General features: G+C 29.2%; 4 protein-coding genes across 6 annotated transcripts; 2 read left to right on the forward strand and 2 right to left on the reverse strand.

Annotated features, from left to right (window-relative positions):
- The first annotated feature begins 6,008 nt into the window (after positions 1-6,008).
- On the forward strand, positions 6,009-53,230 carry LOC129961958 (uncharacterized). 2 transcript variants are annotated; one of them, XR_008783858.1, is made up of 3 exons: positions 6,009-6,275; positions 9,817-9,878; positions 10,441-10,851. XR_008783858.1 is itself a non-coding variant. In XM_056075608.1 (3 exons), the coding sequence occupies exon 3, from the start codon at positions 47,338-47,340 to the stop codon at positions 52,357-52,359; it is 5,022 nt and encodes a 1,673-aa protein (XP_055931583.1). In that variant the 5' UTR covers positions 6,009-6,275; positions 9,817-9,878; positions 47,251-47,337; the 3' UTR covers positions 52,360-53,230. The 2 variants fall into 2 exon arrangements, 1 of the variants encoding a protein (XP_055931583.1); XM_056075608.1 differs by lacking the exon at positions 10,441-10,851 and adding an exon at positions 47,251-53,230.
- Positions 13,092-13,472, reverse strand: LOC129962268 (uncharacterized). Its single transcript, XM_056076012.1, has one exon. It carries the CDS (start codon positions 13,470-13,472, stop codon positions 13,092-13,094), a length of 381 nt encoding a protein of 126 aa, XP_055931987.1.
- LOC129962269 (uncharacterized) lies at positions 20,497-21,030 on the reverse strand. Its single transcript, XM_056076013.1, has one exon. The coding sequence runs from the start codon at positions 21,028-21,030 to the stop codon at positions 20,497-20,499; it is 534 nt and encodes a 177-aa protein (XP_055931988.1).
- A 21,751-nt stretch (positions 53,231-74,981) lies between the features above and the next one.
- Positions 74,982-118,768, forward strand: LOC129957160 (nuclear pore complex protein Nup98-Nup96-like). 2 transcript variants are annotated; one of them, XM_056069350.1, is made up of 38 exons: positions 74,982-75,085; positions 76,557-76,638; positions 78,500-78,535; positions 79,653-79,844; positions 82,260-82,463; positions 84,176-84,330; positions 86,940-87,117; positions 87,853-88,019; positions 90,221-90,340; positions 90,998-91,172; positions 92,554-92,787; positions 93,490-93,556; positions 94,971-95,073; positions 96,023-96,166; positions 96,818-97,077; positions 97,524-97,622; positions 98,936-99,297; positions 99,854-99,993; positions 100,455-100,568; positions 100,681-100,782; positions 101,146-101,296; positions 102,583-102,708; positions 105,256-105,450; positions 105,545-105,835; positions 111,229-111,353; positions 111,443-111,587; positions 111,785-111,886; positions 112,420-112,526; positions 112,793-112,972; positions 113,838-113,962; positions 114,055-114,118; positions 114,223-114,428; positions 116,029-116,181; positions 116,264-116,393; positions 116,515-116,638; positions 116,718-116,857; positions 117,123-117,220; positions 118,313-118,768. In XM_056069350.1, the coding sequence occupies exons 2-38, from the start codon at positions 76,590-76,592 to the stop codon at positions 118,515-118,517; spliced, it is 5,568 nt and encodes a 1,855-aa protein (XP_055925325.1). In that variant the 5' UTR covers positions 74,982-75,085; positions 76,557-76,589; the 3' UTR covers positions 118,518-118,768. The 2 variants fall into 2 exon arrangements, with proteins under 2 accessions (XP_055925325.1, XP_055925316.1); XM_056069341.1 differs by having other exon boundaries at positions 74,999-75,153.
- Positions 118,769-122,302: the final 3,534 nt, after the last annotated feature.

A 122,302-nucleotide genomic window follows, 5' to 3' on the forward strand; every position in this document is an offset into this window, starting at 1 on the left:
CTGTATGAAAAATCGTACAAAAAAAAAGGAATATTTATAAATTGGAAATAAACTAAATTAAATGAGTAATTGCAAAATTTTTATCCACTAAATACACGCATAAACTGTTGGATTTTCTATATCTCTAGTAAAAAAATTGCTCTTAAAAGAAAACGAATGTAATCTGAAAAAGCATATATTGTTTTCAAAACATTTTTATCCAATAACAAAACCAATTTTTAAAAGATTGAGCAGATTCACTAAAATTATCAGCGAAATAACATGGCAGAATTAATTTATTCCCAAACTAGTGGATATATCCGGTGTTTCTTGGGACAAAAATATTTTTATGTGTAATTTTAGTCAATTTGCCATTAAGCCGATGGAATAACAACGTGCCCATAAAAGAATACAATTATATATATATATATATATATATATATATATATATATATATATATATATATATATATATATATATATATATATATATATATATATATATATATATATATATATATTACAGGTTGTCTTAAAAAGTGAAACAAGCATTTTTTTTCTTAATTACTTCCATTAGATTCCAAATTTCCAATTTCAAAATTTCATCAAATAAGATACCCAGATGTATAAAAATATTATGAATTCTGTAGAAAATAATAATAAGTTAGAAAATTAGATTTTTATATGACCCCCATAGCAAAAAAATTATCAATAAAAAAATGTTTAGTTTACAGTTAAAGAAACTTTCATGCTTCAATCTGTAAAATTTCCTGAAATATTAAAAGGCAAATTTATTGATTTAGACCATTTTTCTAAGCCTCTGATCAGTGTTAGAACGAAACTTTTGTAATAATTTTCAGGGATAGTATACATATCACGAAACGTTTTTAAAAGAGCAGAATCAAATAATAATAATAATAATAATGGAGTCTTTGACATGTATATACAAACTTGCATTCTTTAATAATACTTTAAGCGATTTAGTTCATCACTTGTGACATAAAAACAGGCTTGTGGAATTTGTCGCTGAAAATTTACTGATTGTGTACTTCCAAAAGCAATTCATCTCTTAGTTAGACATAATAGCAATCAAAAACCAAAGAATTTCCAAAAATGACCCACCAAAGATTAATAGAAAATTGCTACTGATGCTGAATCTACTACATGAAAAAAAAAGACTTTTTACCGCTCAAAAAACGATCATTTTAAAAATTAATGTTTCTCTTTCTGATTAAAGCGACATTTGTGTATACAAATCACATTTCTCAGAAAAGAAGAATGTGATTTTACTTGGAAACGGGATCTAACTCTAAAATTCTAGATATCGATCATGATCGAATTTATGTAACTGTTGTAACAGTCCATGGATTCCACGAATACTATACGGATGTCAGTCATTAAATTGAAATATTATTTACATTTTAGTTTTTGAAATGTTTAGCTCTGAACTGATTGTTCGTACTTCAGTACGAGGGTAACTGAAAAGTAAGCCTAAATATCAATTTCCGCCTATCTTCGATCCTCCCTGGGGAAATAAGGATCCTGTACTTTGCTATCACAAAACTTTTCTGTAAGTACTCTTCCTAAAAGGATGCCGCGATATTTAGGAAATACTCTTTGTTTTCTTTTACAGTTAGATTTGCATTTGATTATATACAGCATTTCAAATCTTTTCTCATTGCTGAAATATGTCAACATTTAAGAACTTTAATGTTATGTATACAACCGAAAGCAAAGCATCTTGTTTTCTTGTTCTGTATTCTAATCTTTCTCTATTTTAAAAGTCAATTTCACAAATTACAGTTATCTTTTTTATAATGTTGATGTTGCAACTATTGGCCGATCAAACAGAACAAATTAATACGTGGTTAAAAAATATCTTTCATCATTTCAAGATCATTGGAGTCTATACTATTAGACAAATATTTATACATGATAGTTTTTTTTTTTTTTTTTTTGTATTGAATAAATTTGCATTTCTAAAATAAATGTTTTGAATCTAAATTTGTGACTGGTTCCTCTAAATTTAAAAATAAGGTTATCTCCAAAAATTTTGTAGATAGATACATCAGACATTGTAGGCGTTTAGATGAAAATAAGATAAACATTTTACTGACATTTTTGCTCTATAGGGGACGTAAAAAATAATTGAAGTGAAAACTTTTTCATACAGTTTTTCTCCTTATTTAATAAGACTTTGTAATAATAAGTATATGCCTAGGTACAAAATTTAAGTTTTACGTAGGCATAAACTAGTAAACTCTAATTAAGTGAAATAAAAGTTTATTACACTTTTTTGAGATACCCTGTATGTTTTATATGCATGTAAAATTGAAAAACGTTTATTCGTTTGAACTTTTTCATTTCCTTCCAGATTTTTCCTTAACGGATTCGGAAATAATACATGCATGTTCCTAATCACTTGCAAGATTAACTACATCGTTAAAATGTTTTTACAACTCTATACAAAGAATGAAATGGAGGTTGAAAGATGATGCGCTTTTCCACCATAGCTTTAAAACGACTCACCACGCATGTAAAAATATCTTTAAACTTTCTTAAAATTAAAAAAAAAGCATTATAAGGAATCAATTTCATTGACATACTGATTAATTTTTAATCAGTTTGCAAATTTAATTTGAATAAAATTAATATAAATTGCATTATTTTTATCGAAATGTTAAAATTAGTTTACTTTTTAATTACATATATCATTCGTGCGATTCTGCTAATATTAAGTTGCTTTCTACTGAGATTTTTATTTTTAATACAAAGAGAAAGAAAGAAATATTTTACAGAAATAAAACACCGCCTTTTAAAATTTTAATAATTTCTTTAACTGTTTCCTCCCGTTAATTCGTTTTCTCTTTATTTCATTATTTATTTAGCTTGAGTTCACTAAGGAAGATTTTATTTCACTTGATAAGTTTATCAGTTGTTATTGTGCCAAAAGGTTAAAATTATCGTTTATATCAAAGCTTTAGAGCAAAAATTGATTAATTATTAAAGAAAATATTGAAATATACATAATTCTCTTATGGTTTGCTAACATGGCCTCTATGTTTGCTTAAAATGAAAATATCAGTTTCACGAAATGACTTTTAAATTTCGTAATTGCTTGAAAAGTTATAGATAGTGCTAACGGATTAAAAAAAACAAAAAAGAAAAAAAGCTCGAAAAGTTATAGATAGTGCTAACTGATCAAAAAAAAAAAAGTGCATACTATTTTTTAAAAATATCAATAAAAATTTAACTGATTAAGTATTTACCGGAGAAAATTAAAAGAAATTTATGTAGTTATATTTTTACTCCGTAAATTAATTATTTAGCCTTCACAATTACGATCAATAAAAAAACAGAAGTTTAATTTTTTCAATTATAGTTTTAAATTAAAGTCAAACCATTCGTAGATGTTATAATTAGATACTAAAAGACAGAATCCATCAAAATCTGAAGCGGATTAAATAGCTCTAGCAGGAAATTCTAAGGATTTTGATTTCAATTAATGCAACAATAAATGGAGGAATCAGAAGGTGTCATGTAATTAGATAATAAACAAAAGTAATGTCTTGTATCCGAGATATTTTCATTTATCGAGTCAGTTAGATGAATATCCGATTTGGAAGTTCGTGCTACACGATGGCTGTTTTGAGACTGACTGACTTTGTCATTTTCAACCGTAGTCAAAGGTTGAAGACGACAACTGAGACAGGACTCCCTTCCAAACTTTTACACCACACCAGCAAAATAAAAATACGCTTCTTTGACTTGTATTCTATCATTTTTCTCATGAGAAATGAAAAATTTATTTCAAAGTAGCACAAATCACTAAAAAAAATTTATCCTATAATATTGATGAAACCATTTCTTGTTATTTTAAGCACAATGATTCAAGTCTTAAAAGTTCCACTTACCAACATTATTGTTTTTCTTACGATTTAGTATCTTACATTTTGAAAGTCAATCATTATCGTTTTAAACTATATTGTCCACCAATTTTTTATATGCAAATTTTTTCCATCTATTTTAAATAAACAATATTTTCCTTTTTTTTTTTTTTTTTTTTTTTGATGAAAAATTCACAATTTTTAAAACTTTTTTCTCTTGTGCCCCAGGAAGGAATTGAATAGTATAATAGCCTTTTATTTAATTGATTTGAAGTTCAAATTTTTCATATAGAACAACTAAATATATTTTTATGATAAATTCTTATCCAGTTTGTTTATCACTTTTTTTTCATGAAGGATGGAACTGAATATAATATACCAAATACATAGATTATTTATTGAAAATGTATTGATTAAATGAATGTTACAAGCTCGTTAAGAAAATGACATCTTTGAAAAATTAACTTAAGAAAATTATAGATTTTTAAAAACAGCTTTTAATTAATAAGCTTTTTTTTTAACATTCAGCATATATTGATATACAATAGCTACCTCTTATTATGATCACTTCATGATTTTTTATAATATTAATTGGTTGATAATAATAGCCGAACTGAACAAAATCAACTATATTATTATTAGACCAATGTAAAGGGATAAGTAACTCTTCAGGGATATCAATAATTTATTTAAAAAATAACAACTAAAAAAATGATTAATTGTTACCTTTTAACAATTATTCTTTAACAGTCCTCTCATATATAATTCGTACCTAAACAGAAACAGTTTATTCCCTACTTATTTTTGCATCTTTATTGCTTCCCATTTTTGTTTGCTTGAAAATGCCCTCCATTCGTTGATTAAGGAACAGTAAGGATTAAATGAAAACCTTGTATAGTATCCATATTTTTTTTAACAATACAAAGTTTATTTTTCGCAATTCATTGAACTTTTACATCACCATGAAATTACCCATTGATAAAAAAATCTGTTATTTGTTAATAATGATTACATAAAAGTAAGAATATTTCATAATATTTTTCAATTCTAAATTTCAATAAGAAAATGGTTTTTTTTATAACTTGATTATAAAAAAATTATGAATGCTACTTTTGGACCCCCCAAAAATTCTATGTCTAGATTTAATCAAAGTGCTATTTATAGACGATCATTCCTGTAAAAAAGCCAATTCTAGTACTTCTTTTGAATGAGTATAAAAGCTTCAGCAATACACAGAAAATATATTTAATGTTAAGGATTAATGCTTTTTACATAGGATTTTTATTTTTACAAAAACACATAATAAAAGGAAAAGGAAAAAAATATCGCTTCTTCTGATTTTATTTAAATTTCAACCTCCACCTTTTCCGAATCTTTCAATCTAACTTTTGAAAACAAACTCACAAAAATATTATTATAAGGAAAAAAAGGAAGGCTGAAAATTATATAGATATAATTGAAACGGAAATAATGTAAACACCATTTTGCACTTTTGTTTTGTAATTTTTGCAGAGCTTTATTCATGTAATATTTTTTTAAATTTTCAGTTCTTTTGCCAATATTCATTGTAATTGTAATTGTAATAAAAAAAGTTTATAATTAATATAGGGGGAAATGATTCATTTCATTTTAAGGAATAATATACGATTAAATTAAATAATATTAACTATTTAAAATATAATTAACATTTATTGATATCATTTTAAAATAATAAAATGTATTTAAGCTAAGTATTACTAAAATAATAATTTTTATAAAAATTATGTTTAATTATATAAGCAATTTATTGACTAATTAATAAGAATTGCTGTAAACATAAAACTTAAAAAGTAAACGATGTACTTTTTATTTCAAATTTTGCATATTATTTAATTTTTGTTTTTCAGTTTTATTAATATTATTAATTTAATGGAACCGATACAACCAGTTGCCATTGTCCCACCGACGTTCTCTCAACTGTTCACGCGAGGACAATACAGGGACAACAGTAGAGAGACAACAATGGCGCGCAACCATTGGCTTCATGTGAATCCATCTTTAGGAAGATGTTTAGTTCCGACAATGCGGAATGCGTCGTCATGCGCAGTAGCTTCAATGTTGATCAATGTTGTTTTGTCTGGAGTAGGAGACACAACACTCGCACCGTTTATTTTTACATATCGATCTGTATAATCTCGTTATCAGTCTACGACCAATCTGCATTTGCCACTAACCTCTAGTCAGTTGTTCCTTGTGTAGCCTCGAACCAAAGCAGTGTGTAAGGCCTTTTTATTAGTTAAATTCACTTTCTGTTGTGAAGATGCAAGTTGTTGCTAATGCTGTCTGATCTCAGTTGTCAAGTTAGGATATTTTCTTATCATTTTTTACTACATTATTTTTGAAGACCAGTGAACAATGTCTGTAAAATAGGTAAGTGCAACTTAAATATACCTACCTTAGATAAATTCTTAGAATGCATTTTTGAATCCATTAGCTTTTATAATGTTAACCTAAAATTTTAGGCTACAGTTAGTTTGTTTTTTTCCTCTTTTATTCTTTTTATGATGTTCAGAAATCAAACTTATTCGACTGTGTAAATAAAAAAAAGTAGTAAATTATTGGTAAAACATAAGTAACAAATACCAGCTTTCTCGCCAAGGCAGGAAAATATTCTTGTCAAACCTATCAGAACTCGCTAAATATCGTCTGTTCTTCATTGTAGAATATTTGCATTAGTTGAAGTGTTCCGAATCATATTTATGGTAAAATTAAAATGTAGGACAGCATAAACAGCAGCTAAATGTTAAAATTTTTGCATTGTTTATCCGAACGTTTTCCCACGTCTATGGAATATGTGGCTCGTTCTATCCCCAAACTTAATTTTTTATAGGTAATTATTGTCCAAATATAGTTTTGACGGTTATTTATTGTAACACTAAAAACCATTTCTTGTATTCATCTAAGACGGACGCGTTCTTCATTAAAGTGGGAATAGTCGCGTCTTCACTGAGCGGTATATTCTAAATCATTTCGTTTTATCCAAGATGGCGAACTTTTGATTTGTTTTTCATGATTTTGGTGAGCTTGATTAGATCAATCAATATTTCAAGTATTAAAGATTAACAATAGATTTTGTGTGATCATGATTATTTTCATGATGTCTTGAATATTTTATTGTATTATATGTTAACAATGTTCATTTTTTATGAATTCTTTATATATATATATATATATATATATTACATTAATGAGTAAAAGTGTAGTTTTCTTGAACACAAATAATTTTTATTGAATACATTTTCATTTCTGTTATAAGTCAATTACATGTTTCAAAATATTAGTTCTATACAGCACAATTTAAATTTTCAAAATTAGTTTCTTTGAAGTATTAGTTTCTTACAAAGCTCTTATTCATGTTTCCAAATGCTCAGTCTTACTTTTTAAACATTTTCCAAACATAATTTTCATGAAATTAATTGAATAAAGGTGATGATCATAACTTTTTGTAATGATCGTGAATTATTTCCTGATATATTATTAAATGTCAATTTATTTTAAATTCCAAACTTATTTCATGGCTAATTTTATTCCTTACTTACTTCCTTTTATTCTTTACTTCCAGTATTCTCATATATGTTAAGTGAAAAATCTATATGGATTGTACACTACAAGATTTTTTTTTCTAGTACTCTGTGTACTATGTATATGGAACATTATGATTTATGTTTTAGTTGATTTATTTTTATTTTCTGTTGTAATTAATACTTTTGTTGAAAACTTATATCTCAAAGCAATAGCCACCTTTAGTGGGAAGACTCAAAATCTGTCTTGTTTTATTAATGGAAACCTGCAAAATTCTTATTGAAATGTTAACATTTTTTGCACGAATTTTTTTGTTTCATTTTTATTTGTAACTTTGAAATTGTAGAGTTCAGATTTAGTGGTAAATAATAATAGGAAACGAATATCCTTTGTGTCTTATGTAAGGAGCTTTTTGTCTTATGTAAAAAATCAAATCAATCAATATATTCATGGTGAAGCAGCCTGATATATTTGAAGTGAAAGAACTTATGAATTTAATGTAGTATAGTGAATTTTTAGAAGTTATATGTAATAGGTTGATAATTTTTAGAATAAGGAAAAAACAAAGCTCCTATAGTAAACTGTCTATTATCTGTGCTAGTTAAGGAAAAAAGAAAAAAAAAATGTTAGGAAATCTTAAATGTGAAGTAATAAAAATGCTTTTAACACATATAGAATAATTACATCTGAAATGACATCTCATGATTACATATCAAATGAAAGGGCATAGATTATCTTAGTTTTGTTAATAAGTAATAATGTTGTTTTTTTACCCTTGCACATATTAATGCCATATTGGTTCTGTGACTTCTATTCTTGTTCAAAAGTAATAACTTCCAAGAAGTAATTTTATCTTAATGAAATATCTGAATTCAATTTTTATTTTGCCCTTTATTTTATTCTTTTTGATCTGAGGTTTATGAATTTCAATTTAAATATTCCGTATACATGCCATGCAATATATCATATGAAAAACTAGATCTTGTGTTTTGCTACTTGTTTTATTCTTTTTAACCTGGTATTAGAATGTTAGAAAATGTTTTAGTATCAAATATCAAAACATTATTCAAATACTATGATACATTTTTGGAAATAATTTTTTTAACTAATTTATAAATTCCCAATACATTTAAAACTTTTGCTCAATATGAATGTCTAGAAAACCACTTGGTACATTATCTTTTAATTTTTCTCCAACACTAGCATTTCTTCTATCATAGGTTATAAAGTGTTAAAGTCAAAGTTCAAATTGCAAAAGCATTTGACATAGGGAGGTTTTCAGATATTGCTGGAGAAGTCAAAAAATAAATTGCTAATAAAGAATTAGATGATCTTCTAACATCAGCTGTTGATAAAAGCAATGAGAGTGAAGAAGACAAGCACCATTTACTTATAAAGCATTATACAAATTGTGAAAACAGCCTTAGGAACTTTATTATTTTTTTTATTGGTGATTCATCCAAATAAAGAACAAAAGGGACACTTTATAAGAGGCCATTTAAAAATATTTACTTCTTATCATAAAAATATTAAAGACTTGTGTTAATTAAAGTTGCAAGCAAAAATCAGCTTTTTAAAAAAATAATTTGTATTGTGCAATTTCTTATTAAGTAGTTGTAAAAAATTTCCAGTTAACATTTGTTTCATTTTTACCTTTTAATTACAGTAATATTTAGATTTCTTTAAATTATAAATATTTTTTTTTAATTTTAGTTATATGTAATACATAATATTATAGCTTTGTGAAACAATTTTGCTATACACACAATAGATTATGACAGAATTCTCACATGCTACAAGAATTTGTAGATGATCAATTTAAATGGCAAAAAATACATCAGAACCTTACAAAAACAGTAATAATTATGTAGATATTTACTGGAAGGATACTTGGTGGCAAAATTGGAACTTGGTTATTATTTTTTAATTAGTTTAACTCAGCATTTTATTATGCAGTAAACTAAAATAATATTGTATAAAAAAGGGCAACATGAATATTGACACTTTTTGAAGTCACTCTTAATTCAAATACGTATTTCAATCATAATTGAAAAATTGGATTATTCTTTATTATTTTTATTATCAATTGATAAACAAGACGTAGAAAATTTCATTTCATTGAGTCACAACTTAGTAATGGTTTTCACTGTAAGTTGTATTATTGAAATCTTCAAATGGATACTTACAGTATGACAATCAACTTCATATCTAAATTTAGAGGTATCCATATCAGCATATGGTAAGCTAGCCTAATGATGATTTATTAAATATTCCCCTAATTCAGAATTTGATCATAAAAGTCTTTCTTAAGATTTTAAGTTGTGTTTTTCATTATAAGTATATTTGTATATTTCATTTCAAATTAATTCAAAATAATTTTTTCTTATAGAGAAGGAAGTTGAAAGCAGAAGGTTAGAAGAAAAGAAAAAAATTCGGAAGAGTGTAAGAATGGTATGTTTATGTTTGAATTTATTGTTTTAACTATTAGCTTAATTTTTTTTTAGCATAAGAAATGAGGCATAGAGTTTAAAAATACTTTCTGCACTGTTGACATTATGTCGCTAGCAAATTAAATTACAGTTTAGTCAATAATTAATTATATTCCATTACATTTTAACTATATTCATATCCATTATAATTTATCACACTTAGCCAAAGTAGCTGTATACTATATCTATATAAATAATTCATACTTGTATTACAGTATTTTTTTTCTGAAACATTATTCTCTTAATTCTTGTTTTAAGCTTTGCTGACCATTTTAGCTGTATTCTGATTACTTTGATATTTCATGGTTGTTTTATCTACAGTCTTTTCGATTCATTAGATTATTATTGAATTAAAATTAATTGATATGATCAAGATATTCCTAAATAAAAACACAGTTAATTGAACTTCTAATTTTAAAATTATTAAAATATTTTTTTTTTCTTTTGTAAACTGTTTGAGTTAGCTAAATATATGTAATTGATTTGTATTGAACACATCTCATATTTATATTGATATATTACAGGATTAAAAGGAAGAAAAGTCTGAGCAATAACTTTCATTGCTAAATATCAAAAAGATGTGTCAAAAGATGAACATGTGTTTGAGAGCATGTAAAGTTGATATACTAAGCTTAAAAATGAGATACAGAAAAAATGTATTTTAGCAACAAATATATAAAATGTTTCCAAAATTTTATCTGATGCTGGAAATATATTTAAAAATATGTATCGAAAGATGAACATATGTTTGAGAGCATGCAAAGTTGATATACTAAGCTTAAAAATGAGAAGCAGAAGAAATATATTTTAACAATAAATATATTAAAATTATTTCCAAAATTATATCTGTTGCTGGAAATATTTTTTGAAATATGTTGACATACTAAGCTATTCACTAGCGAACTATTTGGACTTTTCACTGTACTGTGACAATAATTGTACTGTGACAATAATAAATAAATAAGAAATAAATACATTTTCATGAAGTTAATAAAAAAATAGAGATTTAAAATAAATCTTATATATATATTGATTATGTTTAAAATAATATTAAAAATTTCTAAAATTGTATCTGATACTGAAAACATTTATTGAATATGTGTCGGTATACTAAACTGAAGGAAAAATCAATAAATATAAATTTTAGCTGATTGATACATATAATTAATTCATAATGTACTTAGTTGCATTTTTTTTCCTTCAGAAATGCTTGAATTTTGTTATGTAATCAGCTCTTAAAAGAAAATAAAAATGAATGCATTTAAAATGCCTCCCCCCCTTTTTTTTTGAGATATGGTAAGAAGAAAGTAAAGAAAATAAACACCCATAATTGTTATAGTAAATGTTTTATTTCAAATATATAATATTGATACTATAAAGTAATATTGATTTATAATATAAAGTAAATATATACTGTTTTGGCCCACGATAGCTCAGTTTTTAGATAACTCTATCACATATAGTAAATGAAACACTAACTCTTGAACTATATCACCATTGCTTTATTCTCAGCACACACTCTCTGTGGTATTCACACACACACTAAAAAGTTATATCATTTCACAACTTGGTGGTGCTGCAAAAAATAGTAGGTAGAGTGTTCTACTGACTTATTGGCGCCAACATTCCGCCCACCTTGAAATATCATTTCAAAATCTCAACATTACAGAAATAAAAATTTAACACATTACTTAATTAGACAATGCAAAAATTCAACAATTATCTTGTACAAAATACAAAAAAAATTTTACACTTTTAAAATAAAATTGAACATTGTACACAAAACATTTCTGAAAAGAAAATATATACGATATTTCAATATGTACTATGAACAAATTAAATATACATTATATATCATTTTAAATAATAAATACAATAATTACACCAGATGTACATTGATTTTATACATGGTAATAAACAAATCTTTGAAATTGCTCTTTTTGTGACTCCTTGTATTTAATATAGAAAGGTCCACAAAAGTCTATCCCAACATCAATAAAAGGATAACTAGCTTTATTGGTTGGGAGAGTTTCCATAATTTGGGTTACAGTTCTAGGTTTATTTTTAGCACAAATGACACACTCGAGAATAATTTTTCTGGCTGTATTTCTGCTATATAATGGCCAATATTCCCGTCTTATCAAATACAACAATGTTTGTGCACCAACATGCCAATATTTAAGATTAAAATATTGCATAACTAACAAAGTGAATTTGTGATTCTTTGGAAGTAATATGGGAAACTTTTTAGTACATGACAAATCAGAATTACTTAATCTTCCTCCAACACGTAAGACACTGTTTGGGCCTAGAAATGTTCTAAATCGAAAAAAAACCTCAATTTAAGGGATTCCTCATTTGTCACATTCATACTAGCCATTTACACCTCAAGAAAAATCGAAGAAAGTAAAAAAAAAAAAAAATACTTTACAAGACTTGGAGAGCAGAATAAATCCAATCGTCAATTAACTGAAGAGAAAATCTTGAAATATCCCACGAAAAGCTGCCACCACAAGAGAAATCGCAGAAAGTAAGAAAAAAATATGTTACAAGACTTGGAGAGCAGTAGAAATTAGAAATTCCCCTCAAAAAGCTGCACTTATACCCAATTGGTTGATATTCAAAGTCAATTCATACCTGATTAGTTGATAATTACATCACCGACATCACCCCATTCTCTTCACAGGGTTGCCAAAAATTAGAGGGGTTGCCATATTGGCAACTTTAGCTTTAAAATTTGGTGCCAAACTTGGCGGTACCCGTCTCTAGGATTTAGCCAACAAGGGTTTGACTAAAGTTAACTTGGCCAACTGCAGTTCCTTGGTGGTTAAAGGACCTGACATTTTTACTCGAGTTTCTCAAATTATTAATAAATCTGAAAATAAAGGCTAAGATTTTAATTATTTTATAAAACTTATTTGACACATTAAGTATATTATCTAAAAATGATGGGTCCACAGCTGAAATTAAACAGCAATTAGTCGGAGTTTTGAGTTCTGCTAAATAAAGTTTCTCAGAAGAAACGTCCCTGTTATGCACAGAACTGTCCGATGGATCGTGGATGTCGTCGAAATCACCAGGAAAGTTCACGACCAGTTCTTGGAGAAAGGTTGGACTAAACCACCATAAGTCACTTTGTTGCATTCTTATTCGATCAAGTCCCCTTGAAATGATGTCAGCTGGATTTTGTTAGGAAGGAAGATGATGCCACTGATTCATTTCTGTGTATTCTTGAATAATAGCCACTCTGTTTGCAACAAATGTTTTTAAGTCTCGTGACTCTTTTCTCATCCATCCACGAAAGCACGATTATAGAATCCGAACAATATGATACTGACGTAATATCCATTTTTAATGCATTTTTTACCTTCTGCATCAATTTGGTGAGCAGAACAGCACTGCATAACTCCAAACGAGGTATAGTTACCTGCTTGATTGGCGACACACGAGATTTACTCGCGATTAGCTTCACTTTCACTTCACCCGCTAAATTGACTGTTCTGGCGTAGATTGCAGCACCATATATATGCCTTTTCAGACGAGTCACAGAATCCATGAAGCTCATTCACTTCCGCGTTTGGAATAACAATACATCTTTCTATGTTAATGTCGTTTAAGTTTGTTAAAGATGTTACAAACTCTTGTCATTCACTAGCTTCTTTCGCGGGAAGCATTTCACCCCAATCAATCTTGAGCAACCACAATTGTTGCATGAATATTTTTGCTTTCGTGATCACTGGCCCAAGTAACCCAAGTGGATCAAAAAGTCTGGCGATAATGGATAAGACCGACCTTTTGGTAGGATGGGCATTATGCTGTAAATCTACTTTAAAGGTAAAGCAGTCAGTATTAGCCTTCCAGGCAATCCCTAAAGTCTTAATTTCATCCGTAGATGAGAACTCATACTCTTTCTCCGTAGCAGGAATAAGCCCAGAAGTATTTCCACACCACTTATGTAATGACATCTGGGCGGTTTTGAGAATGCCAACAAGTTGATGTTGCAAAGTTTTTGTCTCTTCCAATGTACTCGCTCCACTTAAAACGTCGTCCATATAAAAGTCATGACACAAGACTGATGCAGCACTTGGAAAGTTTTTTCCTTCGTCAATGGAAATTTGTTTAAGTGTTCTCATGGACCATCAGACCGAACTGGACCATGTTTTGGCCCACGATAGCTCAGTTTTTAGATAACTCAATCACATATAGTAAATGAAACACTAACTCTTGGACTGTATCTCCATTGCTTTATTCTGAACACACACTCTCTGTGGTATTCACACACACACACACTAAAAAGTTATATCATTTCACCACTTGGTGGCGCTACAAAAAATAGTAGGTGGAGCGTTCTGCTGACTTATTGGCGCCAACGTATACAATTGTTAAATTATTCATGTAGGATATAACAACCTGTTAATGTTTAATTAATTCAAAAAGAAATAATTAAGCTAAATAAAGAAAAATCACTCAACTTCATGCGTCAAAAAAAAAAAAGTAAACAGGGAATACTGACACCGACAAAAACAATGAAAGCTGTAATATTAATATTTTGCCTGTAGTCTTTTAGATTTTATCACTGCCTTTAATTGTGTAGGCATAGCTGTGACAAGTTTTTTTTTGTTAGTTCGAGGAGTTTTTTTTTTTTTTTAAAGATATGTTTATAAATCTTAAATGGGGTATAGATCAGGTGACTGTGGGAGATGATCCTAAGTCTTCGGAACACAATAGTTACTATTCTTTCAAAATCTTTGATCCTTGTTAGGGATCGTTACTATGTTGGAAGATCTAGCTTTGTGACTATCCCAAATTCACAACACTAAGGGCAATATTATCTTTTAAAATATTTAGGTTGTCCATTTTGTTCATTGTAGATTCGACAAATATTAAATTACAGACCCATGCTGCCACCATACATCCCCAGATCTTAACGGATACACCTCCATGTATAATTGTCTTAACTGGATTCTTTTTTTTTCTATATTTTTGCGAGCTTCTGTGTGCCAAATAATTCAGTTTTTTTTTTTTTTTTTTTTTTTTTTATCTCATCACTAAATAAAATATTACAAAAATCTAAATCCTTATTAAGGTACTTTTTAGCAAACTTTTCTTTAGACTTTTTTCTGGCTCGAAAGTTTATTATCAATTTTCTCGTTTCTAGTGCTATCTGTTTCCCTATCGCAAAATCTCCCAGATTTTTTCTAGAAATTTACATAAATTGAGGTGTAATATACGACTTTGACTTATATCAAGATCCTCTAAGAAAAAAGTGGTAATATCTATAAAATTAACACATTTGACGGAGAAAGAGTTACGAGTGTTCACTTTTTTTTGACTCATAAAATTGGTTGTTCTCAGGTTCAAGTTGAGTTATTGCTTTATATATTATATTTTGATTGAATGCTTATAAGTTATTCGATTCCGCTTAAATTAGTTAATAATTGTATATATCTACTTTATAAGTCAATAATATATTTGTAATAACATTTTCTAAATCAGTCATTGCTGTTTACTGTCTTTTGACTCACTGTATGTCAAAAATCATTGGTACTTCTGATATATTTTGGCATAGGAAAAAAATCAGAGCTGAAGTATTTATTAAACAAAGTTAATTCTTTATTATGTTACTTTTTTCTGTATTAGATTTTTAAATAAGTCTACAAATGGTATAGAATATGTGACTTTCTGCGAGTAATTTTTTAATAGTGTAATTTTAGAAGATATTTAATAATTTTAAAACCTTTGTTTAATTCAACATTCGAATACATCATGAATTCATTTAGATTTTTAAAATGGAATTTATTATTTGAAGATATATGAAAAACAACTGTGAGCAAATAAATAAGGTATTTGTAAATATGTATCTAAAAAAACGATTTTTACACAAACATATATTTAAAAAAAATATAAAGGCAAAAAAAAAATTATCAGAATTTAAGTTTACTCTCTGATGTTTACTTTATTTTTAATGATAACTTAAAAAAAATAAATGTCGTTAGTAAATTTTCTTATATTTAAGTAGCTACTGGCAACGATAGTTCAAAAAATGGAAATGATGCTATATGCAGCTTGAATTATCTCTGCTTATGTATACAGTGTTAGTTAGTGACCTTAAATTTATCTTATTTCATACACATGTAATTAAAGAACAATACAATCATGTAAATCTGTTACAAACCAATAAAAATTACCTTATTTTTGATAGTATTATTAACCCAATCTAAATTTCTTATAAAATGTGAAAGGTGTATTTTCATTGATCTCTAATGTAATTAAATGACAGTTTCATATTTATTGAAGAAAACTTAGATTTAAAGTTTAAATTAGTTCCAGACTCTCTTTTTAAAATGGGAATATTTCTGGCATGTTTGATATGATTCAATTTTATTATAACGATTAATAATTATATTAGATTAAGAATCTTTTTAAAAAGGCAATGCTTTTTTTAAAAATCCATATTTGTGTTTGTTGGAGGCTGAAAAACTTTATTGGTGGTAGTTATTTGATCTTATTATTAAGAAAATATCAGGTTTAAAGGTAAGTAAAATCAGGAGAAATCAATAATATCCTTGTAATCTGGATATACCTCATTAGGAAAGTTTTAGCTAAATTGATATTTTTTACTGCTTAATTAATTCTGAAATTTTTGGAAAACTGTTAACATAACAAAATAATTAAAAAGTCCCATTAAAACGCTGTAAGAGAATTCTCTATTTTTTATTCAATAAATAGGTGTAATTTATTGTTTCAAGAATAAGAATTAAATGCATGATCATTTATGTTATGGTGTTTAACTATGCATACAGAATGCTTCCAAAATCATAATCCAACCATAATTCCATCTATAAAAATTTGTTTCCCAAGAGGTATTTGTGATTGGCAGTTTAAAAATAATTTTGGGAGAAAATGATACGCTGATTTCCTAGTTATGGGGTTCTGCAACATTTTAGATTTATACTTCATTAAAAAAAATCAGTGCATTTTGGATGGAGGTTTGTATAATTAAACGTTATAAATTAATATTATTCAATTATATTGTTAAATAAAAGTTTGTGTAATAAATATGGTGGATAGTAATACAAATAATAAGTTTTATAATTATGCGAAGAAATGACCTTAATTGTAAGCAATATCGATTTATTGGGCTTACATTTTCATTGATATCAAGTATGGTCCAAGTTGCAGTTATGCTCTATATTTGATTAATAACATGAATGAAAATGTAATTTAGCAAAGATATATGCTGAAAGACATTAAAAATATCTTAGGGGGGGGGAAACATATTTTTAAACAAAGTATCACTTATTTTTAAACAAAAATTGCATATTTTATTTATCTATTTTTTATGATTTGAAATACTTTTTAGCCTAATATCAGAAAAACACAATTCTCTTTAAAAAATTTTATTTTTAAAATTTTTAAGGAAGTAGAAATGAAACTAATGACTTAGCAACAATTTGCATGCGGTATTTTTCTACATTATTGATTAGTTGTTCACTATATAAATAATAAGAATGAGAACAGAATGTCATTTTGCGCATACTTTGATTTTTTGGTGTAAAAAATTGCAACAAAAAATAATATAATGCACAGCAGTCAAAAAAGACTTCTGTAACTTTTTTTTATATATACTATCGCATCTTCACAAATTTGTTGTTAATGAAAATGACTCGAGGGAACAAGTTTGTTCCAATCAACTTTGTGGAGGTTGCGTAAAATGAATGAAAAGAGCAAATGGGCTGTAAAAATGCGTTTTATTTTGTTGCGTATTTTGCGAGACTGTCCAGGTTGGCGTAGTTAGAGTGCGTCGAGGAAAGATACTCCGCTGCCAAAGGCGTGATTTTACAAGTACGGAACATCCCAGCCGGCTCTGAAATATGCATATGTTTCAATATAGAAAAATGTATATAAAGTTTCATCACTAATTTTGACACATAAGAGTAAAAAAACAAACAAAGAACACAATAATAATTTGCATAAGGAATACAATTAGCGTAATAATTAAACAAATACAAATAAACATTTCAATTAAAATAAAAATTACCTACAGTAGGTAAAATGCAAATTTTAAAAATAGGTCTTCTAAAATTTTCTTTTGCAGTGCTTATATCTGCTACTCTGGCATTATCATCTGAGCTTGAAATTACCTTAATGACTCGACCTACAGGCCATTGGTATGTTGGAAGTTGAATGTCCTTTATTAGAACTAGCATGCCTGGAGTTAAATTTTGTTTTTTAAGCAGCCACTTTGAACGCTATTCTAAATGGCTCAAATAACTGTTCTGCCAATGTCTCCAAATAGTTTGCACTAACTTTTGAGTTCGTTGTCATCGATTGAGAAGATTGTGTCCTTTTATCGATGAAGTTAGGTTCTGGGATATAATTTATAGGTTTTCCTATGAGGAAATGACCTGGAGTTAATATTTGCATTTCGTCAGTCTCAGTTGGTAGAGGAGAGAAGGGTCGCGAGTAATTACTGTTAAAAACTCTTCGAGTATTATTCTTGCAGGATTTACCACTCTCTTAAAATGATATTTAAATGCTTTCACGCCTGCCTCCCAAAGACCGCCGAAATTGGAAGTCCTAGGGGGCAAACATTTTCATCTGATACCTTAGGAGGAAAGCATATTCGAAACGTTTTCGCTACCTATCATTAGTTTGTATAAGCATTTAATCTTTGCGGAAGCACCAATAAAATTAACAGCATTATCGTTAAAAATTGTGGAGCTTTCGCCACGTCGCCAAAAATAATCTTTTTAGCATTGCGATTAGAGCTAAAGAAGTTAAATGCGAGACAAACTCAATGTGTACAGCTTTGGTTGCATACATACATATACATACAAATAAAGCAACATATATTTTCTGAAGAGTACCCTTTCATTGCCCCTTAAATTTTATTTCGAAGAGCCCGCATAAATAGATTCCTGCATTTAAAAATGCTGAACTAGGTGTAACTCTTTCTGCTGCTAATCGCTTTCCACCAATTAGCCAATATTTTAAACGAATAGTAGAGCTTGAGGACCTACATAAGTTTCGTTTATGATAATACTGAAAAATAAGTGTAACTAATTTATTTCCCACTGGCAGAACAATTGGATGTTTCTGATTAAAATTTAAATTAGAATGCGCAAGTCTGCCACCTACCCTAATTTGTCCATCGGATAGATCTATGAAGGGATTAAGAAATTTCAACTAACTCGTAGATGGAACTGACGTTCTCTTTTCTAAAGCCGAGATTTCAGTAGTAAAATGCTTTACCTGTACCAATTTTAAGAGTACCTTTTCAGCGTTCATGTATTCCTCTTGTTTGAGAAATCCCTTTTCCTTTTCTGGAAATTTGCAATTTCGAACAAACCTAAAAATGAATGCTAGAATTCTGATTAGTTTATGAAAATCATTTATATCAGTGAAAATCAGTGATAGCATGTAAATCATCTAAAAATTTAGAGTCATTATTTAATGTCAAAGTTATTTTGGAAACTGGCTTGAGCTCATCTATATAAAGTTTGTCGATTGAGCCACTAGAAATTGGCACAATCTGAAAAGCAGGTAAGTTTAATTTTGAAAAGTCTGGTCCTTGAAACCATAGTTCACTGGTTGCAAGGGTCTTAGCATCAAATCCTCTGGAAAGCAAGTCAGCAGGGTTAAGCTCTGATGTTATATGCTGCCACTGGAAATCTTTCGATAGTTTCTAAACTTGAGACACTCGGTTGCTCACAAATGTCTTGAGCAAGTTAGGAGTCTTTATCCAGGATAGGGTTATAGTTGAGTCTGAATATAGTATAGCAGAGTCAATTTGTAGCCTCAGTGCATCTATTACTTTCTGCGTAAGTTTTGAAGGAAGTAGATAAGAACAAAGTTCAAGTCTGGGGATTGTGGAGATTTTGGTTTGTGTTACCCTTGACTTACTACAAAGGAGTTGCGTAGTTACTTCATTGGAGTCAGACACAGTTTGTACGTAAATTGCAGACATGATGAGGCGTCTGCAAATCCAAGTATCACAACAGACTTGGAGAAAACTTGAAAAAAACATCTCGGAACACGAATGGATTCAATATTATCTGATAAGATCTTAATGAAGTTCTCCCACTGTTTGAAAACATCTGTTGGTAGTGTCTCGTCCCAGTCCAATTTAAGTAACCACAACTGTTGCATGAAAATCTTTGCTGTGGCTATGAGCGGCCCCAGGAGTCCGAGGGGGTCATAGATGCGAGCTAATTGTGAAAGCACTATCGTTTGGTGTATTGCAATCTGTGCTGGAGCTGGTGCAGGCCTTATGCGTAAAGGAATCACTTAAACTGTTCCAAAACATTTCTAGAGTTTTGACCAGTATTTCCTCAGAATTGCGGTCAAGTGTGAATTCTTTAAGTTTAGTTGATGAAGGCTTATTGGAACACCACTTGTGCAAAGTCATGCTTCCTCGTTGAGGCAACTGTGTTAGTTCTCATTTGAATTTTTCAAACTCGCTAAGTTCTGAAGCACCGGAGAAGCAATCATCCTTATAGAAATCCTGGAGTACAGCCTTGGAAGCTAATGAAAAGTCTTTTCCTCCTCTAGGGTAAGTTTTTGTAAACCCTTTGTTGCTAAGTTGGAGCGGATATGGTTCCATATGTCACTGTGCGTAATTCATACACTTTAGTTGGTGTGTTTTTATTGTTCTTCCATAGAATTTTTAGAAGTTTGGTTTGAAAAGGATTGATCTCAATCATTCTAAACATTTGTTTAATATCTGCGGTTAATGCGTAAACGTGTTGTCTGATTCTGTTTAGAATCGAGAAGAGATCTTCCTGAAGTACTCCTCCCTTGCATAGTAAGTCATTTAAAGAATGTCCACTGGACGATTTAGCATTCGCATTGGAAACTACACGAAGCTTTGTAGTTTTGATGGATGTGCGTAACACTCCGTGATGTGGTAGATAGTACCTGTTTTCGACATTTGAATTTTCTTTCACCTCTTCCATGTGTAGTAATAATTCGTATTCGTTGAGGAATTCTGAATAAAGCGTTTGCATTGCGGGATCACGTTCCAAACGCGTCCATAACTGATCTAGTCTTTTTGATGCGACTGCCTTAGAATTTCCTAAAATTTCTTCGGAAAAATCAGGTTTGAATGGCATTTTTACAACAAATCTACCATCCAGTTTTCTATAATGCGTCTTTGCGAAATGTTTGTTACAATATTTTAACTCATCGTCGCTAATTTCATTTGTTTCGATTTCTTCAATTTCCCAAAAGCGTTTTGAGAGTTTTATTAAGAGTATCTAAGTTTTTAGTTAAAAAACAGTGTTAGGAGCATTATAAAGATTATTGCCTGAAATAACCCCTGAAACAAGATAACCGAAACAACTAGATTGCAAGAATAAATTGTCTGCCAATTTTATTTTATCTTCATAATGAGAAAAATAATTCTGCTCCTAATAGAATATCTATTTTTTGAGGAATAAAAAATGATGGATCAGCTAGTTTAACTGACGTTCAAAATATTTAATTTTTAAGAAGGTGTGAAATTAGTTATATTAGGAACAATTATTAAATCTATTTCCCAATGCGAATCATTATTTTCATTAGATAAAAGAGCATATACTTTTTTCTTGATATTTAATGACGTATCATTTAAACCGCAAATCGGTTTATTTTTTATTTTTTCAATCCTAATAAATATGGCGCGGAAGACGAAAGGAAAGAAGACTCACTGGCGGAGTCAAGGACGCCTCTTAAGGGTTTAAATCCCCCTCCCCCTGCATCTCTGACATATATTATAGCTGTGTTTATTAAAATGCTCTTATTTCCGTTACGGAAAAACGAAAAACCAGGGTTTTCTGGCACCTGTGCATCAATAGATTGTGATTTATTAATTTGAGGATTCCTTTCCTGAAAGTGGGTAGGCGATGTGTATCTGGTTTCACTCTCGATTATTTTGAGTATTTGGCATGATTGACGGCATAGAATATTTAAGAAGCAATGATCTAATTTTTTTTTTTTTTTTTTTTTTTTACAAGCGAAACAAGAACTTTTAAGTTACATTTAGAAAATGGGTGAAATTCACTTAAACAATTTTTACAAAGCCAAATGTTTTAACTAAATCTAACCTATTGGATAATTTCATTTCTTTAAATACATTGCAATGATACAGCACATGTGTTTGCATTTTACAAGCGATACACAACTTAAGAGATTTATCTGCTTTGACAAAAAAGGATTTCAATCTATCAGGATTATATTTAGAAGGAACGTTAGTTTGAATATTATTTAAAATGTGGCATCTCCTTTCTAAGAATTCTAGAAAATTATCGAATTCAGGCACTTCGTTGTCTTTTAATGTTAACTCAAATTGTTTGCGGTGTCTCGATCTAATTTTTCGAGAATAATATTTAATAGCAAAGTGTAAAATATCCTCAATAATTACTATGGATGTGATATGAGAGAACACTTTAATTGCGCATAGAAAGTTTCGAAAGCATTATTTACGTCGATAAAACGAAATCTGAATTACATTGGAGTGTAGTTGAGTTGCAACTAGTGTGACCCTTACATAATCTCCCACCTTGCAATTTTATGGAGTACCTGAAATTGCAACAAAAGTTATAAATTGAGTCTATTGGGAATTTTAATACGCCGGCCAGCTTTAGTGATAACATCAGGAGCTACTTTGGTTATATAATCATCATCTTCACTGGAATCTTGATCTGAAACAACTGGAGTTGCAGGAAGTTGAGTGTTTGTGTCTATATCCTTTTGCTGAGCAAGGAATGGTAATTTTTCAAAACTTCTGATTTCCAAGGAATAAAGTCTCTGGAATGGTCTTAATTTTTCCCCTTGAGCTGTTTTTGCTCTGGCGATTCTTGAATGTCCATCTGCTCCAGGGAGGACTTCAATTACAATTCCTAAGGGCCAGTGAAGGCGTTTTCCATCATTTTGAAGGAGAATTATGTCTTCAACATTCAAAGATTCATCTCGGGTGTGACGACCTTTATGCATTAACATTGCTAAGTATTCGTTGCAAAATCTCGTTCTTAAATCATGCCGCAGTTTTTGAATAAAATGTAATCTTCTATTTAGACTTTTACTGTCGATTTCATCTAAATCAGTTGTATCACTACTAGGAAAGCCTTGCAAGAAACAAGCAGGTGTCAATGGCTTTAGACCTTCTGAATTATCTTCAATATATGTGAGAGGCCCAGAATTTATTGTAGCTTCACAGTCACATATAAGAGTTTCCAATTCTTCATAATCAATACTCTTTCGGCCCAAAATTTTCCTTAGTATTTCTTTTAGCATGCGGATCATCCGCTCCCTCCATCCACCTCACCATGCAGCAGTTGGAGGGTTGAAATTCCATTTAATTTTTTTGATAGTGTAAAACGACATGATCTTCTCCCAATCTACATTTTTCCAAGGCATACTTAAACCAACGAAGTTTGTGCCGTTATCAGTGTAGATTATGTTAACTCGACCTCTCCTAGCAAAAAAATCTTTTTAAAGCCATTATAAAGGCTTCTGTGGAAAAGGAATGGACTAATTCAAGATGAACAGCCCTATAAATAGCACAGGTAAAAAGGACAATCCATGTCTTTTCTCCAGAACGCAAAAACAATGGGCCTGCCAAATCAATCCCTGTAACTTCAAATACTGCAGCAACTTTTATTCTATTTTTAGGAAGAGGTGCTAAAGGTGACTCAGTAGGTTTGGCTTTAAATCTTTTGCAAGTAATACAATGAGAGCTTACTTGTTTTTTTGATAGAAATAATCCAGTAATTTTCCCTCAAATTGGAAATGAGAGTTCGAAGTCCGGCATGCTGCAACTCGCAATGCTTCTGTAGTACCAATCGACGAATAATTTCATGGTCACCCGGCAACAGTATTGGGCACTTAAAATTCTCTTCTTCTTCTCCCAGTATGAGTTTAGTTCTAACTTTTAGAATGTCGAAATCATCTTTGAAAGTTTGCATATTTTTCAATGCTTTCATCTTCTTCCTGCAAAACTTTCCTTCCGAATTAGCTTTAGCAAACAGTTTTCTGCTGATTGGACTTCTTCATAGGTTAGTTCGGTTTCCTTACATTTTTCTTTAAGGCGACAGTTTTTAATGAAACGTAGTATCCACGCCAGCATTCTTAAAATCTTCGTATATTTCGAGAATTAAAGTAGATTGTCATTAAAGTTAACTGATTCATGCTCCACATTACTAACTATTGTTTCCCTTTTCTCCGATTCAACTAAATTTTCATCAATAATTTGTTTTTCATTCAGCCAGAATTCTTGTGACTTTAATAACCATTCTGGACCTTCCCACCACTTGCTCTTCAATAAAATCTTTGCATCACAACCTCTTGAAGGAAGGTCTGCCGGATTCATACGACCTGGCACGAAATGCTAGTTATCAGAATTGGTATATTTTCTTATTTCAGTTATCATATTTCTTACAAATGTATTCCAAGAACTATCCCGTTTAATCCAAGTTAAGACAACAGTCGAGTTGGTCCAAAAGTACATTAAATTTTACCTCAAATCCATCTGTCACCTGGCAGTATAATCGGGATAATATAAGAGATCCCAACAGTTCCAATCAAAGAATTGTAATTTCCTTTGTTGGTGACACTCTTGATTTACTTGCTACTAATTGAACTGAAATTTTCCCGTTATATTCAGCACGAAAGAAAATAAATGCAGCATAAAAGACTTCACTGGCGTCACTGAAACAGTCAAGACTTATCTGAGAATCTTTAAAAGGATTTGAAAATAGTCTTCTTGGAATTTTCTAAGCTTTTAGCAGATTTACATGTTTGTACCAGGCTAAAAATTCATTACATATATCTGGTGTAAATACATCATCCCAATTAATTTTTCTTTTCCATGTTTTTTGTAGAATGATCTTTGGAACTAGAGTAGTTGGACTTGTAAATCCTATTGGGTCGTAAATTCGTTGAGCAATAGGTAATGATGTTCGTTTAGTTAAATTTTCTTCTGAAATTTTAATAGCACTGTTAAAAGAAAGTTCGCCCTTTTCAGTATCCCAGGAAAGTCCTAGTATTAGAATATATCTCTTTTTTGTTTCTTCTACAATTTTTTCAGAAGCAATCCAACCTTATAAATCAAATTTGGCTGCAGACATCAGTTCTTTAGCTTCAGAAATAAATCTGGCCGCCTCTTCCCTAGTTTCTAAACTAGTTATGCAGTTATCTACATAAAAAGATTTTTCAAGTTGACGAGCTGTTTCCTTCCTTCCATCTGGAGCATTCTCTAGATGATGAGCTATCGTTGCCTCAAGTAAAAATGGACTAGGAGAAGCACCAAATACCACTCGACAATGTCTCAAGGTGATCAATTCCTCTCTTCTTGAAAAATCTTTCCACCATAAAAAATTAAAGTAATCTCTATCCTTTGGGTTCAGGCTGATTTGCTAAAAGGCCTTTTTAATATCTGATGTTATTCCAATAGCATTTTTTGCGAAATTGCATTATCAATTTTGGTACTAATTCTAATAAATTTGGCCCTCTTCTAAGCAATTATTCAAGCAATTTCATTTAGAGTCTTTTGCTGAGGCATCGAAAACTGGGCGAATCTTTGTAGTTGTATCTCCTGTCTTTATTACAGGATGATGAGGTAAATGGTGTCTTTTATTCGTATCTTCATCTACAATTTCGATAATTCCCTCTCGAATCCACTCATTAAACACATCATCATATCGAATAAGATTTTTTGTAGTTGACATCAAACGCTTAGTGGCTAATTCTTTGTTGCTTTCTAACTCTGGATATCCACTTTTCCGCCGCAAACATGCCTCCTATCTCTTGTCTTAATTTCTTTTAATAGTTTTACGGAAAAATTCAACTGTTTCTTCATCGGCTACCTGCCTTGATTTAATTTCTACAGGATCTCGTATACCGATGGCATCTAGGCTCCATAATTCCGTCAAATCAAAATTGGCAGCATAAATAATATTCTCCAAAGATTTTGACTGTTTCGTTTATTTACCTTGAAGTGTCCATCCGAGTTTTGTTTTTATGGCTACTAATTTTTTATCAATGATTTAATTGATCCCGTCAGCAATACACCAAGATAATCTTCTCCTATTAATAAATCTATTACAACAGTGTCTTCCCCTGTATCACTTCTATTTTTTTTTTTCTCTTCAAAATGGGGAAAATTTCAGGATTATTTACACGAGGAATAGCACCACATATTTTCTCTTCATTTAAAACGGAAATGTGCCTGAAATTTGAACACAAGCTTTGCAATGTGATGTTATATACATTATGGGACTTTTGTTTAGTTTCAGTGCCCCCCCCCCCAAAAAAAAAACATTTCTTTCCATGACAAAACATTTCTTGATCTACTGGTTCCAATCACAGTTTATCCACAATATCCGTTTTTTATGAAAGATCTCTCAGCACTGTTATCGATCCTCGGATAATTAAAGATCTGTCTTTATTTATTGATTATTTTCACCAATATCGTTAACAATAATGTAGATGAATTCCTTGGTGACAAGAGAATCTTGGCATCTAATTCAGGTTATGGATTTTGTTTTGTTTGATTTATATTTGTACACATGATACTATGATGTTTTTTCTTGCATACAGTGCACTTTAAATAGACCCTACAAATCTTCGAATTATGACCTGGTTTCAAACAAATAAAGCACGCATCCTTCTTCTTTAATATTTCTCTTTCAGTGACATATCAGGAGCTTTAAAGCATTCTGTGTATGCTTGACTAATTACAAAATATGCATTGTTTGTCATTTTTATCAGTTCTTTTCTTTTCATTAGATACAATACAAGCTGCTGTAGGAATTTTATCTTTCGATTTAATTCTTTGGAACTCTTGATCTTTCGCAAAACCGGATCGAGCAAGTTGTAATCTCACATCACTTTCGACTTCCGATAGAAGAAATTCTAACAAGTTTCCCAAAATATTCGGCTTGACTTTATTTTCAACTCTGCTAAGTGTTCGATTCCCACTCTTTTATAAGATCTTCTGGAAGAGCTGACTCTACTAATGGATATAGCATTGCTTCGTACTTTTCAGATGTCACTTCCTAATGTCTCCAATGCTCTTAACTGGGTTTCTAATTTATCATAGAGCACGTAAAGTGAAATTTTCTCCATTCTTTGCTTGCATTAAAACAAGATTCAAAACTTGACGAACTTAAATTTGGATCTACAACTCATCTTTAGCGAAACGCTATTTCAATTGTGCAATAGCTTTATTATAATCTGCGCCTGACGGCGGAAAACTTTCAACTAAATCTCTTGCCGATGAACTAATTTCCGTCGCTTGCAAAAGATATTGAAATTTATCATCCGAATCAATACTCTATCATCATCGTGATTTTTTTTTTAATTGTCCCCAGAATCCGAACCAGTTCTTTATATCGCCGTCAAAACGTTTTAATTCCAAATTCGGAAGGCGAAAAGTTCGTTTTGTTTCATTTCATACACCAGAAGTATCGCTATTTTTTTCTTTCGTAGACAAAACAAAATCGACTTTCGTTTTCATAGCAATCCACTCATCGGGATAATTTTCCGTTATGTCAAGGTAATTAGAAAATTATTCTTCAATATTTTCCATTTTTGGACCCTTTTACTCTAATTTTTTCATCTAATTCAAATAACCTTTCAGCTTTATCATTTAAATTTATTAAATACCCGTATCAATTCAATTTTACTTACCAGTTCCGTTTTCACAGCATTTTCAACAATTTCGTAAATAATCGCCTGAGTTGTATTCTCTCCCGTTTTAAATAATCCATAGTCCTGTCACGGACGCCAATTTGTAAAATATCTTCAATAATTACTATGGATGTGATATGAGAAGACACTTTAATTGCGAATATTTACATAGAAAAGTTTCGAAAGCATATTTACATCGAGAAAAACGAAATCCGAATTACATTGAAGTGGAGTTGAGTTGCAACTAGTATGACGCTTACAGCAAAGCGTTTGTTATGACTCAATGCAAATTCTTTTTTCGTTTTAAATATATTTATTTTCACAACACGGCACAGAGATAATGAGGCTATTTACAGTAGAGAAAGTTATTCTGCATAGAATACGTACATAATATTGATGAAAACTTATATAAATACTATTAAAAAGCGTAAGTTAACGTAATCACATCAAAGCCAATTTTTATTTTTATTTTTCCGTAACCTAAACTAAAAATAAGTTGCCAAATTCCAAGTTGGAATAAGCTAAGAGTAGAATTTAAAGAAACAGGAAATACAAAACTTAATGGTGAGTGACAACAGCGTTGAATAATTTCTCTTGCGAAATCTAAGATTTTTTAAAATGGTATCCAATATATTGCATAGATCTTTGTCTGATTCATGATTTAAGGGATGAACATTTATTTAGGTGACAGTTAATAATTATTCTCTTGTTTTCATAGCGTTACTCTAAAGAATGAAATAGAGAAGAAAAGTTATCGTCAGCAGTTTCTATGATTTGAGCTTCTCCTTTAAGAGATCCGCGTAAATAATGCAGTTTTTCATTTTCAGAAAGTTTAGGATTTTCACGAATTAGGCTATTAAATTGAGTTTTGAATAAATTACATTCCTCGAATTTTTCGCTGAAAAACGGAAGTGGAATTTTTGGAAGTTTGATGAATGCCTTTTTAGGCTGATCACTAATAATAGAGTCATTAACACTTAGAATATGCACAGAGTCAATTTTTATAGTTTTTAATTTATTAATAGAGGTTTTAAGACTTACCTCTAATTTTTAAATGAATAGAAGTTTTAAGACTTACCTCTAATTTTTAAATGAATAGAAGTTTTAAGACTTACCTCTAATTTTTGAATGTCATCATCCACTTCGAATAGAGAGGTTCCGACTTTCTGGAAATCTTCTTTTTTGGCGATTTTGTAGTTGTCATCTTTTAATTCTTCGAATTTGTGTTCGATATTTAATACAATGTCCAGTTGAGCTTGAAGCTCAGGAATGTCCATCTTGTTTTGTCCTTCAGTAAGGGCATTATTTAATTTTGTAAGCTGGTTTTTGATGTTGCCACGCTTGCGATTAAGCGATGTGATATCTGTCATATTTAGCGTAATGAATTCATTAAATTGAATGATAAGAATTATTCCATAGGATCTGGATAACCTCCGGGTCGCTTAAGACCTAAATGTGCGGAGGTTGCGTAAAATGAATGAAAAGAGCAAACGAAATGTAAAAATGCGTTTTATTTTGTTGCGTGTTTAGAGAGACTGTCTGAGAAATTATATGGTTGCCAGGTTGGCGTGGTTACAGAGTGCTCCGAGGAAATATGATCTGCCGCCAAAGGCGTGATTTTACAAACATCAACTTGGTTTATGGAAGATCAACTATTACTCGGAAATGTTTTCTTTATAAATATCAATAAGTGTGTTTTTTTTTTGCTGAAATATTTGTTGTCACAAAATTAACCTCTAAAATTTTATGGAATTCTGATGGTAATTCGAGAGTTCAAGGGTTTTGAAAAATGCTGTTTCCCTTATGAGTCTTATGATCTTTCCATACCTCGGGAACTATGACATAACCCTGAAAAATTTTTCCAACTCATTCAGAAACTGTTGCATTTTATAAAATCACGAAATAAGTGTAGAAAAAACATTTAATATTTTTGAATGAATTTTTAGACATGAATGGGCGGAAAGAAGTTAATTGTAACGTATTTAAATTTTTCCATAGTAGCAAAGCTGACATGTTAAAATGTCGGAGTACAAAAAAAAAAAAAAAAAAAAAAAAAAATGTGGGCATACCTGAAAAAATTTCAAAACATTCACAAAAATTGTATAAAACTCCCATTGCCGATTTACAACACCCACTTTTTGAGGAACCGTATATTAAATTAATTTGTATTTATAGATCTACTCTTAGTGAAGCACGAGCTTCTATGGCCGTTATAATATCATAGTTGACTAAATATTAAATTTATACTCATATTAGACTATTTTAATTAAAATTTTGTCTTCTTTTAAAAAATTAATGTTGTTGTTTTTCCACTCAAACGATATAAAATTTTACTGCAAGATGATTAACTGCAGGAATGTATAAATCAATTTTTAATCCTTACCAGCAGTTTTCGTTTGAAAATAAATAAAATAGAAATCTAAGGAAATCCAAGCCGTTTCTTACCATTCGATAAGTTAACTAACGTTAAAATAAGGAAGTTTTCTCATATTATTTATATATTTAATGGCCTAATGTTGAGCACTCATTCCGAAATTTCTTTGATTAGGTGGAAGGTATTCTCATAATATTTTTTAAATTATTCCCTCGGGATAATAAAATATTCTAATCTTAAAGATTTTCTGAAAATTATATTCAGTGACTTAATAGTCAAATTCAATGTCTTAATGCTACCAAAGTATGTTCCTGTTAAGCTTCTTCATTTTAGAGCATATAATTCAGTTTTCCTTTTAAATCTCATCTCTTTGACTGGTTGAATCTAAATTTACATAAGGTACATTTTATGCGTCATAAACTACAAACAAATTCACGTTTCTAGCATGTTACGTTTATTAGTAATCAAGTTTTAATAGCCAGGAATAGACAGACTGAGAGGCAATATGTTCTTGTAGAAGTGGAATTCCAAAATTTGACACCGACATACAAGTCTGATAATTAAACCTGTACAAAATTTCATCTATCTTGTTTTTTATTTATTTATTATTTCGCATAGATTTATATAGTAAAATAGGCAGCCTTAGGCGATTTCATTCAAAACTTCATTCAAATTAAGAGCTTTAAAATTTTAATGAAGTAGACTGGTATGATATGGTATGATGGTAATGGTATTTAATGGTATAACTGGGTTTTTTCTCCAGTCATATCACTACTTCTTTTTCCCAGCTTAATGTTATTAGTTGTAGTGTAATAATTTAAGATATGCAATGAAAGTTCTTTAATAAGATTTTTCACACGAAGCTTGCATAAAAAATAATTTTAATAAGTTAGTTTCAATTTTAGTGATAAATATTCAGTAATTACTGGTGATATATTTATATTCGTATAAATTTAGTTAATCTATATCAACAAATTCATTGTTCTATTATCAAAAATACTTTGCTAAATTTGGTTCTTATTTGTTCTCTAAAACTGCTTAAAAAGTAGTTATAAAATGCTTAATTTTAAGATGAAATTGATTTACTCACCCTGATTATACTATCTCGAAAGAAGAATTGTTGATAGCCGTAGAGAAATTCATATTACTTTTATACGAATTAGATAGATATTCAAATTAAACGAGGTCCAATATTTCAAATATGTGATTTTGCAAAGAAAAGTACCTGTAACCGACCTCGGAAATACTATACCTACTTATAATTCCATATCCATATCCTACTTATTCTCCATATCCAGTGAAGTCAGACAACAAACTCTCTGCCACAAAATGGGGATGAAATATTGAAACAATGAAACACAATGGATTTTTTAAAAGAGCACTAAAACCAATTACAACATCCGAACCATTTACTCCAGATGATCTACTGTATGTATCAGTTATCTTGCGCCTGTCAGGAAAGACGTAAAAATTACTATAGGTGGAGCTAAGTCAGCTTACTTCTTTCTTATTTATATGCCCATAGAGAATTGTAATGTTTAAATTCATTAATTTTTTTCCTAAGCAAATAGTGTTCCCCATCCCTAGATGGTGAATAATGGAATGGCTGTTGGTGAAAAGAATAAGGGGAAAGTCACTGAACCAGGGGTGTTTGTGGGACCCCAAAAAATCCCCTGAAACTTTTACGGATTTACTACCGGCATTTTGGAGTTTCGAGAAGGGGGGGGGGAGAAATGGAAAATTACAATTATGAAGTATTGAATGACCTAATTATAAAAGTTCAATGAATTACTTTTTTTGCAAAATTAATAACCATAAATTTTCAAACATATAAACTACTATATTTTATGCAAATATTTTAAATTACCTGAATTAATTCTTTGAAAAAAAATTATCTAATTTCTGCTGCTTTTTTTTTATTTTCTGATGTTTGTGGGCTTGTCTTTCTTTTGTGGTGAACTTCATAATTGCAGGAAGGTTGACTTTTATTTTCCTCATTTACAGTTGAAGAAATTTCCTCGAGAACTGCACATGCAGAGGTAGAAGCAGTTTGCTTTTCTAGCTAACGTAGAAGGTTTTTCAGAGACTTTTATAGGTGACTCATCTGAAATACATGTTTTTAAGTCCTCTTGATATGTTTTCCAACTTCTGTTCATATTCAGTAAGATATCTTTGTGAATTGGATCAGTCATTGGATTTTTTGAGCCATATTTTTCACATGAGGTTTCTTTAGAAGCCATTAAATCATATTTAATAGTCTGCACTGCATCTAGGGAATCAATCTTAAGAGAGGTTCTATAGTCAGTGACAAGTGTATCCATTAAGTTGAATGCACTTTCCACTAATGGGCCATGGAAGCAGCTAAGGCAGGCTTTGACCAATTTAGCCAATGTAGGATACTTATAATCATTTGTGAAATCATCTTTTAAATTAAAAACTTTAGACCAATATTTATCAATTGTACACTTGACTTGATTTCCACTTTCATCAGATGTGTAGAGCATTTCTTTGGTGATATCAATATCACTCTGGTATAACCTTATTTCAGCTCCTACTTTTGACTTTTCATTATCACTAAAAATATGGGACATAAAAGATGATAATTTTTCAAAAGCTAATATTGTACTGGTTTTACCTCTTAGCTCTGGATCTAATGCTGTAAAACTAATTAGATATGAATTTTTAAGGGGTAATTTCTGTTTCATATGCTGAAATTTCTAAATGAAATTCTCTTGCGTACATAAATAAAAAAATATTTCAATAAGCGAAACGAAAAATTTACACGTGCATCAATAAATGAAACGAAAATTTTACACAGCGGAGAAAAAAAGTTGCGAAGCGATCAATGACAAATAGCTAATACGGCGAAAAATCCCCCTTCTCTACTTATTGGCGCCACGCCAGTAGAGATAAGACCTTTGAACCCAGAGTCACGTTATCGCACATCTGGTCGAACGAAGTCTCCCCCTTTTTTTTCTGCCGCGCCTACTTGCCGAAAAGAATCCAGAAGAGAATGTCCGAGAACCGGGGGAATGAGTCATAACTCGAAATAAGGAAAGAACAAAAAAGAAGTTTTTTCCCCCTTTTCACGCATTACACTGCCTTTGGAGAAAGAAAGGAAAAGTTTTCACCACACACACTGACCTTGCGTTTTCTGCTTTAAAAGCAAACAAAATTACCCAGATCAAAATAAATAATTCATTATTATTCCTACTTCCTTTTGAACGACGATCCCCGGAAATTCCGGGGATCGAAGTTCAAAATCCCCGGAATTCCGGGGTTTCCCCGGAGCACAAACACCCCTGCTGAACTAAAATTGGCATAAACATTAGGAATTTTATAAAAAATATTTTATACTGTTATTTCTTCTTAAACCAGTATTTAATACGAGATTTAACTATCATAATCCCATTCATTCTACGTTATATACATTATAGTAAATGTAATTCCATTACATCTAATTCATTCACATAATTGGTCACCTAATCAACTGAAAATTTTCCAATGAATAAAACAGTCAAAAGCAGTTTAAAATGCAAATACTAATATGTTAAATGCATAATTACCATTTGTAACCTTAAACCAAATTAGTTACTGTTGGGCGCCAAAAACTATTCCTGCTAGGGAAAAACAAAACTTAAGGAAAGAAGCTTAAATGATTTAAATCTTTTTAATGAAACATTAAAAGTCATAACACACAAAAAAACAATAATAGAACAAACAATTAATACAAACATTTAAGGAAAAGTACACTTCTCGGGTTTAAACATCATGCTTAACCTAGGACTCCAGAGCACAGACTGAAGTTTTATCGAGCGACCGCTAGGTGGCAAGTTGGAAAAGTTGTCCGCTTACAGACTCGCACGACGTCTCGGCGAAGAGTCAGCACAGAATTTCTTTGGTCTGCCACATCTCCGGAGGGGTGATACAATTCCACTGTCTCTAGCAACTGGGAGTTCATATGCTCGTAAAGCTGAGTTGTGGTAAGTCCCAAGGACTTCATCTGGCTTTGCTGGGTCAGCAATGTCATAGGTAGTGGGTGAACGATTAGTAACAACTAAATACGGTCCTTCCCGCTTGAGCATACATTTGCTACTTTTTTTATTCTGCCAGCAGATGATTGACATTTCACAGAAATGTCAATCATCTGCTGGAATTGTTCTCGATGTGGGAACATCGAAAACAATTCCAGCAGACTGGAGAAAATCTGTACCTAAAAGAGTTATGTTTAAGAGTTAACTTCGGCAGCTTTTTCCTCCTCAGATTTCTTTTGTATAAAAGCAAGATGGTTTTAAATGCTCTTTTAGTCATGAGCTCTTTGATGTTTAAAAACGCCATATCGCTCGCCATTTCAATTCCGAGATTCATAGCTAGAGCCTTTAGATCATCAATTTTGCTTTAAGCCAGTAAAAGCCATGGTCTAAATGAATCAAAGTAGAACCAGTGAGGGAGTATAAATGAGTTCTTATCTTGAGGCACCAAATGTCTTTAAATTATTATAAGAATTCTTTCACAGTGCAGTCAATTACAAAATTATAATTGATAAGCAAAATTGTATATATTTACTCCTAATATAAAAATGTAATTACATTTAACAACATTTTCATTTCATATTTCAAATCAATTGCAAGAAGGAAATGATGCCAAACACTTTATAGAATACAGGTTTTCACTGAATATCAATAAAATAGTTATAACTTCTACTTTACTGCAATAAATTTAGAATGCAATCTCAAATTTTATTATTAGAAAGTAATGAAATTTCCCTTTATTTAAATAAAATTTCATATTTCTTTGCACTAAAATTATAGATGTGATAATAATACCATGCAGAAATATAAATATTTAAAATACTACATTTATGCAATAAAATACAACAGTAGAATATTTTTAATTACAAAGAAATAAAATTCTTCTTTTCAAAACTTTTTCTTCTAAAAAACAAAACTCAGTAGCACATCTTGAATATAAATGATTGATATACTCAATTCTCACATGAAAAGAATCCTTTTTATTTCCGGTGAACACTTTCAGAGTTTTATTCTGTATATAAAAAAAATCATTTGCTCCAGAAAGAAAAAAAATGTAGACATAAAACAGAAATAATTTTACCTGCCACTTCCGTTTGGAAATATTTAATGAAAACACTGGTTCTTTCTACTTTTATAAATGCTTATAAATACAAAATTACATAAAGCATCAGTACTATTAATACTAATTCTTCAACAACAAATATTCATAATTTTATATACGTCAGGATTGACGTCGATACGGTACAGAATTTTATAAAAATAAAAAGTTACTTGAATGAAAACAGTTTTTTTTTCTTTTATAAATGCGTATGAATACAAAATTAAACAGAGCATCAATAATATTTATACTAATTCTTCAACAACAAATATTCATAATTTTATACACGTCAGGATTGACGGCAATACGCTACAAAATATGATATTAATAAAATGAAAAGTTACGTATGTTCTTCGGTTGAAGATTTATTACCAAACAAAACAGCTTCGGGATAAGGCTTATATGCATCAACTCCAGGACGGAAATTGCATAAAATTCAGGATTGAATTACGAAAATTACAGGATGAATTTGCAATAATAACCTGAAAAGGAAATCGAGCCCCCTGCTCTGGAGTCTAAACATGGATGTTTTCAGTGTGGAAAATCATTCTGGTCACGCGTCGGCAAGCCATTTTTGTAACCTTACGCCAAACTAGTTACCGTTGGACGCCAAAAACTATTCCTGCTAGAGAAAAACAAAACTCTTAAGGAAAGAAGCTTAAATGATTTAAATTTTTTTAATGAAACATTAAAGGACATAACACACGAAAAACAATAATAGAACAAGCATTTAAGGAAAAGTACAATTCTCCAGTTTAAACATCATGCTTAACCTAGGACTCCAGAGCACAGACTGAAGTTTTATCGAACGGCCGCTAGGTGGCAAGATGGAAAAGTGGTCCGGTTACACATTTTAATTCTTATCATTAAAGATTTACAGAAAAAAGGTTTTAACAAATACTGATTCTAAATGTATACTATAGAGTTATATTTTTCAAAGCAATTATTCTTTACTAAACATAAGTATATTTTGCATTTTATGCATACTACTCAAGTCCATAAGTTACATCCAGATAATCGGTATTCGAAAGAATTTGATTCATCCACAATTCTTGACAAATGCACTACTCCATCTAATCGTAATTGCTTCTTTCACTGATTCATAATAGCTCTGTGATTTACTATCAGATTTTCATCCTTTTTCAGGCACACAGATTTTCTCTTCTGTTTGCTGGTCTTGTTTTCTTCGTAATGTAAGAGTCCAAAGATAAATGTCATTCGACATTTTAATAGTGATACATATTTCTTAATATAATTTTTTTATGCATCTGTTAAATTGAATATATCAGTTAGATATGACAAAATTCATAAAATAGCTAAATACTAAATCATTTAGTCATTTGTTTAGTTTAACAATGCATTTGTAATATGCAAAATACATGGCAAATAATTTCATACTAATATTGTTAGTGGACTGTAGGATGCTGATGTTTCTCTTTTATTCTTTTGGCCTCCTTATTGTATAGCTAGAGACAAGTTTACTTCTCTTAAATAAGGGTAATAAAGGGACAGATATGTTATCCATCCATTTTAAAATGCAAAAATTTTATCAACGTGGGGGAGGGCTTGTCTTATTCACTTTTTCGAATTGTTCTATCGCGTATGGCTTCAGTTTTCAACTTCGTGCTGTTCTTATTTTCTGTTCTACTGCTGCATATAATATATATATATATATATATATATATATATATATATATATATATATATATATATATATATATATATATATATATATTTTACCATAATGTAAAATAGTGCAATTAAAAAACTCAATTTTAATGGGGAAAAAAGGATGAAAAGTCTTGTTAAATATACATTTGAAAACTTATAAATACTTCTAAGATATATTAGAATTTTGTAAAAATATTTATAAGAAAAACAATGGCAAATTATGGTTTAAAAAAAAGTGGACTTTTATTCCAGCTCCAAAATTGAACTCCACATACGTGAACCCGCACATAAATCGCTGCAGTATTCCTAAATATAGTACAACTGAAATTTTAATGTTTCTAAATAGATTTATAATCTACAATGTTAAAAGATGCTATTACTAATAATCTGCAACCCTACAATACACCTGAACCGAAGAGGATAACTTGGTCGTCAACAATGGATTAATATTCTTGGAGACCGAGAATTTAATCCTTATTAAAAAACCGAAATTAAATATTCTTGGCAACAATGAATAGGATTAAGATTTCATTCATACGAATTGAAATATTGTTATAAAATTCATTTAAACATATCTTTAAAAGCTAATTTAATCTAGATTGATGACTTTTATTATAAAGTAGTATCATTGGAAAGATAATTTTTTAAACTTTAAAACAGTGTAAAAGTCCTTCATTGTGAGGTCCCTAGGCAATTGCCTATTTGATAATTCCGACTCTGAGAATGAATGTTCTGCATATATAATATTCTTGCACTTTATGATGCATTTGGAATAGAAACTCTTCTCATCAAAATCATTTGGCAGAAATCATCAATTTCAAAATAAAGATATTTATGGAATTTCTAATATTCTATTTCTAGCTCATTCCATTGTCGGGTAATTTTAAAAGCATAAGAACTAGCATTCTTCCTGTCGACATATTTTTATCCCAAATTTGATAGCAATCGAAAATTTTACTGTTTCCACATCAAATTTCATCCATTCATTTCTATTTTTGGTTCGAAAAAATGGATAGTTTTTACTTACAGTTAAATCTCTTTAAGCTACTATGCATTAGAAATTTAATTTATGTTCATGATTTCTCCAAGAAAATTTTTTAGCATCAATTATGTTTGACATCGAAGTCATGTAATTTTAATAGCCTGATATTTATGCATTAGTTTTCAAAATGCTTTATTGTTATAAAAGATCATTTTTTTTTTCTTCAAATCTTTAAATCCAATGTTTCTCTTCAATTGAAGAGGTTGATATAAAAATTTATTTTGATTAATATGATAGAAAACTTTCTTTTTTTTTTTTTTTTGTAATAAAAACCAATCAGCTTTCATTGTTTTGCAGGGCTTTTAGTTCAATTTTTATACTTCAAAAACATTTTTGCTTTTTAGATAGATTTACTATATTGTTTAGAAAGATTAACTTTTTCTCTATGATTTAAATTCGTCTCTTCATTTAATGCAGGAGGATTTTTAAGAGGATTTTTCTAGAGATTATGCCATTCATTTATTTGCTTTGAATGAAATAATCATCCTCTTTATAACTAGCTAAGTATTGTGCAATAATTTTAATTTCATTTAGAGCTATGCAGATTTAAAAAATTATCTAAATTTCATAATTTTTAGCGAGTCATTTTGCCTAATTCATTTTTAACAAATGAACATTGAAACCAAAATCATTAACAACATTAGATTCAAAACATGAAGGATTAAAATTAGTTCAAATACTGATGCAGTAATAACCAAACTGACTCCATATTACCATGAAGAGGTACAAAAATTACTAAAAATTCATGTGGTAATCTATCCGCCTGTTTATAATTGGCTGTACTTAATTTGTACATTAACAATAATGAATAAATTGTAGATTATATTTTGAAACCGCAATTTGCAATTACCAATTATACGATACCGATTCCGCTAAATAGTAAAGGCAAATTGTGCTTTTTTTTTTTTTCCAGACGTGTGTCTCTACATTGTGTTCTCTTTCCACGGAGAAGTTTTTTTTTTCATATTATTTGTATTTATACAGTATTAATTTTAATTAGCCACGTTTTGATCTGAAATAACTTCTCAATGTTATTTCATTATGGACGTGTGTAATGGAAGAAGGCATAAAAGAAAGTTGTTCAGCATCGCTTCCATTCTTTTTCAAAATGTCTTACTAACAAGTTGTATTTTTATTGTTAAAACTTGACACTGACAGTTTGCAAAAAGAGTTTTCGCAATTAAGCATCGCTATGAATAAAATAATTTCTGATCCCTGCTTCTGCCATTCATTAATTATTGATATTTAAGTTTTTAGAATGAGACTATTGTAAATATTTGCTTTTAAAAAACGAAGCTAGTATTTAATTTAAATATTTAAAAGATATGTAAAACGTATTTCCATATGTAAAATTAAAATCAATCCTGAAATCTTCTACAATTAACCCAGAGTGAAGTTTCGAAGCAACAGCTACTCAAGTATCTTTGACTTAATAGCAAGCAACATTTGCTTAATTGTATCTTGCAACTAATAGTCTTAAAAAGAAAGTAATCTAAAGCTATTCGTGAGGTGCAGATTCAAATATGAAATGATGGATTATCTGTAAAATAAAATTGGTGGAATCATTAATAAATCACCAAGTCTACTGTACAATATGTTATTGAAAGATATCATGAGCTTCAAACAAAGATCCCCGAAAATAAGTCACTTGCATAAAAGAAATATCCTTTTAAGTTTCAGTGTAATTCACGAATACGTGCCCCTCAAGTTGTCGCTTACTTAAAGACTGATTATATCATTGAAATGACACTTTTAATTATGAGAAATGTCATTAATAAACCAGATTGTGATGAACGCGTGATCCATAAAAAACCTTGTATAAGTCTCTTTAGCAGAAAAAAGAAAGTCGAATTTTAAAAAAAAAGGCATGTAAGTACGTCTTTTTGGAACTTTTTTTAAATGATGAATTGAAATTTAATGTCTATGGATTAAATGGTCAAAGTTATGGCCTGGAGAAAAATGAATCAGTACCTCCTATGTGGAATTTTCAAGTATGATGGCAGCGACGACATGGTGTGAGAGTGTATGAATGCTGCTGATATTTACGACATACGATTTATAGAAATAAATATGGATAAGCAAATTTATCATTATATTCTTTTAAAAAAACACGTCTGAGCTAGAACATGAAACTTGTATGATAGAACTATATTTAATTTCCAGCAAGATAACGATCCTAAATACTCCTACAAAATTTGTTAAGGAATGATGCATCTGTCATGTTAAATTGTAGTTTATAGCTCTTCCCTATCTCCAGATTTGAACCTCGTCGAGCTCTTATAGGAAAGTGTCTCAAATATATGATATAGAATATAGGAACTGAAAAAATATAACATTCAAAATAAAACGCCATTTAATACGGTTGAAATAATAGTTCACCAAAACAACAACAAAAAACAATTGGAAGTCAAGTTATGGTATTGAAAGAAGTGATAAAAGCCGAAGGAGGTCCTACTGATTGTTATGAAAAAAATTTCATCACCCTATGACTACAAATTTTTTAGTCTCTTATTTTATTTTCCACGCAGAGAAAGAGAATGGAATCTAAATAAGGCAAATTAGTTCGTTTTTTTTTTTTTTTTTTTTTTTTTTTCCCAAATGACTTAAGCCAGAGGCGTGATTATGATAGTAAAATATTCCCTCCCTAAAAAACCTACTTCCACTAAGAATTATCCATATATAAAACACGTTGAGGTACGTAGCACAGAAATTACTCTTATTATTTATTGCGCAATGGCAAAGTGAAATGTAAACAAAGTGTCATATAAACGTACTATATTGCTTCACTGAAATTTTTACAATTGCGCTTAATTCAGCATTACTATTAAATAATTAATGGACATGCAAATTAAATTTCTCAGCTGTGGGTTTACCTTATCATCAAAAACTATCAGTCAGAGAAAAGATTATGTAAAAGAAATCAAAATGGTAGATGCCAGACAAAGTTTAATTGAGCGCAAAGATATTAACTTTCGCCATATTGATAATCCCATAGCTTACTTATGGAAACTGAGCTTCAAAACCTATTATCTCACAGAATTGATATTTGTTTTATCTTAAAATTTAAAAAATTGCCATACAGGAGAATCGGATTCATTGCGGTGAATGGTCCCAAATTTTAACTTTTCTAAGACAGTCAATTGCCAAATATGCCTTATCTTCTTTTTTATTTTTTTATGTTTTTTACATTAGTTTGTTGGTGATTTTGGTACCTGAACCTGGTACCCTATTCTCCTGTTTTATCCTAAAAAATTACTTTTTTAATTTGTTAATTCCATTTTAGTAAAAAAAAAAAATTTTAATATATATATTTTTTTTAAATGTGCTCTGGTTTCAATCTGAAACTATTTTATTATGAAATACAAATTCCTCTATCAAAATACTCAATTGCGTACTTTTAAAGTTAAAATTAAGATAAAAAATTTGTCTTCCTTGTACATGTGGTTATCAAAGTAATGGAAACGTGTGAATAAAACTGACATTTTTGAATGCGCTTCATAAGCATTAAAATATAATAATAGTCACCAGGTTTTTTTTTTTTTTTTTTTTTTTTTTTACAAATAGCAATGTAAGTTTTCTGGTAGTATGTGTTAGCTTTGTTGAAGTTTTGTTTTCTTGGATTTTTTTTCTAAACCATAAAATGTCGGACCTCTCAGATTTTCAAAGCGACCAAATTGTAAGACCCTGTATAGCTGGAGCAAGTGTGACCGAAACATCCGAGCTTTTATGCGTTTCTGCAGGTAATAGTGGAAGAAAATTATATGGTCTGACGAATCGTGTTTCACACTTTTCCCTACAAAGGACGGGTGCACGTTTGGAGGACACCTGCACAAACGTATGATCGGGATTGTCTCCTTCCAACTGTAAGCATGGAGCTGTCATGATATGGGCAGCCATGTCGTGATTTTCTGCTGGACCAGTTGTAACCCTGAAAGGAAAGATCACTGGGGAGAAGCTGTCCAGCTGAATTTTAGCTGTCCAGGTCCATCCTATGATGCAAACTTTGTTTCCTGCAAGAAAGGGAATTTTCCAGGATGATAATGCATCCATCTATCCATGCATAATTTATCCATGCAGCGAAACTTGTCCAAGCACGGTGCGATGAACACGAGGATGAAGTTAAGCATGTTCCTTGGCCCACACAGTCACCCGACCTCAATATAATCGAACCATTATGGTCTATTTTAAAGCGTTCAATACGGAATCGATATCCTGCACCGGCATCTCTCCCAGAACTTTCACAATATCTCCAGGAAGAATGATACAATATTCCTCTAAACACTATTCAACATTTGTACGAATCGATTCCTAGGCTATATTATATTATATGCCAAAGGCGGTCCTACATTTACTAATAAAGGATTCTTTATAAATCTAAGGTTTTCCATTATTTTGATAACCACCTGTACATTCCTCCGATGTAGGATTTGCACTTTCGCTTTTTTTTCGTAGTAAATGCATTTTTAATTTGCACTCCAATAATTTATAGAATTAAATTCATGTTTTTCAGTCGTATCAAATAAAACGTTCAATTTTTAAAAAAATAATTTCATATTAATCGCTTCATTGCCTAAAAAGTCAATAATCTGGGCAAGCAAGCCGGTCGTTAAAGGCGGCTAATTTAAACTTATTTTAAAAGGTTAGTGGAATATATTTGTCCTATTAGAGTCAGATGTTAAATTATGAAAAAATCTTAATGAAATCTTGTTGTTCCTTATTTGTGGCTTTGTTTCTTTCAATTATCTCGATATTTTTTGTTTATAATATTCAGAAATAGTGTCGTTTCATTCTCTTCACAAAGATTTTTATGGGATAGTTTGACAGAGTTGCCACTCAACCGGGAAAACCGGAAAAAGGCAGGTGATTGGAAAATTGCATAAAAAAAGATGGAAAAATACAGAGAAATTTGAAAATTTTCATAATAAAAAAGAAAAAAATGGGAATTTTAAATTTTTTAGCTATTTTTGTCCAATCTAAAAAATGCTGAACTCTAAAGATTGCAAGAATAAAAGATCATAGTCATAGCTTCCAAAAACGAAACTCACTCACGATTCTGGAATGCGGAAACTATTTTTTTTTACTCTCCATATATTTCCTTCCACATATCTTATACCTCGAAAAAGATATGAGAAGTCCCTATATATCCTTAATATACACTCGCACATCTTGGGGTGGTGATCGTACCTTCTTAATCTGTTTATTAAAAGCCGTCGTTTCATCTTGGATTGATCACGGATGTTTTGTATTTATCTCAGACTTGTTTTCTGTTCTCCTTCGATTGGATATCGTACATCACTGTACTCTACGTATTTGTTCAAGAGTTTTTCGCTAAGTGGAGGGACTTTATGTTATTTGCCATCAGTTAATTGCCCTTGGACCTGCGAAGTTAAAAAATTTGCATTCAATATTATTTCCGAATATAGTTTCTCCCACAACATCCCGTGGCTCATATGTCTCTCCCTGTTGCTGTCCGCAGAATTTATCATGCTCGTTCTACTCACATTCTTCCTTTTTGTGAGAGAATGAAAAGCACAATCCAAAATTCAAGGATCTGGTTTCATGAAATATAGCCTGCTGATTTCCAAATGGGATAGGATATTCCCAAGTTATTATTATTATTATTATTATTTTAATCCTTTCTCAGGTTTCATAAAAGACTGTTACAGCGATTTTCTAGCAACCTTCCTGATTCAATCACTATCGGTATTCTTCTTTTGTGCCTATCTTTATTGACGAAAGGGCCCGATTTAGCCTAATTGGGGCCCGGGGCAAAATTTTTTTGGGTGCCCCTTTTTTATTACTTTAGTAATGATGAAATGAACTTCATTCCTGAAGAAGAAAACGTAAAATAAACTTTCTATTCAATTTGGGGCCCCATCTGAGGTGGGGCCCGGGTCAACTGCCCCTTATGCCCTGCCTTAATCAAGCTCTCAGTGACGGTTCAAAGTCAATCGGGCATTTTGGTTGTGGAATTGTCTTTGATTTCGATGAAAGCAGTCCCGTCTGCATATGACCTTTCCAGTTTTGTCTGCCAAGTGAGTGGAGATTTTTCATGCTTTTTAGAATATCTCGATTTCAACCCAGCGACAATTTTTATATATACGGATAGTATGAATCCTTTCGAAATCCTCTCTCATTTTAATTCTCATATGCATTCAATTGCTGTTGAAATCTTGTGACTTCTGAAAACTCTCCAAAACAAGGATTTTAATATTTATTTTGCTGGATTCCTAGTCATGTGGGAATTATTGGTAATGTGGTAATGAGCAGGAATATCATGCTGCAAAAATTGCCTTTTTTTTTTTTCTTTTTTTTTTTTTTTCTTTTCAGTACAGAATACCCTACTGTGATGTAAAGAAATCTATTGCAATTCAAATTTTTTCTCCGTAGCAGGAAACATGGAATCTGCAGATCCAGAATAAATTACATTTTATTAAACCTTTTTTGATTTGTGATCAATTTTGCCTGTACGTAATGCCGATGTAAGATTATCTCTTCTCTGTATTGGGCATATTCGAATTAGCCATAATACTATTCTGTGAAAGTACACCTACATGCTGTATACTACGTAAACGAGAAAGGAAAGACATAGTTAAGTATCTGAACTGAAGAATCTTTAAGGTATCTTCTCTTGATGTTGTTAATCTTTTACGTTAAAATTTAATCTCTTAAAAACACTACTATGAATTTCAAACTCAATAGATTCTAGAAGCTGGTAGGCGCAAAGAAATGTTTATATATAACGCCAAATGCTGACACTAAAAATTTTCTATCTGGAATTTTTAAAATAGTAATTAATTAGATTAAAACTGTTTGAGATTGATTAGGAAAACTTTACAAGTTAAAAAGTCTGTTTGTTCCACCTTTTCGTACATACGTATAGAGCAGTTAAATGCAAGTGGAGCTGTGGATAAAACAGCTAATTCATGAATAAAAAAATCGCAATGTTTGTTTAAATTTTTTTATTCTTATTTCGTCGATGCTGCAGTGGCTTCGTTATTTACCTACTTAAACTAGAAAAAAGGATATATTTTCTATCACTTTCTCCCTCCCCTGCTTTTCGACCGGAATTTTTACTTTCTTGTATACGTAGTATATAAAAAAAAAAAAAAAAAAAAAAAAAAAACCGAGATGTTGACGAATCTTTATGTTTCAGACTTTTTTGAGTTCGAAAAGCACATTTTTGGAAAACGTCCGTCTGTCTATCTGTGACAAAGGTAACTCAAATCCGCTTTGAGATATACGGCTGAAATTTGGTATACAGTATTTACACAAAATTTGCAGATTTATATCAACTTTTGAGTTAAATCTGTTCAGACGAAGTACGACTGATCGAATATAAGTTAATATGATAATTACAAAATGAAAAAAATTGGATAGATATGATTCGGTACACAGATTTAACATCTTTAGTGTAGTCACCTGTCAAATTTTGAGCCAAAACCGCAGATATAGGCTGTCGGTCGGTCTGTACTTTCAGAAATATGTAAACGTGGTAGTTCAAAAATCAGTGACTTAAATATATGAAATTAGGTATGGGGTCTTGTGACTACAAATGCAGTCTTGTGTCAAATCTTTGTTTCAGTCGGTTGGAAAAAGCATATCTAAATGACGAATTCGATTTTCAGATACTATTAATCCCATGTCAGAGATAAATTGCCAAAAAATTCGCCAAGGATGACACGATATATGTTGTAAAAATGCTAGATTCACGCCAAAAATTAATATTTCGTAATTATCGTATGGAAATGAAAAAGAAAATTATATTTGTCAATTGTATCTATCATTTGAAACTTTATTTGTATACATTGACTTGTCAAAAGACATACCCTTCAGTAGCTTCGTAATTTCTGTAGTTGTTACGGAAATCAGATGAAAGCTACGGAGTTACGGATATATAAGAAAAAATTACAAATGGAAAAAAAAAAGAATGAAAAACCTTTCTTGCGAATTCTCGCTCTCAGCAATGCCGGTAGCGGACGAATTTTCAGCAGAGTTAGGAAGAAAAAAAACATGGAATCTTATTTTTAGCATGAATACTTTAAAACACTGGAGTCGCTCTTTATTACAGAAATTTATAAGAGAGTTTGTAATGATGTTATGCTGAATAATGACTTTAAAAAAAGTGTTTTCTATTTAATAAAAAAATTGCTAATGGAAGATAGTGTTAATTTGTTTGATGAATAAAATTGTGTTACAGGACTTTTTTAAAAATTATTTCATTTATATATTAATGACAAATGCTTATTAAATAATGTTTAAAAATATCTATTTTAATTCGTTAAAATTCTTTGGAAATATATATTCTTCAATGATTTATCCATGCTACGTTATATATAATATGTCGTTAAGAAATGTTACAGATGTTTCAGTAACCAATGTTGGAGATAGTGGATGAAAACCATGTGTATTCTGTCGTTGAATCCTTTAACTATTTTGTTTTCACTTCTAATCAGATGACACTTTCCATTTTGTGAATTAGCCGTCTTGCTGAATTAACCGGGAACTTATAGAATTTTTAAGATGTTAATGGATTCTGCATAATTTTCATATCGAATAGAATGTCTGATGCAATTTAGCTTAAGATTGAAAAACAGTTATTCGATACTTTAATGATGCTAGGACACAGAAGTAAACAAGTTCAATAGTATTCGAAAATGGAAACTAGAAAATATGAAAATGAAGAATAATGCTCTAATAAAAGCAATCCTACATGAAATGCATTATGTCCTCTAATTTCTTATAATTATTGTCAACCAACTTTAGAGCTCTAAATAAAGCGCTGTTAAACAACGTTCTAACAACTATTCCGAGCAACAATTTTGAAATACATAGTTTTCATGAAACAATTTCTGTTGATGATTAAAGCGCAACTAAAGTGCAGATTTACTTAACAGTAGAATTTAGAAAACGTAAGCTTAAGACACAGAGAGAGAGAGAGAAAGAACATCTTCATTCTTGTTGAAAAGCTTAAAAATGTGATAAGTCGATGCACATATGACGTACAAACAAATTAGTTTGATGGCTATCAGAACAGCGTTTTCTATATTTCCATATAAATATTCTTGCTATATTTAAAAAATAATAATAATAAAATTGCTATGTTTTGTATTTATACGTGTGTTTTGTGGTAGTGTTTCTTTGAAATTTTATGCTACTAAATCATAGAAATTTAATAATAAAATTTTTCAAAACTGTTTTAGCTGAAATTAATTTTATCGAATGATAGCCTCAATTTTGCAGGCATTTTATATTATGTATGAACATGGTGTATGCGAATTGCTAATGGTTTATCATATTTATAAAAAAATATTATTATTTACTTTTATGTATTTTATTTCCTCATCTTAAAAAAGGGTAGTTCTATGACAATTTATTCAATACGCGGTTCGAAGATTAATTTATGTTTTATAGACATTAATTCTTTTTTATAAATTACTTTTTCAGATGTCTTTTGAATTCATATAAGAAAATTCTACAGCCAGTTAGGAATATACTTCTCTGTTAGTAAGCTGCACTTACCCAAGAAAAATTATGAGTCTTAAAAAAAGAAATACAACTTCGAAAGGGAAGAGGGACAATTTCGAAGAAGAAATGCTACTTGCAAAGGACTGCCGTGTTTTGGTCGAAAAGTTGCCTGAATCTGAGTTACTGAATCTGGAAGATAAAACCACTAAAACAGCGAGTGGAAAAGAAAAAGAGGAATTAGAGCGCCATTCGCCTTCTACTTCTAAAGGAAGAAGAATTAACGCATCATCAACTGAAAGTGCTTCGCCGATTAGATCGTCATTGAGGCAGAGAAAAACTGTAGTGAATAAAGCTGATTCCAAAGAAAAAGAAATGCCATTTACGAAGCACTGCCACGTTTTGTTAGAAAGATTGTCGGAATCTCAGTTGCGAGAAGAAACGATGGAAATAGAGGTTCGTAAAAAAAGAGAAGAGGAAGTAGAGTACCATCTGCCTTCTATTTCGAAAGGAGATAGTGAGATCGTTAATGCACCATCGAATCAAAATGCTTCTTTGCTTGAAGCGTTAACGAAGCAGGGGGAAACAACAATGAATAAAACTGACTCAGAAGCACACATATCTCGAAAATTCAGACGTTCTAGACAGGAAAATAAGCGAAGGAAACAGAAACACAGACCATGCTATACTCAAAGACACGTTAGCAAATTAAAGAATGATTCAACAATGGAACTATCCGAGCAAGAAGACAGAGCACCTGAAGAGGAGGATAGTAGCAAATTTAAGGAAGAAAGACCAAACGGAGCTTTATTAATACGTTTCAAAAAGGGAGAAGCCACGTCAATAAAAGATAAATCAGGCTTCTGCTTAGGCCATCACTTTTATTTCAATGCATTTAGAAAGTATTTAATTGCTTTAAGAGGAATTGAGAGAAGCAACATTTTATATGAACTCTTACAGAGAGATCTTAAACAAGAATTAATTCTGCAGAATGCTCATGATCTTCAATATGATGTAAACAAAAAATTAGTAGAATGGATTGCCAAAAGTGCATTAAAAGTGAAAGAGGTTTCGCTGGAAGGTCAATGGGAAATGATAAAACGTGCAGCGATGGAAGCAGAGCAATCTGTGATAGATGAGATTCGAAAGTCATATGAAAATAGGATGATGAGAAAGCGAAAAGTTCAAGCTGATGAAAGTTCCAATCAGGAAAAAGTCCTCAAACTACCCATTCCGAATTTGATTGATGAAAAAGTGAAAGCAGCTAAATCGATAAAAGAGAATGCATCTATTTCCGTTAAGGAAATTACCAACGAAAAGGAGCATATTCAGATTAGTTCAAAAGGAAAAGGCTCTGAAACTCCTATACTTGAAAAAGAAATCAGTAATACTGATCCAAATCAATCCGAAATTTCCACTAGTGAGAGAGAATGTAAAATTTCGACAAACTTGCAATCTAGCAATATGACACTACAAAAAGACATCACCAAAAAGTTTTCAGAGAATCATGATACTAATAAAAATGTCAATGCTACTAATTTATTAGTCGATGAAGTATCAGTGTCTAATAAAATTGAGGAGATTGTAAAGAACCTGAAAAAGAAAGCAGAGACTCAAAAATCTTCGAATGAATTTGGAGTTGATACCAATGCTGCGAAAATATTAGCCGATGAAGTACCAGCTTCTAATAAAACCGAGGAGATTGTAAAGAACCTGAAAAAGAAAGACGAGACTCAAGAATCTTCGAATGAATTTGGAGTTGATACTAATACTACTAATTTATTAGCCGATGAAGTACCAGAGTCTAATAAAACTGAGGAGATTGTAAAGAACCTGAAAAAGAAAGACGAGACTCAAAAATCTTGGAATGAAGTTGGATTTGATACTAATACTACTAATTTATTAGTCGATGAAGAATCAGAGTCTAATAAAACTGAGGAGATTGTAAAGAACCTGAAAAAGAAAGACGAGACTCAAGAATCTTCGAATGAATTTGGAGTTGATACTAATACTACTGATTTATTAGTCAACGAAGTACCAGAGTCTAATAAAACTGAGGAGATTGTAAAGAACCTGAAAAAGAAAGACGAGACTCAAAAATCTTCGAATGAATTTGGAGTTGATACTAATACTACTAATTTATTAGTCTATGAAGTATCAGTGTCTAATAAAATTGAGGAGATTGTTAAGAACCTGAAAAAGAAAGCAAAGACTCAAGAATCTTCGAATGAATTTGGAGTTGATACTAATGCTGCGAAAATATTAGCCGATGAAGTACCAGCTTCTAATAAAACCGAGGAGATTGTAAAGAACCTGAAAAAGAAAGACGAGACTCAAGAATCTTCGAATGAATTTGGAGTTGATACTAATAGTACTGATTTATTAGTCAACGAAGTACCAGAGTCTAATAAAACTGAGGAGATTGTAAAGAACCTGAAAAAGAAAGACGAGACTCAAAAATCTTCGAATGAATTTGGAGTTGATACTAATACTACTAATTTATTAGCCGATGAAGTACCAGAGTCTAATAAAACTGAGGAGATTGTAAAGAACCTGAAAAAGAAAGACGAGACTCAAAAATCTTGGAATGAAGTTGGATTTGATACTAATACTACTAATTTATTAGTCGATGAAGAATCAGAGTCTAATAAAACTGAGGAGATTGTAAAGAACCTGAAAAAGAAAGACGAGACTCAAGAATCTTCGAATGAATTTGGAGTTGATACTAATACTACTGATTTATTAGTCAACGAAGTACCAGAGTCTAATAAAACTGAGGAGATTGTAAAGAACCTGAAAAAGAAAGACGAGACTCAAAAATCTTCGAATGAATTTGGAGTTGATACTAATACTACTAATTTATTAGCCGATGAAGTACCAGAGTCTAATAAAACTGAGGAGATTGTAAAGAACCTGAAAAAGAAAGACGAGACTCAAAAATCTTTGAATGAAGTTGGTTTTCATACTAATACTACTAATTTATTAGTCGATGAAGAATCAGAGTCTAATAAAACTGAGGAGATTGTAAAGAACCTGAAAAAGAAAGACGAGACTCAAAAATCTTCGAATGAATTTGGAGTTGATACTAATGCTGCTAATTTATTAGCTGATGAAGTACTAGCTTCTAATAAAACCGAGGAGATAGTAAAGAACCTGAAAAAGAAAAACGAGACTCAAGAATCTTCGAATGAATTTGGAGTTGATACTAATGCTGCTAATTTATTAGCCGATGAAGTACCAGCTTCTAATAAAACTGAGGAGATTGTAAAGAACCTGAAAAAGAAAGACGAGACTCAAGAATCTTCGAATGAATTTGGAGTTGATGCTTATTTGGAAGTTAGTGAACAGCATGTAAATTTTGGGTCTGGGCAAAAGCATAATACGATTTCATTTCTTGATGATTCCAGTGATACTGATACTTACGTAATAATTGATGAAGAATCAGAATCTAATGCTAGTGAAATATCTGTAAATAATTTTGAAAAAGATGATGAAACGGCAAAACTTCCGAGTGAGTGCGGCAATCACATTGATTTGAACGGTAATGAACAACAGGAAATCTCATGTTCAAAACAAACTTCCTCATCTGAAGATGCTCGTTTTATTAATTTAGAAGTAGAAACTCCTGAAACTACTGTGAAGAGCCTTAAAAAATACCATAATACTCAGAAACATTCGAGTGAATATGATGTTGATTTAAAAATACAGCAGGAAACGAACGAACAGCAGGAAAGCCTATGTGAAAGCGTGCGGAATACAGTTTCATCGATAGAATGTATGCCTGCCAATGAAAGAAACACGGAAGGTAGTGATAATATACAAGAAATAAGTTTTGGTGAGCACAGCGAGATTAAACAAAAGACAATTCTTGCATCTGATATCGAAAAGAAAACTTTCTCAGAAACTGAAATTATCATAAGTAACGACAGATCTGTCAGTCTTCACGCTGAAAATAAAATGTCTGCAATTAGCAGCGAAATTTGGATTTCAGATTTTGAAAAGACTGCCGACGCAAAATCTGGTCATACTCCCAGTGAAAAAAGTGCGATTGAAAGACTTTTGGAAGAGTGCATACAACTTGTTGAGAATCAAGATCTTACTCCGTCTAGGGAACCGAATGAGATATCTTTAGCAAAAACTGAAAAAAATTACGGTGTTGCGTTTTCCTGTTCCATTTCCGATACAGGTTCTAACCATAGTAATGCACAAGAAAGAGATTGTTCTTCCACAAAGAACACCACTGGTTTGAATCCCTTACCAGTTTCCACGAATGACATTCAGTTACTTAACTCATCAGAAAATGTTACATCTGCTACTGAAGAGTGCATTCAACTTGTTGAGAATCAAGATCTTATTCCATCTAGGGAACCGAGTGAGGTATCTGTAGCAAAAACTCAAAACAATGACGGTGTTGCATTTTCCTGTTCCATTTCCGATACGGGTTCTAATCATAGGAATGCGCAAGAAAGAAATTGTTCTTCCACAAAGAACACCACTGATTTGAATCCCTTACCAGTTTCCACGAATGACATTCCTTTACTTAATAACGCAACAGAAAATGTGGCATCTGCTACTGAAACCAAAACATTCTACGAAGCCCATTTGAGCTCTAACATAGGTTCAGTCCCTGGTTCTCCGCAAAAGAGTGGAGACTCGTCGCTTGGAGAAATCAATATACATGAGAATGTTCTTAATGTATATAGTTCTATTTATAACAAATTAGTTGGGTGGATTCCGGAGACCTCAGCTCGTGTCATTGCAACTGAAATGTCCTCTAATGTTGCATCTCCCAATTTAACCTCTTACCATGAATCCGTTCATACCACTTCAGAAGAAAAGAATAATTCTTCACCTGCTATTACTGCATCCTCGCTTGGTGAAAGACGTAATAGTGAAAGTGAAAGTGAAAGTGATGATAATTTGTCCAAAGAATATTGCGATGGACAAGGTTGTGTGTCATGTGCAATTATAGTTCGAGCTAAAGCAAAAGAAGCATTTCAATCTTTTAAACCTCTTCCCCTTTCTGAAATTCCTGCTCCAAAGACACGTCGTCGTCGCACTTACCTACAAAGATTGATGAACAGAAAGTGATAGAAAAGGATACTTCTCAGATCCTGTTGCAGATGTCAGAATTAAATGGCAGAAGTGAGTTAAATGAGGGATGAAGTTAAAGAAAAATAAAAGAAAGTGAAACAAACAATTCTCCTAAAAAAGGGCCAATCTAAGCTCATTTCGCGGCTTTCATATCTTCAACGGTCCTATTTTTAACAGCATGTGCTGCCATTTACCACTGCTAAAAAAAACTTTTTATACAGTATTGTATTAAAAATGTAAATATTTATTTAATGCGAAATTTTTAAAAAATGTATTTATTCAATTGACTGCAATTGTGTAAACACATCATATCATATTTTGGAGATTATCAAAATCTCATGTATTTTATGCCGTTTGAGATGAAATTCTTTTTTTAAATGAAAATTTTAATTTGCTACTAATTAATAATTTTGCATGAAAGAAAAAAAAAACATTTAAGACATTTTTTAAGCTAATCCTATTCTTAACAGAAAAATTAAAAACCTATTTGTTAACCAGAATTTTTTAATATTAATATTTAAATGGTTTGGGTTTTGTAAAAATCAGAAAACACAACTTATTTTTTAATCTAAAAGGCTTTTTCATATGAATCTGTGTGTATAGTTTAGGTCAATGAATCGACACAGTTGTAATGATTTTAGATTTCTTCTGCATGACACATCTGCAATCCTGTGTTGTTTTTCGATTCTTCGAAAAAAAAAATTAATGCACTGAGTTTTTTTTTTTTTCCCCTTCTTCTTCTTTTTCTTTTTTCTTTCTCCATAATTACTACGGATTTTATCGAAAATTTCTACAAACTGTAGATAAGATTAAGTTTTCTAAGGATTTTATTCTTAAACGTTAAATCTTGATGGTATTCGAAATTAAATTAGAGAATTTATTAAATCTATTTTTTTCTATAAAAGAATAAATATTGAAAATGGTAAATAAATGTTTGAGTTTTTTTTTTCAAACTTTTACTAATTATGATGTTATTAGTTAACATTTTTTTATGGTGCATGCTTTTGATGTGTCTCTTTCTCTTATGTCAGATTTCTTGGATTATAATGTAGTTACATTTTAGATTTTTTTTCTACATTTCATGTTATTGAAAAATGTTAATAATTGTTTCTAATTACTAAAACTGTTATTTATAGTATATTTAAGATGTAAATATGTCGTAACATTAAAAGTTTTGTTTCCTTGCAGTATCTTCTCTGTCCATATATGTTTAGTAAAGTCAAATAAAAAAAAAAACTTTTTAAAATCGATATAAAACAAATAGTGATCCACTAACATAAAAAGAAATCATATGATACTCACATTTGGAATTTTTTAAAAACTGAGCTTCATTAAATAATGAATTCTGCCAAACATGCACGCCGATAAATAAAATAAGTATGATTAAATGAGCAATAAAATTAATAAATTTATACAAAAAGTGATAAAGATATTTAAAATATTGTAGAATTGTTACATAAAAGAAAAATTATCGGCGTGATTTATTGATAATTTGACAGAATCTTGGACATGGAAGTTACATCTATGCGATTTAAAGAAAATTAAATGTAACCAATATTCTTAAACCAGCTGGTCGCCAAAGGCAAATGGCGACTAAAACTGAGAGTTATGAAAATTTAAATATGACTATCTTATAAAAATATGCGTTTTAGACCTCTTTATCAACTGTCAAAAAAATACGCCGATCATAATTTCTCTAAGGCTGATTGGGCTAAGATTATGAAAGTGTCGATTGTTCTCTGCCACTCAACTCATCATAATGTGAGAATAAACTAAAGTGAATTCTTCTCCAGTAATTCTTAGCAAATCATCTCGTCTCATAACTTTATTCTTCACTCCACCCCACTCCTTGCAGTCACTTGACCAAATCACAGCCTCGAAAAGCATCCCCCCCCCCATTATGTTTTTCCACTAAAGTTCCACAAAATCTCAGACTGAGTTGAAGAGCACATGCACTGTCACAATGTTAGATCTAATTTCAGTCAGTGATTGTTCTAAAATTGTAATATTCAAAACTTCATAAAAATTTGGAGTATCAAGAATATTTTGCAGAATATGATTCTGTAGGACCTAAGGACTGCATATTTAGATTTCATAAATTTTTTAAGCATATTTATTGACAAAAATAAAATATTACTTATGTCATTTAAATCATTTTTAAATTAAAACTAAAAACTGAATTTTAAGGTGAATCAAGAGAAATTTTAATTGAATAATTCTTTCATATATTGCATAAATTACGAAAAATATTCGGTAGTGTACATAAGACTTCAGTGTTGAACGTTTCTGTTTTCTATGCTCATATTAAAATAATAATAATAATAATAAATGCTTGGTTTCAGCAAAAAAAAAAAAAAAAAAAGTTTTTGTATTTATTGAAATTAAATCATTTCCACTTTAAATTCACTTAAAGGAACTAATTGAAAATTAAAGATGCATAGTACAATGAAGTGAACGGCTTAAGGCTTTTTTTAATTGTATGAGTTATATGACTATATAAATTTGAAACTTAAAAATGGTTTGCTGAAGCTATTGCTATTAAGACACCAAGTCGCATAAAATATTTAATTGAAAATTTCAGCGAGCATTAATCCCAGTGAACTAGATGGTCGCACAAGGCACCTTGTACGAAATAAAAATAATGCTGAAAGGAAATTAGAAATTTTTCCGACTAATTATAAAAATCGAATTGAAAGAATTTATCGACTTAGAGAAAAAAAAAAAAAAAAAAAAAAAATGCACAGTCATACACAAAAAAGAAGAAAAAACCCTGAATGGGAAAAAAGAAATGGCGCTATCCAATACGTTTCCATAAATACTCTCGCATATCCATAAATGCTTCGGGAGGAAATGCAAGCTTCTGTATTAATAAAGATGAAAGTAATATTCAGACAAATTGGCGCTCAGCAGGGCACAGACTGTTTACAGCTACATGATTTGGCACTTTTTAGAGGATGGGAACGTGCATATCGGAGCGAGGTATTTTTAATTTCAATTAGTTAATAATTATATTGAATTTTAACATTTTTCTGCGATAGCTTTCAGAAATATAATTACTCAAAAATGAATTCTACGCCGTTTCAAAATTTAAAAAATTATCTATTTTATGATAACAATAATCTTGCCAAATTTTGCAGAAATTTGGCATTTTTTAAAAATATTTTTTGCCAAATTTCCAATAATCGATTACATTGTTGCCCGAAAGTCCATTCCAGTTTTAACCCTCTCAATTCCAACCGGGCGGTTTGAGAATTTGGTTCTATGTCACTTGCGCTCGATAAATTTCCCCCTTTCCGCTCAAGTGTCAAGAAAGACTACCACATTATAAACTTTATCTTTGCATGTAAGATTTGGCGATTTTACAATGTACGCCAAATGGTAATCAACTCACTATGAATGAGAAAGATACTCCTTGTCTCTGATAACGAAACGAAACTTCCTTGAGAAAAATGCTGATGACCTTACCACGTTTCAAACGAGTGTTGAATATAATAAATATAAAGTGTGAGAAATTTGCTTTAAAAATGTATTTATTAAAAGGAATACGTTTATAATTTTCCCACACGGAAGACATTTATAAAAATTATAACTCTGATGTGCATAATACAAATTTAATCTAATAAAATAAATTATAATTTTTTATTTTATGAGGATTTAATCTTTATATCTCTTACGTTTTAACTTTATTTAACAAAATGAAAAAAATACATAGAAAGGGCTTTAAATTCAAATTTAAATGGATATCAATAATGTTTAATTCTTTCTATATGTATATACATTCCACAAACTGATACTTGAAATGAGCTAATGTATTTTTTATGTTAAAGCTGTTCAAATAAGGTTTTTTTTATAAAGCCAAAAATAAGCTTTTTGGCTGGCTAAAATAAATGATAGGAATCATATTAATAATTTTAAAAACAGCTGCTGGTTAATTCTCAGGAGAAAAAACAACATTTTCAATAAGAAAATGTTGATAATTAATTTAAATGCAACATCTAAACGTGCTACATTAAAACGCTTAACTTTCAAATACAGTATCATGAGCTTAAATTTTATTCGCAAGTAATGTAGTAGCAAATTTCTGCCTATTTTCTTAAAAGCGCTGCCAATGATTTATTACTAATTTTCAATTTGTCTTAAATCTATGCACGAAAGAAAGCTAAAAATAAAATATATTACTTTATATTTTATTCGTTCTTTTGTTTTTACCGACATGTTGTTTATTTTTCGGATAAGTATCAGAAGCTCTTTTCAGTATTAAGACTATTGCAATGATATAAAGACAAACTATTGCATTGTCACTTCGGCCTATTCCCATCGCAGTTTTCTCACAAAATGTGTAGCGACTCTTGTTACTGTAGATGGAAGTCGGTTTACATTCCAAGCGTCTTATTCTGTCATGAAAGGACTGTCGGAATTTCTGAGACCGAGTACAAACTACCGCTTTCAAAATAGCATTAAAAGACAAAAAAAAAAAAAAAGAAGATCGGATGTATTTTTTCCTTTTTTGAATGCCATTCTGAAAATTTCCCCTAAGTTGTGAATGTCTACTCTTTATTTTACGTACTGTGAATCGGGTTTTTGGATTATCAGAGTAATTTTTGTATTGAAACGCTTATTATTTCTTAATTATGAGTAAAAGAAATCGTGAACACATTGAAGAAGAAATTAAAGCAATTTTACTTGCTTTTGATGAAAGTGACTGTGATCTGTCAGCGAAGATGATGGTTGGCCAAAAAATGATACTTTAGCTCAGCTCTCATTTATTCTAAACAAAGAAGCAGGAGATGAAATTGACGAGGATCAGATGAAAGAGAGAGATGGAGAGGAGGAGTCAAAAAAGTTTTATAATTTACCAAATTAGAATTACCAAACTGGCGTACGAATTTGAAGTCAGTGTATTTGGAATAACCACGAGAATGCTCCTGCTGTCATAGGAAATTTTTCCCCAGACCATGACTCCATGTGTAGGTCCAGTGTGTCTAGGCTGCAGACAGTTTGATTGCTGATGTTCTCCTGACCAACACACGTCCATCACTGGCACCAAGGCAGAACCTGCTTTCATCAGAAAACACAACAGATCTCCACTCCGTCATCCAATCAGCTCTGGCTTGACACCACTGGCGTCGCAAAAGGCAATGGCTTGTAGTCAGTGGAATGCACGCTACAGGGCGCCTGGCTCGGAGTTGTCCTTGAAGTAACCGATTTCTAACAGTTCGTTGTGTCACTGGGATACCAACTGCAGCTCGAATTTCTGCCGCAAACGCAGTACGATGCGCCACAGCCGTACGCCGAATATAGCGGTCTTTTCTCTCAGTAGTGCCACGTGGCCGTCCGGAACCCGGTCTTCTTGAGGCAGTACCATCCCTTGACCACTGCTCCCAACAATCATTCACAATGGATACATTCCGACCAAGTCTTTCAGCAATATTGCGGGAAGAAAATCCACCTTCTCTTAGCCCTATTACACGACCTCTTTCAAACTTGGAGAGCTGTTGATAAGGGCTTCTTCGTCTTCTTAAAGGCATTCTTGGCTAACATCAACTCAATACGTCAGATTTCAAAGATAAATAACGCTCACGAACTTTACAACACGCATTTAAAGCAAACCTGAAATGTAAATTCTGAGTGGCACTACTAGCGCCACACTTGTGCGGGAAGCGCGATATTTGAATCGATGTTATCTTTTAGATGTATAAACACTCCTACCAAATTTTGTTTATCTAGCACAAGTCCTTCTTGGTGTTGGGATTTTTTTTTCTGCCAATGTATTTTTAACTAGCCGACCACACTCTGCTGTTGCTCAATCTGCTACCAAAATGGCTTCGGTTTTTTTTTTTTTTTGGCACAAAAGCCAAGATATTGACTATGCTGTGCCAACCAGAGAGATAAAATCATAGCAATTTGAGAGTATAAAATTTTATTAATAATGCTTATAAGTGATATTTTAAAAAAAGTAATAAATAAACATTTTAAATAATTGAATATAGCTTTATGGATTTAAAAAAAAAATCAAAAAGACTAATGTAGTGATTGGATTTTGAAGCGTCAGGAAATAAACGTTCATAGATGGCGCTAGACAACTAGCGCGAGTGTAGTTAAAAGAGTGATGTCATTCGAGTGTTTGCTCTTGGAGGAGAAGGAGTTACTGAGCAGAGTAACTCGAATGAATCTGAAATAAATTTGTTAAGTTTTCTATTTGCCTATTTATTCAAAGCACTCACGAACCAGCCACGACAACTAACATGAGGGATTTTGCCCAGTAAAGTTGACAAAGAAATTGTAGATGTTTGAAAACAAACAAACACAAGCGCTGTACACTGAAACGTGATCATTCAATCAAAATATGCTGAATAGACATTTGACAGTTGCATCGTGAACGCATTGGGGGTCGTTCTCCGAGTAAAAGATGAAGAAGAGTGAATCTAGTATGACTAATGCGTAAGCATGTTAAAAGGGTATCTGCGTTTCTATCGTGAAAGTATTTCTATCGTATTGTAAAAGTGGTTTGACAGCGAGGAGTTTTTTCTCTATCTCAAGATGTCACTCATCCTGTTTGCCATTTTGAGTAAAGAACCAATTTTTAAGTCGTTTTTTTAAAGTCACTCGCTGGTAAAATTATATTTATGGGAGCAGTTGCTGGTTTGGTGGTCTTGTCCACTTTCTCATTTCCTAAAATTCCCACATGCGATCGTACCTAACAAAGTAAAACCATGGGAATTCAAGTTATTAAAAATATCTAAGACTTAAAATCAAAGGATGATTATGAAGATTGGGATTAAACGATTTTTGTGACATTAAAACACTTAACGAATCAGTATAGATAATAAAATGTTTTTGCAAGTCATGAGAAATGTCCTGTAATGCATCTAAAATAGCAATCACCTCCACTGTAAAAACTGAACAAGAGGAATGAAGCCTATAAGAAAACGCTTTTCCAGGGGAAATAACAGCGAAAGATGCATGGTCAGCAGCTCTTGATCCATCTGTATGCTGGTGTAAAATCTTGATAATGATGCCTGTGTTCAAAAATTTTTTGTTGATAAATAATATATGCTGTGTTAGAATAGTAAAAGTTTTAAAAGGATTCAAATATTGCACATTGGGGATTTTCCAAGTAGGGATTTTATTTAACGGCTGTGGGGCTACATAGTTATACAGTAAATTTAATTCTGCGAGGATATTATGAATTCTCGTAAAAAGGATTTCCTGGCATCTTGCAGTCGAACTAAAAATGGGCAAAGTTTAAAAGTATGGAATAGGTGATTCACATTTGGTTTTATTCTAAAATAATAACTGACACATAGCATCTTCTTTCTTAATTCAAGAGCTGGCTCATAGCATTCGACATATAGGCTCTTAACAGGCGATATTTTAAAAGTTCCTAAACAGAGTCGAAGAGCGGCGTGATGAATTGTATGCAGCTTTAATAACACATTTTTTCTTGTAAATCCATAAATTTCACAACCATAATCTAGTTTAGAGAGTACTGTGGCTTTATATGCTTTAAGCATCGAAATTCTGTCTGTTCCCCAATCAGTAGTTTATAGAACTTTTAAGATATTTAGTGATTTTTCACACTTTTTCCGCAGTGTTTCCACATGAGATAGAAAGTTGAGTTTCCAGCCCAAAAATCGAATTTGCTCCCCCAAACGGTATTTTCACGCCTTTGAGATTTAGTTCGGGATCGGCATGGAGATTGCGTTTTCCGCAGAAATGGACACCAGCTGTTTTCGATGTTGAGAAATTAAAGCTGTTAGTGTTGGACCACTGTGTGATGCTGTATTTTGCAATTGTCGCTGAATGTAATTAATGCATTCCTGTACAATGCAAATGGATTCCTGTACAAGAGATATATAGGTCGTCAACATATAAAAAAAAACCTTTCACAGAAAGTGGAAGTTGTTTTAAAATATTATTAATTTTTAAAATAAAAAGAGTCGCACTTAAAACACTGCCTTGAAGGGCACCTTACTATTGTATAAAAAAGTCAGATAGTTCATTTTCCATCTTGACCCGGATTTACTAAATTTTAAAAAAAATCTGATAAAAATAGGAAGATTTCCTTGTAGTCCAAGATCATATAAGTCTTTTAAAATTACGTATCTCCACGTCCGATCATAAGCATTTTCAATGACAAATAAAATGGCCACAAAATGTTTTTTTTTTTTTTTTTTTTTTTTTTTGTAAAACTACAAAGCGAATATTTCTTTCAAGGACAAGTGAATTATCGGTTGTAGTCCGACCTCTCCTAAATCCACTTTGGGATGGCTGAAGGAGATTTTGTACCTCCAAATAATGAATCAGTTTGCGGTTTATCATTCTTTCAAGCAATTTACAGAGACAACAGGTCAAAGCAATTGGACGATAGTTAAAAGGGCTCTTTGGATCTTAGCCTGGTTTCAGTAAGGGAATTATTATAGCCTGTTGCCACATAGTCGAAAAATTATGTTCTTGCCAAATACGATTGGTAGATGTAATAAATTTTCTTGAGAATCCGTTGTTAAATGTTGGATCACAGAATAACTATTACTGTCTGGGCCAAGAGATGAAACATGGACACTGGCAAGGCATGATTGGAATTCCGAAAGAGTAAGATTGCAGTTTTAAGGAAAATTATCTAGAGAATTGAAATTTAATTTTTATTTTTCAGCATTATTTTTGTAGTTCAAAAACGGTAGGGGATAGTTTTGACTATTCGATGTATAAGCTAGAGTCGAACCTATGCAATTTGTAATATCCTTTAATGATGATGCTGTGTTCCCTCTATTAACCCTTAACTGGGGAGGGGAAATCTTAGTACTTAACTGGGAAGGTGCTGTCAACGTGACCGCATTTCATTTACACTCAAATTAAATTTTTTAATGAATGTATTAGTATGAAAAACTGCCAATATATTTTGCAGATATTTTTCTTGATATATAGATATGTTTTAGAAATTTTTTGAAATATATTATCATTGAAAAAAGTAAATGTGTTAGAACATACATTTTCTTCTTAAATTACATGTTACAATAATTACATGTTATAATAATTAAATAATATTCTTGAAAGAACACATTACTTTTTACTTTTTAAATCATACTTATTTTTTACAGTATATGAAGGTATATAGAAAACAAAATAATGTAAAATTCAACGATTATATGAAAAATAAAAAATTATCAATGGGTAAAATTGGCCCTTTTAGTATCGGCTTGTGTAACTTTCATAGCACGGTTTTCTAGGGTATTTTAAACATACAGGTTAAGAACTAGTATGAAAATCAACTTATAAATTCTGTATATGTATATCTCATGGTATATTAATATATTTTATAAATTTTTCAAAATACATTATCACTAGAAAAATTAATTATGTTTGAACATACATATCAGAATCAGTTGAATGCGAACTTTCATCGAAAAACTCTTCTGTACAATGATCCTTATTAAAATCGCTTTCTGCATTATTTAAAAGTGAAGAAATAACTGAATTATTTATTAAAAAAAAAGCATCCGCTGAAATCGGTTGAAAAAGTGCACGTGTATTGAAGGTCACAAAACAGGAAGCTACAGGGTCAATCCATTCAATTGAGCTAAAAATAGAATAAGGGTGACTGAAAATCCATCGCTAGCGGTCTCACGGACCGCACGTCCCCAGTTAAGGGTTAATTAAAATAGAAACAGTACTGAGATGATAAACATTCGTTGCTTTTTTTAACTTTTCTCCACAGTTGACGGCTAAATATTATAGAGGTTATGCTAAACACAAATTTTTGCCATGAAGTTCATCGACTTCGTCTTTGTATCCTTTTGGATTCAGCTTCAGCTTTTTTTAAACTGATAAAATTTTCCGAAGAAGGATAACGTCGGAAGATATTCCAGACCTTTTTTTGTCTTTTATATGCCAATCGGCAATTTGCATCCCACCAAGGCTTGCTTTGCCCCCTTCAAATGCCAGTGTCTTTGGAATGGAATTATCCACTGCTTCGATTAATATATAAATTGCATGATTTAATGTTTCCTCGATCGTAGAAAATTTAATTATTTCAGAATTGATGTTAGCTATAGAAGTGAAGTTTTGCCAATTTGCTGCACCGAAATGGCAAAAGAAAAAGAGAGAGAGCGCATTTTTCAAATATGATTAATTTTACAATGCTTGTGGGTATATAAAATTTTTGTTATTCCATTGTCTGTGCATATGTAGAGATTGTCTGGTTTGCTGACTTTAGAACACTCAACATATAAGTATCCATGTGAGAAGAATTCATGTCCAGATCTTAACCGCACTATTCTAAAGATTAATCATGAGCTTGATTGATGGTGATTGCAAATGCCATTCGAATTGGGAATTGCAATCTCTTAAGTTGGAATAGCAGGAATGCGAAGAATGCTGATATCTTTACAACTTGAAAGATCCTGTCAAGACTGCTGCTCATTAATTTTTTTTTACTGCAAGTCGCGGCCGTTGCAAAGCTTTGGTTGGTAGATGTTTCACAACATAATTGGCACGCCGCTTCTCAATTGCAGTACATTTGATCCTTTCCAGATGAAATGAATTCAAAAATTCAGTACGATAATTAACCGCTTCATCTGCTTCTTCAATAGTGTCGATGGAATTGTATGTGACTGCCACTATTTGAAGGTTAAACTAAATAATATTGTTAAGTTCATAAATGTCTTTGTTCTTGGCTGCAAGAATAACTTTTTCACTCAGCTAATCATGATTCTTGTAATTTGTTTGAGATTGGGGAATACCTCTTCTACCACTTCTTCTTTTGACATCACTAAAATGTAGAAGTTATAAGGCAATGAAATTCATACTGTCAGATCAACTGGCATCATTCCGTTCCTAATTTCTGGCAATTGATATCAGGGTATCTCAGCTTATCAATCGTTTTGTTGCTGGACACGCATATTTGTGTCCATTTGCATTGCCATTATGCAATGCAAACAAAAAAATGTTTTTACCTGTTACAAATCTGATCTCTATGTAATAAGTATATTAAAATCCCGCCCGTATTCGAATTTCAACTTTGTGTCAAAATTTCAAAGCAATTGGTGAAGAACTTTCGGAGATTACCGATTTTCAACAAACGAACGTTTAGATTTTTATTTATATACATAGCGCCATGAAGTCGTGGGACTGGTCACCAATGGAACGGTTCACGCACACAATATCGGAGCATATGTAACACAATTAAAATAGCACATCTCTATTCTCTTGCAATTTTATGATATCATAGATACGAAGTTATATCTAAATGATTTCACTGAGATTAAAAATAACCAATATCTTCAACAAACCAGCTAGTCTCCGATTACAACAACTGACTAATTATTATTCAGATTCACATGAATGATAAATCGGGCTAGATATCAAAGGAGTGGAGTAGATAACGTCAGATAATTCTTTAAACAGATAGTGATATATATAATTTTTGTATTATTTGTTCAGATAAAATATTGAAATTTATGATTATTAAAGTATTATTTTTTTTTTGTTCGGAACCCTCAAAGTTTAATTCAAGAAATTATTTTCATAATAGCAAGAAATTATTTTCACATATGAAAAAAAAAAAAAAAAAAATCTCTGTTTCATCTACAATTACTGATATTCACTTTGTATCAATTTTGAAACTATCCATCTCGAAAAATATTTCCTTCTAATTAAAAAAAAAGATGGTACCAGTGAATAGATGTCAAGAAGAAAACTTCACTTTTGTTTATATATATATATACTAGCTGCCTTTGGCGACCAGCCGTTTCGCCAATCTTAATAATCGTTAAGATTTTAATAATTAAATATTTTATGTCATTCCTACTTTATAGGCTTCTTCATTAAAATATTTTAAAACTTCAAATTTTGATAGTCATATAATTCACTCATAATATTATTCAGGCAGTCAGTCATAACGTAATATGTATCTCTCTAATTTTCTGTTAGCTCCCGTATAATTTAAGCTTTAAATTAAAGTGGAAAGGATTAATCTTCAATTAAAATAATAATATTTTTTGCTGAAACAAAGCATTTTTTTATAATATGATTACTGAAAACCGAGTCACTGAGCATTTAAACCTTATGGGTACTAAAGAATATATTTCTTAATTTATGTAATATCTCAAGAATTTCTCAACAAAATTTTCTCAGATCATCATGAGCAGATCCATTCATTAACAATGTTTAGTTTTAAATGCACCCAACACTACGAAAATAAACAGAATCGTTTAAAATAATCGGTCGAAAACAGGTTTAAAAAAACTACTTAAAAAACGATGTACTTAAAAATAAGCATATATAAAAAATATGACTAACATAAATACAATGTAATTACAAAAGCATACAACTAACCTAAAAATAATTTAAATCAAGTCCGCATCTGTTCCAATTAGTTCTCAACAACCAGAATACAATGCGCATGCGTGAATTTTCAACGCCAGCTATGGTAACGTAAATGCGTGAACTTTCTACGACAGTTGGGGTAACGCTACGCTGATTAGAAATTTTTAATTTCATTTTTTCTGTTTTATTTTAATTTAAAAGTACTTCAAAATGAATCTGAAAGATCGATTAATTTAAAATATTTAATTTTGAATGCATCAAACACTAAGAAAATAAACAGAATCATTTGAAATAATCGGCCGAAAATATGTTAAGCCTATCCTTGTTAGCGTGGGGAAAAAACTGAAGCCTTACTCATTTGGCGGTGGGAAAATGAAAAGATTTTTTTGGCGGAAAAGTTTTAATTAATAATTAATGTTTTTAATTAATAATTAAAATTCTAATAAAAAATTCAAAAAAGGGACTCCAGGTGTACATTCCCGACCTCCAAGGTATGCATGTGCCAAATTTGGTAGCTGTAGGTCGAACGATCTGACCTGTTGAGCGCCAACACACACACACATTGAGTTATATATATATATATACAGGGTTAGCAAAAAATAAGAGGGCTGTAAAATGCGTTCTATTGGTCCAAATAAAACAAAATTTGAACTTAAGATAACTCAAATCATACGCTTTATATTTATTAATTAAAGAAATTTAGTACAGAAATTCTCCAATAGATGGCGCTGTAACACAAATGGCATTTATTTGCATGTATTGAAAATGTGAAACATAATTTGCGTTTCAGCGCATGCCTATTACCATTTTTCTTTGAAAGAAAAGAAGGCGGATTCTGCACGAATATTAGTTTTTTTCTCTGTTCGTCATGCCTATGTTGCAAGAAAAAGCGCAACTGGTGAAAGTGTTCTACCAGAATGAACAAAATTCCGTTGCAGATCTAAAGGAATTTCGTTGTATGAAGCCAATACGAAGAGTTCCAATGTCTCCAGGTGCCCTACGCAAGATGATGCTATTCTTCCAGGTAGAGGACGGAAAAAAAAATCCCGTCTCGCAGCTTCGATAATGTTGCGACCGCGCTCGTTGAAGTCAACAGTCAGTCACCGCATAATAGTGTGAGTTTGCCAGTTGTTTCCCGTGTTCTGGATATGCCGTATTTAACTGTACGAAAAATCGTACGGCAGATTTTGCATTTTTATCCATACAAAATAAAGTCTGGACACCTGTTGCAGGACGGCGACTTAGAGGTTCGTAAAACTTCTGCACTTCAGTTCCTTGCTCGAATGGTGGTTGACACAATTTGGCCATGGAACATTCTGTGGAGTGATGACACTTTTGCCTCAATGGGTAAATTAACACCCACAACTATCGAATTTAGGCAGAGCAAAACCCTCACGTTACCAAGGAATAACCCTTGCATCCTAAAAAAGTGACAGTATGGTGTAGTTTTACAGCTACCTTTATCATTGGACGGTATTTATTTGAAGAGATAACTTCAAATGGAATCCAAACCTGTTGCGCCACAGGATAACGGTATTATGATATGCTGAGGGATTTTGTAATCCCAATCCTTCTACAGCGTGGATGCCTTCAAGGGATCATTTTCATGCAAGATGGTGCACCACCTCATATCGTCGTGTAAAGCGATTGTTAATACAGCATTTCACAGAAGCACGAGTTATCTGTTGTCATTTCCCAATTGCATGGCCTCCTCCCTCGGGGGACATCACCTCTTGCAACTTTTGGTTGTGGGGTCATTTGAAGGACATTATCTACCGTCAAAGGCCGTCATCTATATCAAATCTGAAGGACAACATTCGGCGCCATATTCTTAATATACTGGCAGACTCACTCCAGTCATTTGTAGAAAATATGGTTCCCCGATTTGAGCATATTCTTGAAAATTAAGGAGGACATAATGAGAAATTTTAATTTTACTTTATTTAACAATTATAAACTATATCAAATGGTTTTATGTGTATTACAACGCCACTAAACGGTGAATTTTTGTACTAAATCTTTTATTTAATATATGTAAAGCGCATCATCTCAATAATCTGTAGTTCAAGTTTTATCTCATTTGGATCAATAGAACGCATCTTAGAGCTCTTTGAATTGGGTATTTTATTTCTTGCTAACTCTGTGTATATATATATATATATATATATATATATATATATATATATATATGATGTGTGAGTGCCATCTATCGATCATTTTTAAATACATTTTTTAATGGAAATAACAAACATCAAAGGCTCTCTGAACATATTCCCGTAAACCGCAATTTTTTTCGAGCATTACTTTTTTATTATGATTTTTTGAAGTTTGCATGAATTTATGCCCTCACCCAGTTTATATATATATATATATATATGTGTGTGTGTGTGTGTGTGTGTAATGATATTTTAATTCTAATTTCAATTTAATTTTTGAAATCAGAATTAAAAATCAATTTAATTAATTTCCAAGATTTTATCTTAATTTAGCCCATAGCAACTTCATTCTAAAAATATTCTCTTATTTCGTGATCCAATTCCACTTTCGGTTTAATTAATCCCTTTGTAAAAATAATGCGCCATCAGTACTACGTATCGAATGAAAGTGATACTTTTGCCCTTATCAGAGGTCAAAATATGTATTTCATCTGCACGTGGCTGGAAATCCTATATTATATAAGACTAGTAATCATTTGTTTCGTCCCTTTTCGCTCCTCTTTCTTACTTCTGCGATTGTACCGCACTGCGCCTTCTTGTAAAATATCATGCCTGCCACTACCAATAGAATAAAAAGAAATTAAAGATACCAAGTCTCTTCACTGCTTCGAACCTGCATTCTACTTAAACCAAAATATGTTAAATATTAATTTAGCCGAATGGATTCGAAATTCTATTATATATTATTTAGTTACATATTAAACACATGTATATATATATACATGTGTTTCTCGATTTTTTGTTAAAAAACAAAATAAATGAACATTTATTTCACAGTTGGTAAAAGTAAATTTTTGCTGACTCATTCTATCAATTTCGGTTAGTCCAAACAAAATACACAAAATTTCAGCAAACGCATGAAGAATATCCCTTTTTATATAAATCTCTAATGAATTACGTAGAAATGGCAATTATGTCACAACTTCGGAATCTTGGTATATGCTTTAAATAAGCTGATTAAGTGCGTCTTTGATTCCTTTGATATTATACGTGTTTATTGTTTTTGAAAAGCATTTAAATCTAAGCTTTGTGGAAAATTCAACTTTGAAAAAAGTTCTTATTAAAAGGTTCGTAAAATTATTTTATCAAAACAACAACTCTTGTTTATCTTTTCCTGGTTTAGGAGTTGCTATAACTATCGCTTTGAGCCAGGAAAGTAGGAAAATCCTCTCATGCCAGATTCTATTGAAAAAAAGTAAAACTGTTGGGAAAGAGAATTCATTGAAGTTCTTAAGCATGTCGTTATGAATCTGATCTGGTCTTGGTGATGTTGGATTTGATTTTTAGTGCATTTTTCAATTCGCGGTACGAGAAAGTTGAGTTATAGCCTTATAAAGTTGAGTTATAGCCTTATAAAAAATTCAAACGTTTTTGCTCTTTTCACCTTTTAAGAACAATAAAATCATTTGTATAAGAGAATTCGCTTGATATTTTATACAGAGTTCATCCTATTATATTTGCAATTTTCTTTGTTAATCTAAAATGATTCGTCCATTGTAATTTAAAAACGAAATATTCTGGGTATTAGAATAACACCCAAATATTTTTCTCATTTTGTCCCTAACAATTTCTAAAGAAACCCGTCAGTGATGGAATTAACGTATGATCATGTTGTGTTCTTCTAATTTGATGAAATTTGGCTCTAGCTTGTTTGAATTTGAAGTTGCTAGAGGTGGGGGTATCTCCTGAAGTCATACCATATTTTATCAAGTGTTTTTGGTAGGTTTTGCATTCTGCGTTCAACCATCGTTTGTCCAGCTTTGAGATGTTGCCTGATGTTTTGGGGATAATAATATCTGCTGCTAAGATTTTTCAAACGGTGATTTCAGTAACTGCCACATCTATTAAATTTATGTCAACCATGTTCAGATTCAAATAATAGTCAGTCTGCTTTGCTAAAAATAATTTAACTGGACATTTTAGGAATGGTAGGTTATTTTTAATATATGCGGGTACAACTGGAAAGTGGTTTCTATTAAGGAGATTTGTAGGTGCTGAAAATTTCCTGTATGGAGCTAATGAAAGCGAACATATGACGAGGTCAGTTGTATGAAATGTTTGGGAAGCCTGATGGAAGTGCGTATGGGTATTGTCATTCAAGAAGCACAAATAATGATATTCAATAAGTGTTTCTATTTGATGAACCCTAGGGTTAATATCGGCAGTACTCCAAAGACCATTAAAATCTCCTAGCAAGAAAAAAGGGATTAGGGAGTTGCTGAATGAGCTCATCAAGATGTCTCTGCTCAATATGATCTCTGGGTGGGAGATATATATAACATATTGTTATTTGACTATCAACTTCTATTTGTATGGTAATTGCTTGTAATTGTGTGTCTAAGGGCAATGGTTCAGATGGTATTTGACAAGTAATTAAACGGGTCACTCCACCAGATGCTCCGGAGCCTGGTGGAGTGACCCGTTTAAAATCCTTTATACGTGTCGTGTAGTTTTTAAATTTAGCAGAGAAATGAGCTTTCAAATAACTTTCTTGCAACCCCAAACAAATTTATTGAAATTTATTAAAAATTGATTTTATGTCTTCCTCACTTGAGCGGAAGCCATGACAATTTCAAGAAACCATTTTTAAGGTATAAAGGAACTATCACTTGGGTTCTTTAAAAAATTTAAATTTGGGAATCAATAATTTTTGGTGACTTACAGAAGGCTAAGTTTATTTCCTCGGTCAGCATCATTTTGATAAAATAAAATCAGTGCCTTGAAGGTCGTTTTTAGAATCTTTATTTTTCATTTCAGCTTTAGAAGTTTTTTTAACCTTTTGATCAGTTTTCGTGATATCTTTATTTTTCATTTCGTTGTATGAAGCTGTTTGGAAATGTTTTTTTTTTCAGTTATTTATTTTTAAGAGATCGCTTATGAACATTAAGTAAGGCTTACCAGTCTGATAATTTAACAGTGATGGTTTTCCTCATTTCCTATTGTAGTAGAAGACTTTGGAACGTTAGTTTCTTTTGAACTGGAATGTTCAATATGATTTGGTTTAGTATACGTATCGAGAATTTTTGTTGTTTTCAAAGCCAAAATGTATGGACAGTTAGGTTTAGTGGTTCTATCTACAGTCTTTCGAGCTTCCTGTATTAATACCTTTTTGGTAATTTTCACAGTTTGAATTTGTTTTTCTAATTTCCATTTCGGATAAGACTATGAATTAGATGGAAGAGTTTCCTCTGCAATTTACACATTTTTCGGGTTTTACACAGCCTGTTTCTTCATGTCTCGGTTCAGAATAATGAGCACAGAAAGTTGAAGATTCCATATTTGAGCATATTAGTTTAGTGTTCCCAAATCACTGGTATTTAAATCAGCGAACCGGATTTGGGACATAAGGTCGAATATCACAACTGATATAACCTGCCGTTATTTACTTTGGTCGTGCTAGTGTACCAAATTTTAAAATTAACATTTGGTATACTACGATACAATATTGAAATACATATATTGTCTAATTGGGACAATATTTCTGTTTCTTTTCAAAGTTATTCTACACACTGCAATTATTTCTTCAGATTCAAGTTCAAAGACAAATTTTGCATCGTTTACCATTAAGAATTCATCACTTGGCATCACACCTCTTGTATAAATAAGCGATGCTTAAGCTGTGACTTTATTTGACATTTCGCGAAAATTTGTTTAGGATAAAAGTTGATTCAATAAACAAACCTCCCGATCTCAATTTTTTTATTATTATTGCTTATACAGCTCCTACTTGGCTATATATGTATTTTTGAATTAGGAAAGGTGAAATGTTTTTTATTAAATTTCCATCTTCACCATAAATAACAAAGAATTTCGGCAAACTTTAGGACAATTTATTCGATTTCATGTTCAATGTAGTATTGGAATCAATGAGTTTAACAAAAGAATCCATACAATGAATAATAAGAATTTAGGGACGGCATCACCCAACAAGGGAAAGCATTTTCTGGCTCTGGAAAAACCTCAGTCTCAGTACTTACCTTATATGCTAGCCAGGACCTATACGCTAAGGGTCACTTCCGGGAACATCTAGTACCCTTAACGTAGAACTTCAGAAGATAATCACGGTTGTTTGATCCCCTTGAACAGATCAACCAGGTGGTCGGGATACCGGCCGATTGATATTCCAGGGACCGAAATTGCTCCCCATCTTAAGGATCGCCACGCACGGCCAACATGTAAAAAGAATGGGGAGATGGACCTGTAAAATTTCCCTCATCTTATTTTATTTTAAAAATTGATACATTTCGGTGATTTCTATATTATTATGTTTGCTTGCTTCTTGTACTATTTCTACAAGTGATATTTCGGTAGGCATGTCAAATAAAAGAAAATTAGATATTGTGGGATTGATAATTCATAACTTTTTTTAACCCTTTGGGTACATTTGACGTATCAGAACGTTCCTATTTGTATGTGCTTATGTTTCCCTTTTTTTCCAATTAAGTTATCTCACTATCTTGTTGCAGTATATATTCTAAATAATAAAGAATAAATGAATTCTTAGGTAAAAACTACTACCTTCACGTGTTCATAAAATTAAATGCGCTTCAAATACAAAAGTCGTTTTAAATAAATGCGTAATCAAAGGGTTAAGTTTAGCAATTGTGCTATATAAACTGGATCTTTCTTCGTAAAGATTATTTTCCGTTGTCGAGTAAATTTCATATTTAAATTTTTCCTTAATATATGCTTGCAGTAGAAAAAGATTCATTTGGGTAATCTTAGTATCAGAATTAGATATAATATTTATTTCCTCATATTGTTTTTCACCCAATCTTAGGATAAGTTCGTTTGTTGGTGTAGCACTTTTAAAAAGTTTCAGTAACTTGTGGATGCACTTTCAGTTTATCTCTGGCTGAATTTAATGAGAATAAATAATTATCAAGAACTTTTACAGTCATAATTGTGTAGTTCAGTTAGGCCGATAGAAAAACTCAACCTAAAAGTTGAAAAAATGAATACATCTCGCCTGTTCCCTTCAGAAAATAAATAGGAAACAATCAGGAAGAGAAAATAGAAACAACGACAGCCCCCTTTCTAGAAAAGACAAGTTTATTGGAAATCTCGTTTGTCGGTAGCATAAAAACAAACAACTGGAACAGCTTTCAAAATCGAATTTGTAGATCCTGAACTTGAATGACGTTGGATATTGGGATTTATAGCAACAATAGCTGTTATCCCCTATTTCTCCTTGAAGTTTCAGTCAATTAACAGTTACAAAGCAATTGCGATGATGCGATTTTGTTCATATTCGAGATTCTAAAGTTCCAGTGAAAAGAAAAGGTACAATAAGACTGACAGTTCCCGCAACACGGAATGGTGAATAAAGAAAAAAGACACAATCCTGCATGATGAAGATATAAGCATAGCATCTGTGGACATCCTGTATAATGTTTCCACAACAGAATTATAAATTTTGCGTACAATATTTGTATACATTACTGTTGAAATACTTCTTCAAATCGCAATACGAAACCACGACACTATGTGAAATCAAAATGTCTCATATTTTTGTAGATCTTATAATTTCTCTTTTGACTTCGAAAAAATATGAAACACAGTCTGATAGCAGAGATACAGACAATATTCTGTATGTGACGCCACAATTCCTGCTCATTACTCGTTTTGCGTTAGAGAGGCTTTTTTTATTTTATTTTTTGAACATTTTTGTTATGCTAATCACTCGCTATGAGATGTGCTCGTTAAGTGAGGTTTTTTTTTGTATATACTGACTGTAAATTGTATGTATATTTTTTCTTATTTTGTATTTTGTGAATTCTTTTGCATATTCAGACTTGATTGTATATCCTGATTTCAAAGAAAAGAAACAATGATTTTGTATGTTTATTTGTTTTAAGATCCAGATAGAATACATCAAATAGATTCAAAATGAAAAATGAATCTTCCAATTTTCAATAATACAATAGAAATTTACAAACAGAAAGACACATATGACAGGAGGGAATTTTCTTTATGCGTTTTATAAATCACCACTTTCCTCTTAGTAATTTGATTTTTAAATTTCCTTTTCAAGTCAGAATGTAAAATTTCACTGTCATTTCTTTCTTCCTTTTTTAAATAAAAATTGTTAAAAATAATATTTACTGATACCTTTAATTATTATTTTAAAGGAGAAATCACACTTACATGAATTGATATAAAGCTCATCATTTTCATATATTCGTATATTATCATATTATTATTTTCTAATATGGTTTAATATTAACAAAAAATTACCCAGCCACCCGAATATATATTCTGTACAGTTATCTGTATATAACTGCACTCCTTGCTAATCCGTCACTACATCGCGGAAAGCGTTACCATTCTGATATAAATTGATTCTTGGCTACTCATGCCGAACAGCTTTGATGCTATTTCACTACAAACATCTAATATTGAATCTGAACGATTCTGCAATCATAAAAGTTAATCGTAAATAGCGGCTTTACCTTGTTTTATATCCCTACCAGTGAGCTCCGTAATTTTTGGGTTCCAGACATCATGGTTGGTTTCCGCTTCTCTGATAAGTGAAGCAAAGTGTGGGTCGAGTCGTCTACACTCCTATGAGGTGGCTTCCCGTAAGAAGTGGGTTGTATCGTGCCTGGTGATGGCTATTAGACTAAAATTCAGCTCCTTCTTCAGTGTTACCGTGACAACTATCATTAAGTTTCCCGGACGCAGTAACAGGATAAGTATTGCTCACGTTAGCAATAATCTTGTTTTACACAGCCATCTAAAGTTGTAAATGTTTACTAAATGATGAGATATATTTGTCTGATGAACCGGAAACATCTCAACATGCAAAATTTTGGTGATTTCTTTCATATTAAATAACTGTTATTTATTTCGCATTGAACATCAACTGTCACTAGAGTAGCAATGTTTGGTGACACTAGGTTCTGATCTTTAACTTATTATTGCCATATCAAATCCACAAAATATGAAGTGAAATTTATTAAGAAAGTAGTATTTTTCAGTTGTTTAAATAAGGAGGGCATAACGTTAGTTGTTTTTGGAAAATCTTTTTATGGATGAAAAAACAAAAACAAGCAGAATACCGTTTTATTAATAAGCCAATTTAATGTGTAATGTAAGTACAATAAAGGTAGTATTTAGAGTATACTTTATTATCCTTACAAAACAATTTAATGAAAATTCATCTGTTTGCTATATTCTTCTTTAATTTCTAATCCAATAAACTGTACTTCAATTTGATACTTAACATCTTTTTTTTTTCTGAACTTTTGCATTGCAAATTCTAAAACTGCATTATCAACATAGGTACTTTTAGCTACATTATTTTCAGCTTACAAAATAGCTGAATTAGACTAACTGGAACTAAGACAATTTGTAAGTTTCAATTGTTTAAATTAATGTCTATTTTTTTAAAGGCACGAATTAGGGTTACTTTGGGATGGAGCTTTGAATTTGGAATCAACCAGATGGTGGGCGACAGTGGGAGAACTTTCAGCCTTCATTGATTTAACTTGAACCAGACCCGCTTTCATGGTGGTTCTTCGGTGGAATCGGGTGTCGAACCTGTTATCCTTCGGTTCCAAAGCCAAGATTTTGTCCTCGATTCGCAGTGACTTTCATGAATTTCGCAAAATCTTCTCTAACGTGATGCAAAAGAAAAACATAAAATTAAGAAAATTCTTTGTGCTGAAGTGAGATTGGAACAGACCTCATCTTCCACTTACAACAAAATAATAATATACTAAATCATCACACAATCATATCTTCCACCCACAATGTGCTGCAAATAGAGATTATAAAGGATCTTGTATATTATTTATGGAATTTTATATAATAGGAAGGCAGATCACAATACAAAACTGGCAAGTTTTTGCCAGTTTTGTCCTCTCAGAGCTTGCGTCCAATGCAGGCAACATCAGCCTTCCTACACTTCTGTCTATTTTATGCCAGCATTTTTATTATTGTAAATATCTAAAATGAAAAGTGAAATAACACTAAATTTAAAATCCAAATATCTGTCAATTTCAGTTAACCTCCTAGAGATTGTGGTGGCTGATTTTCCGTTGTAGGGAATTTAAAAAAAGCCGGAAGCAAAGAACTATCACTTTCATTTTGTGCACTGTTTGTGATTTTACTGATTTCAACTTGGATACAAATATATAAAAATAAATCAACATTCTGAATGAAGTCTCTAATAGTTAACGGTAATGTAATTTTTTAATTGGCGATATTTCACTCTGTATGATTTCTGAAGTGTTTTCTGTAAAACTGGGTAAGATAATTTGAAAGAATCTGTTTCAATTTGTCTCTTGTTGTTAAGACTTGGGATTACCTTTACGCGGTTTAAGTGCGATGGAGATATTTGGTAATAGATTTTAACGTGATTATATTTTTTGGTATATTAAACTTTCCCGTATTTGTTATGATAATATTGCAGTTGAATGGTACATATTGTAGGCATGCTATGTAATCGTATATTCGTTATTGTTTTGTTTACTCATGTGTCTTGCTTGCGAGAGGTGAAAGAGTATTGGATACCTGGCATTCTTTTAAACATAATTCTTACGCAACTTTCTTTTTATATACCTGACTGTAAATTTTATGAAATTTGTTATTTAATGGGCGTTATTTTTATGTTGTCTTCTATAAATAATTTCACAAAGAAAATTTATAAATACATTGAATCCTTAAAACGATGATTTTATATTATTTACCAGTACTGGGATTAATTGAGGATTGAATTTTACTGTCAAAAGTTGAAACTATGTATATTTTCCATATCTTTATTACAATTTAAGTTTTACTCATAACTTAATTTTAAATTTGTGTGCGATATTGTTTGAAATTGGTTGCACACTTTTGACGTGTGGAAACTTAATCCATTTTGTTACGCAATGAGCTTTGGATTAATATTTTTGAAAAATGATTTTATTTCATAGTTTTTTTTAAATTAAAAATTATTTTACCAATTTTTGACCTATTTATTCCTGACAATATGTCCCTTTTTTTTCATTGAAGAATATTTTTACCAGTTTTATTCTTAGCAGAATAAAACTTTGAAATTAAAAAAAAAAGCATAGTTTTATAAAAAATTTATAAATTAAAAATTTTATTTTAAAAGTATTAAAATTCTGAAAAATCGGTAAAGAAATAAAATCTAGATGAATATTGCTAAAATATGTTCAGTTTCTGTTTGATGACTGAAACTTTAAAGAATGAGAAAGTTGTATTGTGAGAATAAAAATTATGAAATAAATAAAAAGGGAAGAAAATGAATAAAAAGCAAAAAAAGCACAAAATTTCATTTAAAGTAAGAAATATATAATATTTGTTATAATAGATTGAAATGGAATATTTATTTGCTTACAATAAACAGTTTAAGAAAAATCATTGATTGGACTTAAATCTTTATCATTACTTATGAATTCTAATAAAGAAATATTTATTTATTAGCAATAATATTTTTCTTAAGATTCTGTGGTTTTCTTTTAAAAGTTTAAATTTATTTTTTCAGGGAATAACTATTTTCTTATGTATGTTCATTACATTAGTATTAAGACAAATATGAGAATACTCCTAATAAAGTTGTCGAAATTGCATAAATAATAATTTATTGATGTCTTTCAGTTAAAGGCTTTTTTTATGTGAATCATGATATCACTTCAATACTTATAGGTGCACGAATCTATTTGAAATAAAAAAAAAAAAATGTTTGGAAGCTCTAAGCCATTTGGAACTGCTTCAACATTTGGAGCAAGTAAGTTAAATTTTGACATTCTAAACTAATCTTCACTAGAAAGCTAGAGTTAAAACCTTATTTCTACTAAATTAGAGCCCTAGAAAAAATTCCACTTAATAAACTTCTGTTCCTTTCAGGATAAAATATTAATAACTTGCAAATTAAATTTTGTTCATAATGAATTAACTTATATAGCTAAATCATATTTGGAACCATTTAGCAGGGCATAATGATGTGACACATTCTTTTCCTCATCTGTCTGTTTGAATTTTCAGTCACAATAGATAATTCATTGGATTATTGTTGTAAATAGATAGGAATAAGTTAATGTTCTAAAAGTAGAAGGTAGTTTATTTAAAAAGCACATTATCACTCTGTGCTCATCCTCCAAACTACAAAAAAATTGTTCAATACTTTTCTGATGATTTGCAATTTGGGAAAGGAAGATTTAAAATCTAAAGAAAAACTTAATTTAGAAGCTGAATTGCACTACTTTGCAACTATTTATTTATGAAGGAAATGAATGGCTCAGATATGTTATACAGAAAATTGTAGAACTTGATGAAATAAAAATTATTTTTCCTCATCCATTTGGAGCATGTACATCATTCTCGTATCTGAGATGCATACCTATTTTCATTGAAGTTCAAAAATTGGCTTTTTTGCATTTTTTAATTAAATATAAGATATTGATGAAAAATCAAGCCATAGTTTAAAATATTTAACTAGTAACTCATCTTCATCTGATATTTATATTGTACCAGGTAATTTAGAGCAATACTACGAATTTAAGATTAATATTTTAAAGCAATACTATGAATATCAAATGAATTTTAAAATATGTACTTATTGGGAAAAATGTAATTAAATTTTTTAAAATTTTGACAAAAAGTTTTTATTTTATTGCATAATATGTTACATACTATAAGGAAGAATATGAAAGAATGCCGTGAAACAACACCTCACCTTTCTCTAAAACTCAACTAACAGAGCTCCTAATGCAGTTTTAAAAAAATCTATCGCATGTTTTTGGGAAAATTATGAAAATTTACTTTGTGACAATTTAAAACCAAATAGACATATCTGGATGAAATTTTGTATTTTTCTGTGTTTTTATGAATAATAGTGCATTTGTAATATTTTTTATAAATATACAAGATATGGTTTATAGGGTATGTTGAGTTGACATGGAATAAACCTGAATTTTAAAATTATCTTTTATCTGTGAGAACCTGCACATTTCTTTTAATTTTAACCAAGCTGATTTTTTTTATATATATATCAAGAAATGATATTTGATTATAGTAAAATAACTAGAAAAAAACCTCTGAAACAAATACTGTTAATCATTGAAACATTTTTACGCTCTTTAAATTAGTATGGAAGTTAAATACTTTTTCCTATATTGGATAAAATCTTAAAAGTAATTTTTAATCCATTTATGTAAATTTTTTTACATATTTGTATTCAATGCCGGTGCAAATATTTAATTATATTTAAGTAGCCACAGACTCGGAGAACTTTCCAACAATAATAATTATTAAAACACACACACAGATAGAATGGCGTGTATAATATTTATAGTTCCATTAGTAAATAATTTTATTGATGAAATTTTGATAACTTTCTATATTTTGAAAATTGTGTAATAAGAATTAAACACAGAATGTGTGAAAAACAATTAAGAGGAAATACTGTATTATTGTATTTAAGAGTTTCTTTTTTTTTTTTTCTGTAAAGCATAGAAATATTATGACATTTTTTTAAAATCATAAATATAATTTAATTTTTAGTAAGGTTATATTTTATTTTAAAATATTTGAAACATTTTATGAATGCCAGAATTAAAAATTAATTTATTGTATTTAAATAATTTCAGGTTCCTTTGGAAACACTTCTACTCCCTTTGGACAGAGTGAGTTTTCTTAAGCTGGTTTAATTGAATTATTTTATTCTAGATGCAACTTTTTTCTAATTTAAAAAAAGATCAATAAAAAACCTTATAGGAAAAGTAGATGTGGCTAAATTCTTATTACTTTTATAAGTTATAAATCTTTTATTAATTTTTGGAGTTATCATATCATTAACATTAGCTTGACAGCTCTGAATTGGTCATAGTCTTCTTTATCAGTTTATTCTGTTTTGACCAGTTCTCAGTTACACATCTCTAATTAATTGATCAAATAATATTAATATTCCTCGTGACATAATCAATTCATGTAGCAATAGGATGCTTTCTCATTAGTTTTGTAAGAAGTATCTTTTAAAGAGTGCTTTTAATTAGCATGCAGATATCATAATCTACGCTTTTCAATCTTTGTAATTATATAAATTTATAATATTGTTATCCAAGTAACGTTTGTACATTATATGCATTGTAATTATTTTTTTTATGATTATATTCTCTTCATTACCTTCCATCTACAATAAATACCATTCCAACTGGAAATTAAATTTTCTTAAATTTAACTACAGAAATCTAGCTGTTATTGAACTACAAAAATTCACCTGTTATAGCTTACCGACATGACACGTTTTTATGGAAACTGAAATTTTGGTATTTTTGAGACAATTTTATTTTCTTTTTATGTAATAATTCAATATTTTAAGTACTTTTTATATAAATTATTTATTTTATTCTTCAATTAATCATGCATATTATACTTTTTGGTAATGCTTGACACTCTTTATTTTATGAAATTCAGCTTTTTTTGTTCCACATCTATCCTTAAAAAGGGATGAATGACATGTATTTAAAGAGTATTTTATAAATAATTATTTCAATGATGATTATGAAAATTAATTAAAACTGAAATATAGTTAAGATATTTTCAAATTATTAAAGTGGAAATGTCTTGAAATTAATTGTAAAAGTATCATTTTGCTAAAAATTAAAAACAAAGTTCAGGCAAAGGTACTGTTTTTTGATTATCGCTTCTGATTTTTGTGTATATAATAGGCTTTGCAATTTAAATATAACATCATTTAGGCCCAGAATGTTATAAATATAAACTGATTTCTCATTGTTTTAGATACTAATACTTTTGGTGCCAAGCCAGCTACTAGCAATGTGTTTGGAAGCTCAACTTTTGGCGTATCAACGCCTAGTGCACCTATGTCTGGTGGATTGTTTGGAAGTGCCACACCAGCCTCGGGTACTGGATTATTTGGACAACCATCTACTGCATTTGGCACTCCAGCTGCTACTAGTACTGGAGGATTTGGTAAGTTATTATTCCTAATAAACTGCTATTATTACTATGCGTTTTCTTTCATTTTTTTACATCAAATATAACAAATTGTAGCTCAAATTGACATTGTAGAGAAGTTATTTAGCTTGTCACTGTACTAAGTGAAATAGTTCTGAATATAACCTCAACATAAATAGAAATTGATGTTTTAGAGTAGAATTTAATTCAAAACATTGGTATGATGCATAAAGTATAAAATTTAAAACAGTTTTGGTTTCTTGCTCCCTTTACAAAAAATCTTGCTTGCACAAAGATATTTATTATATTAGCCATTAAATATTCAGTTGCTCTTAGCTTTCTTGTTCTATATATGTGAATAATTATTCAGTACTTAAAGTTATTTAAGAGTGTAAATATTTATGAAAATCTTAACATCTGATTTCTCTGTAAAGTAATATATTTCCTAAAAATTCCACTTGATCAAAAATAGTTATTTTGAATTGCATTGTTCAGTATGGTTTGTCTGGACAATATGGCCTATAAGCTCAAAAAATTAAACAGCTTAGTTTTTACAGAAGTTCAGCTCTTTTGAGTGCTAAGTTTGTATTGTTTTCTGATGAAAAAATAGCTGAGATCCCAGGTTTTTAAGCCATGCTTATCAAATCAGATTGACACTATCAGATTGACATCCTGAAAGGAATTTAAAAAAATGTTAAATATTAACACTTTTTAAAATGTAATTTAACATTTTAAAATATGATTACCTATATTTGTTTTGTTAACAAAGTTTAAACATGTAATTTGAAAGTAATGATGAAATATTATAGATTTGGGCACTTAATATGAGTCAAATATTTTTGTAATATTGTATTGATTTTCAATACATTTATATTTAAGAGGATGCTAAGGAATTTTAGTGACATAAATATTATTGCAGGAATGCAAAAGGAAAAAATTCTTATGAAATTTATTTAAATACATTTTCTTTAAATTTTGTACAGCAAATCAGAAGACATTTCATTAGAAATAGCAATTGACAAAAAATAAGAAAAATCCATAAATATTTTTAATTCATATGTAAAAATTGAACTTCATAGTAAAATCAACTTCCCATTTACATATATCATAATAGATATAACTTCTTTTGATTTGAATTTTGTAGGTCATTAAATGTTATCAATATTTTTTGTTATGCAAAATGATTTATTTTCAATAAGACTTCAAAAAGATTTTTAGTCATTATCGTTGGGAAGTAAAATATTGACTTCTTAATTTGAGGGCTTCAAAACTTGATTCCACTGAGAAATTTACATGCATGTTAATCTGGCATTGAATGTCAAATGTTGCTCTGCTGATATGAAACAGAATTTTCAAGATGACAATGCCAGCTCAAATATTGTATGGTGATGTTCCAAGATTAAGAAGTCTGTACCAAAATTGTCCTCCTGTAAATTCAAAACTAAATATAAATAAAATAGCTCTGGTATAGGCTGATAGTGGTTCAAAATTTAGAAATCTGTATGAAAATAGATCTTGTATTACTTTAAAAGTAATGCATTAATGAAATAAAATTCGAGCAAGTCATCATCTTGATGACATCGTTAGTGATCGATGATATTAAACAATAAATCGCAAATTGTTCTATTATGTTCTGACTTGTTTTATTTAATGTGTTAAACCAAATACTTGTCAAAGCTATAGAAATACCATAATGAAAAACAGGAACAGAATTTTCCTTTTTAAAAAATTCACTAATCATTATTTTGAAGTCATTATACTCATCAGCAAGGATTTTTGAGAGGATTCAGATGTTTTACATTCAGTAAATGGTATAGTAATTATATCTCAGATGGCATGTTTGTTAAAAGCATATTTTTTACCTGTCTCATCAACCATAAGTACAAATCTTCTGTTCTATTGCATAATATTTCTTTGAATTTAGAACATAAATTTATATTCTGGCAAAATATAAACTGAATTAGTATTCATAAACTTATGATCTTTTGAAATTATTATTGGCTTCTTTGAAATCAAAAGAGAATTTAGTAAAAATAAAGAAATAAGGTTATTGGAAAAAATATTATTTTATTCACAATTCGATTTTTTCTTGTATATGTTACTTGCACGATTTTTATGTTCTTATTAACAGTTTTAAATAAAATATTTGTATGATGAGACATATTTCTTCTAATTATTCTCTTTAAAAAAAATTCAGATGCTATTTCTTCATATCATATAAAATAAATTCAGTAACACCTTCAATTGCATAGTTAAGTTTTGATGGTTAATTATTGCATATGTAGTAGTAAATATTTTTACTAAAGCATGCTTATAAAATATTTATAAAACTGGATGAAATGTATAATATTTACATATTGCATACATACATATTGCTGGAATATAGAAAATACTGAAATAACTGAATATTTATATATATTTCCCATGCAGGATTTGGTGCCACATCAAACACAGGTGGCCTCTTTGGAAGTGCTACACCATCTACCCAAAGTTCAGGGGGGTTATTTGGCAATACCAGCACTTCTGCATTTGGAACGCCGCGACCAACTTTTGGAGGTTTTGGTAGCTCTACTACTGGAACTGGATTATTTGGACAAAATACTAGCACAGGAACTGGTTTATTTGGTTCTACTGGTATGTTTTTTTCCCCCCTTGCAGAAACAATTGCAGTTAAGCTCAAATTACCATATTCATCAAAGAGGCAAATAATTTTTTAAAGTTAACAAAGATCATTATGCATTTGTTAACTTTATTGAGATAGATAATGTATTTCTTAACTTTATTGAGATAGATAAGGTATTTGTTAACTTTATTGAGATAGATAAGGTATTTGTTAACTTTATTGAGATAGATGATGTATTTGTTAACTTTATTGAGATAGATGATGTATTTGTTAACTTTATTGGGATAGATGATGTATTTGTTTTAGATATATGCCATTTAATTAGATATATGCCATTAATAGAATATATATAATTGCAACATAATTTTTTTTAAAGGAATTGTAATAGTTATAAAACTAAATATCTTGACAATGCCAAATATTACTAAAACCGATTATTTGATATGATTTTTCATGATCCAGGGGTGTTTGTGCTCCGGGGAAACCCCGGGATTCCGGGGATTTTGAACTTCGATACCCGGAAATTCCGGGGATCGTCGTTCAAAAGGAAGTAGGAATAATAATGAATTATTTATTTTGATCTGGGTAATTTTGTTTGCTTTGAAAGCAGAAAACGCAAGCTCAGTGTGTGTGGTGAAAACTTTTCCTTTCTTTCTCCAAAGGCAGTGATAATGCGTGAAAAGGGGGAAAAAACTTCTTTTTTGTTCTTTCCTTATTGCGAGTTATGACTCATTCCCCCGGTTCTCGGACATTCTCTTCTGGATTCTTTTCGGCAAGTAAGCGCGGCAGAAAAAAAAAGGGAGAGACTTCGTTCGGCCAGATGTGCAATCACGTGACCTGGGTTCAAAGGTCTTAATTTTGCAAAATTAATGGTTATTAATTTTGCAAAAAAAGTAATTAATTGAACTTTTATAATTAGGTCATTCAATACTTCGTAATTTTTCATTTCTCCCCCCCCCTTCTCGAAACTCCAAAATGTCAATAGTAAGTCCGTAAAAGTTTCAGGGGATTTTTTGGGGTCCCACAAACACCCCTGATGATCACAAGATATTGTTAAAAATGTGTTCAGTGATAATTTTTCTATTTTGCAATTTCTACAGTGGTGAATAGAACTGATTATTATTTAGAATTATTGAAATTGATTAGTAATTATTGGGGTTAACAGGATATTTTAAAATGCAAAACAGTGTTGGTGTGTTAATTAATGCTAACAGTTAAATGTGTGATTATTGGAAAAGAAGAACCAACCCAAAAATTATTTAAATGGAATTCTGAGAAATGCTAACATCCATCCAGGTCTATAACACTAATGAAGAACCATCAATTGTACTCTGGGAGATCAAAAATATTGTGTTATGTTTCTTTTATTAAAATATAGAAAATTATTTTGCTAGTATAAATATTGTTATTTAAATATTTTATTGTGCGAGTTCAGATTTCCATTTTAATGTTCAAATCACCTTTTTTTTTTTTTTTTTACATTTATCTCAAAATAAAATTATTCTTCTAGATATTAAAAAAATAAATAATAAGAATCGTCTGTTTTAAATTTGATTCAAATAATATATTGTAAATTTTTTATTGTTTAATATCAAGGAACACTTTGATAAGTCAATAGCAGATTGATGCTGATTATATTAATGAAATTACTTTCAATTTTCATCTCTAATTTAATGAAACATTTTTTAAAAAATGTTATTTTAAAATATCAATTATTTTATAGGAGGGTTTAGTGCAACAGCTCCTACTGGAACAACCATAAAGTTTAATCCACCAACTGGGACAGACACAATGATGAAAGGAGGTGTATCAACTAGTATTGGGACCAGACATCAATGTATCACATGCATGAAAGAATATGAAAACAAAAGCTTGGAGGTAATATTTGCATTATTAGACAGTTGTTTATTGATAATTTTTTTTTTTTATTTATTGAAATCCTTATTATTTAAAGTCATTGTTAAAGTTTTTACTTTAACTTTGTAATTTTGCTGTTTTTACCAGTTTGCTTTTAATTCTTGCAAAAATAGGAAATTAGAATTTAGTAGATTGTATTTTAGTATTATAACTTATCTATTAGTTCTAGTGAAATTTAAAATGTTAAACCATGTATACAAATGACATCATTTTGTACCTATTTTTTTTCAAACATTGTGTTTTTCTGAGTAATTTTGATTTTCTAAATTATTATTATTATTTTTTAAATTGTCAGTAAAGTATCAGTGCTACAAAATTTCATTGATCCAAAAGTTTACTATTTTCAATTGCATTTATTTTGCTTAAAATGATTAATGATATTTTTATGGTATTTTACCTAAAAATGATTTTATTAATAGTAAAAGTTTTTTATGGATTAATTGCTAATTTTTAATTGTATATGATTAAAAAAAATCCTTGTAATACTTCATAAGTTTAAAAAAAAATCTTAATGTTGCAAAAAATATGAAGGGATATTTAGTAATTATCCTCTTCAGTCCTGATTTTTTAAAAACTGGTTTAAAAATTTGATTTTAAGATCGTTTACCTTTGTTACATCTCAATAGTATGTCGGGGGAAAAAATTTGCTGATCAAACAATTTTAAGTCCCATAATTTTAAGGTACACATATGTGTACCTCGGGTCTTAAGTAAGTCAAAGCATCCTCAACAAAAAAAAATATTTAATTTTCCTGGTTACTTAATTGCTATACTTTTCTTATTCTAAGGCCTTATAAATGAAAAAAAAATACAAAATTTATTATATTTATAATCTATTAAACCTTATTTTGAAGGATTTTTTTTTTTTTTTTTTTGATATTACATAAGTAGATATTGCATTTTGAGAGCTTGACTCTTCTCCTAGAGTTACATCCTGGGTGCCTGCATTTCGATACATACTTATCGTCCCTGTAATGTTATAGATGGCTTCACATATCTAGTCTTATTTCTTTTTAATTGGGAAGGGACAATTTGTCTTGCTCTTTTGGAGGTATTTTAACCAGATGGTAGTAATGAAATCTCCAATGGTCTTGTAGTTGCATTTCCATCATTTGATGACCCTTCTATTAATTTCTCTTCATTGAAAGATGATTTTTTTACTTCTTCTTGGTTTCCTTTCTTGCTGATGATGAGAATTCCTTCATATTTCAACAGGGACCGAATTATATGCATTTGAAATTGAAATAAAGTCATAAGATTTTCACTTTCATTTTATTCCTGACAGCTCAGCTTGTCGCTTTACCACCATTTTATAGTATATCAAGCAATTGACAACTACTAAATCTACAAAATGCGTGAATGCTCGCGTCTGTCATTTTTTGTAATTACTGCATACCGGTAATATGCAAAATAATGGTCGATGCCTCTGATATTATATGTTTTTATAAAAGCTGATTATTTTATATCGGCTTTTTGTTTCAATTATTTTGTCTATCCTCAGCCTATTCCAATTGACTCATTACCTATACATGTGGATGATAGTCACGGATTTATTGTCTTTCTACTTGACAAGGCACATTTAACTATCGTCTGTCTTATCGACCCATTCATCCTATTTGCCAGGTTTCATTATTTTTGATACTTGAAAAATTCTATCGTTTCCCCTAAAATCACTTTTTCCTAAAAGTTCAATAACCTCCTTTTGAGTTAAAGCCACTTGACGTGGAAAAAAAAATATTATTAGCTTATAAAATTCTGTACATTCTATACATGATGTCGGTTTGAAATATCAATTACTAACTTCAAGACAACTATAAAATTAAATTTCTTACTAAAGTTAAAAAATAAATATTTTTAAATTTATATTTTATTATATTACAGAACATAAGAATTATTCATTATAAAAAGTTATACAATATATTCAAGGACAAGAAATGACAATTTGAAAACAAGCGCTCAAAAGATAAGCAGCGCAATGGATCGCAATCAGTCAGCAAACGGGCGCGAAAACGCCCGAGGTACACATATGTGTACCTTAGTTAAATTTGTATTTTCACCGATTCTATTATAGATAACAAGATATAATTTGGTAATGACTTTAACCAGACACTTAGTCTTTTATAAAAAAATATACAAGCGTTTATTTTAATAATAAATATTAAAAAATGTACTTATATTTGTTGCGTTTCCTGTTCAAAAGCGTTTTTGCTATGTCTCTAATTAATAGCGATGGATATGAAAAAAATATCGAACTGTAGTGCTATTTATTGATGCAAACTGGAAGCTACATTCATAAACATTGAAATGCATGCATTATTTCGTCAAAATTTAACTTTACCGGATAAGAAAAATGAAAAAAATTGCAGTTACACATATGTGTACCTCGGGACTGAAGAGGTTAAAGAAGGTAATTGAAAATTATGGATATTTTATAAAAAAAATTAACTAAATATTCAATGAAATGAAAAAAATTTTGATGAAAAAAGTAGATTAATTTATGAATTGTCCTGTATAGTTTTACAATGAAAGTAGTAAATTTTACAATGAAAATTTTTCTCTACACTTAATTAGGAATTGCGTGTTGAAGATTATGCAGCTAATCGTAAAGGAAGCAGCACAACAGGGGTGATGGGATTTGGAGCTCCTGCTCAACAAACAAGTATATTTGGTACTCCTGCTGCCTCCACATCTGCCTTCTCTTTTGGTGGAACTCAATCAAAACCTTTGTTTGGTACTACTGGCACAACAAGTAAGTTTTAAAATCTTATTATGTTTTGCAAACTTGTGTATTTAATATTAATACAAGTATTATTTAATAATAATACAAATTAGTACAAATAATTTATTATGATAATAATACAAGTATTTATGAATATTGTGTTTGTACATTAAGGATTATCTTTAAATTGTATTTTTAATATGCTTTACTATCATTCTAGTGAAATAACAATATAAAAGATCATATATAAGGATGCTTTTGGAAACTAGTTTAATGAGATAGCAAATTTTAAAAATTGCTAAAAAAAAATTTCTTAGTTTGTGTAATAGTGTAATTATACAGTTGGAGCAGCAATAAAAATAACAATTGAACACAATTATGTAATCAGTATTTTTTGTTGATTTTATGATCACTGATGAATACTATAGTGAAATGTGTATTGTTTATCATTTAGAATTGAATTAAGTTCGATTTGTCCTATGACCGACAGTTTTTCTGTGATAATTATTAATTTTGAACAGTACAAGCTTAAAAATTTTGTATGAATATCTACATTTTCAAAATATGCATTTGGAAGCTAATTTCCCTAATTTTTTAAAATTAGCTAATTTTATAAAATTTTTAAGCTCACGTAGTTAAATTTTTGAATTTCAAGATGATTATAAAGAGATTGAAAATGTTAAAAGGTAACATATTAGATACTGACATTTTATCAGCTGTACTTTTGTTTTAAATACTTTTGTTCATTTTGAACTTGTTTTTCAGATACTTTTGGCTCTGGAGGTTTGTTTGGTCAACCAGCTCAAACACAAAACACTGGCTTATTTGGCAAACCAGCTGGGTTTGGTACACCTGCAACTTCAGCAGCTCCTGTTTTTAATTTTGGAGGGACTTCAGGAACTTCACTGTTTGGTCAAAATAATCAACAAAAAGTAAGTTGGAAATTATACAAAGAAACTTTTATGTGTTTTTTTTAAAATCAGTAATGAAAGAGTTATGTTAAATAATGGAACAATAAAGTCCGATTGTTTAGGTACTTTTAAATATAAAATTTTGTTGATGCAATTGATTTTTATGTTTAAAAAAGATTTTCTGCATATAAAACACTAGCAGTACCCGCATAACGTTGCCAGCGGTATAGCATCTACAATGAAAAGTTAGCTTTAAACTTAAGTTGAACCTCCATGGGCATGTCACACAACATAAAATAAACATAAAAAATATGTTTAAGAATCATCAAAAATAACTACAAAACCAATTTTAGTTAAATTTTGATATACAATCATTTGGCACCTTGCGAGGCTAGCAATTTTTCAGTAGTGCTTTTGCTGCCATTACACTATTGCTGCTGTTCGTGCCACATTTGGCCATTTCGCTAAAATGTGGCTATAAACTATTTTTTTAGTGAAACTGACTGTATATCAAAGCCGTTCCAGATTCACTAAAAATATACAGTTGAAAAGCTGTTTTAAAATTTAAAAATATACGAATAACTCATTGTACCCACTGTTCCACATTTGTTTATCAACTCTGTATAATCTTATATGAAATTAAAATTCAGCTTGCTTCATAATATTTCTTTGTAAACTATATTGGATGTTTTTCCTCCTGGTGCCAAGATAAAAAGATTTTGCTTAGAATGTAACTCTAGAAAGTGCTGCATGAAGTTGTCCATGGACTTATATACTAAAACCTTCCCCAATAAATGCTCTTCAAAATGGTACAAATATCTCCAATATCAGTTAAGTATTTCTCGAGTTTTTTGAGCAAACATACAGACATTTTCAGGAGACTTCATTTTATACTATGTATAGATAACTGCTTCTAAATTTTTTAAAAAAAGTGTCCTTTTCAGATACTTTGTTTTCTTAAAATATTACAAAGTACTGTTTCAGCTATAGTTAATTGACTTCATTTTCTTTTTCCATATATAGATTTGAAGATATGAAATTTTTTTTTTTGTGATAAATAAGTATGTTTAATAGCATCTTAGTCGATTTGAAGTTAATTTAAAAAGAATTAAAGAATAGCAAATATTTTTATTGAGAATCTGGTGTCTTTTTTCATGTATTACAGACAAAATGATATACAAATGAAAGTAAAACTTTATAGCTGTAAAGAATAAGGGGGGGGGAAAAACTTGAATTTTTAGTTTTTAACAGTGGAAAGAATGCAATTAAATTTTGCAAAAAGGTTGAAAATTATTAAATTTTCTTTGCAACAATAGAAAGTATTGTAAATTATATATAATTTTTTTTTTTTTTAATTTTGAAAAACTTAGAAATTTTTTGACATTAAATTCGTATTGTTAAAAAGGTAAAATTTTTAAATTTTACTGTGGGGTTAAAATTTGTCCTATTTCTAAAACTTTTCAATGAAAAAATGCAAAGTCTTTTATATATTTGAATTTTTAAAATATCACTTTTAGTTTTACTTTATTATTTTACAATGTATGTTTGTGAGAAATTGGTAAGTCTGAGGGAAATGACGTGCCCTGCACTTGGTCAAAATTCAGACATATATTCTCCTGTATTATTAGTAGATTAATTGAATTTTTATTAACAAATTGTTAATAAAGATTTTAAAAATTTAATAAAAGGGTAAACTAAATGAAAAGAATAATAGGTTTAATCAAGATTTAGAATTTCTTTTCTCTTCATGTGATCAAATTCATACCTGACTTGCCTTCAAGATATATATTTTAAGTCAGTGTTTTTGTGTTTCCCACTTATGATTCCATGGTGATTTTGAATGAGAAAGCTGAAGATAGTGCAGAAAATGTTTGGAAAATAAGTTGTTGTTGTTGTTGCTAATCTCCATGGTCTGACGTAGTCAGACCAAATCCAAAAATCCGTTGACAAGAAGAAAGTCAAGAACGAGGAAGGGAGAAGAATAAATTTCTCCCCAATGAAATCCTAGACAGTCCAGAATATGTTCAGCAGAGGCCTGATGCTGGCAGCATTTCGGGCAAAGAGGGTAAAACTTTTCATCCTGAGAAAAGAAAAGACATTTAAGGTGGCCACTGGCAAGGCGCGAAGTGATGAAATAAAGCAGTTATTTGCAGTAGCTGAAATGGAATGAAATAAAAATTAATTTGGCTAGTTTGAATTATTAAGTAATATTTCATTTATAGCCTTTATTTGGCCAAACCACTGGATCCACTGGTCTTTTTGGTAATACTGCTACTACTCAATCAACTGGTTTTGGTTCTGGTGCTAGTTTTGGTGGATTTGGTGCTACAAACCAGCAGTCGGTAAGTATGGAATTTGCAGTTTTATTTTTGGTTAATTTTTTATCATATATTTATTTTTTTTAATTTATTATATCATAAATTTTACAACATTTACATAAAAAATACTTTTTGATTATTGTTTGATTATCTTGATTTATTATTTTCAGGGAATTTATAAGAATAAGGTGATTGCTAAAATTTTGATAACTGAAAATTTTCTTTTTCTTTTAACAGAAAAAGCATTCTTATAAAAAGGATTTAATATGGATATATTATCATGATAGTAAAAGACACATTGGGGATTTTGATGACTAAGTTTGACCCTCATTTGTTATGAAGATTTAAAATTGTAGATTTAATAATGCAAAAGTTATATTTAAAAACAAAACTTTTTTTAAATGGATATTAATAATTATTAATACTTTTGATTAATATTTCTGTGCATGTAAATATCAAATATTATTTAAAATAATCAATTTATTCATACATTTATTGTGAATCTTATTGCAGAGAAGTGATAAGAAAATTTGTAATTTTTTCACCTTAAAAAAAGCTTTTTTGGATGAAATCAAAATCACGTGGCAAATATTTTTTGTTTCTACATGCATAAATGCAATAAAACCCTTTAGTAATTTAAAAGATAAGATTTCTTTTATCTTATATATTTATTTATTTTAGACTGGGCTTTTTGGTGCAAAGCCAACTGGATTCGGAACCACAAATACCACCACAACTAATACATTCAGTTTTGGTAATACTAATAATATGAGTGGTGGGGGCCTGTTTGGACAGAAGCCTGCTGCTCCAACTTTTGGAACTGGAACTGGATTTGGTACACAGTCTACAGGTTTTGGTAAGTTTGCATTTATTTGTTCACTTTAAAATAAAAATGAGACTGTATTAGCATAAGTATTTCCTCGATTAATGTTTAAGTTATGATATTTTTTCAAGTTTAAATTGCTGTTAATAGTTAAATTGCTTTAAAATTATATAATTGTATTTTATGTAAAATATTAGGATATTCAAATTTATTCCTTGAATAAAGAAATAAAGTACTTTTAGAATAAGAAATAAGTACTTTTATATGTAATATAAGTATAAGTTGTATATAATATATATAATAAGTATAAGTATAAGTAAATATAAGTATAAGTAGTAGAATAAGAAAAAAAGTACTTTTTTACATGAATCAAAAAAATTCATTGCGAATTGATTACCTTAAAAAAATTAATGCAGTTATGCACTAACATTCATAAAATAAAAGCATCAAGATATATTCAGTTTGACAAATTATGTTTCATACTTGAAAAAATGTACTTAAATTTATGTTTTTATGTATTTCTAAAGTTATTTTTTTTTCTAAAAAAATATTTTTATTTTTTTAAGAACTCATTTACCGATTATTTTTTAATAATAAGAAAAAAATTGGATAAAATGTAATAAAAAAAACATATAACAAAAAATATTGGTGAATAAAATTTGCATAAATGTTTTTAAAGCAAAAAACAATTAAAATGTAAATAATTGCCTTGGATTATATTAATAAAAAGAATAACTGATAGTGTAATCAGAATATGTATTTTTTTGGGGGGAGGATCTTGAAGATCTGCAATTTGAAGGAAAATATGAGGGTGTATTAATAGGTAATGCACATAATGTTTAACACAATAAAAAATACAATGAATGGCAGAATGAAATGGAAATGAAAATATTGCTTATTTACTATTTTTTGACGTAATTTCATTTGTGTTAAGGCATTTTTTTTCTGTACTGGATGGTTGGTGGTTGCTCAAAATATGGAACATGGAACCCTCACATTTTTATCTGGTTTGGCCCATAAAATGGTTTTTTGGTGGTCTGAAGCTTGACTCTGAAGACCAAATTCAAATGACCATGAGACTGGACTCTGTGCCATTCTATGAGATCTGAATTTTAAAATTACCTCAGTGCTTGGGTAAATGTCTCAGTATAAATGGCAGTTACGTCGAAAAGTTGTAAAATGGCAATGCAATACTTTCATAATGTCATTTATTGCATATGTTAATGTGTTCAAAGTTATTTGCATTTTTTATTGATATTGTTTCTTAATTTCAAGCTGGCTATAAGGAAATTCTTTCTATTCTTTATGGGAAAATAAATGTCTTTATTTCATGTAATAAAATATTTTTCAATTGACAATTATGAAAATCTCAAGGAATTGGAAGATAATGCATTTTTAAATCCATCATTATTAGGTTCCTTTGGTACAACTCCATCTACTGGAACTAGTCTTTTTGGTCAGAATAAACCTGCTACAACAGGTTTCGGAACCACTGGTAATATGTTTGGTGGAGGCTTGGGGACTGGTTTTGGCAACTCATCTTTTTCAATGGGACTAGGTACAAACACTGGCACCGGTTTGTTTGGAACTTCAACTGCTAATAAAGCACCAGGTTTTAACTTCGGAAATGCTGGATCTACAGGATTCAGTAAGTATTGATTTCAATTTTTATTCTGTAAAAAAAAAAAAAAAGAATTAATGTAATCCTAGATTAAAATGGCATGTATTGATTTGTATTGTTTATAAATTCTTTTAGTACTTTTCTGTTAGTCTTGCCTATTGTCATTAAATTGTAAATTTTAAAATAATATTAGACAAATGAAAGTTGTTACATTTTTTATATTACATATTTTAGCTTACCTTAGTAATGGGAGAAAAGCCTTTGTTTTTTAATATTTGTAGTCATATACAAAGTGCAATGACACTGGTATTTTCAAAGTATTCATGTTAAACAATTAAAAAAGTTTTCTCCAGAATAATAATTGAACCATGTTCTCCCAGTTTTCTCTTTTGATTTATTTCATCATCAAAAAGAAAATATATGTAGATTTATTTTATCTATTGATAAAATAATGGCATACTTTTACTGGTGTTTTCATAAAATTTGAATTTAATCAATGTAAACAGTTATTGCATGACATATTAAAAAACAATTTTTGTTCTTGATCCTTTTTTGTTTTCTAATTTTCCGTAATCATAATTATTTTTTAAATGGGTTACTTTTTTTCCTTTTACTGTTTGCTAATTTTTTTGGTTACTTTCTCTTACCTTATCTTTAGATTTGTGTAAGGTATTTATACGAGATAGAATTTATTTAAAAATCTGTGTTAATCATGTATTTTCTTCTCAGATTTTGGTGCTGCAAATCAAAATACTTCATCTTTCAATTTTGGTCAACCTTCAACTATGCCTTCAAGGTAAATATTTCAGTTTGTATAAATTATGTAATAATATTTATTATACTTTTGAGAAACAGTTCAATGCGTATGAAAGAAATTAAGTTATTTTCTAATAGAAAAAGAAATCAATTTTAGAGTCCCTCCCCCTTCCTTCCTTTTCATGAAACTGAAAATAGTGTCCCAGTTTCGTAAGTGTATTATATTATTCTGGCAATTTTGAATAGGCAAACCAAATCTGGTCCAAATGCTTGTTTGGGAAATGAAAGATCTTGAGACTTCGTTTTCGAGCTTTTGGGGAATTTCTTCATCGTGCAAATTACTGGGGGGGGGGGACAATTGTTCTGCTGTTCAGTTTCAGAGTTCACTGAGGTCTTGAATGTAGCAAGAACTAGTGAGCTCTGCAATATTTGTGATTCATATCAGCGCTTAGTTTATAGTTCATGCTCTCTAGCAAATGATTTTTGAGTTATATAAGCTTAATTCTCATATTTGAATTTAGGACTTTTTGCATGTGAATTAAATCATTTAATCTAAGGAACATGCATCATTTGCACTTATTTTCATAAGCATTAAAATAATATGCACTGCAACAGTAAATATAGACTTGAGATGTTGGAAACTGACAAATGTATCAATTATTACATTTTTAATTTGTTTTTAAATAAAGACTTTAAAGTACAAGATAAAATAAATTTTTTTTATGATAAAACATTCCACTTTAATGTATGTATCTATTATCTTTTATTTTATCTTATATTTTAAATTGCATGTAATTTATTCTTTGAAAAAATTTTCTTTATTTAAAACTCATTTAAAATTTTTGATAATGCCCCAAATTGTTTAAGAAATTTGTCATTTTTGTTTGTGTATTGTAGCTAATTGGGGAATTTATTTCATTATTTTTCAATTTCAAAGCTATTTTTAATGATTTCATGAAGTTCAGACTTCTAAGTAGGTAGTAACCATTATTGAAGTGAAAAAAAAAAATCTTGCTATTACTAAAAATCTGTTAAGGCTTCTTTTCTCTTTTTTTATCAATAGTTTTGAAAGAAAATTAATAAATAGATTGGCACGACTTCGAAAGTTTTATTTAAACTTATGAAATATTTGTAATTAATTTTTCTTCCATTTATGATTAATAATTAGTTTTATTTATTTTTGAACTGCAATTCTGCAAATCTTTTACTCTTAGAGTTACTCTCAACTTATAAAGCTAAAGCATCCGTGATGTAGTTTTATAACAGTTTTAAATAGAATAATTTTTGTGTAAAGTATTCGCATCCTGAAAAAAAAATTGTAATTAGTGTTATATAATTATTAATCCCCGATTTTTATTATTAATGACTTCATATTGTTGGTTTGTTTTAATAAATATAATTTGTATTTTAAATGAAAATATACAGCAGTAACATATTTCTAATATTTACTTTAGTGATTCAAATAATGCTGCAGCTCTACAACAGGCTCAACAGCAGATTTTGGCAATGACTGTAAATCCTTTTGGAGATTCTCCATTGTTCAGAAATCCAATGAAGGTATATGATTTATTGATTTGTATTTAAATGTTATTTCAATATTTTGAAGCAAGATTCATTGACTACATATTAATACTGTGACATTTTATGCTTAATTTTTTTTTTATTAGACAGTATATATAACAAAAATGTAAGAATAATTATCTTTCTCTGATATCTCAAATTAAGGGAATAATTGTATGCTATGTATTTTATTAAGTTATGTTAGTGATAGTTATTAAATGCCTTTTTAATGAAAATTTATTAAATGCTTTTATTAATACATATTAATGTAAAGATTCTAATACATTTTGTGAGTAAATTTTATAAACATTAGTTCACAAATTAAAAGTAATTATCTCTTTTTAACTTGAATATTTCAAATTGAAATATTTATTAAATTAAGGTTTCTCTTGCCACATCATAAATTCAATTGTGTAATTATGTTCTTACTGGATCAAATATTATTTGGTGCAGTAAAGAACAAGAATGGTTTTATTTTACAAATTGAATAAATGATATTATTATATGGAAAGGTGACCCATTTCCCATTTTTTTATTTAATTATTTCTAACATTCTCCTTAATAAAATTGCTCTCTCCATGGTTCCCACACTGGGAACGAAGGGATAAAAATCCTTGACATTTTCATATACCTTTCTAAGATACCCAAGATTCCCTTGCATAAGTTGGCACTTGGTCCTGTCAGAACCTCACATTAAAATCACCGAAGGGGAAAATTTCAGTTACTTTTGTTCTTGTATCATGACATAGACTGACCTATCTCATATTGCTTTTTCTCTGTACATAGTAGTATGGCTCCCATGGTGAAATAAATCAAAGTTCAAAAGTTTCTTCTTTTTAGCCATGTATCTGCAATATATGTATCTTTTTTCTATAATAATTTTTACTTAATAATTCTTTAAGAGTTAGTATATCAATAACATTCATTTTATTTTGTAATTTTTAAGGATTCTTCAAAAGAAACTGAAGTGTTGAAACCTACAAATCCTTCTGCTCAAAAAGCTCTTCTTAATGATAACCAATACAAAGTGGCTTTATTGCCAACAGCAAAAATAAAGCCTAAGCCTTGGTCCCCTGTACCTACTGGAAAGGTAAATATTAGTTAATTAGCTATTGAAAAAATATACAATTATATAAAAAAAATTGTGTGTGTATATCTCTACTAATGATAAATGCAAATGTGTTTGTGTGATGGCATTCTACATGCAGTCCAATTGACCTAGAGGTATGAATCTTGCCCATATATATTTTGGAGAATGAGATTATGAACCTCAGAAAGATTTTTTGAAATTTTAATTAAAAACTGAGATTTTGTCATTTTTTAGCAATAACTTTCAAAAATATCATTGCAAAAAAAATTTTTAATCTGTTTTAAAATTTAAATTTTTTTTATCTTCTTAATAGCAATCTTCGTTAATTTCAATAATCTTTTCTAAAACTTAAAAGAAACGCATTTATTGTCCCAAGAGTGTAGCAGTTGCAACAATAATAGTAAGATGTTTCAACTATTTATGAAATATTAGGAATTTTTATCTTTTACACAAATGTTTTCTTTTTACATGTGTATTATTTACTAACTTAAAAAGAACTAGATTAATGATTTAAAAAAGCCATACGTTGCTTGGTACTGCAACTCCCTGTCCTAAGTCATTTCTTAATTTTATTGCTATTAAATCTTGTAAGTTTCAATTTCTTTTCTAAATTGACTTATTTTACATATCTTTTTTTCCTGTACTTTACAGGTGCTGTTATTTGATGGCTTAGAAGATGAAGAACCAAGTCTTGGAACTGCCTTTCTTCCTAAAAAAAGTGTTAAAAAATTGGTTTTAAAAAATCTCAGCAATAATCAGTCTTCTTTGACACTTACTTCCAATATTTCACCTAGTCAATCAACTAGAATTGACGTCTCAATTTCTTTGAAAAATCCTGATAATCAGCAAAATAAGAACTCTTCAGAAAGTTCACCCCAAACTACTCCTTTGACTATTGATATCACAAATAGGTATGTATTTCAATTATATTTTGTATGTTTTGCAGTTATTTAGTAGTAAGGTTTTGATTTTGGGAGAGAGGAGGGGGAGGGTCCTCCAAACCATGAAAGCATCATACTACCAATAGATATTGGGCTTCTGAAAGTTAAATCTGATTTTGAATACTGATCTTAGGTTGGGTATACAGAATTATTGTAAGAGGTTCTGGATCACGTGTTATCCTTATTGTTTGCCACTGTTAAAAGGGGCAGGGTATTAAAACTTGTAAATTGATTATATATTTTAATAGTTTTTTACTTTTCTATGATATTTTATTTTAAAGGTTATTACTGCTCAATTAAACTGTAAATGAAACTCTTATTCATTTGTATGTCTGTTTGTACTTTGGATGGATATATATAATATGTGTTAATTTTTGGAATGTTTTATATACATAGATTATACTCTCTACTTTCAGTAATTCAGAAGCAAGGACTATTAATGTTAGACAAACTTCTGGTTCTCCGGCACATGAATCTTTATCTGACCCTATTGTATCTAAAAATTTAAGAGTCAGGTAATGTTTTATAAATAATGTTACATTTAAATTATAGTTTATAATAGAGTATTAAACTTCTTAAAGCAACTCTTTATCATCTTTCATTCCAATTTTATATATAGTGAAAATATTTTGATACTTTTTCAAAATTATTGTAAACAAAATTGATTGTACTTTCATATTACATAATTTATATAAAATTTCAATATATTTTTGTTTCATTGTAACTGAATCTTGTTTTTTAATTCTTTCTTTCAAATTTTATGTATGAATATTTAGCCCTGAATAAATAAATCATTAGTATTACCTTTATTATTTTTTTTAAAACTTTTATCTTGCTTTGTGTAATAGGATTATTTTTATGAATATATTTGTGTGTCTCTTTGTGATTTGTATACATAATTAATTCTTAGAGAAGCAACTTTAATGTTTGTACACATATAAAGTTTTCTTGGTTTATTTATTATTATTTTTTTTTTAGTATTTATAACTGTACATATTTATAAAGAAGCATTTATATGTGTGTGTTAGTACACTGCAAGTGGACCATTTAATTTACAACTACCAAATTTCCACATATATACTTTGCAGGGTAGAAATGTCCACCTCGGATTGATTTCCTTGAAATTTCAATTAAAAAATAATCGAAATATGCACTTTTTTTTCATTATAAGTTCTGATGACATTGCAGCACAAAAATGATTTTTATGTTATATTAAAGATTAAAAAATTTTCTTTTCAGTTATTTTAATTTGCTAGATAAGTACATTTCCCCTAAATTTTAGCGATTAAAAAATCAGTAGTTAATTATATGATTGTCCTGAAATTCAAACTGTTTTTATTGTTTCATCAAATATTAAATTGCTTGATTTTTCAAAAGAAGGAGGATTCTATTAATTATCGGTGTAGTTTACAAGGTGAATAAGAAGTGAAGTTACAATACTGCGAAAGTTAGAAGGTAGATTAACTAGACATTTATGTTCTTATTAGAGCTTTGGTTTTATAAAACTGGTCTCCATTAGAGAGGATTATATAATCAATGAACAGCATATATGTGGGACAGTTAAAATAACATGGCTTTAATATTTGACAGTTTAATGGAATGAAGGACCATATATAAAGGATTTAACTAAAATGAAATATAAGCAAGCCAACTGGTCACCAATGCTGATTAGTATGTGCGTGTGTGCATAATATTACAGTGAAGCAGTGTTTATAAAGAGAAAAAGTTTAATGATATTTTCATCTCTAATTACATATATTTAGTTTTATTAACTTTTTTAGTTAATAAATTTGGAAAATACTTATAATACTTATTTCTTTATTTCTAGTTTCAACAATAGTATGAATGATAGTATTGCTGCTCTTCATACTAACAAGCCATCTCTTCCAAATAAAACTTATAATGTTTGGAGTGAAAATGAACATGAAAAAGATCATGATTCCTCTAGAGAAACCATTGGGCCACCAAATGAAGAAACTACATCTTCACTTCAAAATTCTGGTCATCCAACTGGAATAATTCTGTCAGATACTAGTTACTTTACAATACCTTCATTAGACAGCATGATCCCCATGGTGACTAGTGATAAGAAGTGTCCTGTGAAAGATTTTACAGTTGGAAGACAAGGTTATGGAAAAGTAACCTTCCCTGGTGTTACAGATGTTTATGGTCTAAATTTGGATGAAATAAGTGAGCATCTCATAGTTAAATTGAATTATAGTAATTTATTTGCATACTTAATTTTAATTGAGTCATTCAGCAATTAAGAAGCATATTCAGCCTTTAATTTTCTGATAGTTATTGAGGTAGCAGATGGTTTGTTCTTTAATATTACTTATGAAATTCAGCTGTTATTAAAAAAAAGTTTAACAAAATGCTTTATTTTTAAGTAATACATTTTTAATGAAGCTAAAGTATTTTTCCTAGCATTTGTTTCTCTAAAGCATCGCTTTTTAAATTTTTCTGAGATTGTAATTGTATTTAGGAAAAATATGTAAAAGAAATTTTCAATGCTTCTTTCATTGCTGTATTTTTTTTAAATAATTGCAGCTGTTAATTTTTTCAGTAATTAAAGAATTTTATGTTTTTCTACTTACAATAATTTAGCAAATTAAGATTTTTAATTTCATAATTGTTGCATACATTACAAAATTAACATATTTTTGATTAGATATTATTTCACATGAAATAATACCTTTATTTATTTGGTTTGAAAAATCAAATATGCTTGTTTTGTATTTTTCAGTAATTTTTGGGAATAAAGAGATAAATGTGTATCCAGATGATGAAAAGAAACCGCCTGTAGGTCAAGGTTTAAATCGAAAGGCAAAAGTTATTTTGGAAAATGTTTGGCCAATGGACAAAACAAATCATACTTTAATAAAGGTTTGAAAGTTTCTGTAAATTATTCCTTGTTGTTGTTGTTCGTCATATGATTTACATTTGAGATCTTTTTTTATTTTCAAATGTTTGATATCTCAAATTTAATTTTTTTTTTTAATATATATGAAATTTAAGTAAGTCATTTTTATATTTAACCATTTATGACAAAATTATATGAATAGATAAAATTACAATTCATGTGTTAATGCAGTTTATTTTGTTTATTTAAAAAAATGTAAACATTTTTAATACTCACAAAATTTTGCAATTATCCTAATTTACTATGCAAAATTAATACATTTTTCTTTTAAAAGGAATGCTATTACATTATTAATTTGAAACTTTTTTTTATGGGAATTTTTTAATTTCCTATTATTTAAACTGAATATAACTATCAACATGCATGATTTTTTAAAATTGACCAACTTCATTGTTTTTGAGTTATAGTTTTAATTTCTTTTTAGGACCCAGAAAGGATAACTAAAATGGGTTACAAAGAAAAAATTGAGCGATGCACAACACAACTTGGAGCAACCTTCATTGATTACACACCAGAGACTGGATCTTGGATATTTGAGGTAATTTTATTTAACAGTTTTTAAGGGGCAATATATACATTTCATATTATATTTCTACTTCTTGTTGATGTAATATAAATTGAATCTTTTTTTTTTTTCCCCTGTTTATTAGGTTGATCACTTTTCTAAGTATGGATTGGAAGACTCTGATGATGAAATGGATACCTCGAAACCTCCTGAGAAGAAACCTAATGGAGTTATTCTTAAAAAACCGGTAGTTATTATTTTGTAGTAGCATTTAAATTTTACATACATAAGAAATAAAATGGATTTATATAAATTGCAAGGCATTACATTATATTTGTTTTGATAATTTTTAATATTCTGATTTTTTTAATATCACCTTTTTAAAACTTTATCCTATAATAAACAATGAACATTTTCACTCATTTTTGTATTTATTTATAAAATATCAACAAATAACTTAATATTAGAATATCATATAAATGGTAAAATGTTTTTATTATTTGAATTTTTAATAATTTTATTCCACATTCTTAGTTTTGTAAATTAGTTCATGAGGCTTACCAGAACAATTTTCTAAATAATGATTATATATTATTTTATTGTCTTAAAGGGAGAACAAACAAATGGAAAAGGGGCTTCTGCCGATGCCCTGCAAAATATGGAATTAAAAAGAAAACCTCTTGGCTCTTTCCAAGCACAAGATCATGAAATGGAAACATTATCGTCCCAAATAATTACTTACCCTTTGGAATATATTGAAGGTAAATGATTTTAAATTTATAAAATCTTTTTCCATTTAGAAAAATAAGTATAAAAAAGCAATTCCTTTTTCTAAAGTTTGTCTGTCTTTCAGAGAATTGGAATATTTATTACTTGTCACTTTAATTAATCCTAAAAAACAAACTGGTTACTAAAGTTTTTAATTTCATGTTTTATGTAATAGAAATTTTTTAAAATCATTACTCCTCTTGATGTCTTCTTCAAAGTTTTAAGACATTTAGCATGTATTATTTAAAATGCCTTGCACCATTCCATTCATTGTTCAATGTATCTCATTAATTTTCTATCATCTCATTTAAAATGTGAACCTTAATTGAAAAAATGGAAGCATTTTAAATTTCATTTAGTATAAAATCTTGATGAAATTAAAGATTTACTAAGAATTGAGAAGAATATATTTTATGCATACTACAGAATAAGTATACTGATATTTTATGCATACTACAGAATAAGTATACTGATATTTTATGCATACTACAGAATAAGTTTTTATAAGTTCTGTAATAACAAAAAATTATTATATAAGAATTTTTTTGAATAAAAAAAAAATCAGTGCTTTAAAATATCAAGAGATTTCTGGTGATAAAAAGATTATATATTTTAATACATCATATTATATTGTAAAGTGATGTACTTATATTATTGTTTACTTATGAAGATAAACCTTAATTTTCAGTACAATACATTTAGAAAATATATGCTGTAAAAAAAAAAAAAAAAAAAACCTCTGTATTATAGAAAAATATCCCATTATCTTCATGCTTTCAGCATCAACAATATAACAAAATCAAAGTGAAGCATTTCTAGCAAAAATGAAAATGGTTTTAAGTTTTTCTTCACAATGAAATGTTTTTTTACAAAATATTTTTCAAAATGCCATAGATATTGTGGCAAAAAAACAACAAACTGATATGATTGGAAAAATAATGTTTTGAAGTATATATAAAAGTTATTTTTGTGCCATAATATTTTTAGAAATTATAGCAAGAAAGCTTCAAATTTTTTATTAAATTTTAACAAAATTGTTGTAAAATGCACAATTTTATCCTTTAAAGTATTTATGTGCCAAAATTAATAACTCTAGAACACCAACATACATTCTGCTTTACTATTAGGAGATATATGTTAAATATAAATAGTGTTAAATAAGATAACAAGTTGCACTTGACACTGAATATTATGTAACATTAATTTATAATTGAAATATATTATTATTTACTTATTTCTAACATTTTTTGACATATTTGCATCTTTATTACTTTTACAGATGAAGAATTAATGAATGAAATAACCTCCCCTACAAGTCCAATTTTGACTGCTGATATCGATGCTGAAAGAATCCAGGGAATGAAGGCTTCCTTTTTTCATCAAGATATGGATGATGACAACTGGGGTAAAATTTTTACTCAGTTGTTTATTTGATTATTAACATTGAAAAAAACATTCTGTTGTAGAATGTATTTTGATGCAGTTTTATTTGAATTTGAAAGTCTAAATATTTAATAATTTGACTGCTATTGTGAACTTTTACTGCATCTGTAAAATTTATTTTAATTATTCATTGAAAGTGATTCAGTAACGGTGAATTATTGTTCAACCATGAGAAATTTTTCTTTTTCTCATGCATTTTGCTGTGAACTTTTGTTTAACAGTTGCTGTGAGCTTTTGATTAACAGTTTACAAGTACTGCTTGCAAGAATTTTCATTATCTTGCAATTTTCGTTACGTTGGAATAATTATCTGTTGTTCCTTGAAGAGAAGTTATTTTTTGTTATTATAAATATAAAATATAATGATGTGATCTTCCCCCTTTCTCTGGTCCATTCATTTTATGATATGAAGGGTTTATTCTTTATCACCTGAAGAGCTTATAAGTAATTAAAAAAAAGTTTTTAATGCATGTATGTTTTAACTCATTTTTTCCTTATTTAAAAGTTTACTTTAGCATGTATGTGATTCGCTATTAGTAAACTGACAGTCAGAATATTCATTTCACCTATAATCCATGAAACTGTGTAAATCATTTTTATGATTAAAAAAAATAAATAAATCCCAAAGTGTCTGCAAATTAAAATGAAAAATTATCACAATCTCCTTGATATTTCATAAATAATAATTCCTATTTTTTTTTTCATTGTACTTAAATTCCTTTTTATCAGGATTTTGTATTTCATATTTATTTTTCCTCCTTTTTATTTAAACTATAATGCTAAATAAATATTCTTATGTTTTTGAAAGAAGCATTTTCAGTTATGTTTGACATGTAATGAATGATCTTATAGATTTGATAATTATTACTATGAGAATGTTGAATTCTTTTGTATGTAATAAAAATCTTGAGTATTTGTATGTCATATTTATTATGTATGGCTCCTAAATTGGTATTTGCTTTATTCTAGAATTCATATTTCTTTTTTTATTAGAAAGTTACTGATTTGAATAAGATTATATATTTATTTCTAATGTGAAATATATTTCCATTGTGTAATTTTAATTGATTGAATAAACTACTTTTTGTTGCTAATTCTTCTTGTTTACATTTCATAAATATCTGGTTAGAAAATGTGAAAACTGTGCTTATCATTTAAGCTTTTGGATATATGAAAATATTTTACTTGAATATGCATGTATTGCTACAATCATGCAAACTTTATAAATACTTGTTTAGTAGTAATTTCAGGTGAACATTAATATGCTTATCTAATGCAGTGATTCATCTGGTTTGGCAATTTGGTATTAGCTGTTTTAAAATTATATTTACCTTATTGTTTCAGATTATTCTTTTTCACTAATTTAGTTAAACTTTTCTCTTCTCCTTTTTGTTTTTTTTAAATAATTAAAAATTTATTTATTTTTCTTAACTTTTTCCCTAAAGGGTTTTTAAATAATCGTCTGATACAATAAAACTTCAAACTGTGAATATCTACTAAAGAATCAAAAACGCAATAAAAAAAACGTTGGTCAAATCTTAGATATTAATTTTTGTAAATGAATCTTGTAAAATATTTTATGTCATGTTTTATATAGAAATTGACAAATTTTAGCCGAATTAACTGTGCTCAAAATCTGATGAATAGTGTTCAGTGATTATGCAATATATTTTGAAAGTAATTTTATATTAAAAGCATTCCAAATGATTATAAAATGATAGATAAAATAGTGTCCTTTGAACAGTGGTAATTTTTATAAGTGAAAATGAAGGCGGTAAAATAAAATTTATTACACTGTAATAAAATTAGAAGCTTTCAAATAATAGATTAAATAATTTGTGAATCACAGACAAGGAAATTTAAATTGCCCTTTTTCATTTGCCAGTTGATGAACTCATTTTTCTCACTGAATTTTAAATTTGATATATAAACAAATAATACAAGTCATTTATTTTATTATTAGAAACTTAATTTTTTTCAAAGTTATTGATAAATGGAAATTGCACTGTTAAAAACTTGAAGAATTGCTTCTCTGTTTTTTCTAATTTCATCTGGTACAGGAGTTTATTGCTTATTAGTGTTCTGTTAATAATTCTAATAATTTCTGCATTTTTTTTCATTTCATTTGTGCTAATATGAAATTTTGTATATTGGAATTTAATAAGTAAAAAATAATTACAAATATAAAATTTTTTAACTACAGAAAATCGTTTGAAAATTTCTTTTTTTAATAAATCTATATACCTAATCTGTTATTAAATTATTACATAAAAAACATGCATTCTAAAGAATTTCAGGTATCTGTATAGAATTTGCAGAAATATGTACATGCAAATGAATACACTTGTTGATAAAATGTCATAATTAGATATCTAATTATCATAAACTATAATTAATCTGAATATTTTTATTTTAGTGACAGTAATTATTTTTTAAAAAATTAAGTTTTTCATGGAAATATACATAGCAATTTATTAATAAAAAAAATTGTTCCTTGATTTTTTTTGCAGGTCCATCTGTATATAATGTTCGAGGTGATTCTTTTACTACTCAAAGAAAAGATTTGCATTTAGAAAAAAGTATATTTACCTCAACTAAACTTCACGAAGTAACTACAGATGTGTCAAAAAAGCAAAAATATTCCGAAGGTGCTGATGAGCAATCTTATGTTCATCTGCCTACCCCAGTTAAATTTAGTGAAATAGGTAAAGTACACGAAAAAGGTAAAATTAATTAAGAGGGAAAAAATTAAGCTTTTTAATATATTTTTGTTTACTAATTCTTTTTCTATCACTATAGGTGTACAAAATTCTCTATCATCTTTAACGATTTCCGAATCAAAAATACCAGAGTGGTTATCAGATTTCCCTGTTGTCAAAAGTTCTTCTGAAAGTTTAGTGCTTAGTTCCAAACCTGCACCACTAACACTGAATAAAATATACTTGAAACCATATAAGCAGTCTGTACTCTACGATAAACAACACCTTTTGTTTGATGCTGGTTACTTTATGGGTCGTAGCTTTCGTGTTGGATGGGCAGGAAATGGAATATTTGCTTATCCACGTGCACCTGAAGGGAGCATTGTAGAAAGTAGGTGCAATTTTTTTTTTTTTTTTTTAATTCAAAGAATTTTTGTGAAAATGTTATTAGAAATACTCTGAAGAGAGCTCATTAAAAATCTAATTTTTAAAAGGAGTAAAAGTACTATAATTTTAATGGAATTTTAACTAATTGCTAATTTTATTGCTTGTTCAGTACAGTTGTATTGAGAAAAGAATATTCATGCTTGAATTTTATATTATGTAATAGAATTTTTTGTAATATTTGATATTTTAATTTTTTGTTTGCTTCAAATTAATAAAAACAAAACAAAACAAAAACCTAAATAAGTCAGATTCATTATGAAATTCTTATGAGCATGTGCAATTAAAGAGTTTCTAGGTCTTTGATATTTTGCTCGTGCATTTTACAAAGAGTCATGATAAAACTTTGTAGGGGAAAATCGTATGGTTTTTTATGAATAATTGTTTGCTATCGTATGATATATTTAAATTTTTGCAAAAAAAAAAAAAAAAAAAAAAAAAAGATTTTGCTTGTGGAACTGAAAACATGTCTTGCAAACTTTATGCAAAAATGTAAATAGGAATAAAGAATTGAGAAGGGATGAATATGATTGGGCATTAAGTTGTGACAGCATTGAGTGGATGAAATGGAAATATTGGTATATTCATATTCTTTTCACTATGGAAACTAAAAATTCGGTGTAAGACTGGGGGAGGGGGAAACATTAAATATATTATGTTTTCAAATTGTTGTTAATTAAAGAATATGGGATTTGTTGATTAGTTTGAAATTGGTGGGAAAGCTTTTCTCCCCATGGAAAGTGGCAGAGTTTTTTCTCCCCATTTGGTTAGATGCACATACCAATGCATACATTTTACTTAAACAATTGTCATATTCCTTCAGAAATTTTGAAGTGAGAGCATCTTAAGGAATTTCAGAAGGAAACTCATTTTTCACATGGTGTTAATTGGAAAAAGATTTCTGACTGAAATAGAACTTCACATCAGCAGTCTCGGTATTTTTTTTTTTTTTCAAATAGGACTATATGCCAATCATGTATCCTTAACACTTTACATTGGGGGGGGGGATTCTGCAAAACCAAATTATACTGCCATTTCTCTCAAATTCATTTAAATTACGATGACAATTTTATATTTTTCATTTCATTATAAATATTAACTTCTTGCATTTTAGTATTTATTTTAATTGTTAATGAATATTTCTATTAAATTTAGATTATTTTTATTTTTCTTAATTTAAGGAGATTGGATTTAATTTAAAATAATTTTTCTAGTTAAGATATAAGAAAGATTATTATTTTTTATATTTAAAATTTCATAAAGTAGAAATTAAATCACACACCATCTCTGAATATTTTCGTATGAATAGATTGCTCTAAACGGGTAGTGTTCTTGAAGGAGAACACATGCACACCTGCCAGAGGATATAAATTAAAGAATTTTAATAAAATCATTTATTCAGACAACCAACTTATCCTATTCATTGTTTATTATTATTTTTATTATATTTCAAAAAAATTTGTAATCTGTACTAGAAAAGATTAACAAAATAAATACATGTTCTTAAAATATATTTTGTAGAAATAAAAAAAAATCTTATATTGAAAATTTATGTATGAGGTTTGTTAAAGAAATTCATTTTTTAAACTAGCTTAAAGCTATCTAGCGGTTAGTGTAATTCTTTGTATCTAAGTCCTTTATCATATTTTTCTTAATAAATCTATAAAATTACAAAAAAAAAAAAAAAAAAAAAAAATTTAGTTGAAACATTGCATACCATATAAATTTTAAGTTGAAACATTAAAAAATATCTTATGCACATTATTAAAATCAAGAACCTTTTTTAAATGCTGCTTAACTTTCAAAAAAACTTCTCAACTTTCAACTTAAAAGTGGATTGCAAGTTATAAGGCAATTTGGTAAGATGACAACTACGATTTAAAGAAATTTCACTAATCATTCAAGATTGAGAATAATATACTGTAATTAAATTAAATTTGTTTCTAGGAACAGAAATATACAATTTGCTTTGGCAATCAGCATCTTTTTTTTTTTTTTTTTTTTTTTTTTTTTATTTAGATTATTTTAAATTTTGTGCAGTGTTCTCAAATAAATCATTTGTAAATTCATTAAAATTTTGAAAAGTTTCACATGCCATTCATTACAATTCTTCAATATATGTAAGTAAAATGGCTTTATAAGCTACATTATTTGCAAAATATCCTTTCTTAATAGAATTTCCTTTAATTATAATCCTCCTTCCAATTAATTCTTCAGTCTGGGATTACAATTAGCTTTTCTAATAAAAATGAGGTTTTTCTAATAAGAATGAGGTGCAAGATTTTTGTCTGTTTAAAAAAGGACTGCAAATGGAAGAGTTTAAGAAACCTGAAATTCCATTGACACTAGAGCTCGGTTTTACTTACTCTACAATATATATTCTATATTAGTACAAGGCTTTGATACATTTAATGGTCCTCATAAGATTAATCCATAATTAATTTTGAAAATTATTGGAGTTGTATATAGTAATCAAATTCATAAACAAAATATACATTATCCAACACATCCTGCAAATTTTCATTCCTGAAAATTTTAAAAATCAAATCAATCAAAAAGATTTGTTGGGTTGGGCAGCAAGAAAATCTTTCAAGTTCAGTTTCAACATGGGGGTGGGCGAATGGCTATCTTGTATATTTCTTCTAATAATGAAGAGGAATGTATATGTTGATGTTCTGCAAGCCAGGCTGTTTAACCCAGAAATATCAAACTTGGTGTTTACATATTTTAGGAGATGGGAATTCATAATATAGTTATTTATATTTTTTTAAATTTTTAACTAGTTTAAAGTTAGTTGAAATTTTACCTGTTTTTCATTATAAAGACTGAAAATCTTGAGCACAGATAATTTTAGCATCATCTTAACATTCAAAATATTATAATTGTAATTTTTGTTGCTTTATATTTTTCTATTTTCAAATAATTTGCAGAGTAAGTGTAAGATATTTTTTCAATAGTACATTTACTGAAGTGAAACTTAAATAATTTTTTTTTAGTCCTTGTAATATTTTATCCTGCCCCCCCCCCCTTGTTGACATCAGTAAGCGAAGATTCGGCTTGTTTTTTTATGCTAAGGCATTTCTTTAATATATTTTTTTGATTTTGCTATTTTTAAAGTTAAAGCTTCAGAAATAAGGAAGGTGAAAACATTTTTGTGTACCCATTTTTAAATGTTGCTTTTTCCTGTTAAATAATTTGCTGTATAAAGATATTGATTCTAAATTAGAGAAATCCTTAGTACAATGAACAGAAGAGCATAATGGTTTTAAAGCAATATTAGTTGTATATCAATCAAAATTCATTTGAAAATATTTTGCTGAGGAAGTCATTAAAACAAATTTACACATAATCTGTAATTAACATTTTTTTACAATAATTGATTTTGCTAAATCAATCGTTGGACAAATGTGGCTAATCAATAGTATTAAAGTGATCACTACTATATGTACATGTATATATACATTTCAGAATATGAAAGGTTGAAAATTGTCCATAAAATTATTTTTTGTTGTATCATTTAAAAAATTCAAGTCATATCTATTTAAGTACTTCCACTACTACTTCTGCGGTACAATTCAGATTGCATATTTTTGAATGCTGAATTAGAAATGCACTCAAATCTAATGAATGATTAAAAACAATCATTCTTTTTTTCCCCAAAGTTTATTAGCATCTAATAAATAAACTGCCATAAATATTAAATCTGTTAAATAATTTTGGTAGTTGTGTAAGTTTTCAGCAAGATTTGTGTAATTAAAAAATTTGCTTTGTGTATATGTGAAAGATTTGTTTTTAGTATAAACAGCACATACTTTGAAAATTCTTGTGTGTTTTTGTGCATCTTACTATTATACTAGTTGCTTTTAATGACAGTTGGTTTGTTTGTTATATTTATTATGAATTGTGTAACCAATAAATTTAATTGATTAGTTATATTTATTTTCATTTAAATTGTTTAGATAAAACTTCATGTTTTATGATTCCATCAAATTGTCAGGCATTAAAGCCACATTATTTTTATTGTTTTGCATGTATTCTGCCAATTTTATATATGAACTCTTTTTTTTTTTTTTAGACCTATCTCATGACATGATAAATGTTATTAAAAACATAATTGCATTGTTCATTTACATATAAATCTCAGTGCATTGTAACTTTTTTTTTACTTGTGTACAGAGTATAGATAAACTATTGTAACCATCAAAAAATTGGTACTTGAAATTTTAACAAACCTCCAGGTTTAAGACCCCCCCCTGTCTTTGTGTTTTGGTATACCTGGAAATAATGATTTTTGGCATTATGTCTGTCTGTCTGCTTGTCTTTTTGTGAGCATGATAATTCAAAAACGTTTTGAATTAGATAAATGAAATTTGTTATATAGTCTTTACTATATACCAAATCATTCAATGGGAGTCTGTCTGAATGTAAGTTAACATGATAATTACAAAATGGAGAGCTAGTTAGATAAAATTTGATAAACAAATTTAACATCTTAGTTATAAATATGTGGGATATTAGGAATTTGATCTGTCAAGAAATTGATTGTCTATTAGTCTGTAATTTCACAAGCATAGAACATAATGACTTAAATGTGTGCATTTTGATATGCGATTTTGTGACTACAATGTTATGTGTTGAATTTTTATTTCAATCAACCTAAAAAAAGATGTTGAAAATACACATTTGGTCTTTTGGCACTTGCTTTTTAATTACATCCCTACAATTAATCGCAAGTTATTAGTCTGCAACTAATAATACTCAAATGCATTTATTGGAGTTTGTGAGAAATTCTGCTCATTTTAATTTTTCAGGAAGACTGCATCCCTCTTTTATTTGTCTTGCAAATTTATACAGGTATTAAACAGTATCCTAATTTGGCTTTCAACAATGGAAGAAAATCACATAATAATATATTTGAAGAAAAAAATGGAAACGGTTTGAATTTCTGGGCAACAAAGTAGTTTATTGTGGAAAATAAGGCAAAAAAAAAAAAAAAAAATCTTAATTTAGGGAAAATGTACATGGCTATCATTAAAAAGACATTTTTAATGATAGCCATGCACATGATTTTGATGTGTAAGTAAAGGGGAGTTTTCTTGAAAAAATTCTAAAATTTATCTTAATTTTAATAAAAATTTCTAAAAGAAAATCTTGTGCACATTCTCATCTTCCAAGGGATGTATCTGACAAATTATGTAGCTGTAAGTCAACCAGTATGACCTACTGCATCAACACACACACATACACATCATTAGTATTAGTTATAGAAATGTGGAGTAATTTAAGAAATTATTTTGCTTGACATAATGACAACTTTTAATTGTTATGTATTCCTTTTAGCTTATCAGAAGTTCCTGTATGATGCCAATAAAATGAACAAGGTATCTCATTATGGATCTAGTTTTGTCGTAACTCTGAAGGAAATATCATCTTATTCAACTGAGATCAATAATAGAAAGGAAGAGGTAAAAAAAAAAAAAATAATAATAATATAATTTGTAAATTAAAAAAAAAATTTGAGAGATCATTTTAATTTAATTCCCTTTCATTTCAGAAAATAGTTGTGGATGCTCTAGAACTTCAACTTGAAAACTCTGTTTCATCTGTAGAAAAAAATGCACCATTATTTGTTCCTAAACCAGGTGTTGAGCCAGTTCATGTACATGCAAATTTGTTTGAAAGTATTTTAAAAGATTCAGGTTAGTAAAGATTATTTACTTATAAGATTTTTAAATAAGTAAAAGTATAATACTAACATCCAAATATTCACATTTATTTTTTTCCCCTTATTTATCCTTTAATATGTCTTCTGTATTAATTTATAAAGTTATTACTGAATCGCCTCTAATGGTATAATTTTATGCATGAATATTAAGGGAAAAACTTTTATTAACAGATCCTTTTGCTCCTGAAACTGATTTTGTTAGACAGTGTGCATACGTTTGGGATTTGCTTGTTTCACTTTGGGGCAAGGTTAAAGGTTTAGATGATGATAAAGGTAAATATATACTCATTCACATTTTCAATATTTATCACATTTACGTTACAATTTGAGTTGGGATTCAAATTGTATTTTATAATTTCTATTTTTATTCAAAATATAATAATTTTGTGGTGATATAATAACTTGATATTACTAAGTATGGAATTCTGTATTTTATATTTAAAAAAATTATTATTTTGCAAATTTCAATCAGTTTATTTTAAAATATGGCTGTAAGTCCAGCTGCATGGATAGTTTTATTTATGGTCTTAAAATGCTTAATATTTAAAAGCTAAATTAAGTAATGTATTGGAAGTTAATATATTCTAAATTTTGTGCATTTTAAGGAATTTGATGCATTGATTTGTTTTAATTTTCCATTATGAGGTGTATTGTTTACTTTTATAGGGAACTTTTATTTTTATTTCTACTTTTGTTTTCTAACTAAACCACTAATAAATTCTGTAATATCTTTTAGCTATTGTGTCATTGTTTTTAATTTTATTAGTTTTATAAAATTAAAAATTAATATAATATTTTCAAACCAGGCAATTCTAGTTATGTAACCCAAATTGCCAGAAGGGAGGCTTTATCTCGTTGGCTCATTAAGACAACTGAACATGATATTTCGAAGAAAATAACAGCTAATTCACAGGTTTGTAATTATTCTTTTCATGCTTGTGCATTAATGTTTTCTTCTGTGTATATGTTTAATCTACATTTTTAACAATTTGCTAGCTTATTGAAAAAAAAAAAAAAAAAAAAATAGGTAATGCTTTACAGACTTATAAAGTATATATTTCCTTCTTTATCATTTATATTTAATAATGGTTTTATTCATCTGATTTATAAAGATGAAGTTATTTGATTTTTCTGTCTTAAATGGTTTTTTTTTTTTTTTTTTTTTTTTTTTCCCTCCAGCATAATGATTATTTGACCAAAATTTTCTTGCATTTGAGTGGGCGTCGAATTGCTGATGCTGTAAAGTTAGCTCAGATGAACAATGATTTCCGTTTGTCATTACTTTTATCGCAAGCAGAAGGTAATACAATAGTTCGTAAACTTATTGCCAAACAACTTGATAACTGGAGAGTAAATGGAGTAAGTGAAAAAATTTCATGTTATCTCAATTGCTTATTGCATAACATGCACATTATTTTAGATCTTCTATTTTATTTATCTTTTCTTCAAATGAAATGTGACTTATAAAATTTTAAAATAATGTTTCAAATTTTATGTTAAAAAATTTTATCACAATTAGTGGGTTTTTTTTTTTTTTTTTTTTAAATGCTTATTATGAAAATCTGGATTCATGATATTTAAAATTAAACATTAAGTTTAATTTTTATTGTAAAATAAATTTGATAAATTTTAATTATGATTCTTCAATTTCTTTATTCTTTGTTTTATTTTGCAGTAAGGTTTTTATTTCATGTACATTAATTTTAGACAAATGAAGTCAAAGATAAGAAAATCTTTTATTTTAAAACTTATTTTATATATACATGGGAAATAATTTTAAAATATGAAATAACAATTTGTGATTTGTAATAACGTCATTACATACAAAGTATATATTTATATATTCAGAATGCTTAGTTATGGAGAAATCTGAATTGTTTCTTATATTTTAGTAATGTTGATAATTTTACATATTTTAATTACCTTATGTCTTAATAAAAATATACAATGTGGAAGTGTGTACTAATTTAAAATATTTTTTTTTATTTTAATATTTTTAAAACATTTCCTCTTTATACAAAATGAGTAGGTTTTTAAATTGAAACTATGTAGTTCAAAGGTCGACTTGTTTTTTTTTTTTTTTAATTCACACGGTAAGAATAATGTTCAGATATCTATATAAGTAAGCCAGTAAATTTGTGATTTTGAAGTAAATTACAACAGAGTAAGTAACTATTTTCTTTTCTTTTAAGATTGGATCTTAATACATGAAATATTTTTTCAGGCCTATGAATTTATTAAGCAAAATAGAATAGCCCTGTATGCTCTATTGGCTGGAATGCTAGTTTACGAAGATGTAAATTGCTGTAAAAATTTGAATTGGAAGCAAACTCTATCTTTACAGTTATGGTAAGAATGTTTTCTTTTAAATTTTATTTCGGATGTTGCCTGTGCACTTCTCTTTTCCTTGGCTTTAAAAAAATTTATTTGTATTTATTTAGGTATCACTGCAACCCTAATGCAAGTGTTCAAGAAGCTATCAAAGAATATGATGAATCCTTCCAGGTTAGAATAAAAATGTTTGAAAAACTTTATTTCTTTAACTATTGTAATTAGTTATGATCTTAGTGCATTTTTTTATCATAAAATTTTATATTGATTGTGCACAGGGAACAGGTCCAAATGGGAAGTATGCTTTCCCTCCTTATCCTTTATACATGGAAGAATTGGAAAATTCCGAGAAGTTAGAAGAGTTTGACGTAGTGTTTGATACTTGTTACCACATACTAAAGTTGTACTGTGACAGAAGTTACCGCTTTGATTTACTGCTCATGCCAGAGACTTACTCTACTGCTCATTTAGATTATCGACTCAGGTTTGCTGATTTCATACTTTTAAAATATTGACATTGTTGGTACTTGCTAAAGATTTCTCGGCAACTTCTTTTACTTTTTGAATCTTTTTTACGTTTTTGTGCAACAGATTCCAGTAGTTGATATCCATAAGTGATATTTTTTCTATTGATATATGCATAATCTTTCTTTATATAAATTTTTATTATGGCCCAAATACGGCCTTATGATATAATCATGATTAACTCAATTAATGCAATTTTGTTACTGATAAGTCAGCAGCTCTAGTTGTCATAGCTCTTCGTATTCGTTTTTTTTAATATATAGTATTGCATAATTCTAATATTATGGTCGTGAAAATTTAATTAGAATCATCATTATCTTTTTTTAATTACTATTATTTCAATATGCATGAAATATTATTGATATTGATAATTACCTGTAATTTATTGTTTAATTTTTTCAAAAAAAGGAGAAACTGTTAATATGTATGGTTATTCTCAGTAGTGCTTTATAATGTAAAATAAACCACATTAAATGTTGTTTAATTTGTTTTTAGCATTTTATATTATACAAAGTCTGATTAGAAATCAGTCCTTGCTTTGTTCACTTTTCATAATTATTTGTATCATATAATTAATTAAAAATATTCAAAATTAAAATCGGTTGTATAACGATTTAAAAATTTCATAATAATAAATAGTTTTGAGTGTAAAAAAAAGAACAAAAATGTTCTCCCTTTTCTTTCATAATGGTAATGCTAGCTAATTAGTGAAGCAACCTCTGGTGTCAATAATTCAAGAATAATAATGATTTTCTGATTTCAAAAATTCCTTTTCCTAGATTTTCTAAATAAGGTATTGATTCTAGAGCATTCTTTTTATGATATCATTGCTAAATTAGGTATCTCTCATCCCAAAACACCTATCTTCAAATGCTGTACATTAGAAGTATCACAAGAATTGTTATTTGTTATAGGTTTCTAAAGAGTTATGTATTCTGAATTATTATAAGAGAATTTTCAATTTAATTATAATTAATTTAAATGAAACAATTTTTATTTGCTAAAGTTTATTATAAAATTTATGCAAACATGAAAATCTTATAGAAAAATTTAACTGAAATTAAATAGATGAATTTATTTTTTCTGTAAAGGAAGAGATCCATACAATAATGATGAGGTGTTTTTAATATAAAACTAGGGAATTTGTTTTAACATAAAAGATTGACTGCTTATAACTATAAAAAGAAAAGAAAAAAAAAAATAGTTGGGCATCACTCCTGCAAATACATCTGCTACACACACACATATACACACAAAATAATTTATCTCACCATTTATATGTATGATAATCAGAGTTGTTATCTTCTTTTATGGCTTGAAAATTCAGACTTATTTGCATGCCATTGGTTTAATTGCATTGATTTCAATTTACATATTAGTCATTCATAAGTCAGTATCAATTTCAATGTTAACAAAAGTTTGTAGAATAAAACTACTCAAGATACTGATAAAAATGATAATTTGTTCCCAACAGAAAGTTTATTCTGAGTAAAAAAACATATTTTTGCAGTGTAAATTTTTAAAAAGGAAACTTTTTGTTGTTTCTTATATATATTTAGCTGGCTGTTGCATTTATCACTATCATCAATTGGGTACAGCATTCCTGCTGATCTTGCAAGTACACTTCATATGAATTTTGCTTCACAATTGGAATCGCTGAATTTATGGCATTGGGCAGTTTTCGTCCTCCTCCACCATACTGATGAAACATGGTGATTTTTCCCCCTTATTCTTAAACATTCTTTTAATCATTTCTTATTATTTTTACATCATTCATATATATTATTATAATAGGCGAATCAAGCAAGTCAAAGAAGTTTTGTTGAGAAACATTTCTCTGGAACAAAATGAAGATACAGTTGCTAAAGAGAAATTTCTTATTCAGTCCTTGTTGATTCCTGAAAAATGGATTTTTGATGCAAAAGTATGTGTACCTTATTGCATTTTGTTTGTCATGCAAATCTTTTCATGAATAAAATATTTCCTATCACTTTTTTTTATTTGGTAAGAATTAATATTATTTCTAATGAAACATTTTTTTAAAGGCTGTAAAAGCTAATGTGATGGGTAAAAAAGCTGAGGAGGCATGGAATTTATTAAAGGCAGAAAGATGGAGTGAAAGTCATGCTGTAGTCATCAAATACTTGGCATCTGATGCTGTTATAAATGGTAATTTATTTCTTTATTTTATAAATTTTAAAATTGTCGAGAATATGTGTATTTTACAAATTGTTTATGTTATTTTTAGAAGACTATGAATACCTCATGAAATATTTGAGTGAGTTGTCAATACCTGAAAGAAGTTCCACAATTTTAGATTGGTCAAATGGAGGTCAGGTTTACTTGGATTATATAAATATGTGTCGCGTTGTGCAAGAAGTTTTGTCTGTAAGTTTCCATGTTTTTTTTATTCATAAAGTTCAATTAGAATTATAATTTAACTTGTAATAAATTTTCAAAAATTTACAAATTGAAATTTTTGTGATGAATTTTACATTATTACTTCTGGTTATTTAATATTCATTAGGTTTCAAAAATTTTCAAGGAATATACTTTAAATTTTTACCTTTGTTCTTTCAGAATACTTCTAAAATAAGAACTTATAAAAATATTATGTATTGATAGTTTATAAAAACTTTTTTTTTTTTTGTAGCGAGAAGCAAGTGCTTATGATTTGGAAAAATTTACCCCTGAAGTAGTATCATTGTGTCAGAGACTCTCAAGTATACCAGCCTATTCCTTGAAGGACAGGTAATTCATAGAAATAGAAATATATTTTTTAACTGCATGAATAGTGATTATTTTATCAAGAGTGATTGATTCTGAAATTCCTTTTTTCAAAAGCAATGTCTCTTTTATATTAAAATTGATTATGTAAGTAAAAAATTTAATTGCATATTTATAGCTTGTAACTTAATCTTTTTTGAAAGTTGTTTTATTAATATTTTACAAACTTGTTCTCTAAGAGATATATAATTTCATATGAGACAATTTAATTTAATGAAGATTTCTAATTAAAAATATTAGAATAAAATATGATTTTTAATCTAGGAATCAGAAGAATACCTTAAAACTATGGTATATGTAATAATTTCTAAATCTAGATTCTTAAAAAAAATTCCTTATCACTTGAACTGTGACTTTTCTAAAACTATACAAATTCTGTATACATTCTATCTTTTTTGCCTTCAGTGTGCCACATTGTGCTTGCCATGGTTTGAATAAAAATCCTGACAAAAGATCAAAATTGAACTATTTCCTTGAATAAAATTTATTATAGAACTTCATGACTGTTATACATTATATGTTTCACAATAAAATTTATATGTAACCTTCAGATGAATATCCATATATATATATATATATATATATATATATTTAAGCTTTCAATTGCAACTTTTTTTTTTTTTTACTCAGTTTAGAAAAATATTATGACTTTACAAAGTTGTTGATTTTTAAACTTAATTATCACTCTGCTTTAAATAAAAAAATAAAAAAAGTCTTTAGAACATTGTTAAGTAGAATTTTTTTGTTTAAAATAAAATATTCAAGTATACTTATGAAAATAGATGTATAACAAAATTAAATTAAAAGAATAAAAAAGTCAAAACTTTTGCAAATACATTCAATTATTAAAAAATATCTTAAAATTTTTTCGATACCAATTATTTTGCAAGAAATAATTAATTATATTATTTATATTTATAATGTGCTCACTTAAATTCTGTGTATGTATACAATTTGTATTTTACTTAGGAAAAATACTCATTGAAATCCTTATGTAACTTGTTTTAAATCATACATCATTAGGTCATAAATATTAAATTTAGTCTTTATTTTTAGATTGAGCATAGCTGAAATGGCTAAGAAAACTGCTACCATTCTCCAATCTATCTCTATCTTGCAAGCTAGCCGGACGAAAAACTCTAATTTGTTAACCATGCTAGCCAGCTCTATTAAGAACCTGCCAATGCCTTTTGATTATGCTGTTTCTGAGAATAGGTTTGTGGCACATTGTTTCGTTGACAAAATTACAACAGAAGTTTAAAAGGAATGTGTGGAAACAAGAACTCATGTAACATATAGCCGTTCAGCCTGAACATTTTATGCATTATTAGAAAAAAGTGGATTCTTTGAATGTAAACGTTAAAACTTCTTTTATTTAAATGTATATTTCACTGTGATAAATTTGTATTAAAGTCATCAAGTTATATGTATAATGATTCATAAGTGTCAAAACTCATAAACATTGATTGTACTTTCAGAAATTGTTTCTGGAGAATAAAAGTGGAAATTTAATTTTATGTGTAGTTTGTTTTTCAGATCAAAAAATGAATTGATTTAAAATATATGAAAATGGTTTTGTGAAAGACATAATTTTTTTTGTGTGTGCTAATACAATGTGGAGTTAACTCATTTTTGGCTTTTTAAAACACTTTGACAGACATAATATATTAATTATGTTTTAGTATCTGTACAAAGAAATAGAGAATTGTTTAGCACTACATCTTGTATTAAATATTAATTTTGATTGTCAACTACTGTATTATCTGTTGTAAAGAAAATTGAACAAACACTAATATTTTTAACAAGTATTTGAATCTCATTCAAGGTTGTTGATGTGCAATTAATTTTTTGCTTTTGTTTTTTAAAATAATTCTTTACATAATACATCTTAAAATGGTAGTTTTCTTAGTTGTTCCTTTAACTTACTCCAAAATGGAACTGTTAATACATTTTTTTTATTATTTTAATAACCATTGTATGTAATCTATACAGTCAAGGTTTGTAGCATCATGAAAAGTGCTTAGATTTGAAAACCATTCTTAAGCACCGTTAAAGTGCTTAGTTTTGAAAAATAGGTTATTAAAAGTTCTTAATTTTCCCAAGAAGTCAAAAGAAAAGGGTGAAAAAATCCCCCACAGATGTTGAATGAAAGAAAAAAAAAAGAGAACTTAGAAAAAGAAATTTCTGACATGGAAGAAGAAATTAAAGAACTATGCCAAAAAACTAATGAAATGAACAATTTTTCACTCCTGGCAAAGTGCATTATCATTCAAAAATAGAGAAAAACTTTTATGGGATATAGAATCTGAAATTGCCAATGAGAAATTTTTAAAAACTTGAATTTTAAAATTGGCTTTAATAATAGTGGTTTTTTTTTTAAAAACCTCTTTCGTGTTTTTCTGTTCTCATAAATATTCATTAATCTAGTTTTTCATAAAGATAAATTAAAAGCTATGTGTATTAGTTCATTCGATTAAATTTATCAGTATCGGATCATTCTGTCATTTCAGAATTTCTTTGTATTATTACTTACGATAATGTTGTCAACTAAGTAAGTGTTACTAAACAAAGTTATAATCATTTTTAGAATTAGCCATATTATATTAAAATATTTCGATTCAAATCTTTCTATAAAAATTATAAAACAAAAAAAATCCTATGCTTAGAAAATACTTGGGTTTATGTACCCATGCATGTACGAATGTACTTCATTTTTTCTTACTATGCATCCTGACAGTTCATTGGAAATACTTATTTTACTCTGTTTGTATACAGTGACAGAATAAAGAACTGCAGTTCAGAGAACCAATTTAAATATAGTTCCAGAGAATTTTAAATAATTTTCAAAAATATAAAATTTGTTTCACTTTGTTAAAATAATGGGGGCGGGCATTCATTTGCGTCCCCCCCTTCAAAATGCTTGGTTTGTCATTACCTTGTTCTTATTCTAGCTTCACATTGTAAAAAAATGCAGTCATATAGAATATTGGTTGTAAATCAGAAGAATATCGCTTAAATAGCAACATTTATTCCGATTGTTAGGCCAAAAATATATTAATAATGGAATATATTAATGTTAATAAGATGTATTAATTTTTCCACGACCGATAGTTAGTAGCGTGTTTGCAGTGAAGAAAACACCTAAGAGCAAAAGATACCATGGGAATGTATTTTAGCATTTGAAGCAGGACTCTGACTGAGATATTTTTAAAAAAAATATTTTATCATATCATTATAGATGAACAGTAGGCAGTTAAAGTTACAATAATCAGATTCTGAAAGGTATGGGGAAAATCAAAAGCCCATTAACTCAGAAAGTGAAATCAAATCAAAATGATTAGAAAAATAATTAAGTTTATGCAATTGGACTAAACTAATAGCAGGAAATTTGATACTTTGTTGAAAGGTTTATTACTGTATCTATTAGAGAAAGTAAAATATGCTTCTCAAAGTTGGAGAAAGAAGTTAAGAAAGAGAATATTTTGTTAGCTAGGCCACTTCCATTAACATTGCTGCATTCTCATTTCTGTTGATGCTACTGTATAATAAAATGAGATAAGAGTAGATTTAAGTATCCCAGAACGAGGAAATAAAAATTTCTTTAAGACAATGTACTGTAGTGATATTATGAGTTGCAGCATATTTATGGTCTATTAACCATCATAACTTTAATTTGCAATAATAGGAAATTCAATATATTAATTTCAAGATAATGCCACTAAAAAATCAATTATGTGCATATATATGAGCTAGATGGGAAGAAAATCTGATGCAAGTGAAATACTCTAATTTTTACACCAATGTTAACACAATGAATGCTGTGCGAATTTTACTGGCTTTGTCCATTGAGCTTCAATGAGTTTATTACGCAATAGAAGGTTGAAATATTATTTATTATAGGTAAATTATGGTCTGTAATAATATTTTAATACATTTATTTGATGGAGACCACCGGTAACCTAAATAGCATGACAGCCAAATTGTGCTGGTTACCAGTAACCTCAATGACATTTAAAAGGTTAACAAAATTAATTAATTCTAACAATTATTTGCCAGGTTTGCATTTATCCATGTGAAAGCTTGCTAAGAAAACCACAACACAATTAAAAATAATGCCGATAAAAGTTAGATCCGAGCAATAATTTTGTAAAATGTACTATTAAAAAAAAAAAAAAAAGCAACTAAGGAAGACAACTGCAAAGAAAGTTGTGATATATTGTAAAGATTGTGCTTGCTCATTCTTTTTTGTAATGCTTCAATATGACACATTATAATTGTTATATTCGAACAGGCTGTAAAACCATTTTTATATGTTTTGTAATGCATTAATTTCTTCATACCATTTAGTAACAATGAAATATATATAAATATTAACATTTTTTCTGATTATGCATTTCTAGAAATCTTGGCACACAAATCATCAGTTATCACATGGTGCTGCAGTCAAGTGGAGTTATATGAGAATGGATATTATTCTCATATCTTAACTAAAAACTAACAATATGAGTACAATTTGTTCATTCCTATTGGTGCTTATGTAGCACAGAAATTTCTTTTTCTTTTGTAAAATTCTTCTGGATTAAGGCTTTTACAAATATTTTTTAGATCAGTTTCATAGAGTAAGTAATTAATTAAAAAATGTTTAGATTATCATTTTCTACCAATGAATTAATTTTTGGAACTTAAAAAAAAACTGCTTAAGGAAATTTTAAATATTGGTTAAAAATTTTCATGCATTAATGTAAAAAAAAAAAAAAAAAAAAAAAACTTTTAAAAATACTTTATTACTTACATTGTTGATTTATAAACTTCCTTTCAGGACGCATATTGATGTCATAAATGAAATCCGTTATTTGCCAAATGTGTGCTTCTTCATGGTGAAAGTATAAATGTTATTTTGTAAATACCATAACTTTTGAATCAGTTTTCTACAACTAGCCAGTAAATTTTCCTTAAAAACATGTGTGTATATATATATATATATATATATATCAAATTAAAAAATATTATAATAAATAAAAATCATTTCTAAGATGAATTCTACAA

This window comes from Argiope bruennichi, chromosome 2 (genome assembly GCF_947563725.1).
Source record: "Argiope bruennichi chromosome 2, qqArgBrue1.1, whole genome shotgun sequence".
NCBI lineage: Eukaryota > Metazoa > Arthropoda > Arachnida > Araneae > Araneidae > Argiope > Argiope bruennichi.

Coding starts and splice junctions, on each gene's coding strand:
- LOC129957160 (XM_056069350.1), top strand. CDS start 76,590: ATGTTTGGAAGCTCTAAGCCATTTGGAACTGCTTCAACATTTGGAGCA. Junction 93,557..94,970: donor CCTTCAACTATGCCTTCAAG/GTAAATATTTCA, acceptor TATTTACTTTAG/TGATTCAAATAATGCTGCAG. Junction 111,588..111,784: donor AAGTATTTTAAAAGATTCAG/GTTAGTAAAGAT, acceptor TTTTATTAACAG/ATCCTTTTGCTCCTGAAACT.
- LOC129962269 (XM_056076013.1), bottom strand. CDS start 21,030: ATGCCATTCAAACCTGATTTTTCCGAAGAAATTTTAGGAAATTCTAAG.
- LOC129962268 (XM_056076012.1), bottom strand. CDS start 13,472: ATGGATTCTGTGACTCGTCTGAAAAGGCATATATATGGTGCTGCAATC.
- LOC129961958 (XM_056075608.1), top strand. CDS start 47,338: ATGAGTCTTAAAAAAAGAAATACAACTTCGAAAGGGAAGAGGGACAAT.